At 40.4% G+C, this 128,952-nt stretch overlaps 2 protein-coding genes, 1 long non-coding RNA gene and 1 pseudogene across 3 annotated transcripts; 1 reads left to right on the top strand and 3 right to left on the bottom strand.

Annotated features, from left to right (window-relative positions):
- Positions 1-7,801: 7,801 nt before the first annotated feature.
- LOC137040771 (uncharacterized) lies at positions 7,802-54,102 on the bottom strand. The gene is given in 88 exon segments (XM_067416543.1): positions 7,802-7,906; positions 8,036-8,167; positions 8,281-8,565; positions 8,662-8,832; positions 8,986-9,111; positions 9,206-9,409; positions 9,523-9,831; positions 10,035-10,159; positions 10,254-10,419; positions 10,507-10,690; positions 10,770-10,966; positions 11,047-11,165; positions 11,261-11,387; positions 12,859-13,248; positions 13,351-13,441; positions 13,520-13,665; positions 13,763-13,939; positions 14,024-14,266; positions 14,353-14,608; positions 15,217-15,353; positions 15,446-15,569; positions 16,073-16,190; positions 16,262-16,349; positions 16,430-16,497; positions 16,629-16,935; positions 17,010-17,180; positions 17,269-17,418; positions 17,530-17,648; positions 17,731-17,869; positions 17,992-18,095; positions 18,179-18,277; positions 18,372-18,435; positions 18,525-18,617; positions 18,697-18,808; positions 19,244-19,271; positions 19,518-19,674; positions 19,753-19,896; positions 20,032-20,225; positions 29,132-29,225; positions 29,318-29,947; positions 32,012-32,094; positions 32,402-32,586; positions 32,634-32,776; positions 32,929-33,025; positions 37,326-37,473; positions 39,300-39,388; positions 39,472-39,676; positions 39,900-39,939; positions 41,284-41,415; positions 41,529-41,624; positions 41,709-41,813; positions 41,910-42,080; positions 42,185-42,364; positions 42,460-42,663; positions 42,777-43,085; positions 43,289-43,413; positions 43,504-43,669; positions 43,757-43,940; positions 44,020-44,216; positions 44,297-44,415; positions 44,512-44,638; positions 45,288-45,677; positions 45,785-45,875; positions 45,971-46,116; positions 46,201-46,377; positions 46,462-46,704; positions 46,791-47,046; positions 47,131-47,267; positions 47,355-47,478; positions 47,580-47,697; positions 47,769-47,856; positions 47,937-48,010; positions 48,187-48,493; positions 48,568-48,738; positions 48,827-48,976; positions 49,088-49,206; positions 49,289-49,427; positions 49,547-49,650; positions 49,734-49,832; positions 50,452-50,515; positions 50,605-50,697; positions 50,777-50,888; positions 51,600-51,627; positions 51,871-52,027; positions 52,106-52,249; positions 52,385-52,597; positions 53,844-53,885; positions 54,083-54,102. Coding segments are annotated over 86 exon segments (13,443 nt in total). The 5' UTR covers positions 52,586-52,597; positions 53,844-53,885; positions 54,083-54,102; the 3' UTR covers positions 7,802-7,888.
- Positions 54,103-61,013: 6,911 nt separating this feature from the next.
- LOC137040770 (uncharacterized) lies at positions 61,014-113,086 on the bottom strand (annotated as a pseudogene).
- LOC137040173 (myosin heavy chain, fast skeletal muscle) lies at positions 65,343-73,478 on the bottom strand. The gene is made up of 24 exons (XM_067415605.1): positions 73,429-73,478; positions 73,077-73,289; positions 72,807-72,950; positions 70,969-71,125; positions 70,449-70,476; positions 70,234-70,348; positions 70,054-70,146; positions 69,883-69,946; positions 69,703-69,801; positions 69,516-69,619; positions 69,258-69,396; positions 69,057-69,175; positions 68,790-68,945; positions 68,537-68,707; positions 68,156-68,462; positions 67,868-67,935; positions 67,678-67,765; positions 67,489-67,606; positions 67,259-67,382; positions 66,510-66,646; positions 66,167-66,422; positions 65,838-66,080; positions 65,577-65,753; positions 65,343-65,492 (listed from the first exon to the last, which is right to left on the bottom strand). Exons 2-24 carry the CDS (start codon positions 73,275-73,277, stop codon positions 65,343-65,345), a joined length of 3,258 nt encoding a protein of 1,085 aa, XP_067271706.1. The 5' UTR covers positions 73,278-73,289; positions 73,429-73,478.
- LOC137039831 (uncharacterized) lies at positions 74,482-80,109 on the top strand. The gene is made up of 3 exons (XR_010897771.1): positions 74,482-74,515; positions 75,474-75,658; positions 79,990-80,109. It is a non-coding gene; the product is annotated as an uncharacterized lncRNA (long non-coding RNA).
- Positions 113,087-128,952: the final 15,866 nt, after the last annotated feature.

Genomic DNA, 128,952 nt, shown 5'->3' with positions numbered 1-128,952 from the left:
GCTTACATTTCTCTCACTTGACGTCGAGTTGCGCTGCTAAAATGTATGCTCAGCCTCAGCAGTTTCTGTGTGAACATAAAGCCCGCCTACTCTGATTTGATTGGTTTTCTCACATATTTTGACACTGACGAGCGGTGACAGAACAGTGAGGCTCAGATTTACACACACACACACACACACACACACACACACAAACACACACACACACACACACACACACACACACACACACACACACACACACAAACCCCTGCTTCTGACGTGCGCTCTGCTCAGTGCCGCTGCGGATTGAAGAACACACAGAAAGACTGGACGAAGCCTCCCGCCAGTTTCATATGTTTTAAAGGTTAATCACATTTTTTTAGGGGGGCTGAGGCATAAGTTTAGGGGGACTGAAGCCAAACAAAAGGCAGAAAACTCAACAGCAATGCAAATAATGAAAAGACAATGCAGGAAATCTGAACGCGCGTGGCAAAAGACAAAACTTGTGGTCCATTATAACATCTATAAAGACAGCCTTCATGATTTCAATGTGGAACTAGGCAACGCTAGACAGACCTTCTTCTCAAATATTATAAACAGAAACTATTTTTGCCACTGTAGAGAGACTAACAAACCCCCGAGTCACATTCCTAGTGAAATGCTCTCATACAGCAAATGCAGTGAGTTTGCTTCCTTCTAATCTGAGAAAATGAATATCAGAAAGGCGGTCAGCACATCTTTGAGTTGCTTTTGGGTCAGTCAGATCAGACCACAACCTCAAAAAGTTACTATGTCTGATTTCAAAACAACTGACTGTAAAATTTTAGAAGAAACAGTACAGCACCTCAAACCATCAACCTGCGCCCTTGACACACTCCCACCTTCTTTTTTCAAAAGTGTCTTTAACTGCTTGGAAGCAGATCTCCTGGAAGTGGTAAACTTCTCACTTCACTATGGGACTTTTCCAAACTCCCATAAAACTGCAATAGTTAAGCCTCTTTTGAAAAAGAGAATCTGGATAACTCCATACTGAGCAACTACAGACCAATCTCAAATCCCCCCTTTATAGGAAAGATAATTGAAAAGTTGTTTTCAATCAACTGAACAAATTCTTAAACTCAAATGAATACTTTGACAATAGCTCCATTGACTCCCTGTGCAAATGCATTGATGAAGTTAACAATTGGATCTGCCAAAACTATCTTTAGTTAAACAAAGACAATACTGAAATCACTACATTTGGAAACAAAGATGAAATTCTCAAGGTGGACGCATATCTTGAGGCTAAAGGTCTAATAACAAAAAATCAAGTCATGAAACTTGGTGTGATTTTGGAGTCAGACCTGAGTTTCAGTAGTCATGTCAAAGCAATAACTAAATCAGAAGACTATCATCTGAGAAATATTGCAAGAATTAGGTGCTTTCTTTCCAGGCAAGACTTAGAGAAACTGGTTCCTGCTTTCATCACAAGTAGGGTGGAATATTGTAATGGCCTTCTCACTGGCCTTCCCAAAAAGACCATAAGACAGCTGCAGCTCATACAGAACGCTGCTGCCAGGATTCTGAGCAGAACCAGAAAATATGTCCATATCACACCAGTCCTCAGGTCTTTACACTGGCTTTCAGTTACATTTAGGATCGATTTTAATGTACTATTACTTGTTTATAAATCACTCAATGACGTGGGACTTCAATACATTGCAGATATGCTGATTAAATACAAACCCAACAGATCACTCAGATCAGCAGGATCAAGTCAGTTAGAAATACCAAGAGTTCACTCAAAGCAAGGAGAGTCTGCTTTTAGCTATTATGCCAGTCGCAGCTAGATCCAGTTTCCTGAACAGATCAGATGTGCTCCACCAATAGCCACATTCAAATCCAGACTCAAAACAAATCTGTGCACTGTGCCACTGTACGTCCGACTGATTGCACCTTATCTTAGTGATTTCGGCCTCTGTGCTTGTGCTGGCCATTGAAAAATCGGCTGAAAGACTTATAGACTGTCGTTTCAAAGAAAAGCACAACGGCGAGTGTGTCAAGTATAAACACCTGCCCAAATGGACGAGGTGTGCACGCAGTCAGCGGAGGCTCGCGCTGCAGAGCCAAACGAAAGTAAACAAGGTTAATGGGGCAGAAGAAGACTGTACATTCACAAGATGGACATATGAGCATATTATAACAAAAATAAACACTGATATTCTGTATGAACCGGTATACCGCCCAGTACTAGTCACTGTGTTGGAAATTATCTGACTTCTGTGACCTAAGACAGCTAGCAGGTGGTTGGTTTAGCCAGTCTCTCTGCTTCCTGATTTGGGCCCCAGTTAGAACATAGTTCAACTCTAAAACTATGTGCCATATTACTAGAAAGAATAGTGGCCCAACCCCAGGATGGATGAATACCACCTCTTTTTAACTGGTCAGGTCTGCCCCCAAAACTTCAAAATTTCTATGAACCCTATGTTATTCTGCAGACTCCACTTAGGCAGCCAGTCCTTGAGTTAGGACAACCTGCTAAGTATCTTATTACGCCGGTGAGCAGGAAGGGGGCCAGAGCAAATTATATTCTCTGACATCATATTCGCGATTTTAGGCAAATTTACGTATATATGATTAACATTAGACGCCACTTTTAACCTGATAACCGTCACGAGGACGAGGACGTGCTGAAACTCTCTTTGCTTAAATTAGCTCAAAATTACTATCAGATGTAAGTAATTACCTTGACAAACTATACATCATTAAAAAGATCTAAGACTAAAGTTTAATTTTGTTACCTCTGTTTTATTCTCAAAGTCTTATAATGACCGTAATGTGTTAATATGTGCCAGGAGTTATGAATATGATCTTGGGCGTCGCTACCTTTTGATTGTAATATGCGTGTCATTTGCTCCCATTCATAAAAAACTCTTCTCTGGTCGTCATGAAGACACTCGACAAAACAACTTCCCTCAGGGTTTTTACTTCAAATGTGTGCAGATGTGGAGAAATATTGATAGATTCTCACGTTTGAGTCAAATTTCTATACAGAGAAGTATTATTTATTCAATCTTTATCCAAAATCCGCGGATGTGTGATTATGAGAGCAGTAGACAGTGATATGCTGTGTTTTCAATTCATTCTGGCAGCCGGAGGGCGCTGGAAAGCTGTACTACTGAAAATTCACCCCGTATGGAACACATGAAGAACAGACACACCATGTGACATTCAGGAAGTATCTGACATGACCAAAGCTGCTTTCTAGCGATCGTCAGATGGCTATTTTATGCAGATAGACACGTTTTAAGACAATAAACACACAATCGCGGCAATATATGGTTGGTCTGTGTTCTTTATGCCATGTTGGGTGGTTTCATAATAGATGATATTTATAATGCAATGCTATTCCACATAGCTTTTAGCATTGTATATTTTCTGTCAGATTTTTTGACCCGAAGCTACATGAGATCACATATTGTTATATAAAACACTCGACTTATAAATTATAAAGTGATATGAAGCAAGTTTTGAATAAAACATGATTTTAATCGTATAAATTGTTGTTTTGCTGGTGTGCTAAGCTAACATGCTAGCTTGCCCTAGATGCACCTGCCACTGAGTAAATACTTTATTTTTATGAACATTTTCTAAATGTAAAACTACTGAAATGCTTATTTGGACGAAATGCATTCAATAGAGTCTCAGTGAGGGTAAAGTGAGAGGTTTGATTTAGAAATGAGGTTTGAATAGAACAGTTTGAATAGAGAATCGTTAGTAATTATAATGCAGACAAAAGAATAATAATTAGAGCCATAACCAGTCCGCAGAAGTGTGAATGTGTGCCTGGGAGACAAACTGAATGGGGCAGTTTGCACCTCTAAACAATAGAGGCAAAATAGAGAATGAAAGCTGAGAAGATGTGGCAATAAACATCAGTTGATATTTCAGAGATATCTCAAAATAAAATCACATGAAACGATCTTGTAAAACGTTTAATAAAATTCAGAGTTTTAGACTGATCATCTTCAGATCTGAAATATAACATGGTCAGACTTGTGGCTTTAGCTGTAGTGCATTTCTAGATTTCTCCAAGGCCCACTTCAATTTTATTTTCATAAAGATATTTCATACAAATAAATTTCTAATAACTTTACAAAACTTTGAAGCTTATTATAGCTTTTTTTATTATAAAAAATATTATCATTTTGACTTTACAGTAAACTGCCAGGTGTCTGCTTTCAAATGAGACCATAATTATGCTTTTAGTGCAAAGGATTCACAAACTGTATTTGTTTTAGTCTGAGTATACATTTCTTAGGATTTTTTCAAAATTTAGAAATCAGCTTAACAGGTTAAATTTGCTCTGATGTCAGTCAACATTTTCTCCCGGCAAACAGATTCACCAATAACTAGGGCACTTTCAACAGGATTCTCAGTGGGGGAACCTCTTTGATATTCTGTTTTGTCCCGCGACTATGCCATTTTACAGTTGCCCTGCTGCACGGGCTCTACAACCGGAACAGAACAGTGTACAGAGTTCTCTAAGCTAGTTGCATCCAAAGCAGTATCTAAAAGCCTTGCATTCTTACTATCCTCGATGAAAGTTTGCATGCGTGTCTCTAGTTCTGAAATCTTCTTCATCAGCCTGACTATCTTCCTGCATTTATCACATGTAAAACCCTCACCACTGACAGTGTAGGCTATACTACATATGGCAGGCAGTGCAAGTGACAACAACAGGAGATGACGACATGACTCACCATTAGTTGACTGATCCTAGGTTTGGGTGATGTCTACCAAAATGGCATCAGACAATGTCTACAGTAAAACATTATGATGAATGATGTCATCTAGGAGTGGGTTGCATTTGAGCGTTAAGCTCCGTTATTGTGGTGTGCATCTGGAGAAAGAGAGAACACACACGGAGCTAAATGGGCTTGAATGAAGCACATTTGGCTTTAGATAAAACTACTAGAGTATATAGCATTGAAATATCATTACCACAAATGTTTCTGAGTGCTTGTGATGTGATCCGCACCTGTTTTGATGCTCTGATAACTTCAACTAGAAATAGGAAAATGGTGCCACCATTCTTTGCAACTGATACAGAATGCAGCAGCGAGGGTGGTCTTCAATCAGCCTAAGAAAGCCCATGTCACACCTCTCTTCTTTGGTTTCCACATCAAAAAAATTCTCCAGAGCAGCTGTACAGGCAAATCAAATTCTATTGCATTATTTTCCTGTTTGACACTGTGAAGCTGCTTTGAAAAAATTGGACTTGTAAAAAGCGCTATATAAATAAAGGTGACTTAACTTGACAAGATACCTACACTCACTTGTTCAGACGTATGTGCCCTCCAGAAATATGCATTTGGCAAGTGAATGACGCCTTGTGGTGCCATCCCCAAGAGGCACAAAATCACTCTCACTGACCTATTCCTGGACCATTCCGACCTGGTGGAACAACCTGCCAATCTCAATTCGAGCAGTTTATTCCATTACCATTTTCAAAAATGTCTAAAGACACATCTTTCCAGCAGCTTTCCAGCAGTTTTTCTTACCCCCCCCCCCCCCCCCCGTACTAGGCTTGCTGAAATAGTTAGTGTTGCCGGTTTTACCATTATTCAGGTGAAACAAAATAAAATAACTTTTGTTCAGTTACATAACACACTGCGATTAAAAACTCAACATGTCAGCTTAATAAAGTGTGAGCCGAATGTGAGTCGCAGCACAGATTTAATTTATCATGAAAGTGAAGAGCTGAATGACAAGATGAAAAGAGCCATGTCTTTCCCTGGGTGGCTCTGCTCTGCCCTGTCTTTGTGCCTCCCTGGCTAGGTAGAGATCTTCCATATGAAGGTCTGCTCCTCGGGTCAGTATGTAGCCTCCATACAATAACCCTCTAAGCGCCGCAGTCGAGTTTACTCAACAAGATGCAGCACTGAATAAAATGGCTGATTTTGCCAAATAGGGTGTCAAATTTCATTCAATCTCCCCTCCACTAGATGGTAGACATGTCATACTTCATCCCCGACTCATAAAAACATCAGAATTCTATACATTCATTTTATCATTTAAACATGTGGCTTTTCATGAAAATTCTATAATCCAAGATTGCCACCTCCGCATGACGACATAATATGCAAATTAGACAGGAAAATGTAATCCCTAGATAAATTTAGGGTCATCCTTGAGATTTTTTATATTTACAGAAAGTTTCTAATCTTTTATCACTTTTAAGATATAGCCTTTTGAAATTAAAGTAATAATTCAGCGATGGGAAGATGAATCTGTATTTAAACTGAGTCATTAATGTAGTAGAAATGTGAAATAATGTTTTAATTTAGTGCTTTCTAGACTGAGAAAAGACAGAAAACGTATTTTTGTCTCATGGGGATGAAAGACAACAAATCCCAGAATGCTTCACTGCCCTGTGAGGCCATTCCCAAAGCCACCGCTACTAGATCACTGAATCACTGATCACTTTCCCACCGCGACCGCGTTCATTTTCATAAAATCAGTTCAGTTAGAGAACAGACACTACAATTAAAAACTGAATGTGTCTGTTCAATATGTGATTTAGCCGCTGAGGGAGTCTCACAGCCCAAAACACTGCAGGAGTCAGATAAATTGACAGTCATGGATGAGCTTGTGATGAGAGCTGAGGTAAACGCGTCCACGGCATAGATTCACAGCGCATGTTCAGTCTGGCATGTTTTCAGTTCATGCCTTGGAAAGCTTAACTTTCATAGGAATTAGTTTGAGAAGTTGAAAGACTTACTTTGCTCTGCTGGCCGCACCGTTTAAACATGAATGCCTGAGGCTGCAGCTGCTAGCTGAGAGCTGTGAGTGCGACCCCATCCCTCACGTGCGAGTTGAAAACATTGCGAAAATGGCTCCCTCTGCTGGCTGTAGTCTTCAGCCTCTGACAAGGACAAGGTGTGGATTCTGTAGTGTTTTGCTCCCTTGGGATTAGGCATGCTTCCCCAGCATTTTGGTCATGAAAAATGATGGAAATTATGATGGTATATAAAGTTGATAATCTGTGCACAGCATAAAACAACTATATTTACCCTGAATACTTGCATAGGAACTGTAAACACACTGGAACTCATTCGGATTGTTTTAGGATATGGTATTATGGACTCTATGCTTTTAACAGCCTGAGGTTTCCTAGTTTCACGGTGTCTGTCTCTTGTGAACATTATAAATACATTGTTGGTTCTCATACAGATTTATATGATCCCATTTAAATTTATGTAAATTAGACAGATAAGGCTGAGTGTGACAACACCTATACTGTCAAAAAGCACCATCCTTTGAAAGAGACATTAAACCGAGGTCTTAACTCTCTGTGGTCATTAGAAATCCCAAGATATCCTTAGAAAAAGAGTAGGGGTGTAACCCTGGCATCCTGGACCAATAAGCTGGTGTGTGATGGGCGTTCTGGTGTGTTATGGTTGCTGTTGCATCATCCAGGTGAATGCCGGACATTGGTGGTGGTTGAGAAGATTCCCTCTCTACATGTAAAGCGCTTTGACACATTTGCACACAGTAATTGTCATTTGTCAATGAAAGTAAAAAGCTATAACTCTGTTGATTTATATTTGCCATTATACTTGGTTTTGTAATATAGCTAAACTTTAAAATGAGATATTTCTGTAAAAGTATGTACACATCTGTACGTTTGGTAGATACTTTCCCAAGTAACTTACATTGCATTCAAGGCTATGAATTATTTTTTTATTTGTCCATGGACTATCTGAGAATTTCACCTGTGATCTTGACATTGGTGCTATGATATACCGTCCTACAAAAACATAGACAGAGAGTCAGAGAGCCTTAAGAAAATTTAATGGACATGTAAGACAAAGTACAAGTCATATTATATGCTTGCTTGTAGATGTGGTGTGATGTCTCATCTTCATTCTTCATCCTTGCTCTTCAGTAAAAAAAAAGGAGCAAAAATGAAGTTGCATGTTCCCCCCCCCCCCAGAAATGTATTTATATTTAGCAGTGTATATTACGATTAATCCCCCTACCCATTTTGCACACAAAAATTGTATAATACCTTCCCGACATCACGGCTCTTGGCCCTCAGCTTGTTGACCTGGGACTCTGCGATGTCAGCACGCTCCTGAGCCTCCTCCATCTCATGCTGCACCTTCCTGTACCTGGACAGGTGAGTGTTGGCCTGCTCTTCCTGTTTATGATTACACAAGATATCCAACCCAATTCATAGCAGTGCATTCATGGTGCTAATGGTTTTTGTCAATATTAAAACTTCATGCTCAAGACATTTGATATTAGACTTACAGCTTCTTCAGCCTGGCGCTTGTAGGCCTTCACTTTCAGCTGCAGCTTGTCTACCAGATCCTGCAGTCGGGTAACGTTCTTCTTGTCTTCCTCAGTCTTTGGGTGTAAATAATGGCCATGGTCTTAGTTAAATTGTATGTTGTAAAAGGTGGAACATTTCTAATTCCTCTGTAGTTTTACCTGGTAGGTGAGCTCCTTCACTCTCCTCTCGTATTTGCGCACTCCTTTCACAGCGTCTGCACCACGTCTCTGCTCGGCTTCAACTTCAGACTCTAACTCACGCACCTTCAGTAGAGATTAATAGTTTTGCCTGTCAAATCTCTGCTATTACCAGAACACCTAAGAATGTGCTTAGTTAAGCTCCTGAACACTCAAATTTACCCTGGACTCCAGTTTCTGGAGCTGTTTCTTTCCACCCTTCATGGCAAGACTTTCAGCCTCATCCAGACGGTGCTGCAGGTCCTTGACAGTCACCTCCAGGTTCTTCTTCATCCTCTCCAGATGAGAACTAGTGTCCTGCTCCTTCTTTAGCTCCTCAGCCATCATGGCAGCCTGAAATTGAAAAAAAGCCATGATTAAAAAAAATAACTAACCAATATATATAGAAACAACTTTCATGACTGTTCAATTTTTTATCACATGCACCTAAACAGAATGCAAATAACTGTTTAATTTAGAGTAGAGAAGCAGAATTTCAACACTCACATCAGTGATGGCCTTCTTGGCCTTCTCCTCTGCATTTCTGGCCTCCTGGACTGAATCTTCCACCTCACCTTGAACTTGGACCAGATCAGTCTCAAGCTTCTTCTTGGTGTTAATAAGACTTGTATTCTGTGGGATGTAAGCTGTTTGTTTAGTGTACATTTATATAAAAGTTTATTGTGTGTCCTGAATTTGTTAAATGCATGTAGTAAATTTTTTGTACTTGTGAGTGTAGCAGTCCCACACGCTCGCTGGCATCCACCAGCTCTTGCTCTGCCACTTTACGGCCTCTCTCTGTTTGCTCCAGTGCAGCTCTAAGCTCCTCAATCTCTGCTTGCATCAGGTTATTCCTGCGCTCCACCATGGCCACCTGCTCCTTCATGTCCTCCTGTCCTCTGAGAGCGTCATCAAGGTGCAGTTGGGCATCCTGTGGCAACATTCTTTCTTCGTTAGCTCTCTTCATTTGGTTAATTCATGTGTCATATTCATTTAGTCCAACATTCAGTATTTATTGCAATTCCATGTTCAACAGAAAGATACCTTGAGTTGGCCTTGGACGTTCCTGAGCTGTTTCTGTGCCTCGGCAGCCTGGCGGTTGGCATGGCTCAGCTGGATCTCCATCTCATTCAGATCTCCCTCCATCTTCTTTTTGACTCTCAGGGCATCATTTCTGCTCCTGACCTCAGCGTCCAGAGTGCTTTGCATGGAGTCGATTACTCTTTGGCTGTTCCTCTTGATCTGTTCTATCTCCTCATCCTTCTCAGAAAGCTTCCTGTCAATCTCACTCTTCACCTGGTTTAGCTCCAGCTGCACACGCAGAATCTTGGACTCTTCATGCTCCAGGGTTCCCTACAAGGGCAAGAGGAAACAATTGACTTACTTTTTAAATTTGACACAATATACTGTAATGCCTAGCGGGATGGCAGTACATTTGTAAAGGTTTAAGTAGCAGACATTAAGATTTTCTAAATAATTTAGAACCAATCCTTATTTAATGTTATACTATTATTTAAAGGAATGGATTAATGATGTTTGTTTCATAGGAATGTCACCTCAGCTTCTTCCAGTGCAGTCTGTATCTCTGATTTCTCAGACTCCACTGTCTTCTTGGCTTTCTCTAACTCATGAATGCTCTTTCCAGTCTCCCCAAGCTGCTCAGTGAGGTCAGAAATCTCCTCTAAAAGGGTTTAAAAATCATAAGTGTAAGATTTTCTGTTATATTCTGTCTATTTTTTTAGTCCTTGTGTAGCAAAAAAAAAAAATTGCATTACGTTGCAGATTCTTGTTCTCCCTCTTCAGGGTCTCGAGGTGGTCAAGAGCTTCCTCATAGGAGTTCTTCATTTTGAAAAGCTCAGTGCTGAGAGAACGAGCTTCTTTCTGAGCGCCTTCTAGTTCAGCCTGACTTTCCTCATACTTCTGTTTCCACTCTGCTAGCACCTGATAATGAAAGAAATGTAGTCATTGTTAATTGGTAAAGTCCATAATTCAAGTTTTAGCTTTACAGGTTATCCATGTCTTTCTCACCTTGTCAAAGTTTCTCTGCTTCTTGTCAAGGTTGGCTGCCAATGCATTTGCCCTCTCCACATCAATCATGAGATCCTCTACTTCACCCTGCAGTCTCTGTTTGGTCTTTTCCAGAGAGGCACACTTTGAGTTCACCGCCTCAATGGATTCTTCAGCATCTTGCAGACGCTGGGCCAGCTTTTTCCTGAGGAAAATGAAATGAAATTACGAAATCTTGCTAATATTTTTAATGTTAAATGTATGGAACGTATTGATGTATTTACTTGGATTCCTCGAGCTCCTCAGTGCGCTGGATGGCATCAGTCTCATATTTGGTTCTCCACTGAGCCACTTCACTGTTGGCCTTAGACATTCCACGCTGGAGTTCAGCTTTGGCCTCCTGCTCTTCCTCATACTGCTCTCTGAGCAAATCAGAGTCATGGCGGGCAGACTGAACCGCATGGGCCAGAGCGTTCTTGGCCTATCAGGCAGAACATTTTGAGTTATCATCTATACAATTGTTTACATTATAAAAAGCTAATTAATTATGTATAACTCCACCTTGACTTCTTCCTCAATATGTCTTTTGAGTTCCTCAATTTGCTGTGTATAAGCCTGTTTTCCTCTAGTTAGTTGTGAAACAAGTGCCTCTTTCTCTTCCAGTTGCCGACTAAATTCACCTTGAAAATAGGTTACAGATATTACCATGAAATATAATAACATACAAACTTTGAAAACTTTTACATTTTTGCACATGTACCTAACTCTGTCTTACCATTTTCAGTCTGAAGTCTTGCACGTTGTGCATTCATGTCATTCAGCTGACGGATATTTTCATCACTCTTGGATTTGATTTCACTCAGCTGATCTTCCATGGTACGGCACATCTTCTCTAAATTAGCCTAAAGAGATTCAAAGTTATATCCTTTTTCAACTCAGAAATATTGCATGTTTAAATCCTGTGTTGCTCAGAGGTTGATAAAACTCTTTAGTCTTTTCATGTGTTGACTACTCTAATGGTCTTCTTGCAGGAGTATCTAAATCCTTGTGGCAAGCAGCGGGGCGAGGGACCGTGAGAGCGGGGCGGTGACGAGTGCTAATAAGTGCCAGCTGCGTACCACATCGGTCTCGTCTCACGGCGGAGTGACGGGAGCATAAAAGGAGGAGCGAAGGCAGTGGAAGACGAGAGAGGACCAGGCCTGGATTTTATGTTATGTTTTGTTTACGTTTTGTTGTGTGTGTGTTACTTTTGTTTTGGTTATTTATTTAATTAAAGTTTGTTGAATGTTCGCGGGTTCCTGCCTCCTTCCTTCCCATCTAAGAACCTTGTTACAATCGTCAATTGACAAAGTTCAATATTTTAAAAACCTTATGTTAGCATATATTGTTTTGCATAATCTGGCTCCTCAGTACTTCGACTGATCTATTAATGCCTTACACACCATGTCATAATTTGCATTCCTCTCAGAGTGGTCTCTTGGCTGTTACCAAGATATGGCTTCGTTCTAGGGGTAATAGAACTCTTTTTTCTTATGCTCTTAAGCTTTGGAATTCTCTCCCGACTGGCATCAGGGAAGCGAATACATAAGTGACTTTTAAATCCCTTCTCAAAACCTTCTATTTTATAAATATCCTCAATAAAACTGTTTTTGCACGATGACAGAAAAATCGATGACTCTAATCCTTTAAATATTAATATTTTTGTATAATCGATGCATCAGCCTTAATAAACCCATCTCTTGCATGAAACCCTGAGCTTTTGAATATTCTGATCTAATATGATTTCTGAGCTGTAAGGTTGCCAGAATAATAATCATACACTGTGCGTTAATAAGCCAGAGGAGAACTGAGTCTGGTTTCTCCCAAGATTTATTTTTCCACATCATGCCCTGATGGAGTTTTGGTTCCTTGCCACTGTCGCCTTTGGCTTGGCCTGCTCAGTTGGGGACACTAACATTTCAACTAAAATTATCCACTAAATATCCAAAGCAAATTAATTACTAAATTAACGGTATCAACTTTATTACTGATGTAACCAAATTGTTGCTATATGATAAATTGAAATGAGCTGGATTACATTACTGTTTTCTCCAGAACGACTGTACAGCCAAATCAAATTTTGTTGCAATATCTTCCTGTTTAACACTGTGAAGCTGCTTTGAAACAATCATCATTGTAAAAGCGCTTTAAAAATAAACTTGACTTGACTTTTTTTTGTATTTAAAATGTGTTGTTTTCTCTGTTATGTTTGCTTTTAAAGCTCAGAGAAAGCAACTTTTAAAGGTGCTATATAAAATAAATATTATTTTTATTATTACTATCCAAATGTTTGTAGAGATGGTTTTATATTTAATAATCCTCTAGTGACATTACCTTTGCTTTGGCCACAGCCTCCATGTTGCTCGTCAAGTCATCAATCTCCATCTTGTATTCACTCTTCTCCTTCTCCAGCTTCTGCTTGACTCGCTGGAGGTTGTCGATTTGTTCTCCGAGCTCAGCAACAGTATCTGCCTGCTTCTTTCGCAGAGCTGCGGCCGTAGCTTCATGCTGCAAGGTGGACTCTTCCAGATCACGACGCAACTTCTGGAATTCGGCTTCACGCTTCTTGTTCATCTCAATCTGGGCAGCAGTGGCACCACCAGCTTCCTCAAGCCTCTCACTGATCTCCTCAAGTTCCCTGGAGAGATCCGCTCTCTGCTTCTCCACTTTAGCACGAGCAGCTCGCTCAGCCTCGATTTCCTCTTCCAGCTCCTCAATACGGGCCTAAATAAATAAAATAATTACCTAGTGATATTGGTGACCTGGGTTTTCCCAGCTGCGCATCTATTTCATTTAATACAGAGAAAAGATTAGGGTTAGTGTTACCTGAAGTTCTTTGATCTTCTTCTGAAGCTGTGCTCCCAAAGACTGTTCATCCTCAATCTTGCTGAGAAACTGACTAATCTCGAAGTCTTTCCTGTATTAATAGTATTTTTTTGTAAAATATGCAAAACACTATCTTTATGTAATTGTGTAAAAACTGATGTCCACTCACTTTTTGATCTTCTCATCTGATTGCTGTTTGTCATTCTCCAGGTCCATTATGGACTCCTGGGCTAGTTTCAGGTCACCCTCAAGCTTCCTCTTGGCTCTCTCAAGGTCCATACGGAGCTTCTTCTCTTGCTCCAGTGAGCCCTCAAGCTATTGTTACAGAAAACAGAGCATTTAAGTCTGTTAAAAAGACACACAATTAATTTCCCATTGATTTATGCTCTTATTGTTGTGCCAAACTTCTTACATCATCCACTTGCTGCTCAAGCTTTGTCTTAGATTTAGTCAGAGTATTGACTTTGTCTTCCTCTGCCTGAAGGTCATCAAGAGTCTGCTGGTGTGCCTCTTGGAGGGCTTTCTTCTCTTTGGTCAGCTTGGCAATGCTCTCATCCTGAGAGGCCATCTCCTCTGTCAGGTTTTTAACCTAAATGGAAACATTGTTCACTGGTTTCATTCTCAAGATCCTGAACAATCAGCAGTGTGAAGAACATGTGAAAAGATTATTGACCTTATTTTCTGTTGCATGTTTCTCCTTCTCCACTTTGGCCAAGGTGAGCTCCAGGTCATCAATGTCTTTCTTCAGTTCAGAGCATTCATCCTCCAGTTTCCTCTTCTTGGCAGTCAGTTCAGCATTGATTTCCTCCTCATCCTCCAGTCTCTCGCTTGTCTCTTTGAGTTTTGCCTCAAGCTGGATCTTGCTCTTGATGAGACCTTCACATCTCTCCTCAGCATCAGAGAGGTTTTCACTTTCCTGTTCATGGAGATGGATTTAGTTTAATGGCTTATGTTCATAACTGTAGTATCCATATTAGGATCAATAAGAGCTGAAATACTCACAGATGCTACTTGCAGTTGAAGGTCGTTTTTCTCCTGAATAATTGATACCATTTTCTCCTCAAGCTCTTTCTTTTTAGCTAATGCCTTTTTTAGATCCTCCTTCATTTTCTCATAGTTCTCCTTCATGGCTGCCATTTCTTTCTCAGTCTCTGCACTCTTTAGAAGAGGCTTGATCTTGAAGTAGAGCTTCATCCATGGCCAGTGTTTCACATTCATGAATGAGCGGATGTTGTATTGGATGGAATAAATTGCTTCTCTGTGTAAATTGCAATCAGTAAGTTAGTCATTATCAATCTTTTGCAATGCTCTGTTTCTAGGTCTTCCTAAAAAACGTATTGCTAGGTTACAATATGTTCAGAACTCTGCTCACAACTCCTTTACTGTGTAATCTTCACTGGCTACCTGTGGCATCACATATTCATTTTAGGGTACTTCTTCTAACATTTAAGGCATTAAACGATCTCGCACCTCCATATCTGTGACTTACTACCTACTCTCCTGCCCGGTCCCTCAGATCATCTGAGCTTGGTCTTTTGTCCCCTCTTCGTTTTAGGTTGTCCACTGTTTGTGGTAGGACATTTAAAATCAATGCACCAAAATTATGGAATTTGCTTCCCCTATCGTTGCATAATTTATCCATCACTTTCTAGCTTCAAGACCCAGCTTAAGACCTATCTATTCAAATTATATTTTGGATAAAGTGGCTAAAGAAGACCTGTTCTTGTATTGTGTATGTGAATATGCTAATGTAATTTTATGCAAATGTATTGTCTAATACTATGTAAAGTGACCTTGAGCTTGGGAAAGGCGCTATATAAATAAAACTTCAAAAAACTTCAAACAGGTTTGTAAGTTCATTCATACCTCCTTTCCATCATTTTGACAAACTCTTTCCTCATGACATATCCACGGCACAAAGCCTGAGTCATGGTAACCAGCGTTGCTAGTTTTTCATCTCTCATCTCCTCAAGAGTACCCAAGAGACCAGCTTTGAAGAACACCTACAAGAACATATAATGGTGTTACTGGTATATTATGGAATCCATTCTCCTCTATTGCAGATTTTAGCTTAGCCATTTGTTGTTGATCTAACCTTGGTGTGCCCAAACTTGTATTGGGTGTGGTCAACATCAATAGAGCCCAAGAGTTTCTCTGAAGCTTTTTTGTTGTCAATGAACTGTCCCTCAGGGATGACACTAGCGTTTAATACTTTGTATCTAGAGGACAGTCAGAGAAGAGTCATGTTCTTGAGAAGTCCAAAATATAGTCATAAACTTGTGAATGAATGATTAAATGAGGCATTTATAGAGCGCTTTCATATGTACTACTGTACACTCAAAGCGCTTTACACTCATGTCAGGGGTCTCTCCTCAACCACCACCAGTGGGCAGCTCCACTTGGATGATGCGATGGCAGCCACAGTACAACGACGCCAGTGCGCTCAACACAAACCAGTGAAAGGTGGAGAGGAGAGAGGGTGATAGAGCCAATTCAGGGGATGGGGATTATTAGGAGGCCATGATTTGGAAGGGCCAATGGAGGGAATTTGGCCAGGACACTGGTGTTACACCCCTACTCTTTACGAGAAGTGCCATGGGATTTTAAATGACCACAGAGAGTCAGGACCTCGGTTTAACATCTCATCCAAAGGAATGAAGTGAATAAGTGAAGATTAGGTGGTGCATCATCTCTAATTCAGTGGCTCCAAAGGTGTCTTTACCTCTGCTTGAAGTCACCATAGAGGATTCTGCTGGGGAAACCCTTCCTGCAGATTCTGATGCCCTCCAGCACACCATTACACCTGAGCTGGTGGATAACCAGGAAGTTCTCCATCAGACCTGCAATGAAAATGTTCTTAAGGTTCCAGAGATATTTTCAAAACTTTTGAGTCTTCAGGGATTAAGTTTACCTGGAGTTTTGGACTCATTAGGAATCAAGCAGCGCACAAAGTGAGGGTGAGTGCTCCTCAGGTTAGTCATCAGCTTACCCAAGTTCTCCTGTGGAAACGTTTATCATTAGTTTAGTAATTATTGGACAAAAAGTTCACCTCCTTCATTGAAAGAGAGAATCTGTTTACCCTAAAAAGTGCAGAGACAGTCTGGAAGGAACCACCCTTCTTCTTTCCTTTCTTTCCGCCTCCCTCAGCTGTTTATGTCAATAAAAAATGGTCTTTGTTGATATTGGGTTGCTTTCCATTAACCCCTTCAATAAATCACTATCGGATAATAACTAATTACATCTTAAAAAAGGAATAGAGGAAATGCAGATGGTCGTACCTTCAGCACCTGCATGAGCGGCATACAGGAAGGCCAGCACTTTGAGCGATGACTTTTGGTAGAGTTGCACAACAGAGTCGTTCAGTGGATCCTTGTTCTTGTCCAACCAGCCATTAATGTTGTAGTCCACAGTGCCGGCGTAGTGCACCAGAGAGAAGTGGGCCTCAGCCTTACCTTTGGCAGGCTTGGGCTTCTGGAAAGCTGGACATTTGCCCAGATGCTGATCATGCAGCTTGTTTTTGAAGCTTGTGTCTGTAGCCTTGGGGAACATGCACTCCTCTTCAAGGATGGAGAAGATGCCCATTGGCTGATGAAGGTATATTCGGGCTCAAGAACAGGCACAATATGATAAATCATTTAAATTTGCTGAATGTTTCTTACCTTCTCAATGAGCTCAATGCAGGCAGCCAAGTCCATACCAAAGTCGATGAACTCCCATTCAATACCTTCTTTCTTGTACTCCTCTTGCTCCAGAACAAACATGTGGTGGTTGAAGAACTGTTGGAGTTTCTCATTTGTGAAGTTGATGCAAAGCTGCTCCAAGCTGTTGAACTGATAATTAAACAGGGGCAAGTTCTTACTATAGTCTATTATGTTTTATATCCTGATTGTTACAGAGACTTTGATAGCTGACACTCACATCAAAGATCTCAAATCCAGCGATGTCCAGCACACCAATGAAGAACTGCCTAGGCTGCTTTGTGTCCAACATCTCATTGATACGGACGACCATCCACAAGAACATTTTCTCATAGACAGACTTGCAGAGCGCAGAGACAGCGTTGTTCACCTGAGATATTCAAAGGTCAGTATGGATCATATCATTAAAATTTTACTTCTCAAGACATCTATGAATGTCTGAGAGACAATTCTAACTTTATTCGATGAGATTATTAATCACCTGTGGTACTGTCTGGCCTTTGGTCACCATCTCATTTCCGACCTTCACTCTGGGGTAACACAGAGCTTTCAGCATGTCGGCGGAGTTGATGCCCATGAGGTAGGCGATTTTATCGGCCACTAAGGAAGAACAGTTTTATGCATTATTGTCTCTAATGAAGTGAATGTTTTGACTGTTAATAGCATGTGCTAGTAGTCTTACCTTCGGTGCCATCAGGCTCGGCCTGCTCCTCTCTCTGCTTCTGTTTGAACTTCATGCCCCCATGATGCATCACAGATCCTGTCAGCTTATAGATGCTGATTTTCTCATCAGCAGTGAAGCCCAGAATGTCAATGGCAGTCTGTAATACAATGACCAAGTTAATCACACCAAGTTATTTGAGTCATAGAGAAGGGTATTTCATATTGTATGTCATGCAATCTTCAGTTACTGCTACTACTAATACTGTAGCTGTCCACACACATCTGTGGCAATGAACTCCTCCACATCATTGATACTCTTGACAGTGATTTCACCCTGGCTGATCATTGGATAGTCGTAAGGGTTGGTGGTGATGAGCAGGGCCTCTGTAAAGAGTTGATGTGCATCATGTTAACAGCGTTCTCAAATATGGTTATAAATGAAATGCACAATACTGTCGATTTCTCACCGAGCAGCTCCGGCTTGTGTCCGGTCATGAGCTGGTAGAAGATGTGGTAGCTCCTCTCAGCAGACAGCTGGAATGTTACTCTTGACTTTTCCAGCAGATCTTCAAAAAAAAAAAAAAAAAAAAAAGAAAGAAAAGAAAAAAGTTTGCATCCATATTAAACATTTAAATTGTAGCTTTAAATAATGTTACTCACAAGTTTCAATATCAGCTGAGGCCAGTTTTCCAGTGGTCCCAAAGTGAATCCTGATGAATTTACCCTAAGCAGATTGAAATATTTAGAACAGTTTTCCCAGAATTGCTCAGCTTTGGAATGTTAACTGAGTCTGTACAATTAATTTCAACTTACAAAACGAGAGGAGTTGTCATTCCTCACAGTCTTGGCATTTCCATAAGCCTCCAGCAGAGGGTTGGCTGCAATGATTTGATCCTCTAGTGACCCCTGGTGAGTAGTCAAGTAATTTCATCATGTAGAATAATTATTTAGCTGTTTTTTGAATGATATTTGAATGTTTTGTCACCTGCATCTTGCCAGCGACTTGTTCTGTCTTCTTTCCGCCAGCCACAGCGATTGTTGCAAAGTACTGGATGACACGTTTGGTGTTGACAGTCTTTCCTGCACCAGATTCTCCACTGGACATGGAGTGGACATGTTAAGATAGAAAATAACATATTTCAGAATATTATAAATTCTGCAATATGTTTGATTTTATGTAAGTGCTTCTTTAAAATCCATAAATGTCAGACACTACATTTACATGCAAACCAGAAAGCTGCTTTGGGCATGAAACCTGCATGCACCTGCATTATGCAGGCAGTGTGGTCTTCACCTCATATACATGCACTGTCAGTAAGCGGCTTTTCTCCACACCTTTCTGTTACTTTAGTTATCCTGTCTTTCCCAGCACATGCCAACAAGAACGACTCGTATGCTTTTGCAAGACCACATTACCAGCATTGTCCAGCAGAAAAGCCAGGTGTTAAACTGCCTTATCTCAATAGCTTGAACAGTGTTAGCATTCACATGATGATTCTTATACAAAACTATAATTATCATAGCCTACTTACGTAATCAGGATAGACTGATTCTCCCTGTCTGAAACACATTTAGTGTTATTTTATGTGAAACAGCTAAACAGATTATTCTTTGCGTTTTTTTTTGTACATCACATATGTAACTAAATGCACACCATACATGAATTACTCATGGGAGATTTATTACATTAAATGAGTCCAATAAATAAAGAAATTGTTGGTGTGTTAAGTAAAATAGAAACTGGCTCAAATTTAGAGCAAGTTTATTGGATTGCAAAACGGATTGACAATTTATATGCCCACTTACCAGTGAGCATGAACTGGTAGGCGTTGTCAGAGATGGAGAAGATGTGAGGCGGGGCTTCAACCCTCTTTTTGCCTCTGTATCCATTCACAACGACTGAATCGTAGACTGGGAGCCACTTGTAGGGATTGACAGTGACGCAGAACAAACCAGAGTAGGTCTGAAACAGAGATAGATAGTCCAGTTTAACAATGCTGCCGCCCCATCCCAGGAATAAATATGGTTTGCTGAGACTTACGTAGATCATCCATGCTGCGTAACGCTCTTTGAGGTTATACAGCACAGTAGGCTCATTGAGGTGGGTCATCATGGCCATGTCCTCAATTTTGTCAAACTTGGGGGGATTCATGGGGAAGATTTCATCTTCTTTTACAGTGACTGTCTATAAAGTTTTCAACATGAATGAGACATTTACCATAAATGCAATATTTATTTTACCTGGCATGTAGTTGTTCAGTCTACAGCATAATCTGCAACTGTTTTACAGAAGATCAACACAGTTTCTAATTCTACTTACTTTCCCACACAGAGTTTTGACAGTAGCTTTTCCACCCTCTCTACTAACAAGAACCCCCTTAAGGTACATCTCGTCCTGCACTGTCACGAAGAAAGCCGTTTTGGCATCAAAGGGGGTGTTCTGAGCCTCTATTCTCTCTCTTTCCGGCTTCCGGAGGAAAATGGCCGCCGGGCCGAAGCACTCCATTTCACCATCTCCCATAATTGTGGTTTACTGTGAGAAGTGATGAGGAGAGAATGTGCAGAGGGATTAATACTTCCATTACTTCTAAATATGAAGCAAATGCAAGTGGAGTAAAACATATGAATTCAAATAAATGTGGATGCAAGGATGCTGCTCTATGTGAGTTTTTTTGAGCTTCTGTGTTCTAAAGCCATTTTAATTATCATGAGCAACACTCTTTACTCAAGTTCAACACTTAAAAAGTTTAGGTACTCTATTCAACCAACTGTAATGGGATCTCTTATTTTCTTTGCTTCTAAAATAAAAACCAATGATTATAAGTATGCATATATTTTGTTTATTAATCACAATCATAATACCTGCTGTCCTGTCCAGAGAGAATGTGTCTGAGGTAGGAGATGCTATGAGAAAGGCAAAAAACTTGAGTTTGAATAGATGTCAAAAACATGTTCAACAGAGCGTTGCCAGACTCTAAACTCTTAAATCTGCAAACTGATTACCATGCATCAGATTTAGCCATTCAATCTCTAAACCGCTGAACACAAGAATGTGATATTAGGTTAATAGTAGAAGGAGAGCATGATGAACAACTCACCCACCTTTGAGTTCCAGTCCGTTCTTGAAGGAGCCTGAAGCAGCTTCTTATATAGGCAGAATACTGTTCACTCAGCAAAATGCACTCACTGTATTTGGTCACGTATTTATAGCTCCGTTTCAACTGGAATTTTTGTGTCTGATTGTCAAATTCATCAATATCCCGACACCAACAACATATATTATCAATATGATGTAATTAACTGTCCAGTATAACTTTAGTTTTAGTTTTGTTTAATGAAGATTGTTTTTGAAGAACAGATAATGGGATTAAGATAATGGCAGTGAACCCTTCAGAAAGATGAGGTGAATTGACACTAGATTAATTAAATATTTGAAACAAGCCACTAATATAGTGATTCAAAATTACACTTGATGTATTTATAGGCGTCACTTGTGATCAAGCACCTTAACCTTTAGAAAGGGTTGTTATTTGAAGGGTATCGTTTACTGAAGTTCAGACATTGTTTGGGTCTTATGTTGGGCATAATCTTAAGTGTCTTGGCACTACAGTAGATCCCAGTTTAGCCATAGAGAAGCTCTCAGATATCACTGGGATACGGTTCCCAGAATCCTGAAAAGCTTTTCATATGACAAAACAGCAAATTAGGGCACAACAGTTGTCGTTCTGTGAACTTATTCATATGATGACACTGATATGCTGAAAGCTGGATGAGATCTGACAGAATAACACTGTTCAGACCAAACCATGAAAATATATGAGACTAGTCAGTTTCATTGTTCTACCAGCTATACGTATCTTTTCAACTACATTAACGTTTAATACATTAACTCTTTAGACTGTTAGTAGACTGTAAGGTTAGGAATAGGTTTTAGGGTTGTACTTGCAAAGTTTCTTCAGTATTTCCGTTTTACTTTAGTAGCATGTCTGTTGGGGGAACATCAAAATAAAGTGTTAGTAGATACACTAAATTGTCAAATATTTTGGGACATCTGCCTTTACATGCGTATGAACTTTAATGCCATCCCATTCTTAATCCGTAGGATTTAATATAGAGTTGGCCCACCCCTTGAGCTATAACAGCTTTAACTCTTCTGGGAAGGCTTTTCATGAGGTATAGGAGTGCGTTTATGGGAATTTTTGGTCATTCTTCTAGAAGCGCATTCATGAGGTTAGGCACTGATGTTGGACGAGAAGGCCTCGCAGTCTCCGCTCTAATTAATCTCAAAGGTTTTCTATCGAGTTCTATCGACTTCTTGACTCAGGTCAGTTTCTCCACAATAATCTCGCTCATCCATGTCTTTATGGTCCAATGCTTTGTGCACTGGTGCACAGTAGGGTTGAAACAGGAAGGGGCCATCCCCAAACTGTTCCCACAAAGTTGGAGGCATGAAATTGCCCAAAATGTCTTGGTATGCTGAAGCATTAAGAGCTCTTTTAACTGGAACTAAGGGGCCAAGCTCAACCCCGATTTACTCCACTGCATCCCACGCGTTGCATTGCTCTTGGTGATGTAAGGCTTGGATGAGCTGGTCGGCCATGGAAACCCATTCCATGAAGCTCTCTATGCTGTTCTTGAGCTCATCTGAAGGCCACAGAAGTTTGGAGATCTGTAACTATTGACTGTAGAAAGTTGGTGACTTCTGCGCACTGTGACCCTCAGCATGCGTGATTTGGAGGGGTGTCCCAATACTTTTGGCAATGTAGTGTATTAAGAACAGTCTAACGATACTCTGACGCGAGTTAGTTGGCACGTCATAGCAAAGCTACGTACAGTATAGTTAGAATAATGTCTAAAGTGTGACTGTAAGAAGAGGGAATGCCACACAGTGGTAAACATGGCTTTGTCACAACTTTTTTGAGATGTGTTGATGCCATGGCATTTATAATAAACTTATTCCCCCTTAAAATTGTTTTTCTCAGTTTAAACATTTGATATGTCATCTCTGTTGTATTCTGAATAAAGTATTGAAATTCAAAACTCCCCCATCATTGCATTCTGTTTTTATTCACAATTAGTACAGTGTCCCAACTTTTTTGGAATCAGGTTTGTAAATGCCAGGTTTATTTTTGGCTATGCATTTAATTTGTCCTCTCTCATCTCTCTGCTATTTTCCAGCTTGTTATTTCAGTTTTACACTCTACTAATGTGCTGTGTTAGTCTATTGGGCTTCAGGTGTCTGTTAATTTGTGATCAAATGCTGTTGATCTCAGAGTCGTAGTCATATTACAGCACTTTTCACACTACACATAATTTCAAATCAGTTTTACTGTTATGTCTATAATGACTTTGTACTTTACCATAGAGAAAGTTTTAGAGCTGGGCGAAATGACGATATAGTATATAATGATGTGGCATGACTGATTCTCCAGATTTAGGTCTAGATGTTTTATATTTACCGCACTTGTTGTGCCTCAGTGACTCTGATATGTCTTCACGTTCAAGACAATTAAGAGTTTTAAGAATTGGTCGGTTTGTTCTAAGTGAGAGAGTCAGTGTTGTATTCTGATTTCTACAAAGCTCTCCAGGGTGATGTGTCTTAGGGTGTGCCGTGTGCTTTGGATCCCGCCCATGTCTTTTTGCTTTGCCTTGCAAGGACAATTTAATGTGTCCTACAGGCTTTCCTAGTTTCTTTGAAATGATGGCAGGAGGTTGTGGAATAAATTCTAAGGTGTTGACACCTCATGAGAAGGGGACATGTGCTCAATTAAAGGCATCTTTACCTAAGGGTGGTCATATTAGGGCTTTCCACAAATATAGCTGGTCGGTCAGCTATGACATTAGTGCTTTGCCATTTGTCAGCAAAGATTACAAGCATTATTGTGGTGTCAAGTTGAAAGGTTTGATATCAGATGGTCATTCGCTTTAATCAACTCCATCTCGGACACCCATTTTCATAAGAATATTGTAGGAAGCTGTTGATTAATTTAATCTTTGGTTATTAATTATAATATATTGATTTAGTTTGGTCAGTATAAAGAAAGACTTTACATTAGTGTTTATTTCTATGTATTAATTTAGCAGATGCTTTTATTCAACAGTTGGTTTGCAGGCGTGCTGTTCTTGCATTGACATACAGTACTGGGACACAGCTCAACTGGCCAGGTAATATTTATTTTAAAATTATATATTATTTGCATTTGTAATACTGACATTCTCTTTGGATGATTTCTTGTTCAACTGCTTTCCTTAGAAGAATTCACAAGCAAGAGTTACATCTTTAGAGCGAGAAGTAATGTTGTAAAATTGGTTCCACAGTTTTTTATGGATTTTCTTATACATGAGAAGAGAATGTATCTGTAGTAATTTTTCAGGATTTGTCTTTGAGGACAGATTTGGGTATATGTTCTTCATTCTGAATTTCTAGTAGTATTTGGATTAAACCTGAGTTTTAGATGTAGAATAGGCGTTTATATGGGATATTTTTGGAACATTAGAATATATTTGAGTGCTCTTGTCAGATTATATATTTGGTAATAACTTAATCATTGTGAAATGGAGTTCTCGCTGGGCACATAATGATCCAATCGTTTACATTTATTTTGTGGGAAACATTTTTCTTTTTTTTTAAGATCAGCTAACTACATTATTTAACATGAACTAACATTGAACAATGCCGCTACTATTAATGTTAATATTAATTTAAAAATTTACACATTATCTATTAACACACACTGTAACAAATCAACAACTACACTGTAAAAAATTATTTAGAAAAAAAGTTACCTGGTTGCCTTAATTTTTAGTTCATTGAAATTAAAATTTTGAGTTAATACAATTAAATTTTTTTGAGATTCGACAACCTTTATTAAAATATTATTAGAAGATTTTGTAAGCATATTGGGTAATTGTGTGTGTTTTATTTCTGATGATGCAGTGAAAAATGCCAAATTGTGCTATTTTCATGATTTATCACATTTTTAATGTGGTTCAGATACAATAATATTTTGAGTTTCTATTTATTAAACAAATTTCCTTCATTATATCAAATTAAATTTTTTAATTTCAATAAACTCAAAATTTTAAGGGAACCAGGTTACTTACTTTTTTAAGTTAAACCAACAAAAACCAACATTTTTTTTTACAGTGTATTCATATCAATGAATGTATATTAATAAATATATGTTTTTCTGATGGCTGATTTATGATAGCAAATATATTAACTAATGCTGATAATGGGACTCAATGTTCTGATTTATTTTTCTTTCTCCTCCCACAAACAGAACATTGCTGATGTGTGCCATCCTTTCCTACAAACGTAAGTGTCTCCAATCTGACAGCTTCAGAATAAATATACAGTGTTGTGTACATCACTTTAAACAGATTTCTAAATGTACATTCTTCTGTTTTTATGCTAAATATTTTAATGTAAAGAAATACTGAATGCACCTCTAAAAATAGCTCAAATAATGTTGGCAATGGCTGTAGCATGTCTGCTCAATTTTTATTAATTTAATGCAACACAATTTATTTATCTTTAGTTTTTGCTTTTTCAGTTGTGTGATAAAACTTGCCAATTCACAAACATGGTAAATGTACCAATCACACAGTCAGCTTGGTCAAAGTTAGTGTAACAAGTTCGTGAGTGTAAGGAAGGAAGAGGACACGGGGGTCGGCTGGACGGTTGATGCTTTTCTTTATTTTCAAACTCAAACTCAAAGTAACACACACAACGGTGTGGATTCTCATGAACAACGATCATTTCCGGGTCGGCACTTCCGGCTTCCGGTAACTCAGTCTCTGGGTGTGTGTGGCATCAACCGTCCGGTCTCTCTCTCTCCCTGGTCTCCGGTTCCACCGGTGTTTTATACCCTCTCCGCTCTCCGCACCCATTACTGGAACAAGAGACAGGTGTTATTAATCTGCGTCCAACCCACTCACTTACCGCTCGTCCCGCGGCTCTCTCTCCCGCTGCAGACCTCGCTGAACCACGCCCCCCTTGCCACATACCCCCACCGCCCGACTCAGGCCGGGGAGCCGTCCGGCCTGCAGCCCCCCCCCCCCCCCCCCCCCCCCATTTCTGGAGAGGAAGTCGGCCACAGCCATCTGAGCACCCGGCCTGTGGACCACCTGGAACTTAAACGGCTGAAGAGCTAGATACCAACGGGTGATCCGCGCGTTGGTATCCTTCATGCGGTGGAGCCATTGGAGAGGCGCGTGGTCCGAACAGAGGGTGAACTCCCGCCCCAGAAGGTTGTAGCGGAGGGTGAGAACGGCCCACCTGATGGCAAGGCACTCCTTTTCGATGGTGCTGTACTTAGTCTCTCTCTTTGAGAGCTTGCGGCTAATGTACAGCACCGGCCGCTCTCCCCCCTCCACCTCCTGGGCCAGGACTGCGCCCAGCCCCCTGTCCGACGCGTCAGTCTGCAACAAGAAAGGGAGAGAAAAGTCAGGGGAGTGTAAAAGCTGTCCGCCACATAGAGCAGCCTTAACTTGTGTGAAAGCCTGCTGGCATGGCTCTGTCCACTGGACCGTATCTGGTAGCCCCTTTCTAGTAAGGTCAGTCAAAGGGCTGGTGAGGTCCGAATAATTTGGTATAAACGGTCTATAATATCCCGCCAGCCCCAAGAACTGCCTTACCTCCTTTTTGGTCTTCAAAAGACCAAAATCAAAAGACCACTTCTTCTGCAATCGCGGCGGTCTTATCAATTTGGGGACGCACCTGTCCATGACCCAAGTGGAAGCCCAGATACCTTACTTCCAATCGCACACTTCTTCGGATTGGCCGTGAGCCCCGCTCCCCTCAGCGACCTCAAGACCGCCCTGACATGCTGCATATGCCGCTGCCAATCGTGACTGTAAATCACGATATCATCCAGGTAGGCAGCAGCATATGCGGCATGGGGACGCAAAATCCTGTCCATGAGGCACTGGAAGGTAGCGGGTGCCCCGAACAAACCGAAAGGAAGCGTGACAAATTGGTGCAATCCAAACGGCGTGGTGAAAGCTGTCTTTTCTTTGGACAATGGAGACAAGGGGATCTGCCAATAGCCCTTTGTTAAGTCCAGTGTCGAATAAAATCGAGCCGTGCCCAGCCGATCAAGCAACTCGTCAACCCGCGGCATTGGATAAGCGTCGAAATTCGACACTGCATTCACCTTGCGATAGTCCACACAAAACCTGACCGAGCCGTCGGTCTTAGGGACCAAAACTATCGGGCTCGCCCAGTCACTGTTGGACTCCTCTATTACCCCCATATCGAGCATTGCCCGTAATTCCTCCTGAACCACCTTTTTCTTGTGTTCAGGCAAGCGATACGGCCGGCTGCGAACTACCACGCCCGGCTCGGTCTCGATATGGTGCTGAATTAAGTCAGTACGTCCCGGTAGGGACGAGAACACGTCGGCGAACTCCTGTAATTTTGATAAATCAGTGAGTTGGGACGGTGAGAGATGATCTCCACCAGGGGCCAGCGCGACCGATTGTGCTTTGATGCTCGCCTCTGGCCCGAGATCATCCTCTCCCCCGATCACCGTTGCCAACAACACTGATTCCACCTCATTCCATTTTTTAAGCAAGTTGAGGTGGTATATTTTACGTGCCCACTTCCTATCGGATCGTATCACTTCATAATCGAGGTCTCCGATCTGTCGTGCGACCTCAAACGGGCCCTGCCACTTTGACATTAATTTAGAGCTCGACGTAGGGAGTAATACGAGCACTTTCTCTCCCGGTGTGAATTTGCGTAGCTTCGTACCCCTGTTATATGACCGGCTCTGGCGGTCCTGGGCTTGTAACAAATTCTCCCTAGATAGCCGCCCCAAGGTGTGGAGTTTTGTTCGCAAGTCCAGCACATATTGAATTTCATTTTTCGCCAAAGAAGGTCCCTCCTCCCAAGTTTCTCGCAGGACGTCCAGCACCCCCCGTGGCTGGCACCCGTAGAGAAGCTCGAAGGGGGAAAACCCAGTGGAGGCTTGGGGGACCTCCCGCACGGCAAATAAGAGGGGTTCTAACCACCGATCCCAATTTTTGGCGTCTTCCTGTATGAACTTACAGATCATGGATTTAAGTGTGCGATTAAACCGTTCGACCAAGTCGTCCGTTTGTGGGTGATAGACGCTTGTTCGAATGGACTTAATGCCCAATAATCCGTATAGTTCGCTTAACGTACGTGACATAAACGCCGTGCCTTGATCAGTGAGGATCTCTTTCGGAATCCCCACCTGGGAGATTAGTCGAAACAGTGCGTCCGCAACACTCTTCGCGGAGATGTTGCGGAGGGCCACTGCTTCCGGATATCGTGTTGCGTAGTCCACGATGACTAACGCAAAACGATGGCTGCGTGCGGATCGCTCTAATGGCCCGATGAGGTCCATCGCAATTCTCTCGAAGGGGACCTGCATTAATGGAAGTGGGCGCAACGGCGCTTTTGGGGCGGCCAGTGGATTCACCAACTGACATTCAGGACAAGACGCGCACCACCTGCGCACGTTGTCATGAATGCCTGGCCAAAAAAATCGGGTCATTAGGCGATTCAGTGTGGCCGCCTGTCCCAGGTGGCCCGCCATCGGGTTAGAGTGAGCCGCCTGGAAAAGCATTTCCTGGCGGCTCTTTGGTACTAATAATTGGGTTGTATCTACCTTTGTCTGAGTGTCTTGGGTCACTCGATACAACCGATCCTTAATTATGGCAAAATAAGGATACAAGACGGGCAAGGCGGGTTGAAGAGACTGGCCGTCGATAGAGCGGACCTGTTGAAAGGCATTTTTTAGGGTCTCATCTTGTGACTGCTCCAGAGGGAAGTCATTGCGGTCCGAGAGAATCAGTCTCTCGATCCCGCTCGGTTCCTCTGAAGCTGTCCCCAAGGGTCCCGTGTCAGTCTCGCCAAGCTGCACTCGCGCCGCCCCGATCCTAGCCTTTTTCTCCCAAGCGGCATCCGCACATAACAACCCCAATAAAGCCGGAAAGGCGGGCCAATTCGTCCCCAGAATTAGCGGATGCCGGAGGTGTGGACTAACCGCCACCTCAGCCCTATGCTTTTCTCCCCTAAACTGTATCGTGATTGGGACCAGCGGATACTCCACCACATCCCCGTGCACACACCGCACCTTAACCACGCGGCCTGTATCCAATGCCCCAGGCTGCATCAGGCTTTGATGGATCGAGGTTTGGTTACATCCTGAATCCACCAAGGCCTGATATGTACCCCCCTTGATACTCACAGGAATTTGGTACTCTCCTGCTTGATCGGGGGTGGTCCGCTGGAAGTCTGGGCCCCGGATCATTGTCCCGACGTCCATCATCGGACATCGGTCCACAAAATGCTCCGGGTCGCCACACCGCCAGCAGGCCAGCCCAGGCCTACCCGCCGCCCCTGCGGAACCGGACCCATTATCCCCACCCGACCCCAGCAGCCCCACCCCCCTGGGCGGGGCCCTCGAACTCCCGAAGTGCCCAGGGCCAATTCCACCCCGGCCTCTGGGGGGAATGCGAGGAGGGCCCGGAGGGCGGGACCTAGGGAGAGGGACAGGGCGAGAGGGAGAGACAGAGGGGGGAGAGAGAGAGGGAGAGGTTAGTAGGGGTTCGCCGACCCCCGGACACGCCACCAGGTGGTCCTCCGCCAGGTTGATGGCCGTCGTCAGCGACGTGGGCCGGTGGCACTGGACCCACTCGGCAGTCTTCTTCGGTAGCCGAGCGATGAATTGCTCCAGTACCACCAGACAGACGATGTGGTCCACGTCGCTTCCACCGGCCAGGAGCCATTTGCGGCACGAGTCCCGGAGCTGTTGGGCCATCGCGAAGGGTCGGCCGGCCTCGCCCCATTCCAATGAGCAGAATCTTTGGCGATGTTGTTCCGGGGTCCGGCCGACCCGCTGAATAATGGCCCTCTTCAGGTCTTCATACTCCAGGAGGTTCGCCACCGGCAGTTGTTGGGCGGCTGCCTGGGCTTCTTCCGAGAGTAGTGGTATGAGGCGCACCGGCCACTGTGCCCGGGGCCACCCGCTGGCCTCCGCGGCCTTCTGAAACAGATCAATGAAGGCCTCCGGGTCGTCCTGTGGCCCCATCTTATGCAGGGGCACGTGGACTGGTGCGCTGGCCAGCCCGGCGGCCTCGGCGCGAACCTCCCGGTCGATCCAGCTCCGGAACCTCTCGCGATCCTCTTGCTGGCCTTGGACGATGGCCGCGAAGCGGCGCTCTTGGTCCGCCCTAAGGTCCAGCATAGCCTGATGTTGATCCTGGTGGAGGGCCGCGAAGGAGGTGATGATGTCCGCAAACGGCGAGGCGGAGGGCGTTTGCATGGCGGCGGCGCTGTCCTGCTTCCTTCCCGGGTTTCGACACCAGTGTAACAAGTTCGTGAGTGTAAGGAAGGAAGAGGACACGGGGGTCGGCTGGACGGTTGATGCTTTTCTTTATTTTCAAACTCAAACTCAAAGTAACACACACAACGGTGTGGATTCTCATGAACAACGATCACTTCCGGGTCGGCACTTCCGGCTTCCGGTAACTCAGTCTCTGGGTGTGTGTGGCATCAACCGTCCGGTCTCTCTCTCTCCCTGGTCTCCGGTTCCACCGGTGTTTTATACCCTCTCCGCGCCCATTACTGGAACAAGAGACAGGTGTTATTAATCTGCGTCCAACCCACTCACTTACCGCTCGTCCCGCGGCTCTCTCTCCCGCTGCAGACCTCGCTGAACCACGCCCCCCTTGCCACAGTTAGATTTTGGAAAAGATTTTGGGATACATTTCTACCGCAGAGACTTTTGTGATATGCTCAATGATGTTGTGTTGGTAGGCATTTGCCAAAATAACAACAACCGCAACATGAAGGGCTTTGCATTACAGAGGTTGTCTTATTTACAACCTGACAATGTCTAGCTGCTAGAGATATGGGTTAGGTTAGGGTTAAGGTCAGATATAACGTCAACTGAATTCACTATCACTGATGCTTTGAAATAATCTCTGTTGTAAAGAGTGCTGTATAAATAGGGGTGACTTGACTTTACCTAGCACTGGTCCTGGTTAACTCTTTCAATGAAACTGAATATTTTTTTGCTTTAATTTCACTCTGCTTCCGGCTTAGCTACCGTTCAGACATTCTTGCTTACTGCTCTGCACTTTGATCTATCGCTTTATATATTTGATCTCCTTACTTTAACTACAGCAAATCAGCACAGTTCTCAAACGATAAAGCTTGTCATCAACGCTAAAATTAGAAACTTTTGTTTCTGGAAAACTACAAAAAGGGGAATTTTTATCCGTCCAGCCTCGCACCAACAGCTGTCTACATCCAAAAGGATAAGAAAATGCCTCTTCTGTCTGAAGAATCTACCTGCTGCACAATCTGCCACAGACTTCTACAAAGGATTGCAGTTCTTGAAACAAAGTCACTTGCAGGACTTCCAAACCAGACTGAACACCCAACTGAGCTTCGTCATGGACACCTCCTCATCATACAGCTGGTGAGTCTTATGAATCTAGTGCCCCTAAACAGGCCAAAATGAGTATAGAGAAATAAGCAGTAACTTACTCCCTAAATGTGTTGAATGTGGGTGAGAAATCCCCAAATGTGATCGGCCACAGATCAAATCAGCCCGCAGCTAACACTGATGCAAACAGGCACTCAAGGTCGAGCAGACAGCAGCACTCAGCTCAGAGCGCAGCCAAGCCCAGGACTCTGACTCTGACTCCACAGCTGATGATAAGTCATGATTGGCTTAGGTAAGGTTACTTTTCATGGTAATTAGTTACTTTTATAATGATGTAACTCAGTTACTATTTGTAAGAAGTAACTAGTTATGTTAACTAATTACTTTTTTAAAGTAACATGACCAACACTACTCCACAGTCAGAAACATTAGCAGCAGGGATACAATTACGTGCTGCCTTCCACAAGCAACAGATTTTGACATAGAGAACTTGATAGATTTTGACATTTTTGACACAGAGAACTTGAGAACATTTGGATGAAACATAAGACTGCAGAGCTGGAGAAGAATTATATTCAAAAATAACTGTCAGAACATTTTTATGACCGTTTAATGATTTTAATAAACCTTTTAAAAACGTAGAAAACGTCTCAGTTACTTATGTAACCCTCGTTCCCTGAAGGAAGGGAACGGAGACGTTATGTCAGTAGTGATGAAATGGGGGTTTCGCTTAGAAAGCCAGCTGCCTTCAATCTCAATCAAAACGATCGAATGACATGAAAATGTCATGGGTCTACGGAATATGCATAATGCAACTCTGTCCCACTGCATGGGTATAAACGGCATTGCATTACAGTCATGCATTTATGTTACCTGCTGTGGAGCTGAGGCCGAGCTGAGGCCATACCAGAAGTACAGCGGATGTGGCATGGGGACGTAATGTCTCCGTTCCCTTCCTACAGGGAATGAGGGTTACATACATAACCAAGATGTTCCCTTTCAGTCAGTACACTCACAGTACTCACGAGTTACTTCAGTACTGACGAAATGGGGGTCCCAGTCTAATAACACTACAGCGCTGTCTTCCAGCATCCTGGACTGACCTGTGCACCCTGCCTCGTTTAATATGACGAGGGGCCTGCTCAACTACCAATGTACACTGGGAGACATATCCCACTTGAAGAAATGCAATCACAGTGCCTACCCATATGGAGGCCTTAGGAATACATGTATGACCCACATATGAGCTGCATACAGAAGAACCTGGAGTATCCAGCCGCAGGTGGAAATGTTTTTCAACCCCAGGGGTGGCGAGGGTCTTGGTGCCGGCATCAACAGTGCTGGAGGAACTCAGGGCCTCACCTGAGTTAATATGCGCTTGTATCCAGTCCGTGGATTGGAATGCCACAGCAAGCGAAGACACCAGCGCGTGTCCAGTCACTGGCAATCTGGCGCAAGTATAGGAGAGGACACAGGCTCCACTCGCAGATTATACAGCCTGGCGAATGTGTTTGGTGTTGCCCAGTCTGCAGCTCTACAGATGTCTGTCAGCGAGGAGCCATGCGCTAAAGCCCAATAGGCAGCTACTCTCCTTGTGGAGTGTGCTTTGACCCCAAGGGGGCATGGCAAGCCCTGAACCTGGTAAGCCAAGACAATGGCACCACTATTCAGTGAGACAACCTATGCTTGGAGAGAGCCTTCCCTTTCTTCTTCCCTCCGTAACAGACAAAGAGCTGGTCTGAGGTCCTGAAGCACCGTGTCCTGTCTACGTAAGCGCAAAGGGCACCTACTGGACAGAGCAATGCCGCGGCTGGGTCTGCCTCCTTCAAGGGCAGCACTTGCAGGTTCACCATCTGGTCCCTGAAGGGAGTGGGTGTCCTCCCTGATCTTGCACAGGAGCGAGAAGGCTCACTGGGGGAAACGCATATTTGCATGGGCCCCGCGGCCAGCTGTGCACTATTGGATCCGTGCAGAGGGTCCCCTCGGTTAGCGAATAGTACCAGCGGCAATGGGGGGAGTCGTGGGAGGCAAACAGATCTATCTGGCCACACCCCCCTCTTCGGTACTGGAGGCATGATCTCAACGGCACCCTTCGCCAGTAGGGTGTCGATTTCCGCAAACAGGACCGGGGCATTGCCACCTTACATCGTATAGCGAGGAGGAGATTGTGCAAACTGAATCGCATAGCCGAGCCTGATGGTGTAGGTGAGGCAGTTGGACAGTTTGGGGAGCGCTAGCCACGCCCCCAAAAACTGAACCAAGGAGATCATCAAACCCCTCGAACTGAACAGGCGTACCCCGCGTGGGGCAGCAAAGCGGAATGACCGGCCCAGACTCGGCAGGCCTGGAAGCGGCCCGAGTTGTGGGCAGGGTCGAATTCCATGCCCTGCCAGTGGAGACCAGGGGAGGGGGCTGGCAACAGAGGGGACTGAGAGTGGCGAGGCACTGAGGCAGCACACACTGCAAGTCACGCCCTCTAGGGGCTTGGAGGCAAATGTGTCGGTTCTCTTTCAAATAGGGTGCCGCCAGCAGTTTTTTTTTTTTAGATTGACAGCGGGAATTGATTAAACAAAAGATTTTCACCTGGCTCTCCTCCGGGGGAAGAAGTGGTCCTGTCACCATCTCCTGAGAGAGAACTAAATTCACCTCAAAGATCGGTGCTTTGAGTCGCCACATCATATGGGGGCGCTCTGAGGACACAGTTGGATCACAACAGAAGTCTCCATGGGGGGAACCCCAGTGTACCCTTTAACTGCGGCGCTATCGAACGCAGTGAAGGCGGAAGCAGGCGCCGAATTTTTGTGGAAAGGCAACAGGAATTTCCACGACTTCGACACCTCTTCATGCACCTCAGGGAAAAAAGGCACTGGCGGCCGGCAGGCGTGCTCGGCGCGGGCCACCCCCAGATACCAATCATCTAGCTTTGAACGCTCGGGACTCAGCGGAGAATTCCACTCGAGCCTGATCTACTTCTCCCTTCATCATCCTTTTAGCTGTGTGTGGCAATCCAGTCAACCTCAATGGCACACACACATCTGGACAGAGTATGAACGATCACAGGACTTCATTTCGGAGTCTGACTGGACATGTAGTTGACACATCCCACAAGGACAATGATAACACTATGCAGCCGCAACAACCACTGCTCAAGGATATGTTCCCAGCTAAGTCCTGCCCACAGAGCTCACCACAGACAGACTGTGATGGATTAGAACTGCTTCAAGATTAAGCACCTAAGGATGACTTTCTGAAAAACAGCCAGGGAAGCCAGGATAACATATTACAGCCTCTAGTAACAGCACCCTCACCAGACACATTATTTCTCTCTCCAGCATCCCCGTTTCTGAGCTACTCAGAGAAAATGGAGGAACTGGTGTAAGCTGGAAACAAACTATCACACTTGATTGCTGCAAGCCCCCAGATATAAATCAAAAGCGGCGACCATCAAAGCCTGTGGGCACAGCTTACCCCCCAAGCTAGACCAGTTGGTGAACTTGCAAGCACTGTTCCTGGAGGAGGCAGACTCAGCCCTCACACTGTTGTGTCCCATCCTGTTCTTCCAGCATCCTTCGGCAGTTAAAGTCAAGTCACCTTTAAGTTGTATTGGCTGTACAGCAGCTCTAGAAAATAGTTATTGCCCAGTTTAAGTAAGTTTTTATTGATTCATTTCCAAATTCAAAATAATTCGTTATTAACATAGGGGCTACTTTCACAAAAAATTTTTTCATGCATCATGGTTTTTCATTTACATGACTTTGAAATCGGTTTCAAAGTGTACGTAAAAAAAGAAAAAAAAATTCTGTTATTTCCATGTAAACTTCAAAACGTGAATCTGTGAAAACTGTGTCGGCATGCACATGTGTATTGCGTGTTTGGTCCAAAGGCATGTGTGTTTGAATGTGGATGTGCGCGTCTTTCTTTACAAAGTGACATTGCAATAACTTGTCTAGCATGCATAATGCAGTATTTTGGAAAATTCTGCAGATCCTTGTGAACGGGAATTGGGAATTGATAACGTTTTCATCTGTACAGTGGTGTTGTTGTGTTGATGAGGCCTCGCAGGGGATACTTCAGGGCTGCACTGCGGTTGCGTCAAGGCACAGGTCCACCATCTGATCTGGATACAGCCTTGATCTAGCTGACTGTGGTAAATCTTGAGATAAACAGAGAGACTAATATTAATGTAGATGCCATTCTTCTTATGACGTAATGAGTACATCACGTGTTATAGGAAGTGCTTTCTGAACAATGCTAGGAAGACTGTTCCAGTGTTTAGGTGCTAAATAGTAAAAGGATCGACCAGCTGCAGTTGATTTTGATATTCTTGGTATTATCAACTAGCTAGAGTTTTAATACTGCATTAGATGTGAAAGAGAATAATGTGTTAAGAGCTCAAATTCTGGGGAGCTAAACCATTTAGTGATTTGTAAGTATTAAGCAAAATTTAAAATGTATACGATGTTTAATAGGGAGCCAGTGCACTGTTGACAGAACCAAATAAAAAAAATAAACAACAACAAAATAAATAGACAGAATGATGCACCCAATTACATTCAGTCTCTACATAAAACATTCAGTTTACAGTCTACATACATGTACCATCTTAATTAGATCACCTCTCATTCATTTCTTTCTCAAACACGTTCATAACATCTATTGCAATCACTCTTCCCTGATTTTTACCCAAGAACCTTCTTGTTAAACCCATTTTCACTTATCATACCTTTCTACAGATTTCCACATACCCAAACCCTTTTGTCAAACTTGTTATTTCCATCAAACCCAGTTTTCACTCATCATATTTAACTCAAATGAACATATAAAATAATAACCACAGATAAGAACAAAGGTAACTAAAACAGTTTTAAAAAGATTAAAAAGATGATACATACATAAGATAGGGTGCAATAAGTCAGATGTAAAGTGGCTCAGAGCTCATTCAGTAAATGCACAGCTGAACAGATGTGTTTTGAGTCTGGATGTGAATGTGGCTACTGTTGGAGCACATCTGATCTGTTCAGGAAGCTGGTTCTAGCTGCGATTGGCATAATAGCTAAAAGCAGACTATCCTTGATTTGAGTGAACTCTTGGTATTTCTAACTGACTTGATCCTGCTGATCTGAGTGATCTGTTGGGTTTGTATTAAATCAGCATTTCTGCAATGTATTGAGGCCCTAGGTCATTGAGTGATTTATAAACAAGTAAGAGAACTAATAGAATGATCCTAAATGTAACTGGAAGCCAGTGTAAAGACCTAAGGACTGGTGTGATATGGTCATATTTTCTGGTTCTGCTCACAATCCTGGCAGCAGCGTTCTGTATGAGCTGCAGCTGTCTAATGGTCTTTTTGGGAAGGCCGGTGAGAAGGCCATTACAATAGTCCACCCTTCTGGTGATGAAAGCACTAACGAGTTTCTCTAAGTCTTGCCTGGAAACAAAACATCTAATTCTTGCAATATTTTTCAGATGATAGTATGCTGATTTAGTTATTGCTTTGACATGACTACTGAAACTCAGGTCTGACTCCAAAATCACACCAAGATTCCTGACTTGATTTTTTGTTATCAGGCCTTTAGCCTCAAGATATGCGTCCACCTCGAGAATTTCATCTTTGTTTCCAAATGTAGATTTCAGTTTAGTCTTTGTTTAACTGAAGATAGTTTTGGCACATCCAGTTGTTAACTTCATCAATGCATTTGCACAGGGAGTCAATGGGGCTGTAGTCATTAGGTGACAGTGCTAAGTAGAGCTGGGTGTCGTCAGCATAGCTGTGGTAAGCAATATTGTTCTTTTTCATTATTTGGCTCAGTGGCAGCATATACAGGTTAAACAGGAGTGGTGCTAGAATTGACCCTTGTGGGACTCTGCATGTCGTGGATGACCACTTATGGTCACCTATACTCACATAATAACCTCTGCCTTCTAAGTATGACCTGAACTATTTGAGGACCATCTGTCACGGTTCATGAATTTCGTTGTCTCATTCTCGTGTGTATGTATGTGTGGCTGTGTTGGGGCGGAGCCGCTGCTTGGCTGATTATTGTTTCCACCTGCCACAGCTGATCAGCGCAACAGCTGCTGATCATCAGCTCACCAATTTAGTCTCACTGCTGTCTACCTGTCTTTGTCAGAGCATTGTTTGGATGTTCCCTGAGTCCTGCCTGTTCCTGTGTTCTCCTACCAATACCTGTGTCCTGTGTGTTCTTCGTTGTCGTCTTCATCATCATTATCCACCTTCTTCATCCTCGTGCCAGAGGTCTGGGTTGTCTGCAGCGTCCCTGTGCTACCAAGCGCTTTCAACGCTCTGGATTTGCATCTCTCAGTCATCGTCTGTGCTGTTATTCTCAATAAAGAGACCCTTTACTTGCACTTGAATCCGGCCTTCTAGTATCATTACACCATCCCAGAAAGCCGACCCAGTTTTCCAGCCTGTCTAGAAGTATAGTGTGGTCGAATGCAGCACTGAGGGAGAGTAGTACCAGAATTGATGTTTTGCCTGTATCAGTATTTAAAGCAGCACTAGGTAACTTTACAACCTTAATATATTTTGAAGACTCTTGTGATGATACATCGACTTACAATAGGTTGAATGACACGTCTGCCATAGCCTGACGGGGTCTCTATCATGTTTAATTGTACTTTTAAACTTTGGGTTTCGGGTAGTAACCCGAGAAAAAGACCTACAAAATTCGACTGCTTTATGGCATATACACCACTTCCACCAACACCCACACTTCCTTACATTCGGACATGCGAGCCCAACTATTGTTTGTTTGTCGGATGTTATAGTCATGTCCGAAGCAGCACAGAAAAATAAGAAAGCAAAGGTTTTGTTGGAGGAAAGCAATAATAGGAAATGAAAAAGTGATCGGAGTAAAGGCTGGCCGAGGATCAATATTGGGCCAGCATTTGCTAGTTGGCGTGAGCTGAAGGTGCACGACCGATGCTGACTTGGCTTTAATGCTTGCTATGGTTATTATCTACCACTCAAACATTGAATTGAAGTATCATAGATTCTGTAAAATGGTAACCAATAGACTAGGCTACTATAATGACGGTGGCTTGTAAACGTGAGCATCGTGATCATTTGGCGTTTAAAAAAATAAAGCCTATGAATTGATATTCATATGACTTGCTGAAACATATGCCACTGTACCTGGGATAAAGACATTTCACACGCGACGCAAGCAGAACACACGCATGTGAACAGTGTTCAGGCTAACTGTTAGTGATGCGCCGGTCGGCTTTTTTCCAACCCGCAGGTCCTGCTTTTATGAAGTTATTTGGCCTGCCCCGCACCACTGTATATACTTTTACAACCCGCCCCGCACCCGCGACCATTATATAGACATATGGGGTCCGCGGGTTATGAGACGACCCGCTCATCACTAATTCAGGGCTATCAGGGTTATTATGTCAACAAATGCACGCGCGCATCCCCTGATGTAGGATGACAGTTTACGACAGCAGTAGAGGACAATTTTTTTTCCAAACTGTAGGGGGACCCCAAGAGCAAAAGTTACCTAGTGCTAATTTTTAGTAAATATCATTTATAATCTTTTTGAGCGCTGTTTCTGTGCTGTAATGCAGTCGGAAACCAGATCGAAAATTGTCAAAGTATCCGTTTGAGCTTAAGAATTTGTTTAGCTGATTGAAAACAACTTTTTCAATGATCTTTCCAATGAAGGGAAGATTTGAGATTGGTCTGTAGTTCAATATAGAGTTCAATCTGGAGTTATCCAGATTTCTCTTTTTCTGTAGTTCAATATGGAGTTCAATCTGGAGTATCCAGATATCTCTTTTTCAAGAAAGGCTTAACTACTGCGGTTTTAAGGGAGTTTGGAAAAATCCCATAGAGAAGTGAGGAGGTTACCACTTCCAGGAGATCTGCTTCTAAACAGTTAAACACACTTTTGAAAAAAGAAGTAGGGAGTGTGTCAAATTTAAGTCGCTGTAATGTTTTTTTCTAATATTTTCCTATCAATTGCTTCGAAATCAGGCAGTAATTTTCAGGGGTTGTGGTCTGATCTGTCTGTCTCCAGAGCAGCTCAAGGATGTGCTGATCGCCTTTCTAATATTATTAATTTTCTCTGAAAAGGAAGCAATCTTGCTGCATTTGCTGTCTGAGAGCATGTCACAGGGAATGTGACTCCATCTGTACAGGGACCACGGGGTGGGTGGTGAATGTGGAGCCATTCTTCCTCCTCCTTCTGCCCGAAGGGGTCATTGGAGGACTGGGGACTTGGCAGTCTGTGGGGAAAATTGGGGGAGGCCCAAGAGGTGGAAGACCACCCCTCCAGGGCACTCCTCCACCATCATGATCATACACATACCCCACAAACTGCCAAAATGATAGCGTCCCAAGCATTCCCATCTCCCAGGCGATGATTGGCTCATTAAGGCAGGTGTTAAACATGTCCTTGAGCTTTGCCTGACTGATGTTGAGCCCCTCCGCTGCAAACAGGAACCGGTAAGCAAACTCCTTTATGCTAGGTCCCTCCTGCCAGAGGGAAAGGAGTCTGCTGTGTTGACCTTCTCCTGATGCAGCGGAAGGGCAGGGAGATGGGAATAGGAAGATCCCCATTCTGCTGAGTCCTCAGATGGTGGTATCCTTATGTCACGGTCAGGAACACAAAGAAAATGGTGCGAGGACTCAAGTGCAGAAATTAAAGATTTATTTACAAAAATAAACATAAACAGAAAACAAACCCCCCGAGGGGGCAAAATGCATAATCAAAAACATGAACAACTCAAAACATACCAAACTGGGAGACGTAGATGAGACAAGGATACGACCCAGACTGACAAACACAAGGAGCTTATAAAGGGAAGAAATCAAGAGGGAACAGGTGGGAGAAATCAAACACTAATCAGATAACAAGGGGGGAGGGATCAGACAATTACAGGAGCACATGCTCAGAATGACAAAACCCACGTGTGCAAACAAGACAGGACAGGCATGTGACACAAAGGGGTTTATCAATTTTACTACATAACATTACATAAAGCCCTAAGACTTCAAAGGAATTAAATCTTAAACTAGACTTCTGAGTAACACTGAATATATTATTATGAATTACAGCAACCCTGCCCGCTTTAACTTTCCTACAAAACTCGTGCTTATAACAATAATCTTAGAGGGTGACTCATTTAAAGTAATGTCATCATCAGGTTTTAGCCAGGTTAGCCAGATGATACAGGTTATCATCTGTAATCGCATCATTAACAATAAGTGATCTTTGGGAATGGGATCGAATATTCAGCAACCAGAGCTTTATCATTTTTTTCATCTGTATTATATCTGTTTTTTGTTTGTTGGACATCAATTCAATTTTTACTGTTGAATGGTTTTTATGTTTTTTTGTATTGACTAATTCGGGGGACAGACACAGTCTCTATGTGACGATATCTAGGTAAAAGAGTCTCTATGTGTTGGGATTTATCTGACTTCTGTGACGTGAGACAGCTAGCCGGAGGTGGGGTAAGCCAGTCTGTCTAGTGCATTATGGTTGCCATCGCATCATCCAGGTGGATGCCGGACATTGGGTGGTGGTTGAGAAGATTCCCCCCTTCCATATAAAGCGCTTTGAGTGCATTTGCACACAGTAATTGTCAAGCGTCAATGAAAGCGAGAAGTTTGGACTGTATAACTCAATTGATTTATATTTGGCATGACTTTGTTTTATAATTTAGCTGAATTTTAAAATAAGATATTATTGTAAAAGTATTTACACATCTGTACATTCGGTAGATACTTACATGCATTCAAAGGATGAATTATTTTTTTATTTGTCCATGCACGGTTAGGCTTATGGTTAGGGTTAAATTCTCATCTGAGAATATAACCTGTGATCTTGACATTGGTGCTATGATCTACCGGTCTACAAAAACATAGACAGAGAGTCAGAGAGCCTTGAGAAACTGCATTTAATGGACATGTAAGACAAAGTACAAGTCATATTATATGCTTGCTTGTAGATGTGGTGTGATGTCTCATTTTCATTCTTCATCTTTGCCCTTCATTAAATACAAAGGAGACCAAAAGGAAGTTGCTTGTTTTTTTCTCTCTCCAGAAACATATCTATATTAAGCTGTGTATATTAAGATTAACCCCCCTACCACTTTTACAACAAATTGTATAATACCTTCCCGACATCACGGCTCTTGGCCCTCAGCTTGTTGACCTGGGACTCTGCGATGTCAGCACGCTCCTGAGCCTCCTCCATCTCATGCTGCACCTTCCTGTACCTGGACAGGTGAGTGTTGGCCTGCTCTTCCTGTTTATGATTACACAAGATATCCAACCCATTTCATAGCAGTGCATTCATGGCGCTGGACATTTTTGTCAATACTAAAACTTCATGCTCAAGACATTTGATATTAGACTTACAGCTTCTTCAGCCTGGCGCTTGTAGGCCTTCACTTTCAGCTGCAGCTTGTCTACCAGATCCTGCAGTCGGGTAACGTTCTTCTTGTCTTCCTCAGTCTTTGGGTGTAAATAATGGCCATGGTCTTAGTTAAATTGTATGTTGTAAAAGGTGGAACATTTCTAATTCCTCGGTAGTTTTACCTGGTAGGTGAGCTCCTTCACTCTCCTCTCGTATTTGCGCACTCCTTTCACAGCGTCTGCACCACGTCTCTGCTCGGCTTCAACTTCAGACTCTAACTCACGCACCTTCAGTAGAGATTTATAGTTTTGCCTGTCAAATGTCTGCTATGACCAGTACACCTAAGAATGTGCTTTGTTAAGCTCCTGAACACTCAAATTTACCCTGGACTCCAGTTTCTGGAGCTGCTTCTTTCCACCCTTCATGGCCAGACTTTCAGCCTCATCCAGACGGTGCTGCAGGTCCTTGACAGTCACCTCCAGGTTCTTCTTCATCCTCTCCAGATGAGAACTGGTGTCCTGCTCCTTCTTTAGCTCCTCGGCCATCATAGCAGCCTGAAATATAAGCCATTATAAAAAAAAGAAAAAAATTAAAAACAACTAACCATTATATATAGAAACACCTTTCATGTTGTTCAATTTATTACATGCGCCTAAACACAATGCAAATAACTGTTTAAATTAGAGTAGAGAAGCAGAATGTCAACACTCACATCAGTGATGGCCTTCTTGGCCTTCTCCTCTGCATTTCTGGCCTCCTGGACTGAATCTTCCACCTCACCTTGAACTTGGATCAGATCAGCCTCAAGCTTCTTCTTGGTGTTAATAAGACTTGTATTCTGTGGGATGTAAGTATTTTGTTTAGTATAATTTATATATAAAAGTTTATTGTGTGTCCTGAATTTGTTAGAAGTATGTAGTCATTTTTTTGTACTTGTGAGTGTAGCAGTCCCACACGCTCGCTGGCATCCACCAGCTCTTGCTCTGCCACTTTGCGGCCTCTCTCTGTTTGCTCCAGTGCAGCTCTCAGCTCCTCAATCTCTGCTTGCATCAGGTTATTCCTGCGCTCCACCATGGCCACCTGCTCCTTCATGTCCTCCTGTCCTCTGAGAGCGTCATCAAGGTGCAGTTGGGCATCCTGTGGCAACATTCTTTCTTTGTTAGCTCTCTTCATTTGGTTAATTCATGTGTCATATTCATTCTGTCCAACATTCAGTATTTATTGCAATTCCATGTTCAACAGAAAGATACCTTGAGTTGGCCTTGGACGTTCCTGAGCTGTTTCTGTGCCTCGGCAGCCTGGCGGTTGGCATGGCTCAGTTGGATCTCCATCTCATTCAGATCTCCCTCCATCTTCTTTTTGACTCTCAGGGCATCATTTCTGCTCCTGACCTCAGCGTCCAGAGTGCTTTGCATGGAGTCGATTACTCTTTGGCTGTTCCTCTTGATCTGTTCTATCTCCTCATCTTTCTCAGCAAGCTTCCTGTCAATCTCACTCTTCACCTGGTTTAGCTCCAGCTGCACACGAAGAATCTTGGACTCTTCATGCTCCAGGGTTCCCTACAAGGACAAAAGGAAACAATTGACTCACTTTTTAAATTTGACACATTATACTGTAGTGCCTAGAGTGACGGAAGTAAATGTATAAAGGTTTAAGTAGCAGACATTAAGATTTTCTGAATAATTTAGAACCGGCCCATATTCAATGTCATAATATTATTTAAAGGAATGGTTTAATGATTTTAGTATCATAGGAATGGCACCTCTGCTTCTTCCAGTGCAGTCTGTATCTCTGATTTCTCAGACTCCACTGTCTTCTTGGCTTTCTCTAACTCATGAATGCTCTTTCCAGTCTCTCCAAGCTGCTCAGTGAGGTCAGAAATCTCCTCTAAAAGGGTTTAAATTACAACAACGTAAGGTTTTCTGATAGAATACATCTAATTTTTAGTCCTCAGTTTACAAATAAAAGTTGCATTACGTTGCAGATTCTTGTTCTCCCTCTTCAGGGTCTCGAGGTGGTCAAGAGCTTCCTCATAGGAGTTCTTCATTTTGAAAAGCTCAGTGCTGAGAGAACGAGCTTCTTTCTGAGCGCCTTCTAGTTCAGCCTGACTTTCCTCATACTTCTGTTTCCACTCTGCTAGCACCTGATAATGAAAGAAATGTAGTCATTGTTAATTGGTAAAGTCCATAATTCAAGTTTTAGGTTTACAGGCTATCCATGTCTTTCTCACCTTGTCAAAGTTTCTCTGCTTCTTGTCAAGGTTGGCTGCCAATGCATTTGCCCTCTCCACATCAATCATGAGATCCTCTACTTCACCTTGCAGTCTCTGTTTGGTCTTTTCCAGAGAGGCACACTTTGAGTTCACCGCCTCAATGGATTCTTCAGCATCCTGCAGACGCTGGGCCAGCTTTTTCCTGAGGAAAATGAAATGAAATTACGAAATCTTGCTAATATTTTTAATGTTAAATGTATGGAACGTATTGATGTATTTACTTGGATTCCTCGAGCTCCTCAGTGCGCTGGATGGCATCAGTCTCATATTTGGTTCTCCACTGAGCCACTTCACTGTTGGCCTTAGACATTCCACGCTGGAGTTCAGCTTTGGCCTCCTGCTCTTCCTCATACTGCTCTCTGAGCAAATCACAGTCATGGCGGGCAGACTGAACCGCATGGGCCAGAGCGTTCTTGGCCTATCAGGCAGAACATTTTGAGTTATCATCTATATAGTTGTTTACATTATAAAAATTGAATTAATAATGTATAACTCTACCTTGACTTCTTCCTCAATATGTCTTTTGAGTTCCTCAATTTGCTGTGTATAAGCCTGTTTTCCTCTAGTTAATTGTGAAACAAGTGCCTCTTTCTCTTCCAGTTGCCGACTAAATTCACCTTGAAAATAGGTTACAGATATTACCATGAAACATAATAACATACAAACCTTTCTACTTTTTGAGGTTTTTACACATGTAGCTCATTCTGTCTTACCATTTTCAGTCTGAAGTCTTGCACGCTGTGCATTCATGTCATTCAACTGACGAACATTTTCATCACTCTTGGATTTGATTTCACTCAGCTGGTCTTCCATGGTACGGCACATCTTCTCTAAATTAGCCTAAAGAGATTCAAGGTTATATACTTTTTTTCAACTCTTTTTTTTCCAAAAATTACATGTTTACATTCTGTGTTGCTGAGAGGTTGATAAACTCTTTTATCTTTTCATGTGTTGACTACTGTAATGGTCTTCTAGTTGGAGTATCTAAATCCACAATTGACAAATTTATTTTAATGTTTACCAAATTCGGCTGCTAGAGTTCTGTCTGGCGATCAGAACTGGTGATCATATTGTCAGGTACCGTATTGATTTTAAAATCCTTTTGTTAGCATATACATTTTTGCATAATCTGGCTTGTTCCGAAGACATGGCTTTGTTCTAGGTGTAATAGAGCTCTTTTTTTCTTATGCTCCTAAGCTTTCTAAGAATTCTCTCCCGTCTGGCATCAGGGAAGCAAATACATTAGTGAATTTTAAATCCCTTTCTCAAAACATTCTATTTTAGTATTGCTTTCATTTTTGTATTTCAATTGTATTGTTTTCTCTGTTATGTTATCTTGTAAAGCACTTTGAGAAAGCAACTTTTAAAGGTGCTATATAAAATAAATATTTTTATTATTATTATTATTATTATTATTATTATTATTATTATTATTATCCAGAAGTTTGTAAAGATGCTTTTATATTTAATAATCCTCTAGGGACATTACCTTTGCTTTAGCCACAGCCTCCATGTTGCTCGTCAAGTCATCAATCTCCATCTTGTATTCACTCTTCTCCTTCTCCAGCTTCTGCTTGACTCGCTGGAGGTTGTCGATTTGTTCTCCGAGCTCAGCAACACTATCTGCCTGCTTCTTTCGCAGAGCTGCGGCTGTAGCTTCATGCTGCAAGGTGGACTCTTCCAGATCACGACGCAACTTCTGGAATTCGGCTTCACGCTTCTTGTTCATCTCAATCTGGGCAGCAGTGGCACCACCAGCTTCCTCAAGCCTCTCACTGATCTCCTCAAGTTCCCTGGAGAGATCCGCTCTCTGCTTCTCCACTTTAGCACGAGCAGCTCGCTCAGCCTCGATTTCCTCTTCCAGCTCCTCAATACGGGCCTAAATAAATAAAGAAAAATAATTACCCAGTGATACTGGTTACCTTGATTTTCCCAACTGTGCAACTACTTCATATAATACAGAGAAAAGATTAGGGTTAGTGTTACCTGAAGTTCTTTGATCTTCTTCTGAAGCTGTGCTCCCAAAGACTGTTCATCCTCAATCTTGCTTAGAAATTGACTAATCTCAAAGTCTTTCCTGTTTTGAAAGTAGTTTATTTTTTAAATGTCTAGAATACTTACATTTAAAAACAACAAACATCCGCAATTATATAAAGACTGATGTCCACCCACTTTTTGATCTTCTCATCTGATTGCTGTTTGTCATTCTCCAGGTCCATTATGGACTCCTGGGCCAGTTTCAGGTCACCCTCAAGCTTCCTCTTGGCTCTCTCAAGGTCCATACGGAGCTTCTTCTCTTGCTCCAGTGAGCCCTCAAGCTATTGTTACAGAAAACAGAGCATTTAAGTCTGGTATAGAGACACAATTAATTTATGCTTTTATTGTCATGCCAAACTTCTTACATCATCCACTTGCTGCTCAAGCTTTGTCTTAGATTTAGTCAGAGTGTTGACTTTGTCTTCCTCTGCCTGAAGGTCATCAAGAGTCTGCTGGTGTGCCTCTTGGAGGGCTTTCTTCTCTTTGGTCAGCTTGGCAATGCTCTCATCCTGAGAGGCCATCTCCTCTGTCAGGTTTTTAACCTAAATGGAAACATTGTTCACTGGTTTCATTCTCAAGATCCTGAACAATCAGCAGTGTGAAGAACATGTGAAAAGATTATTGACCTTATTTTCGGTTGCATGTTTCTCCTTCTCCACTTTGGCCAAGGTGAGCTCCAGGTCATCAATGTCTTTCTTCAGTTCAGAGCATTCATCCTCCAGTTTCCTCTTCTTGGCAGTCAGTTCAGCATTGATTTCCTCCTCATCCTCCAGTCTCTCGCTTGTCTCTTTGAGCTTTGCCTCGAGCTGGATCTTGCTTTTGATGAGACCTTCACATCTCTCTTCCGCATCAGAGAGGTTTTCACTTTCCTGTTCATGGAAATGGATTTAGTTTAATGGCTTATGTTTATAGCTGTAGTATCCCTATTAGGATCAATAAGAGCTGAAATACTCACAGATGCTACTTGCAGTTGAAGGTCGTTTTTCTCCTGAATAATTGACACCATTTTCTCCTCAAGCTCTTTCTTTTTAGCTAATGCCTTTGCTAGATCCTCCTTCATTTTCTCATAGTTCTCCTTCATGGCTGCCATTTCTTTCTCAGTCTCTGCACTCTTTAGAAGAGGCTTGATCTTGAAGTAGAGCTTCATCCATGGCCAGTGTTTCACATTCATGAATGAGCGGATGTTGTATTGGATGGAATAAATTGCTTCTCTGTGTAATTTGCAATCAGTAAGTTAGTCATTACTTTCATAACAAACAATTACATTCCAACCAGTATTGTAAGTTAATTTATACCTCCTCTCCATCATTTTGACAAACTCTTTCCTCATGAGAAATCCACGGCACAAAGCCTGAGTCATGGTAACCAGGGTTGCTAGTTTCTCATCTCTCATCTCCTCAAGAGTACCCAAGAGACCAGCTTTGAAGAACACCTACAACAACATATATTGATGGTACTGGTATATTACAGAATCCATTCTCCTGTAGATTTGAGCTTCACCATTCGTTGTGCAGCTCACCTTGGTGTGCCCAAACTTGTATTGGGTGTGGTCAATATCAATAGAGCCCAAGAGTTTCTCTGAAGCCTTTTTGTTGTCAATGAACTGTCCCTCAGGGATGACACTAGCATTTAATACTTTGTATCTGGAGGGCAGTCAGGGAAAAGTCATGTTTTTGAGAAAAATATTCAAAAAAGATTAGGTGGTGCATCATCTCTAATTCAGTGGCTCCAAAGGTGTCTTTACCTCTGCTTGAAGTCACCATAGAGGATTCTGCTGGGGAAACCCTTCCTGCAGATTCTGATGCCCTCCAACACACCATTACACCTGAGCTGGTGGATAACCAGGAAGTTCTCCATGAGACCTAAAATGAAAATATTCTTAAGGTTCCAGAGATATTTTCTAAACTTTTGAGTCTTCTGGGATTAAGTTTACCTGGAGTCTTGGACTCATTAGGAATCAAGCAGCGCACAAAGTGAGGGTGAGTGCTCCTCAGGTTAGTCATCAGCTTACCCAAGTTCTCCTGTGGAAATGTTTTTCATTAGTTTAATCTTTATTGGACAAAAAGTTCACCTCTTTCAATAAAAGAGATAATGTGTTTACCCTAAAAAGTGCAGAGACAGTCTGAAAGGAACCACCCTTCTTCTTGCCTCCCTTCTTTCCACCGCCTCCCTCAGCTGTTTATGTCAAGAGTCAAAAGTGTTGTTACTGATGTAATATGAAATAACTTTTTAGTAAAATTGTCCGTGTTGGATAGATGTTCATAAAAGTGGTATCACATTATAAAATGTGAAGAATAAGAGATGTCTCAGTGTTCAGTTTTTCATATCTAAAATTAAAGAAATGATCGTACCTTCAGCTCCTCCATGAGAGGCATACAGGAAGGCCAGCACTTTGAGCGATGACTTTTGGTAGAGTTGCACAACAGAGTCGTTCAGTGGATCCTTGTTCTTGTCCAACCAGCCATTAATGTTGTAGTCCACAGTGCCGGCGTAGTGCACCAGAGAGAAGTGGGCCTCAGCCTTACCTTTGGCAGGCTTGGGCTTCTGGAAAGCTGGACATTTGCCCAGATGCTGATCATGCAGCTTGTTTTTGAAGCTTGTGTCTGTAGCCTTGGGGAACATGCACTCCTCTTCAAGGATGGAGAAGATGCCCATTGGCTGATGAAGAAATATTCAGGCTCAAGAACATGCACAATATGAATAATCATTTTAATTTGCTGAATGTCTCTCACCTTCTCAATGAGCTCAATGCAGGCAGCCAAGTCCATACCAAAGTCGATGAACTCCCATTCAATGCCTTCTTTCTTGTACTCCTCTTGCTCCAGAACAAACATGTGGTGGTTGAAGAACTGTTGCAGTTTCTCATTTGTGAAGTTGATGCAAAGCTGCTCCAAGCTGTTGAACTGATAATTAAACAGAGACAAGTTCTTACTATAGTCTATTATGTTTTATATCCAGATCGTTACAGAGACTTTGATAGCTGACACTCACATCAAAGATCTCAAATCCAGCGATGTCCAGCACACCAATGAAGAACTGCCTAGGCTGCTTTGTGTCCAACATCTCATTGATACGGACGACCATCCACAAGAACATTTTCTCATAGACAGACTTGCAGAGCGCAGAGACGGCGTTGTTCACCTGAGAGATTCAAAGGTCAGTGTAGATTGTATCATTACACGTTTACTTCTCAAGAGAACTATAAATGTCTACAAGATATTTCTAACTTTATTCGATGAGATTAGTAATCACCTGTGGTACTGTCTGGCCTTTGGTCACCATCTCATTTCCGACCTTCACTCTGGGGTAACACAGAGCTTTCAGCATGTCGGCGGAGTTGAGGCCCATGAGGTAGGCGATTTTATCGGCCACTGAGGAAGAACAGATTTATGCATTATTGTCTCTAATGAAGTGAATGTTTTGACTGTTAATAGCATGTGCTAGTAGTCTTACCCTCGGTGCCATCAGGCTCGGCCTGCTCCTCTCTCTGCTTCTGTTTGAACTTCATACTCCCATGATGCATCACAGATCCTGTCAGCTTATAGATGCTGATTTTCTCATCAGCAGTGAAGCCCAGAATGTCAATGGCAGTCTGTAATACAATGACCAAGGTAATCACACATTATTTGAGTCATAGAGAAGGGTATTTCATATTGTATGTCCTGCATTCTTCAGTTACTGCTACTACTAATACTCTAGCTGTCCACACACATCTGTGGCAATGAACTCCTCCACATCATTGATACTCTTGACAGTGATTTCACCCTGGCTGATCATTGGATAGTCGTAAGGGTTGGTGGTGATGAGCAGGGCCTCTGTAAAGAGTTGATGTGCAGTATGTTAACAGCGTTCTCAAATATGGTAATAAATGAAATGCACAATACTGTCGATTTCTCACCGAGCAGCTCTGGCTTGTGTCCGGTCATGAGCTGGTAGAAGATGTGGTAGCTCCTCTCAGCAGACAGCTGGAATGTTACTCTTGACTTTTCCAGCAGATCTTCCCAAAAAAATGTAAAAATAAAAATATTTTCCCTCCGTATTAAACATTTATAATTTGGCTTAATTCAATTCAATTTTTATTTCCAGACTCAAGGTCCATTAGAGAGGAGACATACAACAACTAAACACAAAATTACAAACAGTACAAAACATTTAAAAGAAACAATAATACCAGTACTTTCTCATAGATTGGTATTGCACCACACTTTGCTTATGATCAGACAAACAACATAATAATAACATTTTGTGAATTATCCAGTCGACAAATAAATGTATACATAAAATTCCTTATTAAAGCTATAAAGGTTTTTACTTTTGACATACAAAATAAATTACTTTTACTACTCCACCTCGTTTATATTCTTCAATATAATCCTCATACAATCATTATAGGCAACTTAATAATAAGTTCAACTAATAAGTTCACTTTTTTAAACTTAACCCACAAGGGAGCAGTTTAAAAGGAAGTACAGTATGCTCTAAAAGGTTAATCTTAACCCGATCCAAACACATAACATTTTCTCATCATCATATTTGCTTGGGCATATAACATTTGCCACTGCTTATATACATATCGTCACCATCCTTCATTTTATCAATAAACAATATTTACTCACAAGTTTCAATATCAGCTGAGGCCAGTTTTCCAGTGGTCCCAAAGTGAATCCTGATGAATTTACCCTAAGCAGATTGAAATATTTAGAACAGTTTTCCCAGAATTGCTCAGCTTTGGAATGTTAACTGAGTTTGTACAATTAATTTCAACTTACAAAACGAGAGGAGTTGTCATTCCTCACAGTCTTGGCATTTCCATAAGCCTCCAGCAGAGGGTTGGCTGCAATGATTTGATCCTCTAGCGACCCCTGGTGAGTAGTCAAGTAATTTCATCATGTAGAATAATTATTTAGCTGTTCTTTGAATGATATTTGAATGTTTAGTCACCTGCATCTTGCCAGCAACTGGTTCTGTCTTCTTTCCGCCAGCCACAGCGATTGTCGCAAAGTACTGGATGACACGTTTGGTGTTGACAGTCTTTCCTGCACCAGATTCTCCACTGGACGTGGAGTGGACATGTTAAGATAGAAAATAACATATTTCAGAATATTATAAATGGCGTGATATGGCTTTTATCTAAGTGCTTCTGTAAAATCCCTAAATGTTAAATCAAGTCAAGTCAAGTCAACTTTATTTATATAGCGCTTTTTACAATGCCGATTGTTTCAAAGCAGCTTCGTAGTGTTAAACAGGACAATAACAAAATTTGATGTGGCTGTTCATTCGCTCTGGAGAAAACGGTGATGTTATCAGTTCATTTCAATTATCATATAGCGATAATATGGGCAGATCAGTAATTTAGTTGATATGATTCATTTAGTTTAGTAATTAAATTTATTTGGATATTTAGTTTAGTTAAATTTTAGTGTCCCTAATTTAAATGTCAGACACTACATTTACATGCAAACCAGAAAGCTGCTTTGGGCATGAAACCTGCATGCACCTGCATTATGCAGGCAGTGTGGTCTTCACCTCATATACATGCACTGTCAGTAAGCAGCTTTTCTCCACACCTTTCTGTTACTTTAGTTATCCTGTCTTTCCCAGCACATGCCAATAAGAACGACTCGTATGCTTTTGCAAGACCACATTACCAGCATTGTCCAGCAGAAAAGCCAGGTGTTAAACTGCCTTATCTCAATAGCTTGAACAGTGTTAGCATTCACATGATGATTCTTATACAAAACTATAATTATCATAGCCTACTTACGTAATCAGGATAGACTGATTCTCCCTGTCTGAAACACATTTAGTGTTATTTTATGTGAAACAGCTAAACAGATTGTTTTTCCCCATTTTTGTATATAACATTTGTAACACAATGTACACCATACATAAATTACTCATGAGAGATTTATTGCATAAAATGAGTCCAATAAATAAAGAAATTGTTGGTGTGTTAAGTAAAATAGAAACTGGCTCAAGTTTAGCACAAGTTTATTGGATTGCAAAACGGATTGACAATGTATATGCCCACTTACCAGTGAGCATGAACTGGTAGGCGTTGTCAGAGATGGAGAAGATGTGAGGCGGGGCTTCAACCCTCTTTTTGCCTCTGTATCCAGCCACAACGACTGAATCGTAGACTGGGAGCCACTTGTAGGGATTGACAGTGACGCAGAACAAACCAGAGTAGGTCTGAAACAGAGATAGATAGTCCAGTTTAACAATGCTGCCGCCCCATCCCAGGAATAAATATGGTTTGCTGAGACTTACGTAGATCATCCATGCTGCGTAACGCTCTTTGAGGTTATACAGCACAGTAGGCTCATTGAGGTGGGTCATCATGGCCATGTCCTCAATTTTGTCAAACTTGGGGGGATTCATGGGGAAGATTTCATCTTCTTTTACAGTGACTGTCTATAAAGTTTTCAACATGAATGAGACATTTACCATAAATGCAATATTTATTTTACCTGGCATGTAGTTGTTCAGTCTACAGCATAATCTGCAACTGTTTTACAGAAGATCAACACAGTTTCTAATTCTACTTACTTTCCCACACAGAGTTTTGACAGTAGCTTTTCCACCCTCTCTACTAACAAGAACCCCCTTAAGGTACATCTCGTCCGGCACTGTCACGAAGAAAGCCGTTTTGGCATCAAAGGGGGTGTTCTGAGCCTCTATTCTCTCTCTTTCCGGCTTCCGGAGGAAAATGGCCGCCGGGCCGAAGCACTCCATTTCACCATCTCCCATAACTGTGGTTTACTGTGAGAAGTGATGAGGAGAGAATGTGCAGAGGGATTAATACTTTCATTACTTCTAAATATGAAACAAATGCAAGTGGATTAAAACATGAATTTATATGAATGTGGATGCAAGGATGCTGCTCTATGTGAGTGTTTTTGAGCTTCTGTGTTCTAAAGCCATTTTAATTATCATGAGCAACACTCTTTACTCAAGTTCAACACTTAAAACATTGTGGTACTCTATTCAACCAAATGTTTTCTTTAGAACTGAAATGGGATTATAAGTATGCATGGTAACACTTTATTTTAAGATTCAGTTATTAACTATTAACTAGTTGCTTATTAGCATGCTATATTACTAGGATATTGGCTGTTTATTAGCACTTAGAACCATTTGTATCTCCACAGAATTTTGAAATTTTAATCCATGCTTTTATCACTACTCGTTTAGATTATTGTAATGCCCTTTACACTGGTCTTAACAAATCACTACTGGCACGCTTACAACTAGTCCAAAATGCAGCCGCTCGTCTTTTAACCGGAACCCGGAAACATGACCATATTTCACCAGTTCTCCAGTCCCTACACTGGCTACCTGTGCATTTCCGCATTAATTTTAAAATTCTGTTATTTGTTTTTAAATGTCTTCATGGCCTGGCCCCCAAGTATTTATCTGATCTGATTGTGCCTTACACCCCTTCTCGCTCACTCCGGTCGGCAGATCAGGCTCTGTTAGTCGTCCCAAAGACGAAACGTAAAATTAGAGGTGATCGTGCGTTTGCCGTGGCAGCTCCGAGACTATGGAATGAGCTGCCTCTGCACATTAGACTGGCTGAGTCTCTCCCTGTTTTTAAATCCTGTCTCAAGACTCATTTATTTTCTTTGGCTTTTGGATCAGTTTGAGGGTTGACTTTGTTATTGTTGTATTTATTTTATTGCTATTTTGCTGTTTTTGTTTTGTGAATTGTGTTCAGCACTTTGGTCAACAGTGTTGTTTTTAAGGTGCTTTATAAATAAAGGTGGATTGGATTGGATTGGACTTATAAAGCTCATAATAATGCCTTATTCTGCATGACCTTATCTACATCCCTTAATCCGACCCAATACCTAAACTTAAATGCTACAAAAACTACCTTACTAACTATTAATAAGCAGTAAATGAGGAGTTTATTGAGGCAAGTCGTATTTAATAGTGAATATGTGTTCCCTATGCTAAAGTGTTACCGTATGCATTTTTTTTTTATTATTAATCACAACCATAATACCTGCTGTCCTGTCCAGAGAGAATTTGTCTGAGGTAGGAGATGCTAAGAGAAAGGCAAACATTTTAGTTTGAATACATGTCAAAAACATGTTGAACAGAGCATAGCCAGACTCTAAACTCTTAAATCTGCAAACTGATTACCATGCATCAGATTTAGCCATTCAATCTCTAAACCGCTGAACACAAGAATGTGATATTAGGTTAATAGTAGAAGGAGAGCATGATGAACAACTCACCCACCTTTGAGTTCCAGTCCGTTCTTGAAGGAGCCTGAAGCAGCTTCTTATATAGGCAGAATACTGTTCACTCAGCAAAATGCACTCACTGTATTTGGTCACGTATTTATAGCTCCGTTTCAACTGGAATTTTTGTGTCTGATTGTCAAATTCATCAATTTCCTGACACCAACAACACATATTATCATATGATGTAATTAACTGTCCAGTTAACTTTAGTTTTAGTTTTGTTTAATGAAGATTGTTTTAGAAGAACAGATAATGGGATTGAGATAATGGAAGTAAACCCTTCAGTAAAATGAGGTGAAATGGCACTAAATTAATTAAACAAATATTTGAAAATAAACATAAAAAATACACAATGTATTTATAGGCGTCACTTGTGATCAAGCACCTTAACCTTGAGAAAGGGTTGTTATTTGAAGGGTATCGTTTACTGGAGTTCAGACATTGTTTGGGTCTTATGTTGGGCATAATCTTCTTCAAGTGTCTTGGCACTACAGTAGATCCCAGTTTAGCCGTGGAGAAGCTCTCAGATGTCACTGGGATACATTTCCCAGAATCCTGGGAAGCTTTTCATATGACAAAGCAGCAAATTTGGCTTGTCATTCAACAGTTGTCATTCTGTGAACTAAAGCATATGGTGACACTTATATGCTGAAAGCTGGATGAGATCTGACAGAATAACACTCTTTAGACAAACTTATGAAAACTTACTAGTTAAGACTAGTTAATTTCATAGTTCACAATACTTTAGACATTCTACCAACTATACGTCTCTATGCATATCTTGTCAACTACATGTCTGCTAACTCTCATTAGACTGCTAGTAGACTGTAAGGTTAGGGTTAGGTTTTAGGTTTGTACTTGCGAAGTTACATCAGTATTTTAGTTTTACTTTAGAATGTCTGTTTGGGGAACGTCAAAAAAATAAATAAAGTGTTAGCAGATGCACTATATTGCCAACATTTTTGGGATGCCTGTTTTACATGCACATGAACTTTAATGACATTACATTCTTAATCCATAGGGTTTAATATGGAGTCAGCCCACCCTTTGAGCTGTAACAGCTTTATGGGGATTTTTGCCCATTCTTCTAGAAGCTCATTTGTGAGGTCAGGCACTGATGTTGGACGAGAAGGCCTGGCTCTCAGTCTCCGCTCTAATTCATCCCAAAGCTGTTCTATCGGGTTGAGCTCAGGACTCTGTGCAGGCCAGTCCAGTTCCTCCACACCAAACTCCTCATCCATGTCTTTATGGACCGACGCTTTGTGCACTGGAGCGCAGAAAGTTGGGAGAATAACATTGTCTAAAATGTCTGGGTAAGGATGACTTACCTTTCATTGGAACTAAGGGCCCAACCCCTGAAAAACAGCACCACCCCATAATTCCTCCTTCATCAAACTTTACCGTGGCACAGTGCAGTCTGGCAAGTCCCGTTCTCCTGGCAACCACCAAACCCAGACTTGTCCATGGGATTGGCAGACAGAGAAGTCTGATTGATCTCTCAGAGAACACTTCTTTAAACTGCACCCCTTTCAATGGCATGAAATCCCTCTCCAGAACCTTTTTGTTCCCCGTTCCCGGCTGGTGGAATGATCTTCCGACCTTCATCCTTATGGCAGAATCACTGATAGCATTCAAAAGACAGGTAAAAACTCATCTCTTCCGTAAGCACTTAACCTCCTCTTAAAAAAACACAAAAAACACCCTACATTTTCCTCTATTCCCTCCCTATTCTAGCTTTTGCTACTCTAGGCAATGTCCAAAACTAAGTATTTCAGGTACTTACTGTAATTTCTCGCCTCTTCATCATGGATCGTTTCCTGTATTCCTCAGTTGTCAGTCACTCCGGATAAAATAACAATAAATATATATAAAAAATGACCCTGCTCTGTGTTTTTGCGTGGCCTACCACTTCATGGCTAAATTGCTGTTGTTCCCAATTGCTTCCACTGTGTTATAATCCCACGGTAACACACTTGAGTTCACTGAGCTCCTCAGAGAGACCTATTCTTTCACAAATGTTTGTATAAGCATCTGCATGATTTATACACCTGTAGGCATGGAAGTGATTAAACACATGAACTTGGTGATTTAGAGGGGTGTCCCAATACTTTTGGCAATGGCGTGTAATAAGAACAGTTAGATGGCATGTCGTAGCAAAGTTACGTACAGTATAGTGAGTAAAATGTCTAAAGTGGACCATCTAAATAAATTCATAAAGTCATTTTAATCAGGTGGATAATAGAAATAGCTTATAAACAAAAAGCATAGCAATTGTTGTGAATTAAACACATCAAAGTGTATGAGTTCAGTGGCAGTTTTAATTTGGACTAAATGCCAGGTTTATTTTTGGCTATGCATTTAATTTGTCCTCTCTCATCTCTCTGCTATTTTCCAGCTTGTTATTTCAGTTTTACACTCTACTAATGTGCTGTGTTAGTCTATTGGGCTTCAGGTGTCTGTTAATTTGTGATCAAATGCTGTTGATCTCAGAGTCGTAGTCATATTACAGCACTTTTCACACTACACATAATTTCAAATCAGTTTTACTGTTATGTCTATAATGACTTTGTACTTTACCATAGAGAAAGTTTTAGAGCTGGGCGAAATGACGATATAGTATATAATGATGTGACATGACTGATTCTCCAGATTTAGGTCCAGATGTTTTATATTTACCGCATTTGTTGTGCCTCAGTGACTCTATGTCTTCACGTTCAAGATAATTGAGAGTTTTAAGAATTGGTCGGTTTGTTCTAAGTGAGAGAGTCAGTGTTGTATTCTGATTTCTACAAAGCTCTCCAGGGTGATGTGTCTTAGGGTGTGCCGTGTGCTTTGGATCCCGCCCATGTCTTTTTGCTTTGCCTTGCAAGGACAATGCAATGTGTCCTACAGGCTTTCCTAGTTTCTTTGAAATGATGGCAGGAGGCTGTGGAATAAATTCTAAGGTGTTGACACCTCATGAGAAGGGGACATGTGCTCAATTAAAGGCATCTTTCCATAAGGGTGGTCATATTAGGACTTTCCACAAATATAGCTGGTCGGTCAGCTATGACATTAGTGCTTTGCCATTTGTCAGCAAAGATTACAAGCATTATTGTGGTGTCAAGTTGAAAGGTTTGATATCAGATGGTCATTCGCTTTAATCAACTCCATCTCGGACACCCATTTTCATAAGAATATTCTAGGAAGCTGTTGATTATTTTCATCTTTTGTTATTAATTATTAGATATTTCTTTTGTTTGGTCAGTATAAAGAAAGACTTTACATTAGTGTTTATTTTTATTTATTAATTTAGCAGATGCTTTTATTCAACAGTTGGTTTGCAGGCGTGCTGTTCTTGCATTGACATACAGTACTGGGACACAGCTCAACTGGCCAGGTAATATTTATTTTAAAATTATATATTATTTGCATTTGTAATACTGACATTCTCTTTGGATGATTTCTTGTTCAACCGATTTCCTTAGAAGAATTCACAAGCAAGAGTTACATCTTTAGACAGAGAAGTAATGTGGTAAAATTGGTTCCACGGTTTTTTATGGATTTTCTTATACATGAGAAGAGAATGTATCTGTAGTTTTTATAGGATTTGTCTTTGAGGACAGATTTGGGTATATGTCCTTCATTCTGAATTTCTAGTAGTATTTGGATTAAACCTGAGTTTTAGATGTAGACTAGGCGTTTACATGGCATATTTTTGGAGAATTAGAATACATTTGAGTGCTCTTGTCAGATTATATATTTGGTAATAACTTATTTATTGTGAAATGGAGTTCTTTCTTATTTGTATGGCACATAATGATCCAATCGTTTATTTTGTGGGAAACTTTTTTCTTTTTTTTAAGATCAGCTAACTACATTATTTAACATGAACTAACATTGAACAATGCCGTTACTATTAATATTAATATTAATTAAATTAACACATTTTCATATTGTTTGTTACACAAATTGTATCATGAACACAATCAACTATTCTGTGTTTATTAAGATATTAATAAATGTATATTAACAAATATATGTTTCTCTGATGGCTGATTTATGATAGCAAATATATTAACTAATGCTGATAATGGGACTCAATGTTCTGATTTATTTTTCTTTCTTCTCCCACTAACAGAACATTGCTGATGTGTGCCATCCTTTCCTACAAACGTAAGTGTCTTCAATCTGACAGCTTCAGAATAAATATACAGCCATTCTCTCACATCTACGCACACATTCTTTTCATGTAACTCAAAGCTGTGCTCCGTGATGTGTACATAACTTTAAACAGATTTCTCAAATGTATATTCTTATATTTTTCTGCTAAATGTTTTAATGACAAAAAATACTGAATGCACCTCTAAACAAGCTCAAATAATGATAGCAATGGCTGTAGCATGTCTGCTCAAACATAAAACCATTGTTTTATTTAATGCATCACAATCTTGATTTATTTTTAGGTTTTGCTTTTTCAGTTGTTTGATAAAACTTGCCAAGTAACAAACATGGTAAATTTACCAATCACACAGTCAGCTTGGTCAAAGTGTATTTGTTGGAATATTTTGGATAAATTTCCACCGCAGAGACATTTGTGACGTGCAATTTTACAGATGCTAGAAATGTTGCTTTCAAATGAAAGATTGGACTCAAAGACCATGCCCAGGATCCTCACTGATGACAAGGACTTGACAGAGCAGTGTTAGACTGTATTCTAAGTTATTAATCGCAGAGGTTTTTGGTCTAATAATTAGAATCAGTTTTTTTTCAGAATTTAATAGTAATAAATTCCTAGTCATCCAATTTTTCATATCAGCTATGCATTCCGTTAACGCAGCCTGCATAACACCAGTCAAAGCAGCGCTCCTGACGTGGACAACTCAGAGATGGGTTCCAGTTCTTTCTAGGAAACGGTATCAGGGCCACTCCTTCCCCCGGTGGAGGGCTGAGGAGAATCTTTTGTTCCGCTAATGGCCCCCGGGTCAGCAGCACCAGAAAGAACTCATGCCCCCATCTCTGAGCTCCCGGAGTTTGCGGATGGCGGTGTGCGCTGCCCAAGGGTCTCGCCACTCTCGTCCCCCTCTGGGACCTGTCAGAGCAGACCACAGTGGAACATGCGTCCTTCCCTGGTCTCCTCTGTCAGGGTGCAGAATTTGACCCCGCCCACTCCTCAGGACGCTTCTTCTTCTCCCGATATCTGGGCCGGTCATTCTGTTTCCATACCCCATTGTGGGTACACCCATTGTTTCAGTTCAGGGAGCCTAAACAGAGCTTCCAAACTGTTCAGCTGGTTCGCCCAAGGGGCCAGGTATGTGATTTAGTTTGAACAATCTCCTCCCCGGTTTAACAGGGAGTCTGCTATACCATGACAGGGGGAAACGCCTCTGTGTGTGGAAGTCAACCCTACTGGTGAGGGGTGCGGTCGAGATTGTTCCTCCAGCTGAGATGGAGTCTGGGTTCCACAGCCCTGACTTCATGGTATCTAGTAGAAGCGATGGGTCACAACTATTCCTGGGCCTGTATATCTTGAACTGAACCCTTCCTAGGCTTCCATTTTCAAGATGTTCACTGCATAGTGTGTTTTTGGATGATTTCGTCCACCGGATTGGTCTTCAGCACTGACCTGAAGGACGTGTCCTCATGTCTCTATTCTTTCCCAAACCCAGACCCTCTTTGGTCTGCCTTCGGGGGGAAGGCATACCAGTACACAGTTCTCCCATTCGGGTGGCTCTGTCACCTCGCGGCTTCACTGAAGTTGTCAAGGCAGTCCTTGTGCCACTCACCTGAGTTTTGAGAACCAAATTTGGGATGCCGTCAAGCTGAAGAAGGAGTCCCATTGGGGATTGCTGGCCTTTGGGACTCCTAAGACAGCTGATGGGTACCGGCAAGTCAAGCTGACTGCAGCCAAGGTAGTTGTGGAGGCAAAAAAATTGGGCCTGGGAGGAATTTGGTGAGGGCTCGGAGGTGGACTCGTCCATCACCCATGCTGAAGTCACCAAGGTAGTTAAAAAGCTCCTGAGTAGCAAGACACCGAGGGTGGATGAGATCCACCTTAAGTACCTCAAGACTGTTGTGGGGCTGTCTTGGCTGACACACCTCTGCAGCACAGCATGGTGGTTGGAGACAGTACCTCTGGACTAGCAGACTGGGGTGGTGGTCCTTCTTTTCAAGAAGGGGGACCGAAGAGTGTGTTCCAACTACAGGGGATCACAGTTCTCAGCCTCCTCAGCCACACTTCTCAGCCAGTATTGGTATATGGCTAGGCTACTGGTTGGACATTGGACATGGTTCCATAAGGACTATCAACACACTCAGACTGTTTTAGGGTATGGCATTATGGACTCTAAGCTTTAAACAGCCTGGGGTTTCCTGGTTTACTGTGTCATTTTAAGTCGATTGTGAACATTGTAAATACATGGTTGTTCTCAATTTACAACTGTCATCTTTTTTTAAACACCCCCTCACACAGTATTCTCTGATCCAGTTTTAATTTATGTAAATTAGACAAATAAGGCAGAGTGTTACAACACTATAATATCAAAACCACCGTCCTTTAGATTAAAAAAGAGATCCTGACTCTCTGTGGTCATTAAAAAAATCTCAGGATGTCCTTAACAAAATGAAGATTCCCATCACTTTGCACTTTGAGTGCATTTACACAGTAATTGTCATTTGTCAATGAAAGTGAGAAGCTTGGAATGTAAAACTCTGTTGATTTATATTTGGCATGACTTGGTTTTGTAATGTAGCTGAATTTCAAAATTAGATATTTCTGTAAAAGGATTTTACATATCTGTACATTTAGTAAATATTTTCCGAAGTAACTTACAATATATTTAATGTATGAACTATTTTTAATTTGTCCATGGACTATCTGAGAATTTCACCTGTGACATTAATATTGGTGCTATGATCTACAAAAACAGACAGAGAGTCAGAGAGTCTTAAGGAACTGCATTTAATGGACATGATAAGACAAAGTACAAGTCATATTATATGCTTGCTTGTAGATGTGGTGTGATGTCTCATCTTCATTCTTCATCCTTGCTCTTCAGTACATAAAAATACATTTAAATGTACAAAAATTAAGTTGCATGTTTGTTTGTTTTCAGTCAGAAACATATGTATATTAAGCATAAACCCTAACCCCCTCCTACTCCTTATACAAAAAATTGTATAATACCTTCCCGACATCACGGCTCTTGGCCCTCAGCTTGTTGACCTGGGACTCTGCGATGTCAGCACGCTCCTGAGCCTCCTCCATCTCATGCTGCACCTTCCTGTACCTGGACAGGTGAGTGTTGGCCTGCTCTTCCTGTTTATGATTACACAAGATATCCAACCCAATTCATAGCAGTGCATTCAGGGCGCTAGACGTTTTTGTCAATACTAAAACTTCATGCTCAAGACATTTGATATTAGACTTACAGCTTCTTCAGCCTGGCGCTTGTAGGCCTTCACTTTCAGCTGCAGCTTGTCTACCAGATCCTGCAGTCGGGTAACGTTCTTCTTGTCTTCCTCAGTCTTTGGGTGTAAATAATGGCCATGGTCTTAGTTAAACTGTATGTTGTAAAAGGTGGAACATGTCTAATTCCTGGGTAGTTTTACCTGGTAGGTGAGCTCCTTTACTCTCCTCTCGTATTTGCGCACTCCTTTCACAGCGTCTGCACCACGTCTCTGCTCGGCTTCAACTTCAGACTCCAACTCACGCACCTTCAGTAGAGATTTATAGTTTTGCCTGTCAAATCTCTGCTATGACCAGTCCACCTAAGATTGTGCTTTGTTAAGCTCCTGAACACTCAAATTTACCCTGGACTCCAGTTTCTGGAGCTGTTTCTTTCCACCCTTCATGGCCAGACTTTCAGCCTCATCCAGACGGTGCTGCAGGTCCTTGACAGTCACCTCCAGGTTCTTCTTCATCCTCTCCAGATGAGAACTGGTGTCCTGCTCCTTCTTCAGCTCCTCAGCCATCATGGCAGCCTGAAATATAAGCCATGATTGAAAAATTAACTAATCAATATAATATATAGAAAAACCTTCCAACGACTGTTCAATTTGTTACCACATGCTCCTAAAGACAATGCAAATAACTGTTTAAATTAGAGTAGAGAAGCAGAATGGCAACACTCACATCAGTGATGGCCTTCTTGGCCTTCTCCTCTGCATTTCTGGCCTCCTGGACTGAATCTTCCACCTCACCTTGAACTTGGACCAGATCAGCCTCAAGCTTCTTCTTGGTATTAATAAGACTTGTATTCTGTGGAATGTAAAACATTTCATTTAGTATATATTTTTATAAAAGTTAATTGTGTGTCCTGAACTTGAAGTATGTAGTCATTTTTTTGTACTTGTGAGTGTAGCAGTCCCACACGCTCGCTGGCATCCACCAGCTCTTGCTCTGCCACTTTGCGGCCTCTCTCTGTTTGCTCCAGTGCAGCTCTCAGCTCCTCAATCTCTGCTTGCATCAGGTTATTCCTGCGCTCCACCATGGCCACCTGCTCCTTCATGTCCTCCTGTCCTCTGAGAGCGTCATCAAGGTGCAGTTGGGCATCCTGTGGCAACATTCTTTCTTCGTTAGCTCTCTTCATTTGGTTAATTCATGTGTCATATTCATTCTGTCCAACATTCAGTATTTATTGCAATTCCATGTTCTACAGAAAGATACCTTGAGTTGGCCTTGGACGTTCCTGAGCTGTTTCTGTGCCTCGGCAGCCTGGCGGTTGGCATGACTCAGCTGGATCTCCATCTCATTCAGATCTCCCTCCATCTTCTTTTTGACTCTCAGGGCATCATTTCTGCTCCTGACCTCAGCGTCCAGAGTGCTTTGCATGGAATCGATTACTCTTTGGCTGTTCCTCTTGATCTGTTCCATCTCCTCATCCTTCTCAGAAAGCTTCCTGTCAATCTCACTCTTCACCTGGTTCAGCTCCAGCTGCACACGAAGAATCTTGGACTCTTCATGCTCCAGGGTTCCCTACAAGGACAAAAGGAAACAATTGACTTACTTTTTAAATTTGACACAATATTCTGTAGTGCCTAGAGTGACAGCAGTACATTTATGAAGGTTTAAGTAGCAGACATTAAGATTTTCTGAATAATTTAGAACCGGCCCATATTAAATGTCATAATATTATTTAAAGGAATGGTTTAATGATGTTTGTTTCATAGGAATGTCACCTCAGCTTCTTCCAGTGCAGTCTGTATCTCTGATTTCTCAGACTCCACTGTCTTCTTGGCTTTCTCTAACTCATGAATGCTCTTTCCAGTCTCTCCAAGCTGCTCAGTGAGATCAGAAATCTCCTCTAAAAAGGTTTAAAAATCATAAGTTTTTCTGATATAATACATCTCCTTTTTAGTCCTCAGTTTATAAATAAAAGTTGCATTACGTTGCAGATTCTTGTTCTCCCTCTTCAGGGTCTCGAGGTGGTCAAGAGCTTCCTCATAGGAGTTCTTCATTTTGAAAAGCTCAGTGCTGAGAGAACGAGCTTCTTTCTGAGCGCCTTCTAGTTCAGCCTGACTTTCCTCATACTTCTGTTTCCACTCTGCTAGCACCTGATAATGAAAGAAATGTAGTCATTGTTAATTGGTAAAGTCCATAATTCAAGTTTTAGGTTTACAGGTTATCCATGTCTTTCTTACCTTGTCAAAGTTTCTCTGCTTCTTGTCAAGGTTGGCTGCCAATGCATTTGCCCTCTCCACATCAATCATGAGATCCTCTACTTCACCCTGCAGTCTCTGTTTGGTCTTTTCCAGAGAGGCACACTTTGAGTTCACCGCCTCAATGGATTCTTCAGCATCCTGCAGACGCTGGGCCAGCTTTTTCCTGAGGAAAATGAAATGAAATTACGAAATCTTGCTAATATTTTTAATGTTAAATGTATGGAACGTATTGATGTATTTACTTGGATTCCTCGAGCTCCTCAGTGCGCTGGATGGCATCAGTCTCATATTTGGTTCTCCACTGAGCCACTTCACTGTTGGCCTTAGACATTCCACGCTGGAGTTCAGCTTTGGCCTCCTGCTCTTCCTCATACTGCTCTCTGAGCAAATCACAGTCATGGCGGGCAGACTGAACCGCATGGGCCAGAGCGTTCTTAGCCTATCAGGCAGAACATTTTGAGTTATCATCTATATAGTTGTTTACATTATAAAAATTGAATTAATTATGTATAACTCTACCTTGACTTCTTCCTCAATATGTCTTTTGAGTTCCTCAATTTGCTGTGTATAAGCCTGTTTTCCTCTAGTTAATTGTGAAACAAGTGCCTCTTTCTCTTCCAGTTGCCGACTAAATTCACCTTAAAAATAGGTTACAGATATTACCATGAAACATAATAACATACAAACCTTTCTACTTTTTGAGGTTTTTACACATGTAGCTCATTCTGTCTTACCATTTTCAGTCTGAAGTCTTGCACGCTGTGCATTCATGTCATTCAACTGACGAACATTTTCATCACTCTTGGATTTGATTTCACTCAGCTGGTCTTCCAGGGTACGGCACATCTTCTCTAAATTAGCCTAAAGAGATTGAAGGTTATATCCAGATGTTTGTAAAGATGGTTTTATATTTAATAATCCTCTAGAGACGTTACCTTTGCTTTGGCCACAGCCTCCATGTTGCTCGTCAAGTCATCAATCTCCATCTTGTATTCACTCTTCTCCTTCTCTAGCTTCTGCTTGACTCGCTGGAGGTTGTCGATTTGTTCTCCGAGCTCAGCAACAGTATCTGCCTGCTTCTTTCGGAGAGCTGCGGCTGTAGCTTCATGCTGCAAGGTGGACTCTTCCAGATCACGACGCAACTTCTGGAATTCGGCTTCACGCTTCTTGTTCATCTCAATCTGGGCAGCAGTGGCACCACCAGCTTCCTCAAGCCTCTCACTGATCTCCTCAAGTTCCCTGGAGAGATCCGCTCTCTGCTTCTCCACTTTAGCACGAGCAGCTCGCTCAGCCTCGATTTCCTCTTCCAGCTCCTCAATACGGGCCTAAATAAATAAATAAAAATAATTACCCAGTGATACTGGTTACCTTGATTTTCCCAACTGTCCAACTACTTCATATAATACAGAGAAAAGATTAGGGTTAGTGTTACCTGAAGTTCTTTGATCTTCTTCTGAAGCTGTGATCCCAAAGACTGTTCATCCTCAATCTTGCTGAGAAACTGACTAATCTCGAAGTCTTTCCTGTATTTATAGTATTGTTTTGTAAAATGTGTAGAATGCTTACATTTAAAAAACAAACAAACTTATAATTATGTAAAGACTGATGTCCACTCACTTTTTAATCTTCTCATCTGATTGCTGTTTGTCATTCTCCAGGTCCATTATGGACTCCTGGGCCAGTTTCAGGTCACCCTCAAGCTTCCTCTTGGCTCTCTCAAGGTCCATACGGAGCTTCTTCTCTTGCTCCAGTGAGCCCTCAAGCTATTGTTACAGAAAACAGAGCATTTAAGTCTGGTATAGAGACACAATTAATTTATGCTTTTGTTGTCATGCCAAACATCTTACATCATCCACTTGCTGTTCAAGCTTTGTCTTAGATTTAGTCAGAGTGTTGACTTTGTCTTCCTCTGCCTGAAGGTCATCAAGAGTCTGCTGGTGTGCCTCTTGGAGGGCTTTCTTCTCTTTGGTCAGCTTGGCAATGCTCTCATCCTGAGAGGCCATCTCCTCTGTCAGGTTTTTAACCTAAATGGAAACATTGTTCACTGGTTTCATTCTCAAGATCCTGAACAATCAGCAGTGTGAAGAACATGTGAAAAGATTATTGACCTTATTTTCTGTTGCATGTTTCTCCTTCTCCACTTTGGCCAAGGTGAGCTCCAGGTCATCAATGTCTTTCTTCAGTTCAGAGCATTCATCCTCCAGTTTCCTCTTCTTGGCAGTCAGTTCAGCATTGATTTCCTCCTCATCCTCCAGTCTCTCGCTTGTCTCTTTGAGTTTTGCCTCGAGCTGGATCTTGCTTTTGATGAGACCTTCACATCTCTCCTCAGCATCAGAGAGGTTTTCAGTTTCCTGTTCATTGAGATGGATTTAGTTTAATGGCTTATGTTTATAGCTGTAGTATCCATATTAGGATCAATAAGAGCTGAAATACTCACAGATGCTACTTGCAGTTGAAGGTCGTTTTTCTCCTGAATAATTGACACCATTTTCTCCTCAAGCTCTTTCTTTTTAGCTAATGCCTTTGCTAGATCCTCCTTCATTTTCTCATAGTTCTCCTTCATGGCTGCCATTTCCTTCTCAGTCTCTGCACTCTTTAGAAGAGGCTTGATCTTGAAGTAGAGCTTCATCCATGGCCAGTGTTTCACATTCATGAATGAGCGGATGTTGTATTGGATGGAATAAATTGATTCTCTGCGTAATTTGCAATCAACAAATTAGTCATTATTAATTTTTCATAACAAACAGTTGTTCCAAACAGTATTGTAAGTTAATTTATACCTCCTCTCCATCATTTTGACAAACACTTTCCTCATGACATATCCACGGCACAAAGCCTGAGTCATGGTAACCAGCGTTGCTAGTTTCTCATCTCTCATCTCCTCAAGAGTACCCAAGAGACCAGCTTTGAAGAAGACCTACAAGAACATTTGGAAGATAATAATTTTTAAAGAAGCTAAGTAATCCTTCTAATCATAGATGTGAAAATGAATGTTATTCTTTTTCATAACACAATGAAGTTCTAGATAATTCTGTGCTTTTAACTTTGACTCGATTTATTGGGGATGCACAATAATGTTTCTATTTCTTAATGGATATAGACATTGTGCACACTTTACTATGTCTGGTGTGAAAGAACTTGACTGGCACAAAGTCCCAAAATTGAGCAGATTTTAGATGAATTGCAATGCAGACTGAAAGTCTAGTGCAATGCCTTTCCTCCTCAAACTGTTGCATCAAAGTGGCAAGCACATAATTATTTAGACCATTGTGTATTTTAGCTTTTTGTTTTTGTGAATTACTGTAATGATTGAATGTGTTAAAGGGATGCTTCACCCAAAAATGCATGTATAAATGAACTCAGCAACAGCAAATTTCAATGCATGGAGAAAAAACAGCTGAAACTTTCTTTAAGTATCTGGTCTTGTGCTTCACAGAAGTTGTGTTGCGATGACAAGTAAATAATGACAGAATTTACATTTTTTGGGTGTTCATATACTTTCGGTTAGGTGTTAGAAGGGTTTGCTCACCTTGGTGTGCCCAAACTTGTATTGGGTGTGGTCAACATCAATAGAGCCCAAGAGTTTCTCTGAAGCCTTTTTGTTGTCAATGAACTGTCCATCAGGGATGACGCTAGCATTTAATACTTTGTATCTAGAGGACAGTCAGGGAAGAGTCATGTTTGGGAAAAATAATCAAAAGATGGTGAAGTTAAGCTGGTGCATCATCTCTAATTCAGTGGTTCCAAAGGTGTCTTTACCTCTGCTTGAAGTCACCATAGAGGATTCTGCTGGGGAAACCCTTCCTGCAGATTCTGATGCCCTCCAGCACACCATTACACCTGAGCTGGTGGATAACCAGGAAGTTCTCCATCAGACCTGCAATGAAAATATTCTTAAGGTTCCAGAGATATTTTCTAAACTTTTGAGTCTTCAGGGATTAAGTTTACCTGGAGTTTTGGACTCATTAGGAATCAAGCAGCGCACAAAGTGAGGGTGAGTGCTCCTCAGGTTAGTCATCAGCTTACCCAAGTTCTCCTGTGGAAATGTGTATCATCAGTCTAATTTTTAATGTCTAATAGTCTAATAATTATTGGAGAAAAAGTTTGCCTCCTTCATTAAAAGAGAGAATCAGTTTACCCTAAAAAGTGCAGAGACAGTCTGGAAGGAACCACCCTTCTTCTTGCCTTTCTTTCCACCTCCCTCAGCTGTTTATGTCAATAAAAAAATATATATTTATTGATCTTAGGTTCATTAACATCTTTAATAAATCTCTATTTAAATCTTGTTGAGTCTTCTCAATATCTTGCATAGCAGTTAGTCAAATTCACGAAACTTTAAAATCTGTGATCACAATGTGTTTTATTTTATAAGTATTTTTTTGTATATAATTAAAACACAAAGGAATTGATGAAATGGTTACTGTACCTTCAGCGCCTCCATGAGAGGCATACAGGAAGGCCAGCACTTTGAGCGATGACTTTTGGTAGAGTTGCACAACAGAGTCGTTCAGTGGATCCTTGTTCTTGTCCAACCACCCATTAATGTTGTAGTCCACAGTGCCGGCGTAGTGCACCAGAGAGAAGTGGGCCTCAGCCTTACCTTTGGCAGGCTTGGGCTTCTGGAAAGCTGCAGTTTTGCCCAGATGCTGATCATGCAGCTTGTTTTTAAAGCTAGTGTCTGTAGCCTTGGGGAACATGCACTCCTCTTCAAGGATGGAGAAGATGCCCATTGGCTGATGAAGAAATATTCAGGCTCAAGAACATGCACAATATGAATAATCATTTTAATTTGCTGAATGTCTCTCACCTTCTCAATGAGCTCAATGCAGGCAGCCAAGTCCATACCAAAGTCAATGAACTCCCAGTCAATGCCTTCTTTCTTGTACTCCTCTTGCTCCAGAACAAACATGTGGTGGTTGAAGAACTGTTGGAGTTTCTCATTTGTGAAGTTGATGCAAAGCTGCTCCAAGCTGTTGAACTGATAATTAAACAGAGACAAGTTCTTACTATAGTCTATTAAGTTTTATATCCTGATTGTTACAGAGACGTTGATAGCTGACACTCACGTCAAAGATCTCAAATCCAGCGATGTCCAGCACACCAATGAAGAACTGCCTAGGCTGCTTTGTGTCCAACATCTCATTGATACGGATGACCATCCACAAGAACATTTTCTCATAGACAGACTTGCAGAGCGCAGAGACGGCGTTGTTCACCTGAGAAATTCAAAGGTCAGTATGGATCATATCATTAAAATTTTACGTCTCATGACAACTATGAATGTCTGAGAGACATTTCTAACTTTATTCGATGAGATTAGTAATCACCTGTGGTACTGTCTGGCCTTTGGTCACCATCTCATTTCCGACCTTCACTCTGGGGTAACACAGAGCTTTCAGCATGTCGGCGGAGTTGAGGCCCATGAGGTAGGCGATTTTATCGGCCACTAAGGAGGAACAGTTTTATGCATTATTGTCTCTAATGAAGTGAATGTTTTGACTGTTAATAGCATGTGCTAGTAGTCTTACCCTCGGTGCCATCAGGCTCGGCCTGCTCCTCTCTCTGCTTCTGTTTGAACTTCATGCCCCCATGATGCATCACAGATCCTGTCAGCTTATAGATGCTGATTTTCTCATCAGCAGTGAAGCCCAGAATGTCAATGGCAGTCTGTAATACAATGACCAAGGTAATCACACATTATTTGCGTCATAGAGAAGGGTATTTCATATTGTATGTCCTGCAATCTTCAGTTACTGCTACTACTAATACTGTAGCTGTCCACACACATCTGTGGCAATGAACTCCTCCACATCATTGATACTCTTGACAGTGATTTCACCCTGGCTGATCATTGGATAGTCGTAAGGGTTGGTGGTGATGAGCAGGGCCTCTGTAAAGAGTTGATGTGCAGTATGGTAACAGCGTTCTCAAATATGGTAATAAATGAAATGCACAATACTGTCGATTTCTCACCCAGCAGCTCCGGCTTGTGTCCGGTCATGAGCTGGTAGAAGATGTGGTAGCTCCTCTCAGCAGACAGCTGGAATGTTACTCTTGACTTTTCCAGCAGATCTTACAAACAAAACCCCACAAAATCCACATTTTGCCTCCATATTAAACAATTAAATTGTAGCCTTAAACAATTTTACTCACAAGTTTCAATATCGGCTGAGGCCAGTTTTCCAGTGGTCCCAAAGTGAATCCTGATGAATTTACCCTGATTTAAAAAATTGTTTTTTTTTTAACAAAAGGTCAAATCTTTGGTAGCTTTGATGGTATGACCTAAGTTGTGTAAAGTTATAATGATTCATTAGTTCAACTTACAAAACGAGAGGAGTTGTCATTTCTCACAGTCTTGGCATTTCCATAAGCCTCCAGCAGAGGGTTGGCTGCAATGATTTGATCCTCTAGCGACCCCTACATGTAATTGTTGGACAAAAGATAGTCATTAGGGAAAACACAAATACTGTAAACAACAACATTGTCTTGAAGAGAATTCCTAACCTGCATTTTTCCAGGGACAGGTTCTGCCTTCTTTGATCCAGACATTGCACCAACGGTTGCGAAGTATTGAATGACACGTTTAGTGTTCACAGTCTTTCCTGCACCAGATTCTCCACTGGATGATTTATAATAGTTAATTTAGTCATAAATCGCCTGTGGATTTACACTATAATCAAAAAGCTTCAGGTTATTTCAGAAGAAGAATATTTACTTACGTAATCAGGACAGACTGGTTCTCACGATCTGAAAATAAATCGAAATGTTAACAGGGTTTCCAAATATAGGTAGTACTTTATATTAACTTGAAGAAATAAAGTGTTATAAAGTATGTTTAGTTAATTTATTATTTTTTGTTGTTATTGCATTAATATATTAATAGGCTAAATGCTAACCATAACATATCATTTGGATTCATTCTTATAGAAGAGATTTGGTAACATTTATTAAGCAACAACTTTACAACTCATTTGCATCAGATGAAGAAAAGTGTTAAATAAGACAACAAACATGAGTCTTCTTTATTTATGATTTTATCAGTCAAGTCACCTTCTTTTATATAGTGCATATTACATATTTATGATGGAAGAGAGATTGTTTTGACTGCACAGCAGTTCTAGAAGAATGTCATTGTCCAGTTTAATATGTTCTGTGTTGAATTATTTCCATTGTAAATATAATTATTAATTCATTTAATTAATTGTTTTGTTTGTTGAGGTACTTCTGGAATCCACTTACCAGTGAGCATGAACTGGTAGGCGTTGTCAGAGATGGAGAAGATGTGAGGCGGGGCTTCAATCCTCTTTTTGCCTCTGTATCCATTCACAACGACTGTATCGTAGACTGGGAGCCACTTGTAGGGATTGACAGTGACGCAGAACAAACCAGAGTAGGTCTGAAACAGAGATAGATAGTCCAGTTTTACAATGCTGCCGCCTAGGGGTGTAATGATTCACTCTCAATGCATCGATTAAAAACTTTGACGATGCATATGCATCGATCTTGAAACATACATTTTGAATTTTGAATCATTAATTTCGGTTTTGTGATTTACTGTATTGCGCTTGGGATCCTTCTGTAACTCATTTATATAAAATAACATACTGACGATTTACGGAAATGGGTCATACCTGAGCAGTTGAAGTAAAACCCAGCTTATTCAAGGACACACATTTATTGCATGGACGGAGCAAACAGATTTGTAAGTGTCTAAAATGCATAGGCACAGTTCTGATGAATGATGCATGGATTTTAGCTTAATGTTGTTTAACATACTAAGGTAACTGCTAAAGTAACCTACACCATTAACAACACTGAAATAAGAGCGTGCGGTTTATCTGTGAATCAGAAGCGTATTAAAGTTGCATCTCTTACTATAGCAACACTAGACACCGGCGCGTTTACTTTCAGAATCATCAAATGTTCTCTATAAAGAGAACAAAGAGGCTTTTCTTTCTATTCCTTGAAGAAAAGTTAGATTAGGATTAGCTAGAAAAGTGCATGACATTCTACTCTCTCCATGGAAGCATTGCATGTTTAATGCCTGGAGCACTTTAATAAGGTTGTGTAGCCAATAACACCATCATACACAATAGTTGACATTAACTAACAATACTTTTAAAGACTTTTTAAATGTTGGCTCATGTAAATTTCTACAAATGCCATTTTATATAGGCTATTAAAGTAAAGCTTGTAATAATAATAATAATAATAATAATAATAATAATAATAATAATAATACAACAATAAAGTAATAATATGAACTAACAATGGACAAAAGTTTTTTTGTTTTGGTAACACTTTAAAAATAAGGTTGTATTTTTTTTTTTTTTTTAATTCTTATTATTGTCTTTACAACTGTTTTTAACTATGCTTGTTTTAAATTTTTATTCGTCCATATGGTACTCTTTTTTTCTCATGCATTTGTTACCACTGTTTTAATTAATTTCTATGTAAAGCACTTTGAATTGCCATTGGGTATGAAATGTGCTATACAAATAAACTTGCCTTGCCTTGCCTTGCCTTGCCTTGCCTTGCCTTGCCTTGCCTTGCCTTGTTAACATTAGTTAATGCATAGGTTAACATGAACTACCCATGAACAACACCTCTGTTCAGCATTAGTTAACACAAATACAGCTGTTTATGCTTTGTTCATGTTAGTTCACAGTGCATTAACAAATATTAACAAGATTTTAATAATGCATTAGTAAATGGTAAAATTATAACAATGATAAACAAATGCTTAATAAGTGCAGTTCATTATTAGTTCATGTTAACTAATAAACCTTATTGTAAAGTGTTACAGCCCCCCCCCCCCCTGACCTCTGAAGGGGAAGCATTTTAATAATCCTATGATTGTATATTTTAAAAATGCATAATTGAATCAAATTAATCAAATCATATAGAATTTTAATGTGAATCATCTCGAATCGAATCGTTGTGAATTGGCAAAAATCTTTCTAGAATCAAATTGAAAATCTATGAACCGTGAATCGAATCGATTTGCTGCCTACCCAAAGATTCACAGCCCTACTGCCGCCCCATCCCAGGAATAAATATGGTTTGCTGAGACTTACGTAGATCATCCATGCTGCGTAACGCTCTTTGAGGTTAAACAGCACAGCAGGCTCATTGAGGTGGGTCATCATGGCCATGTCCTCAATTTTGTCATACTTGGGAGGATTCATGGGGAAGATTTCATCTTCTTTTACCGTGACTGTCTGTAATGAACAGTGATAAGTGATCAAGAAAGACTTTCATACACATGTATGGTATTCAACTGAAGACCTTTAACCTCTGCAGACTTAAACACAGTAACATGAAATATTGTTATCCATGATGCTTACTTTCCCACACAGAGTTTTGACAGTAGCTTTTCCTCCCTCTTTACTAACAAGAACCCCCTTCAGGTACATCTCGTCCTGCACTGTCACGAAGAAAGCCGATTTGGCATCAAAGGGGGTGTTCTGAGCCTCTATTCTCTCTCTCTCCGGCTTCCGGAGGTAAATGGCCGCCGGGCCGAAGCACTCCATTTCACCATCTCCCATGGTTGGACTTCACTGTGGAGTAAAATATTTAATCCTAACGCTGATTAGTTTTACCTCTCTACTTTTCTAGAGGTATTCACATTATAAACTGGTATTCTTATCATTAAAATGTTGTAATCAGTTACTTATCAGTAAATGTAATTTCGTTTACCTTTTATGATGCTCCGAGAGGAAAATAGCAGCTGTCAAGTTCTGGATTCTGAAAAAGACCAAGAGATAGTGAAGTGTATTAGCATCTACCATTATAGGTTAGTATACATTATTGGATTAAGAACTCTAATTCTTAAATGAAAATGTGCAGTTCCCCACCTTAGTTTGCTTGTTCACTGTAGTTCTTTGAGGGTTAGGGGCTCCCGTTTATATAGTGTCATTACTGAGCACTCAGCAGAACTGGCCAGCCAGATTTGGTCATGTCACTTTACTATGGTGTGATGTTTCTCTGTTCCGGAGAGGAAATAGGAAGATGTTGTCATTCAACTAATGTGAGGAATACCTTTACATTGGTACACACAGATAATGGACGTTGTGTCAATAGACATAATATAGAAGTTTGTTAGATTTGCCATGCTTTTTTAAGATTGTAACTTTCCTGTAGATATTAGATTTTTTTCATGCAAAAGCATTGCATTTTTGAAAAGTTTAATTTGATGTTGTGAAGGTCCTATTTCAGTGCAGCATCTTTAAAACTAATGGAACTTGGCACAGCAGAGATCGCTCAGATGCAAAGAAGCAGTCAAATGTCACTGGTTTTCTGTTTCAGGTGACATTAAGGTGATCTAAACTTAGAATGTATATGTCAGTTAAAATGCCTTTGTCTTTTCCTTTTGTTTGTTTACATTGTGATTAAGGTTTTGATATAAATGTTATTGGTGATCACATGAGCAAGGGGCAGAGAGGACAGCATGGCTGGTTTTCCAAGAATTCTCCCAACATTTGCCAGCAGGAGATACATTTTAAATCTTAAAAACCTCAAAGATTTATTACCAGAGATGTATGGTAACAAGTCATCCTTCCAAATGAAAAAGAATATCTCTGACAAATTTTTTTATTGGGCCATTAAATCTCAGTGGTCATGGGATGAAGTAAACTGGACTCATAGTAATATTATGACTCTCAAAGTTATAAACAGCATGTGCTTATATGGAAAAATCATAAATATAGCTCAGCTGCTGTTTGTATTATGAGGATTAGGTCACTTATCCATACAAGCAGCAGTGAAGGGTTGACAGGAACTGTCAGTAAGTCTTCTGCTTCATTTTTTTCTATTTAACTTAAAGTAATAAGATAAAATAAACTGGCTTGTTAACATTTCTATTTGTTGAATATGTCCAGTTGGTACTTCCAGTATATTATTTTACTCTGTGATTTACTCATACAAGCTAGAGCCACAGTTTGAGACTCTAGCTTGTATGAACATGCAGTAAGTGTCTTGTCTAATAGTACTATGAGTAATATTGTTCTTGCAATGCTAGCTTAAATATGTGTTTGAAGTTCAAATGCAAACCTATTGTGACATGAGCAGAAGTTTTGTATGATGTGCAAGAAAACTCACTTGCTATGCCATAATCTTTAGATTTTTGACTTTTGGCGGACATAAAGATCTGTTTTTTTTGCTGAGTTGTGGATATATTCAATCCAACAGCAACATGACTACTCAAAAAGTCAAAAAGACTACCGTTTTTGGAGAAAAAAAAGTCATTGTACCGATAATTTTATTGAACTTACACACAACGCTCATTTTTATAAAATGCATTACTTGTGTTTTAAATTTCTGTGTGGGGTTTGAAACCCTAATTCCAGTTAAACCTCCTGTGGAGTTTGGCCAAATCAAATCAAATTCCAACTTTCTAAACTCAAAGGGAGCTCATTCTCCAATTCTGTATTTTGCCCAGCCCTAGCACACCCAAATAGCGAATTATTTTAAATAAAATCTTTCAACATGAGCTCTAGGAAGAAGGAAGCAATGTCTTAAATGTCCTATCATGTCTGGGCGATTTATCCAACATAAAACTACTTTGAAATCCCATCTTAATATAATTAATAAAGTTCAAGGTCAGAGTACAATTATCTAAAACAGGAGGTCTTGAGAAATGGCCTGTTCCAAATTGTCAGTTCTGTTGAGTTTTGTTTTCTTTTTTATATATTGGTTTAGAAAGGCTTTCTCCAAACTGGACTATTGCAATGCTCTCTCGGCAGGACTTCCAGTATGCATTGCCAAACCTTTGAAACTGATCCAGAAAGCTGCAGCAAGAGTGATCTTTAAGGAGCCGAAGAAAGTGCACGTCACCCCTCTACTCATCAGTTTGCACTGGGACTAGTCACAACACTTGCATATTGTTGCCCTTTTGCTGATTTGATTGCATCTATTGCTCTCCTCAATGGTACGTGACTTTTGATAAAAGTTTCTGCTAAATGATTAAATGTAAAGCCTTATGCACACAGGACAATTATTGTGCATGCTTATCGCCAGCGTTTTTCAAGGCTTTTTTGACGCGTCTTTGCATTTATACCTAAGCAATTTTCACTGGTGATGCGCCAAGTGAAAGTGCAGATTCAATCCTTGATAGTAGATGGTGCTTTTGATTTGACTGCAGATCAAAGGATTCAAAGGAAACTCACCAAGTCATGTTTTATTGTAGCTTCAGCAGCTGTAGGCATGGGAAGAAAATCACCAATCTCATTGGTTGGCCAGTGGTTGGCCAGACACTGCGTCAAAAAAACAACCCAAAAAAACCTGAGGCGTCTTTTCAGAACAATGGTTTTACGGCTGGTGTTTTGGCCGTTTTGCCAGTGTGTTTAGTCATGAGGCATTAAACGTTGGTGATAAACGCGCACGATAATCGCCCCGGTGTAAAGAAGCCTTAAATGTAATTAATACTTCAACTATAATTCATAATGGAAAATGTAATGTAAAAAATGCTGCAGTGTCTGATTCTGTGGATCATCACATTAGTTGTTGCAATTGAACCTCTCCTCGAATGATGTTGGGTGTTTAACGGTTGACCTATATTTGTGCAGTAATCTTTTGGTATACATTATGTATATTGAATGAATACAGGCTGTGTCCAAATTCACATACTATCTTAAGTAGATGCTTATTTTTAATAAGTACTTTGAAATCTGATTCCAAAAAAGTTGGTACACTGTACACATTGTGAATAAAAACAGAATGCAATGATTTAGTAGTTTCAAATTTCAATATTTTATTCAGAATACAACATAGATGACACATCAAATGTTTAAACTGAAAAAAAAAAATTAATGGAAAAATAAGTTGATATTAAATCTCATGACATAAACATATCTCAGTAAAGTTGTGCCGTGGCCATGTTTCCCCCTGTGTGTCATCCCCTCTTCTTTTTATATCAGTCTGAAAACGTCTGGGGACTGAGGAGACGAGCTGCTCAAGTTTAGGAATAGGAATGTTGTCCATTCTTGTCTAATACTGGTTTCTAGTTGCTCAACTGTCTTAGGTCTTCTTTGTCGCATCTTTCTCTTTATGATGCGCCAAATGTTTTCTATTGGTGAAAGATCTGGACTGCAGGCTGGCCATTTCAGTGCCGGATCCTTCTTCTACACAGCCATGATGCTGTAATTGATGTGTATGTGGTCTGGCATTTTCATGTTAAGAAATGCAAGGTCTTCCCCGATGTCTGGATGGGAGCATACAGTATGTTGTTCTAGATCTTGGATATACCTTTCAGCATTGATGGCCTTTCCAGATGTGTAAGCTGCCCATGCCACACACACTCATGAACCCCAGACCATCAGAGATGCAGGCTTCTGATAAGAGCGCTGAGAACAACTTGGGTTGTACCTGTCCTCTTTAGTCTGGATGACGTGGCGTCCCAGTTTTTCAAAAATAACTTATTATTTTTATTTGTCTGACCACAGAACAGTTTCCACTTTGCTACAGTACAGTTTAAATGGCTCATTTTGGATTTTATGAAAGCTACCAAAAATAAAAATTGCAAAAAAGTTGAGACAGGTAGCAATAAGAGGCCGGAAAAGTTAAATGTACATATAAGGAACAGCTGGAGGACCAATTTGCAACTTATTAGGTCCATTGGCAACATGATTGGGTATAAAAAGAGCCTCTCAGAGTGGCTGTGTCTCTCAGAAGTCAAGCTGGACAGAGGTTCACCAATTCCCCCATTGCTGTGGCAAAAATAGTGGAGCAATATCAGAAGTTTGAAGTTATCATTATCTACAGAGCATAATATCATCCAACGTAGGTGTCAAGGCCGGAAAACCATACTGGATGCCCATGATCTTCAGGCCCTTAGACGGCACTGCATCACATAAAGGAATGCTACTATAATGGAAATCACAACATGGGATCAGGAATACTTCCAGAAAACATTGGTGAACACAATCCACCGTGCCATTCGCTGTTACTGGCTAAAACTCTATAGGTCAAAGAAGAAGCCTCATGATCCAGAAACACAGGCGTTTTCTCTGGGCCTGCTTTTTTCTCTGAGGAAAACTGTTCTGTGGTCAGACGAATCAAAATTTGAAGTTCTTTTTGGAAACTGGGATGCCATGTCATCCGGACTAAAGAGGACAAGGACAACCCAAGTTGTTCTCAGCGCTCAGTTCAGGAGCTGCATCTCTGATGGTCTGGGGTTCATGAGTGTGTGTGGCATGGGCAGCTTACACATCTGGAAAGGCCATCAATGCTGAAAGGCATATCCAAGATCTAGAACAACATATGCTCCTATCCAGATTTTCGGGGAAGACTTTGTATTTTCCAACATGACAATGCCAGACCACATACTGCATCAATTACAACATCATGGCTGCATAGAAGATCTGGGTACTGAAATGGCCAGCCTGCAGTCTAGATATTTCCCCCCATAGAAAACATTTGGTGGTGCATCATAAAGTGGAAGATGTGACAAAGAAGACCTAAGACAGTTGAACAACTAGAAACTTGTATTAGACAAGAATTGGACAACGTTCCTATTCCTAAAGTTGAGCTTTGGGTTGAACTTGTCTCCTCAGTCCCCAGATGATTACAGACTGTTATAAAAAGAGGGGATGCCACACAGTGGTAAACATGGCCTTGTCCCAACTTTTTTGAGATGTGTTGATGCCATGAAATTTAAATTCAACTTATTTTTCCCTTAAAATAATACATTTACTCAGTTTAAATATTTGATGTGTCCTCTATGTTGTATTCTGAATAAAATATTGAAATTTGAAACTTCAACATCATTGCATTCTGTTTTTATTCACAATTTGTACAGTGTCCCAACTTTTTGGGAATCGGGTTTGTAAAATGTACATTGTATACACATTTCAGAATCTCTCCGGAAGAAGTAGGTCACCTGGGTAATTTTTGCCTACTCTTTTATGAGTACTGCGAATTTGGACATACAACTTTTGTCACATAATTTAATATTTTTAACAAACCTCAAAAAATAATATCCTCATCATTAACAAATGAATACATGCATTTTCCTCTTTAGCCCTCCCTTACATACAAACTTTATGTCCTTTTATGTTGGTTAGTGAAATATTAGGTTTTATATTCTGTCACAATAGTGACCGGTGGGAAACAGCATAGTCAGAATTCATACAAATTTTTCAGTTGAAAACACAGGTTTTGGCTGTTGATCCCAGTTGTTATTTGTTTATTTTTATAGTCGTGTTGGCCATCCTAGATGTGCATGATGTGTGCAGCACCTCTGGCAGTTGTGGGTGACTGTGTTGGCTCAGATGGGAAGTGCCGGGATGAGGCGACCCATTTGCCAGGTGTACTGTTGAGTGGCGATGCACAGGTGAGCTGTCTGGAGGATGGGGTGGATGTTAATGAGAGCTGGTTGGTGTGCCCCATCGATGGGGGGTAGGTCACACTGGTTGGTTCTCGTGGACATTTGCCTCCTTCTCTGGATGTTCACCTCTGTATTTTGCACAGATGCTTCCTATCTGGGCCGTCATTGTCAGGGCCACTTTTGGTTGCCTCTTTTTCAAGTGTGGGAAGGGTGGTGATGCTACACACAGCTCTTGGGGTGGTCACACACATCTGGGAGGTCAAAACTTATCTGGTAGTTTTGAACTATGTGAAAGTGGATGGAGGATGGCTGGGATTGGCAGCTGGACCTGTCTTTTCAATTCAAATTCTGTTATACTACCGGTGACAATAGTAACCGTTAACAAATTTCTAATGAGCAAAAGTCTTATGAGCAAAATATATATGCAGGAGTATAATTCTCAAAATATATCAGTAATATACCCTTTAAAGAATATATGTACAAATTATAATAGTTCTATCTGTTAATTAAGGTGTTTTACTTGCATCTTTTTCTAGAACTCTGGGGAAGACATATTCATATAGATATTGAAAATTCTGACCAGTAAGATTAAATGGTTAATGATGAGATGTTTTGTAAATAAATTCAGCTAATAGATGACTATAAATGTCTGTTAAAACAGTGATTATGTGATAAAGGTTGAAAGGCGAAAAAATAATGGACCACAAAATCTTAATTTGCCATTTTAATAGACAGGAAAACTCAACACAAGGAAGTCATATCATATGCTTGCTTGTAGGTGTGGTTTCTTGTCTTCTTGCTTGTAGGTGTGGTTTCATTCTTCATCTTTACCCTTGATAGTACAAAATAATATAATCAGATTTTGTGAAAACTGTTTCACACATATTATGTATAAAAACTAACCTTTTAGAGTTTCTCTGCATGATCATTCTCAGTTGGCTTACCTTCCCGACATCACGGCTCTTGGCCCTCAGCTTGTTGACCTGGGACTCTGCGATGTCAGCACGCTCCTGAGCCTCCTCCATCTCATGCTGCACCTTCCTGTACCTGGACAGGTGAGTGTTGGCCTGCTCTTCCTGTTTATGATTACACAAGATATCCAACCCATTTCATAGCAGTGCATTCAGGGCGCTACATTTTTTTGTCAATACTAAAACTTCATGCTCAAGACATTTGATATTAGACTTACAGCTTCTTCAGCCTGGCGCTTGTAGGCCTTCACTTTCAGCTGCAGCTTGTCTACCAGATCCTGCAGTCGGGTAACATTCTTCTTGTCTTCCTCAGTCTTTGGGTGTAAATAATGGCCATGGTCTTAGTTAAACTGTATGTTGTAAAAGGTGGAACATGTCTAATTCCTGGGTAGTTTTACCTGGTAGGTGAGCTCCTTCACTCTCCTCTCGTATTTGCGCACTCCTTTCACAGCGTCTGCACCACGTCTCTGCTCGGCTTCAACTTCAGACTCCAGCTCACGCACCTTCAGTAGAGATTAATAGTTTTGCCTCTCAAATCTCTGCTATGACCAGTACACCTAAGAATGTGCTTTGTTAAGCTCCTGAACACTCAAATTTACCCTGGACTCCAGTTTCTGGAGCTGTTTCTTTCCACCCTTCATGGCCAGACTTTCAGCCTCATCCAGACGGTGCTGCAGGTCCTTGACAGTCACCTCCAGGTTCTTCTTCATCCTCTCCAGATGAGCACTGGTGTCTTGCTCCTTCTTCAGCTCCTCAGCCATCATGGCAGCCTGAAATATCAATATCAATCAATTAAAATTAACCAACCAATATAAATAAAAATGCCTTTCTTACCACATGCTCCTAAAGACAATGCAAATAACTGTTTAATTTAGAGTAGAGAAGCAGAATGTCAGCACTCACATCAGTGATGGCCTTCTTGGCCTTCTCCTCTGCATTTCTGGCCTCCTGGACTGAATCTTCCACCTCACCTTGAACTTGGACCAGATCAGCCTCAAGCTTCTTCTTGGTGTTCATAAGACTTGTATTCTGGGGGTTGTAAGCATATTGTTTAGTGTACATTTATATAAAAGTTTATTGTGTTTCCTGAATTTGTTAAATGTATGTAGTCATTTTTTTGTACTTGTGAGTGTAGCAGTCCCACACGCTCGCTGGCATCCACCAGCTCTTGCTCTGCCACTTTACGGCCTCTCTCTGTTTGCTCTAGTGCAGCTCTCAGCTCCTCAATCTCTGCTTGCATCAGGTTATTCCTGCGCTCCACCATGGCCACCTGCTCCTTCATGTCCTCCTGTCCTCTGAGAGCGTCATCAAGGTGCAGTTGGGCATCCTGTGGCAACATTCTTTCTTTGTTAGCTCTCTTCATTTGGTTAATTCATGTGTCATAATTATTTAGTCCAACATTCAGTATTTATTGCAATTCCATGTTCTACAGAAAGATACCTTGAGTTGGCCTTGGACGTTCCTGAGCTGTTTCTGGGCCTCGGCAGCCTGGCGGTTGGCATGGCTCAGTTGGATCTCCATCTCATTCAGATCTCCCTCCATCTTCTTTTTGACTCTCAGGGCATCATTTCTGCTCCTGACCTCAGAGTCCAGAGTGCTTTGCATGGAGTCAATTACTCTTTGGCTGTTCCTCTTGATCTGTTCCATCTCCTCATCCTTCTCAGAAAGCTTCCTGTCAATCTCGCTCTTCACCTGGTTCAGCTCCAGCTGCACACGAAGAATCTTGGACTCTTCATGCTCCAGGGTTCCCTACAAGGGCAAAAGACAAAAATGTACTTTTTAGAAACACATTTATGAGGATTTGAGAAGGAAATAATTAACAGAAATTAGGTTTTTACTTTAAGGGTCAGACCTAGTCAGTGTTTTAATATTATTCAAAGAAATCGTTTCTTAATGTTAGCATTGTATCTCAAAAATATCACCTCAGCTTCTTCCAGTGCAGTCTGTATCTCTGATTTCTCAGACTCCACTGTCTTCTTGGATTTCTCTAACTCGTGAATGCTCTTTCCAGTCTCTCCAAGCTGCTCAGTGAGATCAGAAATCTCCTCTAAAAGGGTTTAAAAATCATAAGTGTAAGATTTTCTGTTCTATTACATCTATTTTTTGTTTACAAATAAAAGTTGCATTACGTTGCAGATTCTTGTTCTCCCTCTTCAGGGTCTCGAGGTGGTCAAGAGCTTCCTCATAGGAGTTCTTCATTTTAAAAAGCTCAGTGCTGAGAGAACGAGCTTCTTTCTGAGCGCCTTCTAGTTCAGCCTGACTTTCCTCATACTTCTGTTTCCACTCTGCTAGCACCTGATAATGAAAGAAATGTAGTCATTGTTAATTGAATAAGTCCATAATTCAAGTTTTAGGTTTACAGGTTATCCATGTCTGTCTCACCTTGTCAAAGTTTCTCTGCTTCTTGTCAAGGTTGGCTGCCAATGCATTTGCCCTCTCCACATCAATCATGAGATCCTCTACTTCACCTTGCAGTCTCTGTTTGGTCTTTTCCAGAGAGGCACACTTTGAGTTCACCGCCTCAATGGATTCTTCAGCATCCTGCAGACGCTGGGCCAGCTTTTTCCTGAGCAAAATTAAATAAAATTATAAAATCTTGCTAATATTTTTAATGTTAAATGTAGAGAAATTAGGACTTTTTCCATTGATGTATTTACTTGGATTCCTCGAGCTCCTCTGTGCGCTGGATGGCATCAGTCTCATATTTGGTTCTCCACTGAGCCACTTCACTGTTGGCCTTAGACATTCCACGCTGGAGTTCAGCTTTGGCCTCCTGCTCTTCCTCATACTGCTCTCTGAGCAAATCACAGTCATGGCGGGCAGACTGAACCGCATGGGCCAGAGCGTTCTTGGCCTGTCAGGCAGAACATTTTGAGTTATCATCTATACAATTTTTATATTATAAAAAATCAAATTAATTATGTATAACTCCACCTTGACTTCTTCCTCAATATGTCTTTTGAGTTCCTCAATTTGCTGTGTATAAGCCTGTTTTCCTCTAGTTAATTGTGAAACAAGTGCCTCTTTCTCTTCCAGTTGCCGACTAAATTCACCTTGAAAATAGGTTACAGATATTACTATTAAACATAATAACATACAAAACTTTTCACTTTTTGAGGTTTTTACTCATGTAGCTCACTCTGTCTTACCATTTTCAGTCTGAAGTCTTGCACGTTGTGCATTCATGTCATTCAACTGACGAACATTTTCATCACTCTTGGATTTGATTTCACTCAGCTGGTCTTCCAGGGTACGGCACATCTTCTCTAAATTAGCCTAAAGAGATTCAAAGTTATATCTAGATGTTTGTAAAGATGCTTTTATATTTAATAATCCTCTAGAGACGTTACCTTTGCTTTGGCCACAGCCTCCATGTTGCTCGTCAAGTCATCAATCTCCATCTTGTATTCGCTCTTCTCCTTCTCCAGCTTCTGCTTGACTCGCTGGAGGTTGTCAATCTGTTCTCCGAGCTCAGCAACACTATCTGCCTGCTTCTTTCGCAGAGCTGCGGCTGTAGCTTCATGCTGCAAGGTGGACTCTTCCAGATCACGACGCAACTTCTGGAATTCGGCTTCACGCTTCTTGTTCATCTCAATCTGGGCAGCAGTGGCACCACCAGCTTCCTCAAGCCTCTCACTGATCTCCTCAAGTTCCCTGGAGAGATCCGCTCTCTGCTTCTCCACTTTAGCACGAGCAGCTCGCTCAGCCTCGATTTCCTCTTCCAGCTCCTCAATACGGGCCTAAATAAATAAATAAAAATAATTACACAGTGATACTGGTTACCTTGATTTTCCCAACTGTGCAACTACTTCATATAATACAGAGAAAAGATTAGGGTTAGTGTTACCTGAAGTTCTTTGATCTTCTTCTGAAGCTGTGCTCCCAAAGACTGTTCATCCTCAATCTTGCTGAGAAGCTGACTAATCTCAAAGTCTTTCCTGTATTTATAGTATTGTTTTGTAAAATGTGCAAAATACAAATGTTGCGTAATTTTATAAAGACTGATGTCCACTCACTTTTTGATCTTCTCATCTGATTGCTGTTTGTCATTCTCCAGGTCCATTATGGACTCCTGGGCCAGTTTCAGGTCACCCTCAAGCTTCCTCTTGGCTCTCTCAAGGTCCATACGGAGCTTCTTCTCTTGCTCCAGTGAGCCCTCAAGCTATTGTTACAGAAAACAGAGCATTTAAGTCTGGTATAGAGACACAATTAATTTATGCTTTTATTGTCATGCCAAACATCTTACATCATCCACTTGCTGTTCAAGCTTTGTCTTAGATTTAGTCAGAGTGTTGACTTTGTCTTCCTCTGCCTGAAGGTCATCAAGAGTCTGCTGGTGTGCCTCTTGGAGGGCTTTCTTCTCTTTGGTCAGCTTGGCAATGCTCTCATCCTGAGAGGCCATCTCCTCTGTCAGGTTTTTAACCTAAATGGAAACATTGTTCACTGGTTTCATTCTCAAGATCCTGAACAATCAGCAGTGTGAAGAACATGTGAAAAGATTATTGACCTTATTTTCTGTTGCATGTTTCTCCTTCTCCACTTTGGCCAAGGTGAGCTCCAGGTCATCAATGTCTTTCTTCAGTTCAGAGCATTCATCCTCCAGTTTCCTCTTCTTGGCAGTCAGTTCAGCATTGATTTCCTCCTCATCCTCCAGTCTCTCATTTGTCTCTTTGAGTTTTGCCTCGAGCTGGATCTTGCTTTTGATGAGACCTTCACATCTCTCCTCAGCATCAGAGAGGTTTTCAGTTTCCTGTTCATTGAGATGGATTTAGTTTAATGGCTTATTTTTATAGCTGTAGTATCCATATTATAATCAGTAAGAGCTGAACTACTCACAGATGCTACTTGCAGTTGAAGGTCGTTTTTCTCCTGAAGAAGTGACACCATTTTCTCCTCAAGCTCTTTCTTTTTAGCTAATGCCTTTGCTAGATCCTCCTTCATTTTCTCATAGTTCTCCTTCATGGCTGCCATTTCTTTCTCAGTCTCTGCACTCTTTAGAAGAGGCTTGATCTTGAAGTAGAGCTTCATCCATGGCCAGTGTTTCACATTCATGAATGAGCGGATGTTGTATTGGATGGAATAAATTGATTCTCTGTGTAAATTGCAATCAGTAAATTTGCCATTATCAATCTTTCATAACAAACAGATGTGTTCCAAACTATTTTGTAAATTAAATCATACCTTCTCTCCATCATTTTGACAAACTCTTTCCTCATGACATATCCACGGCACAAAGCCTGAGTCATGGTAACCAGCGTTGCTAGTTTTTCATCTCTCATCTCCTCAAGAGTACCCAAGAGACCAGCTTTGAAGAACACCTACAAGAACATTTGGAAGATAATAGTTTTTGAAGAAGCCAAATAATCCTCATGAACTTCGATGTGAAAATAAATTATATTCTATACTATAACATACAATGATGTTCTAGATAATTCTGTGCTTTCATCTTTGACTCAAGAGTTTGGGGAGGCATAACAATGTCTGTAATTCTTAATGGCCAGAGACATTGTGCACACTTTACTAAGTCTGGTGTGGAAGAACTTGATTAGCACAAAGCCCCAACCCAAACACAAATTGAACAGATTTTAGATGAATTGCAATGCGGACTGAGAAGGCAGACATAATCACCACATCTTTTTGATGCTCTTTTGTATCTAGTACAATGCCTTCCCTCCTCAAACTGTTGCATCAAACTTGCAAGTACAGAGTTATTTAGACTGCCATTGTGTAATTTAGTAATTACTGGAATGATTAAACATGTTAAATGAATGCTTCACCCAAAAATGCATTTAAAAATGTACTCAGGCCGTTCATTTTGGACCACAATAACTTTCTGGAGAAAAAACAGCTGAAAATTCTTCAAATATGTGTTCTTGTGCTCCACAGAAGAAAGAAAATGTTACAAGTTACAGTGTGAAGGCAAGTGAATCATGAGAGAATTTACATTTTAGGGATTGATCACCTTGGTGTGTCCAAACTTGTATTGTGTGTGGTCAACATCAATAGAGCCCAAGAGTTTCTCTGAAGCCTTTTTGTTGTCAATGAACTGTCCCTCAGGGATGACGCTAGCATTTAATACTTTGTATCTAGAGGACAGACAGAGAATTTTTTTTGAGAAAAATATTCAAAAGATGGTGAAGATAAGATCGTCATCTCTAATTCAGTGGCTCCAAAGGTGTCTTTACCTCTGCTTGAAGTCACCATAGTGGATTCTGCTGGGGAAACCCTTCCTGCAGATTCTGATGCCCTCCAGCACACCATTACACCTGAGCTGGTGGATAACCAGGAAGTTCTCCATCAGACCTGCAATGAAAATGTTTTTTAGGTTCCAGAGGTATTTTCAAAACTTGAGTCTTCTGGGATTAAGTTTACCTGGAGTCTTGGACTCATTAGGAATCAAGCAGCGCACAAAGTGAGGGTGAGTGCTCCTCAGGTTAGTCATCAGCTTACCCAAGTTCTCCTGTGGAAATTTTTGTCAGTAGTCTAAACTTTAATGGTGTAAAAGTTAACCTTCATTAAAAGAGAGAATCTGTTTACCCTAAAAAGTGCAGAGACAGTCTGGAAGGAACCACCCTTCTTCTTGCCTCCCTTCTTTCCACCGCCTCCCTCAGCTGTTTATGTTAATGAAAGGAGTTGCCTTTATTGATCTTGTGTTGCTTTTCACCAACCTTTTCAATAAATATTTATTTGAATCCTGTTGAATCTAATTGTTATTATGCATAGTCATATTTTCATGAAACTTTAGAAACTGCGATTACATGATGTTTAACTCTGATAATCTAATTATTTTTTGTTTTTTATAAGCATGTGTTTTGTACATAATTAAAACACAAAGGAATTGAGGAAATGGTTATTGTACCTTCAGCACCTCCATGAGCGGCATACAGGAAGGCCAGCACTTTGAGCGATGACTTTTGGTAGAGTTGCACAACAGAGTCGTTCAGTGGATCCTTGTTCTTGTCCAACCAGCCATTAATGTTGTAGTCCACAGTGCCGGCGTAGTGCACCAGAGAGAAGTGGGCCTCAGCCTTACCTTTGGCAGGCTTGGGCTTCTGGAAAGCTGCACATTTACCCAGATGCTGATCATGCAGCTTGTTTTTGAAGCTTGTGTCTGTAGCCTTGGGGAACATGCACTCCTCTTCAAGGATGGAGAAGATGCCCATTGGCTGATGAAGAAATATTCAGGCTCAAGAACATGCACAATATGAATAATCATTTTAATTTGCTGAATGTCTCTTACCTTCTCAATGAGCTCAATGCAGGCAGCCAAGTCCATACCAAAGTCAATGAACTCCCAGTCAATGCCTTCTTTCTTGTACTCCTCTTGCTCCAGAACAAACATGTGGTGGTTGAAGAACTGTTGCAGTTTCTCATTTGTGAAGTTGATGCAAAGCTGCTCCAAGCTGTTGAACTGATAATTAAACAGAGACAAGTTCTTACTATAGTCTATTATGTTTTATATCCAGATCGTTACAGAGACTTTGATAGCTGACACTCACGTCAAAGATCTCAAATCCAGCGATGTCCAGCACACCAATGAAGAACTGCCTAGGCTGCTTTGTGTCCAACATCTCATTGATACGGACGACCATCCACAAGAACATTTTCTCATAGACAGACTTGCAGAGCGCAGAGACGGCGTTGTTCACCTGAGAAATCCAAAGGTCAGTGTAGATTGTATCATTTTACTTTTACTTCCCCAACTATGATTGTCTGAGAGACATTTCTAACTTTATTCCAGGAGATTAGTAATCACCTGTGGTACTGTCTGGCCTTTGGTCACCATCTCATTTCCGACCTTCACTCTGGGGTAACACAGAGCTTTCAGCATGTCGGCGGAGTTGAGGCCCATGAGGTAGGCGATTTTATCGGCCACTAAGGAGGAACAGATTTATGCATTATTGTCTCTAATGAAGTGAATGTTTTGACTGTTAATAGCATGTGCTAGTAGTCTTACCCTCGGTGCCATCAGGCTCGGCCTGCTCCTCTCTCTGCTTCTGTTTGAACTTCATGCCCCCATGATGCATCACAGCACCTGTCAGCTTATAGATGCTGATTTTCTCATCAGCAGTGAAGCCCAGAATGTCAATGGCAGTCTGTAATACAATGGCCAAATGAAACACACATTATTTGATTCAAAGAGAATGGTATCTTATATTGTATGTCATTCAGGTTATGCTGGTGTTTTTTTATGTTTGTTTGTGCAGATATATTTCATAGAACTCAGTTACTACAACTATTACTACTACTAATACTGTAGCTGTCCACACACATCTGTGGCAATGAACTCCTCCACATCATTGATACTCTTGACAGTGATTTCACCCTGGCTGATCATTGGATAGTCGTAAGGGTTGGTGGTGATGAGCAGGGCCTCTGTAAAGAGTTGATGTGCATCATGTTAACAGTGTTCTCAAATATGGTAATAAATGAAATGCACAATATTGTCGATTTCTCACCCAGCAGCTCCGGCTTGTGTCCGGTCATGAGCTGGTAGAAGATGTGGTAGCTCCTCTCAGCAGACAGCTGGAATGTTACTCTTGACTTTTCCAGCAGATCTTACAAAAAGAAAAGAAAAAAAACCTCCCCATTTTGTCTCCATATTAAATATTTATATTGTAGCTTTAAACAATGTTACTCACAAGTTTCAATATCAGCTGAGGCCAGTTTTCCAGTGGTCCCAAAGTGAATTCTGATGAATTTACCCTAAGCAGAATGAAATAATTTACAAAAGCTTAACTGTTTGGCAGCTTTTAAGGTGTGACTGAAGTTGTATAATGTTATAATGTAGGGATGCATTAAAATTTCGGACAATGAAAATTGTAAGCCGACAAAAGCATTTTTGTTTTTTGCCCAAAAATATGAGTTGAAAACATATGTTGCCCCCCTCAGTGTTTAGCCCCCAGGTTTCGCTCTCACAGCATTTTTTTGTAACTTTGCAAGTGGCACCACTTTGTAACCCTGAAGATGCAAAACTTCTAGCCGAGAGTTACGCAGATTACTTAATGTTTGGCTGCACTTGTGCACTCTGCTCAATCGCTCATGGCCCAAGTGAATACTCCACTCATGTACCACTCACCAGAAATGCACAATCTGCTCAAATAACGTGCCGACATTAAATTTTGACACTTCAGTGCATTCCTTTTGTGCATCCCTATTATAATGATTAATTAATTTAACTTACAAAACGAGAGGAGTTGTCATTCCTCACAGTCTTGGCATTTCCATAAGCCTCCAGCAGAGGGTTGGCTGCCACAATTTGGTCCTCCAATGATCCCTATATGTAATTGTAGGACAATGCATAGTCATTAGGTAAAACACAAATACTATAATCCAGTGTAATCCAATGTATCTCTAGTCCTCAGGACCCACCTTCCAAAATATTTTAGATATCATTGTGAAAACATTGTGGTAAGTGGGTTCCCAGAAATGGAGAAATGTGCTGTAATCAATAACATTCTCTTGAAGAGATATTCCCTAACCTGCATTTTTCCAGGGACAGGTTCTGCCTTCTTCGGTCCAGACATTGCACCAACGGTTGCGAAGTACTGAATGACACGTTTAGTGTTCACAGTCTTTCCTGCACCAGATTCTCCACTGGAGGTTCACAATAGATCATTATTTAGTCATTAAAATTTACATTATAATTGAAAAGCTACAGGATATTTCAGCAAAAGAATATTTACTTACGTAATCAGGACAGACTGGTTCTCACGATCTGAAATTAAACCGTGAAATGATAACTGTGTTTTTGAAAAGCACTCTATAACTAGAAGGTATAAAGTGTATATTAAATGATTGACTAATTGTTTGTAGTTCTTGCATTGTTAATACAAGAATAGGTTAATAAATAACCTTACATTTTCATTTATATTCATTAATATAAGCTCATTTAGAAGAGGTTCTGTAAGGACCACTATCGTCCAAGATGATTGCAAATTAGCATACTGTGGAAAGAACTCCCTGCCCATCCATGCAGCCTATCATGGATAAGAGCAGGAAGAGCAGTGATAAACTCCCTTAGGCTAAGCAAGACAGAACCAACTTAAATGTAGCGTTGTATTCCTATAGGTGGATGTGGATCAGCTGAGAGTCAGCTGATGCAAGCTTGACTGATGTGACCTCCCAGACCTGACGCTATGCTTCATTTTCATGCAATAACGCAAAAGTGTGGTTGTTATGAAGCACTTACTCATTGAAAATAAACTAGTAGTTAACTTAAGATAACAAAAACAGTATCAGTTCTCTTTCATGTGAAGCAATTATCTATTTATTTTGTCCAGTAAATTATATAGAAGGATATACGTAATATTTGCATTTGGCATATCTATTAACACTGTTGGAACAGCAATTATAGAAAATGCCTTTACTCTTGTTATTGTAAAGGTTTTTTCATTGTCTTTTTATCTCTTGTTTGTTGAGGTACTTCTGGAATGCACTTACCAGTGAGCATGAACTGGTAGGCGTTGTCAGAGATGGAGAAGATGTGAGGCGGGGCTTCAATCCTCTTTTTGCCTCTGTATCCAGCCACAACGACTGAATCGTAGACTGGGAGCCATTTGTACGGATTGACAGTGACGCAGAACAAACCAGAGTAGGTCTGAAACAGAGATAGATAGTCCAGTTTTACAATGCTGCCGCCCCATCCCAGGAATAAATATGGTTTGCTGAGACCTACGTAGATCATCCATGCTGCGTAACGCTCTTTGAGGTTATACAGCACAGCAGGCTCATTGAGGTGGGTCATCATGGCCATGTCCTCAATTTTGTCATACTTGGGAGGATTCATGGGGAAGATTTCATCTTCTTTTACCGTGACTGTCTGTAATGAACAGTGATAAGTGATCAAGAAAGACTTTCATACATATGTATGATATTCAACCGAAGATCTTTAACCTCTGCAGACTTAGGTCCCGTCCACACGGAGGAGAAGGGTATTCCTGCACAACCGGAGGCTGCAGTTTCAGGACCCTAGTTCTAAGACCGCAGTTCTAGGACCCTAGTTTTTTTGTGACAGCACCACCTACCGAATTGAATCACCAAAACACTAATTTAAGATGGACGATGGACACCGATCAGACTGTGAGTACCGATATTCAATCAAGTTTTATTTAATAACGTTTGAAAGAAACAAAATGTACTAAAGTGAGCTGCTAACTATGAATTAAGAATTTGTGTGCTAGTTTTATTAATTACTATGATGTTCTTGATCGTGGCGTGGCCATGATTTATTAAATCCTTTTTGATTTTTAATGACTATAGTACATCTAGCCAGCACATTATTAACTTAAAGAGATGACAAATGCATGTTGGTGTAAGGGTGTGTGATTTACCTGTAGCTTACTGTATTATTGGGGAAACTTGCTGAATACTCAATAGTATATTCTTACATAACTGTGCTGACTGCCTGGTTGCACTACAATATTAGCCTGTCTAAATGATGCATAATGTTTGACAAGTTCAGCCATTTATACTTTGGCTACGTTCTTATAGCCTGTACTGATATATTTTTGCTGTGAAGGATTAAAAAGATTAAAATTAATCCTTTAATTTAAAAATAAAAATAAATTCTGTATGAATCTTGCACAAATGTTTTTGTTATCCTTGTAGCTGGACTGAAAAGACTGGGCATAATATTGCAGTGATTAATAAATGTATATTTAGCTACTCCAAACAAAGGTGGTGCTGTCACGAAAAATGAGGGTCCTAGAATTGCGGTCCTGAAACTGGGGTCCTGAAACTGCAGCCTCCGGTTGTGCAGGAATATACTACTGACACGGAGACGCGTTTAGCTGTATACGTATACATTTTGTACCGTATCAGCGTTTCGTCCACACGGATCCGGCGTTTGGGAAGCATGAATCTGATATTTTCTGGAACCGGGTCCCAAAGTGGGTAAATCTGAAAACGATCATCTTCCGTTTTCGCGTGTACAGCGAATCCGTATATTTTCTGAAACGGTGATGTCATCACACTACGTCCAGCACGGTGAAGAGTTAAGGGATACGACTACAGGCACTGGGCATGCGCACATCAATACCGCCTCATTTAATGACCGTATCTGCGTTACTGTAAGGGTGTGTTTAGGGTCGGGGTCGGTGTAGGCGTTAATAAAACACATCTGTTAAGTAGCAAACGGATTTATTGTTATTTTATCGTGAGATTTTGCCTCACCTCCGACCAATGCTATACCCCTGCTAGCCACAACTCTTCTTCTCCGTTTTTAGTGTATTTCTGTGGCAGAACTACAGCACCACACACTGGCCTGGCATGCAAACTACATCGTTTTTAGTCAGTTTCGGTAATCTCGTGTGGACGCAGATATTTCTTGAAACGAGGGAAAAAAAAGATCGGATTGGGAAAGTGCTGGCTTTGTGTGGACAGGGCCTTAAACACAGTGACATATGAAATAGTTTTTATCCCTGATACTTACTTTCCCACTGTGAGTTTTGACAGTAGCTTTTCCACCCTCTTTACTAACAAGAGTACCCTTCAGGTACATCTCGTCTGCATCTGTCACGAAGAAAGCTGTTTTGGCATCAAAGGGGGTGTTCTGAGCCTCTATTCTCTCTCTTTCCGGCTTCCGGAGGAAAATGGCCGCCGGGCCGAAGCACTCCATTTCACCATCTCCCATGGTTGGACTTCACTGTGGGGTAAAGTTGACATAAACATACCCTTATAATTAATTTGGTTAAACTTGTCACTGTCTAACTTTCAACTCTAATTCTCCTAATACATTAATCAGTCAAACCTCCAAATATATCTCACTGTATTGTCGGTAAGTTATAGATTATTTAAATCTTGCATTAATAACACTTTACCTTGTATTATGCTCAGACAGAAATAGCAGGTGTCAAGTTCAAGATTCTGGGAGAAAAATATGGCTGGTCAGCATTTACAATCTTCTGAAAAATGTAATTGCAAACATATGGTGTAAGTCACCTACCTTTGCTAGGCCACTGTGCTACCCTGACAGGCTCTCATTTATATAGCATCATAACTGAATGCTCAGCAGAACTGTCCTGCTGGATTTGGGCATGTAATTCTACTTGTTATATGGTGTTGTATCTCTGTCCTAGTGGAAAATAGCAAGATGTTGTCATTCTTTTTCTTTTTTCTTTTTCTGGAGCATGTGAGGTTTTAATTATTCTTACAGTTTACCTCAACTAAACACCTTTTACATAATTTCATAATGTTGCAATGTTTTAATTTTTAAAGCAATGTCACGTCAATCATAGACATTTGAATAATACATATATATATATTTTATGAATTATAAAAAGTTTTACATTCCATGCTTTATGTACTGTTCATTTTAATGTAGGCTTTCTTGTTGTGTGAACTTGCTTGTTTGAGATGTTTAATTTGATGACACTACGGTCTTATTTCAATGCAGCATCCTTAAAATTAATGGAACTTGGCAGAGAGGAGGAACTAGGTTCAGATGTAGAGAAGCCGTCAGCTGTCACTGGTGTTCAGTTTCGGGGTGACAGCAAAGCTGGCTTTTACAAGTAAACAAATTAGCTTCCTCTTTATGGGCAACAAATATATTAATCATTGTTCAATTTTACTATATAGCTTATTTTTTGGGCAACCATCTGTTAAATGAGGATAAATATTGGCAAACCACATGATACCTACTGACCATTGTGTGGTGTTCAGCAAGTTCCAGAAAATATTTGTTTAGACATTTCCTCTGCAAATTCTGATAAAGTAAAATCATAAAGAGATTATGTATTATGTAATTGAAAGGAATCTTAAGAACTCAGCAGGAATTTGTATCTCATCCAATTTGAGAAAGTGTAGCTGGTTTTCCTTCTATAGCAATTTTCAGGAATTCTTCAACCAGAATGTTCTTGCATTCTGCTCAATAATTTGAGCAATTTAAGCTCAATAAAAATTATTTTTATGTAGAAAAATCATAAATATATGGCTCAGTGAAGTTTCAATAATTAGTTCCTAATACTGAATAACAGAAGACTGTTTAACTTTTGTGCTGCAATTAATAAACTCTGAGTTATATTTACAAGAGCCCCATAAACTTGCCGGATTTAGGCAAACAATAGTATAGCACGTTTTGTTAGCCCAAGGCAGCCTTTCTCAACTCCCACCATGCAGAATGTTTTAGATAAAGCTGATGAGTTTTAAAAAAGTGTTATAATTAGTGAGGACTGGAATTGAGGAAAAGCTGGCCTAGTGGATTATTGTTGATAGGTCAAGAAAAGTAAACCTCTTAAATTGAAAATCATGGTACAAAACATGTTTGGATCTTCCTGAGCATTTTGTTACTCTGTGTGAACCTTTTTATAGCTATGGTGTACTCGTGTAGGGAAGCAGACAGTGCTTTGTGCCAAGTAAAGCCTTTATCAGCCAGACGGATCTCAGTCCAACAAGAGCTACATATGGAAAGGGATTCAGAGGCATAATGTGCAGCTGACACTGTAACGGTTTACTAATAGCTTCTCAGTAAAGCAGTGCTAATATTCGCCTGAGCATTAGGGGGCGCTCTGGTTGGAAACATGCTAGGGCCTACCTATTTAAGGGATAGGAGAAGGAGAAAAGAGTAGGACGTTGATCCTCTACCTTCACGGAGATGCTTACCTCATGGCTTTTGCCCTGGTTGAGGAACTTTATAGTTCTAAGCTCATCTGTAAGTAATTATTTATTTTTATTTTTATTTGCTAATTATGGTTTGTAGTATATAGTTATGGGTTGTTGGTTTGTTTGTTTGAATGTTTCTACAGAGGGTTTGTGTTCTGGGCAGTTATGGAGTACTTGGGGGATTATACAACTGAGAAGATGGAATGGAGAGAATTGATTTCAACTACTGTTTGACTGTTACCTGGCGGTAGACCAAAGCTATGTTTCAGACATTGAGGCCTTCTCTTCCAGATGAACTTAGTGGTGGAATCATCCTGACCTTTGAAGTAATATCTTCTCAAATTATAAATTGCACAAAGACTGAGTAAAGCTTATGGTCCTAACTGGTCCTAAAAGAAAGACTGTGGGTTGGGGTGCTGGACTGTTTGTTGTTCTCTATTTACCAATTGGGATGTGTATCATGTTAAATCTCTGTATTTATGCCATTATACTTAATACATCTGACTCATGAGCAAAATTATTCTGTGTGGTCCCTCAGTACATGTAATACTTAAACTAAAATAAAAAGGATAGGTGTTACATAAAATGGCGCCCGAACAGGGACCTGAAAGGTAAAACCTAAAACCAAATTGTAGAACGTAGAGGGTTAATTTGGTTTTGACCAGACTGATTTTGCTTCTTATGAGTCCTTGTGTTTAATGTATGAAGGTTTAAGTGAACTTTGGGATTGAGCCAGAACATTGAGTGACTAGGTTCACCTTTATAATTGATTTATAAGATTGACACACAATGGCTAACCGATGTGATGAGACAGAGGGTGAGAATACTTCAGAACCAGACTATTCCACTGCACCTTTCACTATCAGACGAGAACCAGTGCAAGACCTTATTCAATCTCTCAGTCATTTATATCTGGATAATGAAGTAGAGGATGGGGGGCATGAAGACAGTTCTCAATACTTGCCATTACCACCTCCACCACCTCCTCAAGCAGAAGATCCTTCCAGTTGGGAATCAAGAGTGAGCAAAATAGTCTAAAATATATGATCTGGAGAAATCTTTTGGTGTGTTTTCTAATGACGTGCAGCATGATATTGATAAGCAAAATCACAGGTTGACTGTTATGGAGGAGCAGGTACAGAACCTCTTTTCCCAGCAGAAGGACCATCATAAACGGATCAAGCGATTGGAGGAGACATTACCCAATGAACTCAAGTTTGAATGCCAACAGGTAAAAGAAATCTTAGAAAAGAGTATACAGCAAGTAGGACAAGCAATGATGGATTGTATGTCACGAAGAGATGTTCAGTTGAAATCTTTAATTCACTCTACCCACACTGTGACATCTACACCTCACTTCAGTCCACCACTACCCACAGATACGCCGACCCATCCTATACATTTTAAAACTCCAATCAAGATGGATTTCCCAAGGTTTGGCAGTTTGGAGGGAGAAGACCCTATGTCATTCCTTGAGAGATGTGATGAGTACCTTGCAATTCAACCACTTAATGATGCTGAGATATTAGCTATGATGCCTTCTGTGTTAACTCATACAGCCAAGATTGGTGGCTTGCAGAGAAGAAGAAGGTAAGAACTTGGGGGCAATTCAAGAAGACATTTTTACAATCTTTTTTGCCTGATGACTATGAAGTTGAGGTTGAAAGAAGAATTAGAGAACGGAAACAAGGACTTGATGAAAGTATTCGAACATTTGCTTATCAGTATCGAGCCTTATGTCTGCGATTGAAACCTTCCATGTCAGAACAGGAAATACTCCAAGCTACCCTTAGAAACTGTAATCCTCGTGTCGCCAGCATACTCAGAGGCACAGTCTCTACAGTGGACGAAATGGTACGGGTGGGAACCCTAGTGGAAAAGGATGTTAGTGAGGAAAGAGCTTATTGGAGACAGAGACAAGCAGAACATCAGGCTAAGGTGAATGGAGCCAATAAAACAGTAAAAGGGCGGCAATCAAACCCTCATATTGCTGTGGTGTCAGGAAATGTGGAAAAGCAGCTTGACCCATTATCCCTGTCAATCACCATCAAGGACTATAGATGTCAAGCAGTTTTGGACACAGGTAGTACATATTCTTTGCTTCAGGAGTCTTACTGGAAAAAAATTAAGCCCCACACCGAAATGTGGCAGTCCAGTAGAGGTCAGACTTTCTCACTTGCTAATGGTCAGGTACAGACAGCCTTAGGAAAGGTAAGCTGGAGTTGTGCGCTACATGGACATCAATATCCATTCAGAGATTATGTGATGAGGGACCAAGATCTAAACTTACCCATTATACTTGGCCTAGAGTTTTTGATAGATTCGGGAATCCAGATTGATTTCAAAGAGAAGAGCTATATGCTTTCTGAAGAAACGGAGGTAAAATATCCATTCCTGCCATATGCTTCTTCAGCAACCATCAGTCTACATTTGGCATTACCTTTAGCTCAAGTGTCTTCCTCCACATTAGAAATCATTAAAGGACTGGTAAGTCAAGCAGAAGTTCCTAGAGCTCAGAAATGCCAGCTAGAAGCCTTAATGCTTGATCGGCCTACGGTTTGCACTGAATCCCTGGGCCAAACTTCGGTGATCCGACATCAGATTCACACCTCAGATGAGATTCCTGTTCGCAAAAGGGCCTACCCTGTTTCTGTGTCCAAACAACAGTTTATTGATCAGGAAATTACCAACATGTTGGGAAAAGGGATAATCCGACCATCAACTTCTCCATGGGCAGCTCCTATAGTGCTTGTCCCCAAGAAGGATGGTACTATGCGTTTCTGTATTGATTACAGAGCTTTAAATGCCAAGACACCTTTAGATGGCTTTCCCATGCCACAAATCCAAGACATACTGGAATCCATGTATGGTGCTTCAATTTTCAGCACATTAGATCTCAAAAGCGGCTACTGGCAGGTGCTTATGGATGAGGAAAGTATTCCCAAGACTGCGTTTGTAACTAAAAATGCCCAGTAAGAATTTGTGTGTCTACCCTTTGGACTGAGAAACTCGGCTGCAACTTTTCAACGCCTGATGAATACCATATTAAGAGAATGTCTTGGTAAATTCTGTTTCGTCTATTTAGATGATATTGTAATTTATTCAAAGAGTATTCAAGACCATTTTGAACACCTTAAACAGCTCTTTGACCTGTTAGAAGCTGCTGGTTTGAGTCTGAACCTGAAGAAGTGCAATCTGCTCCAAGGATGCATCACTTTCTTAGGACATGTGGTATCTGCTGAAGGAGTGCGCACTGAAACTACCAAAGTGGAGGCGGTCCAGAATGTCCCTGTCCCAACAACGCTGAAAGAGGTACATCGCTTTTTAGGTCTTGCTGGTTGGTACCATAGGTTTATTCCACGTTTTTCGGAGATTGCTGCACCATTACATGCTCTGAAGTGCAAGAACAGTGCATGGGAGTGGACCATGGAATGTCAACAGTCTTTTGACAAACTGAAAATTGCTCTTCAAAAAACACCTGTTTTGGTACCACCTGACTTCACAAAAATGTTTAAAGTTCAGACAGATGCCAGCAATGTCGGCCTAGGAGCTGTGTTGACTCAGGATCATGATGGAGATGAACACGTTATAGCATATGCTTCGAAACTGCTTCATGGAGCTGAGAAGTCCTATTCCACTCCTGAAAAGGAATGTTTGGCAGTGGTTTGGGCAGTCGAGAAATGGAAACAGTATCTGGAAGGGAAACATTTCGAGGTATTTACAGATCATGCTGCCCTGACGTGGGTTTTCAATCACCCCCGACCAACTTCTCGATTGACTAGGTGGGCTCTGAGATTACAAAGCTTTGATTTCACAGTCAGATATCGAAAGGGGCAATGTAATGTAGTACCAGACACACTCTCTAGGAGTATAGCTTTCCAAGAAGTCAAAGGTAAAATAGCTATATGTCAGGCAACAACCACTGGATCGGATTTACCGGTCAGCTGGGATGAAATTGGAATTACTCAGAAGCAAGATCCCTTACTTCAGCCTTTGTGGGAAGCTGCAAAGTTACCTGTAACAGACCCAACGCGTATTCATTATGTCGTTCAAAATGACTATCTATTTTGTTGTGTGCCCAATCAACATCAAGGGGAAACTATGCAGGTAATTATACCATTGGTATTAAGGGAGAAGTTCTTACAGTTTGCTCATTCCAATCCCTTGAGTGGACATCTGGGGCGGATGAAGACATTGAGGCGCTTACTCAATGTTGTTTACTGGCCAGAGATACGCAAGGATGTTTGGAGTTTTTGTACAGCGTGTCAGACTTGCCAGATTTATAAACCGAGAATATCCAAGCTGTCTGGTCACCTGCAGTCAACACCCGTAGTGGAGCCAGGCCACATGTTAGGGGTTGATCTTATGGGTCCCTTCCCAAAGAGTTCTCAGTCTAATGAATACTTGATGGTGGTGGTGGACTACTGCAGTAAATGGGTAGAATTATTTCCGCTGAGATCTGCCAAGACTCATCTCATTGTTAATGTCTTGATAAAAGAGATCTTCACTCGATGGGGAACACCCACATACTTGGTCTCAGACCGTGGGCCACAGTTTACAGCACAACTTCTGAATGATGCATGTAAGCGCTGGGGGATTATTCAGAAGCTAACGACAGCATACCATCCACAAACTAATATTACTGAAAGAACCAATCGAACTCTCAAGGCTATGATATCTTCCTTTGTTAAGGACAATCACAGACAATGGGATAGATGGATATCCGAGTTCCGGTATGCCATAAATACGGCGTGACAGGAAAGTACAGGTCTAGCCCCCGCCGAGATTGCTTTGGGTAGAAAATTAAAAGGGCCCATGGAACGACTCCTACGAAACCCGCCTAGTCCTGATCATATGGCCTATGGTAATGTTGAGAGGCAGAAAGAACTCTTTGAACGAGTAAAAGAGAAGACTAGTCAAGCTCAAGAACGACAAGCAAGGTACTATAACCGAAGAAGGAAACGTGAGTCATTCAAAGAAGGAGACTTGGTATGGATACGTACTCACCCTCTGTCTCGAGCCTCGGACTCCTATATGGCAAAACTGGCGCCGAAATGGCAAGGGCCAGCTAAAGTTCTTAAAAAGTTGAACAATTTTAATTACCAAGTAGTAATGTTGAATGATACAAAACGAATTGAAACTTTTCATGTGGAAAAGATGAAAAAGTTTTATGGAACTGCTTAAACATATTCTTTAAGGGGAGGGGTATGTAACAGTTTTTCTGTTACTAATAGCTTCTCAGTAAAGCAGTGCTAATATTCGCCTGAGCATTAGGGGGCGCTCTGGTTGGAAACATGCTAGGGCCTACCTATTTAAGGGATAGGAGAAGGAGAAAAGAGTAGGAAGTTGATCCTCTACCTTCACGGAGATGCTTACCTCATGGCTTTTGCCCTGGTTGAGTAACTTTATAGTTCTAAGCTCATCTGTAAGTAATTATTTATTTTTATTTTTCTTTGCTAATTATGGTTTGTAGTATATAGTTATGGGTTGTTGGTTTGTTTGTTTGAATGTTTCTACAGAGGGTTTGTGTTCTGGGCAGTTATGGAGTACTTGGGGGATTATACAACTGAGAAGATGGAATGGAGAGAATTGATTTCAACTACTGTTTGACTGTTACCTGGCAGTAGACCAAAGCTATGTTTCAGACAATGAGGCCTTCTCTTCCAGATGAACTTAGTGGTGGAATCATCCTGACCTTTGAAGTAATATCTTCTCAAATTATAAACTGCACAAAGACTGAGTAAAGCTTATGGTCCTAACTGGTCCTAAAAGAAAGACTGTGGGTTGGGGTGCTGGACTGTTTGTTGTTCTCTATTTACCAATTGGGATGTGTATCATGTTAAATCTCTGTATTTATGCCATTATACTTAATACATCTGACTCATGAGCAAAATTATTCTGTGTGGTCCCTCAGTACATGTAATACTTAAACTAAAATAAAAAGGATAGGTGTTACAACACCATTGCGGGATCTCAACATTAATTGGACACATTTTGTTGTCAATTTAAGGGAACAATGGTGGAGGGAGGGGTCAAGTAATTTGTTTAAAGACATGTCTCTCCTGGAAACACTAACCCACAACCATAAGTGCAGACACTTACAATGCAAAATTCTTGCTTTCTCTTTTTTAAACTCTGCATTTAATTTCTACTCTAGTTTGTGTACTAATCTATCTTATTCTTGAAAATTGACATAGTACTTTAAATACTTTTGGATCCTTTAAAAAACTTGTGATGTTTTCCATTCATAAGTCTCTGCTAAAATCTGCTAGGTGTCTATTGAATTAATAAATGTTTATTAGTAGTTTGATATGGTTGACAACATAAAACGAGGACAAAATAGGCAGATGATTTATTTTTATTGGACACAGGAAAACTCAAAGTTATCGTGGTTGTGTTGTGTTGTGTTGTGTCTTCTTTATTCTTCATCCTTACTCTGCACAATACAATAAAAATAAAAATATTTAATAATGTATAAATGAGTTTTACAGAAAGCAGCTGTATATCATCAATGCTTTTACAGCTGGGTGTTTGATACCTTCCCGACATCACGGCTCTTGGCCCTCAGCTTGTTGACCTGGGACTCTGCGATGTCAGCACGCTCCTGAGCCTCCTCCATCTCATGCTGCACCTTCCTGTACCTGGACAGGTGAGTGTTGGCCTGCTCTTCCTGTTTATGATTACACAAGATATCCAACCCAATTCATAGCAGTGCTTTCATGGTGCTAATGGTTTTTGTCAATACTAAAACTTCATGCTCAAGACATTTGATATTAGACTTACAGCTTCTTCAGCCTGGCGCTTGTAGGCCTTCACTTTCAGCTGCAGCTTGTCTACCAGATCCTGCAGTCGGGTAACGTTCTTCTTGTCTTCCTCAGTCTTTGGGTGTAAATAATGGCCATGGTCTTAGTTAAACTGTATGTTGTAAAAGGTGGAACATTTCTAATTCCTGGGTAGTTTTACCTGATAGGTGAGCTCCTTCACTCTCCTCTCGTATTTGCGCACTCCTTTCACAGCGTCTGCACCACGTCTCTGCTCGGCTTCAACTTCAGACTCTAACTCGCGCACCTTCAGTAGAGATTAATAGTTTTGCCTGTCAAATCTCTGGTATGACCAGTACACCTAAGAATGTGCTTTGTTAAGCTCCTGAACACTCAAATTTACCCTGGACTCCAGTTTCTGGAGCTGCTTCTTTCCACCCTTCATGGCCAGACTTTCAGCCTCATCCAGACGGTGCTGCAGGTCCTTGACAGTCACCTCCAGGTTCTTCTTCATCCTCTCCAGATGAGCACTGGTGTCTTGCTCTTTCTTCAGCTCCTCAGCCATCATGGCAGCCTGAAATTAAAATAAAGCCAATTTAAATGATCTAACCACTAGAGAAATAACTTCCATGAAGGTTCCCTTTGTTGCAACATCAAGGCTCGAGGCCAGCGTAAAAGACCTTCAAGACAGCTTTTTGCAAGATAAAGATAGCAAACATCATGCATGATCTGCTGCCTCTCTTTCAATTAAGTCTTTTCTGATTCTCTTCGAAAATGAACTGTAACTTAGTGAATACTTGTCACACAAACATGAGCTATACTGTCTAAAACACATTGAAATGTCAGGTTTTAAACAATCTAAATCAAAATATTGATTTATAATATCAAAAACAAATAGTCTCTGTTTATGTAATCTGTTTGAAACAAGAGATCTCAGTCGTTCGAGAGCGCCTCATTATTCGCCAATGTGGCCACAGATCAACATTAATAGGCTCTATAATATAACAAATACCCATACAATGTCATAGACTAAAGACAAGACAAGATGTTTTTGTCCTGTTTTGGACAGATTATGAAGATTACTGTGAAAGAGCAGAGTGTCACATCAATAAAAAGGTTTGTTTGTAAATTTCTGCTCAGATGCTATAAATACAGTACTAGTCAAAAGTTTGGACATGTTATTATTTGAATTCATATTTTTTGAAAGAAGTATCTTATGCTCATCAATCATGTATTTATTTGATCAGAAATACAGAAAATTTTAATTTAAAACAATTGGTTTTCTATTTTAATATAGGCTACTGTAAAATATTTTATTTCTATGATGCAAAGCAGAATTTTCATTAGCCATTGCTTCATTTATTCATCCTAGAATCTGGAAAAAGTATCACAGGTTATAAAAAATACGTTTCCAGCATAAATCGGATAACAAATGATAATACATTTGAGTAATGATGAAGAAAATTCTGTTTAAATCAGTTATATTTCAAAGTATATATAGAAAGAAATGCATGCACGAGATAACAAAAATCAGGTTGTCTGTTAAGAGCAGACATTATATTAAGGTTAATACAATAGTTGCTATGATCCTGTTATCAGTATCCTCACATATGTGTTTTTTTATTTCAGAGATAAAAATTACAGAGTCAAATCAAATTTGAGTGGCCTTTTATTGTGGACAGCCTAAGGCACACCTGTACAATAATTTAATCAGCATTTTGATATGCTACACCTGTGATGTGGATGGATTATCTCAGCAAAGGAGAAGTGCTCACTAAAACAGATTTGTGAACAGTATTTGAGAGAAATAGGCCTTTTGTGTACACAGAAAAAGTCTTAAATCTTTAAGTTCAGCTCATGAATAATGGGGCAAAAACAAGTGTTGCGTTTATATTTTTTTCAGTGTATGTTCTAAATGAACTTCAAAAATATATTCATTTTAACCTGTTTTGTCCTAATATTCATTCTTATAGTTCCTTCTAACATATCTGACTTAAAGGCTCATTTATTATGCAGCTCATTATGTGGTTCTTTGTCAGGTGGGAAACAGCATTATTAATGATCATTCACACCCCATGCATATTGCCTTTGTAAACATATATACAAAACAAATATATTGTTTTATGTGAATGAGCAGGCACAAAGATTTTTACATAATCTAGAAGCAAAAACTCCAGGCAACAACATCCATTAGTCTGGTGTAAAAGTCTGGTGGACATACTTGCTGTGTTTTGTGGCTTTTTTTTTATAAACCATGCATAAACATTATTCTCTCAAAAATGATATGCTCACATATTATAGTAGCCCAGTTCATGCTGAATAAAGAACAATTTTGCCATTAATATTTTTATAAACAGCTGAAAAATGTATATTGTCAACTTCTAAAGGACCCCAAAACTGCCTCAGATCCCTATGGGTTAATTTAGAGTATAGAAGCAGAATGTCAGCACTCACATCAGTGATGGCCTTCTTGGCCTTCTCCTCTGCATTTCTGGCCTCCTGGACTGAATCTTCCACCTCACCTTGAACTTGGACCAGATCAGCCTCAAGCTTCTTCTTGGTGTTAATAAGACTTGTATTCTGTGGGATGTAAGCATTTCGTTTGGTGTACATTTATATAAAAGTTTATTGTGTGTCCTGAATTTGTTAGAAGTATGTAGTCATTTTTTTGTACTTGTGAGTGTAGCAGTCCCACACGCTCGCTGGCATCCACCAGCTCTTGCTCTGCCACTTTGCGGCCTCTCTCTGTTTGCTCCAGTGCAGCTCTCAGCTCCTCAATCTCTGCTTGCATCAGGTTATTCCTGCGCTCCACCATGGCCACCTGCTCCTTCATGTCCTCCTGTCCTCTGAGAGCGTCATCAAGGTGCAGTTGGGCATCCTGTGGCAACATTCTTTCTTTGTTAGCTCTCTTCATTTGGTTAATTCATGTGTCATATTCATTTAGTCCAACATTCAATATTTATTGCAATTCCATGTTCAACAGAAAGATACCTTGAGTTGGCCTTGGACGTTCCTGAGCTGTTTCTGTGCCTCGGCAGCCTGGCGGTTGGCATGACTCAGCTGGATCTCCATCTCATTCAGATCTCCCTCCATCTTCTTTTTGACTCTCAGGGCATCATTTCTGCTCCTGACCTCAGAGTCCAGAGTGCTTTGCATGGAGTCGATTACTCTTTGGCTGTTCCTCTTGATCTGTTCCATCTCCTCATCCTTCTCAGAAAGCTTCCTGTCAATCTCACTCTTCACCTGGTTCAGCTCCAGCTGCACACGAAGAATCTTGGACTCTTCATGCTCCAGGGTTCCCTACAAGGGCAAAAGACAAAAATGTACTTTTTAGAAATATCACAAACACATTTATGATGATTTCTTAGCAGAAATTATGTTTTTATTTTAAAAGTTTAGACAATCATTGCTTTAATATTATGCAAAGCAATGGTATCATAATGTTAGTATTGTAAGCAAAACATGTCACCTCAGCTTCTTCCAGTGCCGTCTGTATCTCTGATTTCTCAGACTCCACTGTCTTCTTGGCTTTCTCTAACTCATGAATGCTCTTTCCAGTCTCTCCAAGCTGCTCAGTGAGATCAGAAATCTCCTCTAAAAGGGTTTAAAAATCATAAGTGTAAGATTTTCTGTTCTATTACATCTATTTTTTGTTTACAAATAAAAGTTGCATTACGTTGCAGATTCTTGTTCTCCCTCTTCAGGGTCTCGAGGTGGTCAAGAGCTTCCTCATAGGAGTTCTTCATTTTGAAAAGCTCAGTGCTGAGAGAACGAGCTTCTTTCTGAGCGCCTTCTAGTTCAGCCTGACTTTCCTCATACTTCTGTTTCCACTCTGCTAGCACCTGATAATGAAAGAAATGTAGTCATTGTTAATTGGTAAAGTCCATAATTCAAGTTTTAGGTTTAGAGGCTATCCATGTCTTTCTCACCTTGTCAAAGTTTCTCTGCTTCTTGTCAAGGTTGGCTGCCAATGCATTTGCCCTCTCCACATCAATCATGAGATCCTCTACTTCACCCTGCAGTCTCTGTTTGGTCTTTTCCAGAGAGGCACACTTTGAGTTCACCGCCTCAATGGATTCTTCAGCATCCTGCAGACGCTGGGCCAGCTTTTTCCTGAGGAAAATGAAATGAAATTACGAAATCTTGCTAATATTTTTAATGTTAAATATATGGAATGTATTGATGTATTTACTTGGATTCCTCGAGCTCCTCAGTGCGCTGGATGGCATCAGTCTCATATTTGGTTCTCCACTGAGCCACTTCACTGTTGGCCTTAGACATTCCACGCTGGAGTTCAGCTTTGGCCTCCTGCTCTTCCTCATACTGCTCTCTGAGCAAATCACAGTCATGGCGGGCAGACTGAACCGCATGGGCCAGAGCGTTCTTAGCCTTGAAGTCAAAAGGTTTTCTTTTATTGTACACAGCTATGTTCATATGTAGTAACAGACAATTCTAGCATTTTTGCAGGTACACACCTTAACCTCTTCTTCAATATGTCTTTTGAGTTCCTCAATCTGCTGAGTGTAAGCTTGTTTGCCTCTTGTCAATTGAGAAACAAGAGCTTCTTTCTCTTCCAATTGACGCCCAAATTCCCCTAGTATGAGACAATGCATAATTTATGAAAGTGTGTACAAGAGCTGTATAATGTCAATATTGTGTTTCTGCATTGCAGGTTTTTGCAGTTATATAATTGTGTTTGTGGTATATTTACTGTGTGTAGTATATTCAGTTTATTTACTTACCATTTTCAGTTTGCAGCCTTGCCTTCTGTGCATTTAAATCATTAAGTTGGCGTAAAAACTCATCATTTTTTGTTTTTAGCTCACTTGCTTGGTCTTCTAATGTCCGGCACATCTTTTCTAGGTTTGCCTGTTAATTCAAAATTTAAAAAAAAAAAAAAATGTTTGAGCTTTTTGTTCTATGTTCTTTTTGCAATTATTTATTTTACAAGCTGGTAAAGTTAAAGTAGTTTGGTAAAACTAAAACTAAACCTTTACTTTAAGTTTTCCCAATATTTTACCTTTGCTTTGGCCACAGCCTCCATGTTGCTCGTCAAGTCATCAATCTCCATCTTGTATTCACTCTTCTCCTTCTCCAGCTTCTGCTTGACTCGCTGGAGGTTGTCAATCTGTTCTCCGAGCTCAGCAACACTATCTGCCTGCTTCTTTCGCAGAGCTGCGGCTGTAGCTTCATGCTGCAAGGTGGACTCTTCCAGATCACGACGCAACTTCTGGAATTCGGCTTCACGCTTCTTGTTCATCTCAATCTGGGCAGCAGTGGCACCACCAGCTTCCTCAAGCCTCTCACTGATCTCCTCAAGTTCCCTGGAGAGATCCGCTCTCTGCTTCTCCACTTTAGCACGAGCAGCTCGCTCAGCCTCGATTTCCTCTTCCAGCTCCTCAATACGGGCCTATATATATAAAGAAAATAATTACACAGTGATACTGGTTACCTTGATTTTCCCAACTGTGCAACTACTTCATATAATACAAAGAAAAGATTAGGGTTAGTGTTACCTGAAGTTCTTTGATCTTCTTCTGAAGCTGTGCTCCCAAAGACTGTTCATCCTCAATCTTGCTGAGAAGCTGACTAATCTCGAAGTCTTTCCTGTTTTGAAAGTAGTTTAAAATGTCTAGAATACTCACATTTACACAATTACAAAAAAAAGCGTAATTATATAAAGACTGATGTCCACCCACTTTTTGATCTTCTCATCTGATTGCTGTTTGTCATTCTCCAGGTCCATTATGGACTCCTGGGCCAGTTTCAGGTCACCCTCAAGCTTCCTCTTGGCTCTCTCAAGGTCCATACGGAGCTTCTTCTCTTGCTCCAGTGAGCCCTCAAGCTATTGTTACAGAAAACAGAGCATTTAAGTCTGGTATAGAGACACAATTAATTTATGCTTTTATTGTCATGCCAAACATCTTACATCATCCACTTGCTGCTCAAGCTTTGTCTTAGATTTAGTCAGAGTGTTGACTTTGTCTTCCTCTGCCTGAAGGTCATCAAGAGTCTGCTGGTGTGCCTCTTGGAGGGCTTTCTTCTCTTTGGTCAGCTTGGCAATGCTCTCATCCTGTGAGGCCATCTCCTCTGTCAGGTTTTTAACCTAAATGGAAACATTGTTCACTGGTTTCATTCTCAAGATCCTGAACAATCAGCAGTGTGAAGAACATGTGAAAAGATTATTGACCTTATTTTCTGTTGCATGTTTCTCCTTCTCCACTTTGGCCAAGGTGAGCTCCAGGTCATCAATGTCTTTCTTCAGTTCAGAGCATTCATCCTCCAGTTTCCTCTTCTTGGCAGTCAGTTCAGCATTGATTTCCTCCTCATCCTCCAGTCTCTCGCTTGTCTCTTTGAGCTTTGCCTCGAGCTGGATCTTGCTTTTGATGAGACCTTCACATCTCTCCTCAGCATCAGAGAGGTTTTCACTTTCCTGTTCATGAAAATGGATTTAGTTTAATGGCTTATGTTTATAGCTGTAGTAGCCATATTAGGATCAATAAGAGCTGAAATACTCACAGATGCTACTTGCAGTTGAAGGTCGTTTTTCTCCTGAATAATTGATACCATTTTCTCCTCAAGCTCTTTCTTTTTAGCTAATGCCTTTGCTAGATCCTCCTTCATTTTCTCATAGTTCTCCTTCATGGCTGCCATTTCCTTTTCAGTCTCTGCACTCTTTAGAAGAGGCTTGATCTTGAAGTAGAGCTTCATCCATGGCCAGTGTTTCACGTTCATGAATGAGCGGATGTTGTATTGGATGGAATAAATTGCTTCTCTGTGTAAATTGCAATCAGTAAATTATCAGTCTTTCATAAGAAACAGTTAAATTCCAAACAGTTTTGTAAGTTCGTTTATACCTCCTCTCCATCATTTTGACAAACTCTTTCCTCATGAGAAATCCACGGCACAAAGCCTGAGTCATGGTAACCAGGGATGCTAGTTTCTCATCTCTCATCTCCTCAAGAGTACCCAAGAGACCAGCTTTGAAGAACACCTACAACAACATATATTAGTGGTATGAAAGCAGAGTAGTCTCTCCCCTTCAGTGTAGATGTAACCATAAGACATGTGTTGTGCATCTCACCTTGGTGTGTCCAAACTTGTATTGTGTGTGGTCAACATCAATAGAGCCCAAGAGTTTTTCTGAAGCCTTTTTGTTGTCAATGAACTGTCCCTCAGGGATGACGCTAGCATTTAATACTTTATATCTATGTTTTTGAGAAAAAAATATTTATAAAATGGTAAAGATTAGGTGGTGCATCATCTCTAATTCAGTGGCTCCAAAGGTGTCTTTACCTCTGCTTGAAGTCACCATAGAGGATTCTGCTGGGGAAACCCTTCCTGCAGATTCTGATGCCCTCCAGCACACCATTACACCTGAGCTGGTGGATAACCAGGAAGTTCTCCATTAGACCTGCAATGAAAATGTTCTTTAGGTTCCAGAGATATGTTCTAAACTTTTGAGTCTTCTGGGATTAAGTTTACCTGGAGTCTTGGACTCATTAGGAATCAAGCAGCGCACAAAGTGAGGGTGAGTGCTCCTCAGGTTAGTCATCAGCTTACCCAAGTTCTCCTGTGGAAATGTGTATCATTAGTCTAATCTTTATTACAGAAAAGTTTCACCTCCTTCATTAAAATAAATAATGTGTTTACCCTAAAAAGTGCAGAGACAGTCTGGAAGGAACCACCCTTCTTCTTGCCTCCCTTCTTTCCACCGCCTCCCTCAGCTGTTTATGTCAAGACAAGTGTTGTTACTGATATAATATGAAAAAACTTTTTAGTAAAATGTTCTATTTTGGATAGATGTTCATAAAAGTGGTATCACATTATGAAATGTTAAGAATAAGAGATATTTCAGTCTTCAGTTTTTCATATCTAAAATTCAAGAAATTTGGGTGATCGTACCTTCAGCACCTCCATGACTGGCATACAGGAAGGCCAGCACTTTGAGCGATGACTTTTGGTAGAGTTGCACAACAGAGTCGTTCAGTGGATCCTTGTTCTTGTCCAACCAGCCATTAATGTTGTAGTCCACAGTGCCGGCGTAGTGCACCAGAGAGAAGTGGGCCTCAGCCTTACCTTTGGCAGGCTTGGGCTTCTGGAAAGCTGGACATTTGCCCAGATGCTGATCATGCAGCTTGTTTTTGAAGCTTGTGTCTGTAGCCTTGGGGAACATGCACTCCTCTTCAAGGATGGAGAAGATGCCCATTGGCTGATGAAGAAATATTCAGGCTCAAGAACATGCACAATATGAATAATCATTTTAATTTGCTGAATGTCTCTTACCTTCTCAATGAGCTCAATGCAGGCAGCCAAGTCCATACCAAAGTCAATGAATTCCCAGTCAATGCCTTCTTTCTTGTACTCCTCTTGCTCCAGAACAAACATGTGGTGGTTGAAGAACTGTTGCAGTTTCTCATTTGTGAAGTTGATGCAAAGCTGCTCCAAGCTGTTGAACTGATATTTAAACAGTGGCAAGTTCTTACTATTTCTATTATGCTTTATATCCTGATTGTTATAGAGACTTTGATAGCTGACACTCACATCAAAGATCTCAAATCCAGCGATGTCCAGCACACCAATGAAGAACTGCCTAGGCTGCTTTGTGTCCAACATCTCATTGATACGGATGACCATCCACAAGAACATTTTCTCATAGACAGACTTGCAGAGCGCAGAGACGGCGTTGTTCACCTGAGAAATTCAAAGGTCAGTGTAGATTGTATCATTAGACTTTTACTTCTCAAGACAACTATAAATGTCTACAAGATATTTCTAACTTTATTCGATGAGATTAGTAATCACCTGTGGCACTGTCTGGCCTTTGGTCACCATCTCATTTCCGACCTTCACTCTGGGGTAACACAGAGCTTTCAGCATGTCGGCGGAGTTGAGGCCCATGAGGTAGGCGATTTTATCGGCCACTAAGGAGGAACAGTTTTATGCATTATTGTCTCTAATGAAGTGAATGTTTTGACTGTTAATAGCATGTGCTAGTAGTCTTACCCTCGGTGCCATCAGGCTCGGCCTGCTCCTCTCTCTGCTTCTGTTTGAACTTCATACTCCCATGATGCATCACAGATCCTGTCAGCTTATAGATGCTGATTTTCTCATCAGCAGTGAAGCCCAGAATGTCAATGGCAGTCTGTAATACAATGACCAAGGTAATCACACATTATTTGAGTCATAGAGAAGGGTATTTCATGTTCTCATATGTCCTGCAATCTTCAGTTACTGCTACTACTAATACTGTAGCTGTCCACACACATCTGTGGCAATGAACTCCTCCACATCATTGATACTCTTGACAGTGATTTCACCCTGGCTGATCATTGGATAGTCGTAAGGGTTGGTGGTGATGAGCAGGGCCTCTGTAAAGAGTTGATGTGCAGTATGGTAACAGCGTTCTCAAATATGGTAATAAATGAAATGCACAATATTGTCGATTTCTCACCCAGCAGCTCCGGCTTGTGTCCGGTCATGAGCTGGTAGAAGATGTGGTAGCTCCTCTCAGCAGACAGCTGGAATGTTACTCTTGACTTTTCCAGCAGATCTTACAAACAAAACCCCACAAAATCCACATTTTGCCTCCATATTAAACAATTAAATTGTAGCTTTAAACAATGTTACTCACAAGTTTCAATATCGGCTGAGGCCAGTTTTCCAGTGGTTCCAAAATGAATCCTGATGAATTTACCCTGATTTAAAAAAAATAATAATTTACAAAAGGTCAAATCTTTGGTAGCTTTGATGGTATGACCTAAGTTGTGTAAAGTTATAATGATTCATTAGTTCAACTTACAAAACGAGAGGAGTTGTCATTTCTCACAGTCTTGGCATTTCCATAAGCCTCCAGCAGAGGGTTGGCTGCAATGATTTGATCCTCTAGCGACCCCTACATGTAATTGTTGGACAAAAGATAGTCATTAGGGAAAACACAAAAACTGCAATCAACAACATTGTCTTGAAGAGAATTCCTAACCTGCATTTTTCCAGGGACAGGTTCTGCCTTCTTTGATCCAGACATTGCACCAACGGTTGCGAAGTATTGAATGACACGTTTAGTGTTCACAGTCTTTCCTGCACCAGATTCTCCACTGGATGATTTATAATAGTTAATTTAGTCATAAATCGCCTGTGGATTTACACTATAATCAAAAAGCTTCAGGTTATTTCAGAAGAAGAATATTTACTTACGTAATCAGGACAGACTGGTTCTCACGATCTGAAAATAAATCGAAATGTTAACAGGGTTTCCAAATATAGGTAGTACTTTATATTAACTTGAAGAAATAAAGTGTTATAAAGTATGTTTAGTTAATTTATTATTTTTTGTTGTTATTGCATTAATATATTAATTGGCTAAATGCTAACCATAACATATCATTTGGATTCCTTCTTATAGAAGAGATTTGGTAACATTTATGCAACAATAGAAAGTAACGGTCATTATGAAGCACTTACTAAATTAATGCATTCTTCAACTTTACTACCCATTTGCATCACCTGAAAAACCACAGCCAGGTATGATTTACTATCTATCTGAGTGTCAACTAGAGATGAAAGTGTTAACTAAAGTCTTATTTTCTTATTTATGAATTTATCAGTCAAGTCACCTTCATTTTTATAGTGCATATTACATATTTATGATGGAAGAGAAATTGATGGAAGAGAGACTGCACAGCAGTTCTAGAAGAATGTCATTGTCCAGTTTAATATGTTCTGTGTTGAATTATTTCCATTGTAAATATAATTATTTATTCATTTAATTAATTGTTTTGTTTGTTGAGGTACTTCTGGAATCCACTTACCAGTGAGCATGAACTGGTAGGCGTTGTCAGAGATGGAGAAGATGTGAGGCGGGGCTTCAATCCTCTTTTTGCCTCTGTATCCATTCACAACGACTGTATCGTAGACTGGGAGCCACTTGTAGGGATTGACAGTGACGCAGAACAAACCAGAGTAGGTCTGAAACAGAGATAGATAGTCCAGTTTAACAATGCTGCCGCCCCATCCCAGGAATAAATATGGTTTGCTGAGACTTACGTAGATCATCCATGCTGCGTAACGCTCTTTGAGGTTATACAGCACAGCAGGCTCATTGAGGTGGGTCATCATGGCCATGTCCTCAATTTTGTCATACTTGGGAGGATTCATGGGGAATATTTCATCTTCTTTTACCGTGACTGTCTGTAATGAACAGTGATAAGTGATCAAGAAAGACTTTCATGCACATGTATGGTATTCAACTGAAGACCTTTAACCTCTGCAGACTTAAACACAGTAACATGAAATATTGTTATCCATGATGCTTACTTTCCCACTGTGAGTTTTGACAGTAGCTTTTCCACCCTCTTTACTAACAAGAGTACCCTTCAGGTACATCTCGTCTGCATCTGTCACAAAGAAAGCCGATTTGGCCTCAAAGGGGGTGTTCTGAGCCTCTATTCTCTCTCTTTCCGGCTTCCGGAGGTAAATGGCCGCCGGGCCGAAGCACTCCATTTCACCATCTCCCATGGTTGGACTTTTCTGTTAAATCATTTTAGGTTTCAATCTTTTCTTGATATGTCACACAATTTGTTCTAGTATGAATTATTCTTGTGCATGCACATAGTAATGTCATTAATGAGGAAGTATATTATTAAGTGTCCATCCAAGCTTCTTACTTTGTTGTTTACAAGGTCAGAAATGTGCAGGTTACTGCTGGATTCTGGATTCTGTTAGATCATTTTTTAATGTTAGTCAGATGTAACAGCAATTAAAATAAATATTAATTAATTGACCAATTAATAATAGTTGTGGCACTGCAGAGTCTAGGCTCACTTACCTTCACAATGGTTGGCAGTCTTTGGGGAGTCCAAGACTTCTCCTTTTATAAATAAGATGTTGTCCCGAAGAGCCACCGCACTGTATTTGGTTATAATGGGCTGGGTTTTAATGCCTATATATGATTGTGTTAAAATGTTGTTATTTTTATCCTAAGATACGGTTACACACCCTATAGGCTGGTTGATAAGAGATGTCCTTGAAATGTCTTTGTTTTTTCCCCCTAGCTCTTGATATGTACAACAAAAAAAGTGTTTGACCACTGATGTGAAGTTGTGTATATTTTACCAAGGATACACAAACATAATGCATAAAATTGCTGTAGAAGTAAAAGTATGTAGTTGATGACATAAACAGGACAGACTGATTTTTGTGTGTGCGATGGATAGGAGGAATAAGGAGGTTAAAAAGCTCAGGAATCAATAACATTGAATCAGGTACAAAGAAAAAAGTAAATTCCACTTGTCTAAAGGGCAATAATTGACTAAATCTTTAAGACCAGCATGGTGCAGCCATCCCAATAAAACCTACACACTGTCCAGACAGATGAGAATCCAAGGTCATGACACAATTCATAGAATTGCTTTGGCAAGAGTGAATATCCTTGGCATTTGGTTAATGATTTCAGAGCTCCTTCACGGTGTCAGTTAATCCCACCGGCACTTCACCAATGCCGTGGAGGAGCTGTCAGATGGCCCTGGTATACGGTTTCAAGGCTTCTGCAAGTTGAGCATATTTATAAATAAGTCATATTAAACAAGTTGTTCCGACTAAAATGGTTTGTGGCACAAGAAGGCATGCCAGTGAGGGCAATCTAAATATATAGCCTTTGCCTTGAATGTTCTCTATAATGTGTTTTATTTCTTTATAACATTATAAGATGCCTAAAGCTGTTCAGATGGTTTATACCCCAACAGCCTGATGAATATCAAGATATAATCATAAGTAAACGTGCAGTTCAGTGCTCGTCTGGGTGACGGTAGCGTAATGGTGAAGAAATCTCAAGGTGTCTTGTGTTGTTTAAGCCGCTCGGATCAGGCGTTCCTTATACGGCATAAGGACGGGTCTTTAATGTCGGAGCAGCTGTGGGGGAGCGTCTGCGTGCTTCTGGTGTTCAGTTGCAGCACTTTTGCAGCTCAAGCATTTTTATTAATAAGTCCTATCAAAGAAGGAAGTGTTCTGTGCATGGCTGTTGCTTTTTTCATTGCAAGAGTCTGTTGACAGAACTGGCAGCTTTAAACAAACCAACATGACCGATATGATTTTCCATTTTGTAAAAGAGTTGTGAGGCAGATGATGATAGTGGTCTTTCTAACACTACGATTGGGAAAAATCTTGCTGTGCTAATAATGGTTGGTCTGGGCTGTTTTTATTTCTCCAAAATGAATCACATTTTTCAGGCCAAACTCAGAAGCATCAGAAGGGGTGGACATTTACCTCTGATATGGGTTTCAGAATAAGGCTTGGCAAAAATGGCTCAGTAGCGCCAACTACAAAGTGCCATTCATTTGGTGTTTCACATACAAACATGAAATTCGGTAGACACATGTAACATCCCAGTACTTACAAAAAAAGTCACTGTGAACAAAATCTGAAAACCAACTGAAAGTGAGAAATGTAGACTTGCTTTAACTATTTTCCTGCCAAACACTGATTTTTCTGTCATTTGTTAGAAAATGTTTCACCACCAAACACAGAATTTTCCGGGTTTGCTTATTTTCACTGTCAGATTCTAGGGGGCGCTATGCCGGATCTTCTGAATGAGTACAGAATCTCCTGATCAAAGCACACGTGAGGAAGACACAAGTGATCGCAAACTATAATCAAAACTATCTAATGTTACTGAAAGAAATGTTGACCCAGGAACATTAGGGGTGTTGATGGACTCGATCTCCTCCATCTGTGCGTGATCATCACTCAAAATTCCATTTGGATGAGGTATTTCACAAAAATGTGCATTTGAAAATTACAGTGTGTGATATTTTCCCCCATCCAGCGGTGTAAAGTTATATGACAATCCAGTGAATATTAGTTTCTGTTCCTCTCAATTCCGATTTCCGATTAACGCCGATTTTGTCCAAGATTAACATGTCTTCCAGTTCGACCTCGTCCATGAGTGCTATCAAGTGTTAAAACGCGAAAAACGAAGCTTGAATTTACGGGTATGTGTCCCACTTTGGCTAATGTACTTTTAAGATGGAGGGGCAACATGGCGACCGGCATTCGATCCCCTCACCCGTATGTATTTTCAAAGTCATATTTTAAACTTACGAGAATACTTTATTACTTGAAAGAAGTAAATATACATTAATGTGCACATATATTTTTGAAAGAATTCAGTATTTTTAGCTAAGAATAAACTAAAAAAAGTTACACAGTGTAGCTTTAATGAACCTTTCCAATATTCAAGAGTTGATAAAAATAGGGTTATCTGTTTAAAAGAACACAATATTTTGATAGATTGCATGCCCAGATATTCATAAAACATATATTTCTAAATATTCTATGAGCTATACATATTTTTTGTGAAAATGGTCAAAAAACCCTAGCGGTGGCTGGCTTTTTAAAAAAAACGCTGCCGGGAAAAGAGTTAACAAACTCCTCCTAGAGTTTTAATCAGATCAGCATCATATTTGGTCTAATATTTGTCAGCCGTTGCCACGTTATACACTTAACTGCATATTGCCCACCATGCTCTGTTTTCCTAAAGCCACTGGGTGTCAGAGGCATAGGTATGTGGGCCCTTTCATCACTGCTTGCAGCTTTAATTGTTGATTGGTTTTGTTGCTGTTTTTGTCAGTTTCATTGTCTTTTCTCTTTACACTTGCATTCCTAGCACTAGACTTTTATGTGGTTGCAGGTGTTTAAAGGAGTTAAATAAAGATGCCTTTATTTATAGCAGCCACAGGGAGCAACGTTTCTTGTGTTTTCCTGTAGAACACCAAATCTGTTTTTGGCAGAAGTAAGAATCTTTTCCCCAAGTGACCAGCAGGCCTTATAAGCTCTGGAAACGTCTTCCGCACAGCATTTGCTTGTACAGGCCTGAGGTTAATGCACATATATAAATAGATCAAGGTTGTGGCCATGTGTCTAAAGCTGTGATATGGATGGTTTCCTCAGTTCACATCTGTTATGAGAATCCTGGGATGCATCTTTTGCTTTTTCTCTGAGGAACCGTGCTGTGTTTTCCCATCCGAAGAGAAACTCTTTACATACTCTTCCTTCTGCACAGGTTATTATTAGAAGTACATGCAGTTATTACAGATGGAAGAAGAAACATACTGATCTGTAGAACAAGCTCTGATTTGAGAGAAGTCTAAACTTTAATAGTTTGTGAAGAAGCAAGCGTTAATAACCTGAACACCACAATTTAGCGCTACTCATTGACTAGTCAACAAACGTTTATATATTTTCAAGGCACTCAAAGCACTTTATATTGAAGGGGGGAATCTCCTCAAACCATCACCAATGTGCAGCATCCACCTGGATGATGCAACGGCCACCATATTGTGCCAGAACGCCCACCACACACCAGCTTATGGTGGATAGGAGATAGAGTGATGAAGCCAATCAGCATATGGAGGCCATGATGGACAGGGGGCAATGGACATATTTGGCCAGGATGCCGGGGTACAAAGTATCCGTTTGAGCTCAAGAATTTGTTCAGCTGATTAAAAACAACTTTTGTCAATGATCTTGCCTATGAAGGGGAGATTTGAGATTGGTCTGTAGTTGCTCAGTATGGAGTTATATGGGGACACTAAAATTATGATCCAGGTTATTCAACTTAATATACAAATTAAATTTATTTATTAGGTCATATTTAATTCTATAAACTATTCAAATCAAACTAGCCAAATCAAATTTTCTTGCAATATTATCCTGTTTAACACTGTGAAGCTGCTTTGAAATAGTTGTCATTGTAAAAGCACTATATAAATAAAGTTGATTGATTGATTGAGTTATGAATTTCTCTTTTTCAGGAGAGGCTTAACTACGGTTTTAAGGGCGTTTGGAAAAGTCCCGTAGAGAAGTGAGGAGTTTACCACTTCTAGATCTGCTTCTAAAAGGAAAGTGGGGAGTGTACATGTCAAGGGCGCAGGTTGATGTTTTAAGGTGCTGTACTCTTTCTTCTAAAATTTTACAGACAATTGCTTGGAATCAGATATAGTAACTTTCTGAGGTTTTGGTCTGATCTGACTGACCACAGAGCAACTCAAGGATGTGCTGATCGCCTTTATTATTTTATTGATTTTCTCTGAGAAAAAGGAAGCAAACTCACAGCATTTGCTGTTTGAGCATTTCTTTGGTAATGTGACTCGGGGGGTCCACGATTGTGTGCGGGTCCATTTACATGCTGTGTCAAATCAAAAGTGTTAAGAACAGTCATGAGCTCTTTTATTGTAATGGATTATTCTTTTTCTTATGCATATGTTATCACTATTTTAATTCCTTTATATGTAAAGCACTTTGAATTGCCATTGTGTATGAAATGTGCTATATAAATAAACTTGCCTTGCCTTGCCTTGGATTCAGCATTGTCTATGTGAATGTAAAAATCCTCAGCAATAGCAAAACAGGCAAACTCTGAAAAAAATATTGATAACAGTTCTGTAAAGTCATCAATAAAGGCCTGTAAACAATGATAAGCAGGATGCGTGGAGCACCTATTAACATAATACCCAGATATTCCAGAGACAAATATATACCAAATGATACTTTCTTACATTGATAGAAATCTTTAAAGAGAGCAGCAACACGTCCACCTCTCCTAACCGCTCTGCAGACACTCTTAAAAGTAAAGTTAGGAGAGGCTGTTTCATTAAGGACTGTTGCACTACAGTTTTCTCTAGCCACATTTCATTTAGAAGCAAAAAATCTAGGTTGTTTGTGGTTATTAAGTTGTTGACTAGAAATTATTTGTTCTTAAAGGGGTACTTTAGCGCTCGGAATATGAATCTGTATTTAAACTGGGTCATTAATGTAGTAGAAATGTGAAATTATTTTTGAATTTGGTGCTTTCTAGACTGAGAAAAGACAGAAAATGTATTTTTGTCTCATGGAGATGAAAGACAACAACTCCCAGAATGTTTCGCTGCCCTACGAGGCCATTCCCACAGCCACCACTTCTGGATCACTGGATTACTTTCCCACTACGTTAATTGTCATAAAATCAGTTCAGTTAGAGAACAGACACTACAATTAAAAACTAAACGTGTCTGTTCAATATAATGTGATTGAGCCGCTGAGGGAGTGTCACAGCACAAATGCAGCAGGAGTCAGATTACATTGACCGTGATGAATGAGCTGAATGAGCTCTCGTTATGAGACCTGAGGTAAACACGTCCACACTCGCAGCATACATTCTCAGCATGTGTTCAGTCTGGAGCATTTTCAGTTCATGCCTTTGGAAGCTTAACTTTCATAGAAATTAATTTAAAAAGTTAAAACACGCACATTGCTCCGCAAACTCCATTTATGTGACTGCCTGCAGCTGCGAGCTGAGCTGTGATCTCACCGCCCATGATACAAAGCCATATGCTAATCGCTGAAGTAACCCTTTAAGTGAACAGATGTTTTAAAGTGCCAATTTAACAGTATTATTTTCCCCCCCACATGAATCTTAGTTTGACAAGTAACAGGCAGCAGATTATGGGTTTGATGTACGGCCTGAGCAGGCCTTAGACTTTCTATCACGTAACAGAAGAGAAATAGATAAGAGACATTACTTGTACTGTAAATATTTAATAAAGTTACTGTTTATTGATGAACAGTGCTTTTCAGACCGGTCTGTCAGTAGTTGTAATATAACACTGTATTGTCCTCACTGTAAATATATTTTTAAAGTTACTTTTTCTCAACAGTTTATGTTCACTTAACTGAACCTACTATGTGTCAGACGAGGACACAGATGGATTAGTGCAAGTGCAAAGTTTATTCACAGAGGTTACAAACACAGGTGATACTTAATAGGGTGGTGACTCTCAGACGAAGGACAATGATGGTGAAGACGAAGAGTATGGCAGGTGAGGGCTTCGAAGAAGGACAGGTAGTCGAGGTTGGATCGGTGCAAGACCAGACAGTGAGTGTGAAGGTGAGGAGTGCTTATGTAGTGTTGCTGGTGATGGTGCCCAGGTGTCTAGAATGCCGTGATGGTGAACGAGTGGGCGTGGCTGTGAGGGCGTGGCACTATGACATAACCAACTATGTTAATTGGTTTTTTTTTAATATAATTTTGTATTAATTTGTCCACTTAAGAGCAAAAAGTCATAAAAAAGAGCTCAGTTTAACATTCGTTTACTGTCAGAGATACAGCTTTTCGGGCATGTGCTGGCAAGAAATGTCAAAGCATACACACAGGTGTTGTGAATTACTATCTAACAGGGGACTCGAGTCAGTGTGTGCGTAACGTAATCACTATTCAATAATGACCTGCATTTAATACATTAGAGAGCTATTTCTGCTTGATTTATCCCTTAAAACTCAGGTATTTCTATAAAAACTATAAATCTTTTCTGTGTGTTTGTGATAGCAAGAAATGTCAAAGCAAACTGAAAGGGGGATCAGTGTTCAGTGTTCAGCCTTCAGTGTTTGATCAGAATAGAAGTGCCAACATCAAAGCAGAGCTTATTCAAACTTCGATGTAGCAATGAGATCAAATTATTGATGATTCACGCGTTTAGAGAGATGTGACGTGTACAGGGTTTATTCATTATGACAGAGCAATCCCATAATAATACTGGATATGTTGTAAATGTTGCTATGAATGAGGCTGAGCTTGGTTTGTAGTCATTTTATGAACTAAAAAATATGGTATGTTTATATAATATATTATGTTATGTAATATGTATGTGAAAGTAATTGATAATTGACTAGATTCTAGTACAGCTCTATTTGTGTGCCGTAAAGCAAGTTCACAATGTTTTCCTCAGCTGTTCATATTCAGGCTTGCCAGAGCAAGCTCTATCTTTGAGAGTCTGGCCTTTATTCTTCGAGAGACATGATCAACAGTCAAAGTTAAATGACTCTGTACGCAATTGGATAGTCCTTCAACCAATCGGACCAACGATCCATCGCTTCTCTGTCTGTCAGTGTTAAACCCGCCACTAGTGTGCCAGGTGGATAAGCCGGTTTGTGATTGGTCTCTGCAAATCTGTAACAGATGCAGGATAGAAACATGCAGAGGTTTGCAGCCTGAGCTGTGAAATCAAACCACCAGCAGATCGCGCTGGGTTCACCAAGTCTATGTTCGAACACAAATATCAGCCGTTTTTCTTTCTGGGACTGAAACATTTGTAAAGCTCTGCCACGAACAAGCCATCTTGCATTGTTTGGATTTGTTTTTGTGACGTAATTCCTTTTTAAAGATGAAAATACTTTAAAATGCTTTCTGACATTACAGCCTATGCTGTTTTTCACTGGTTTGGTTAAGTTTGCATCTGTTCAACAGTTAGTGAAATCCGAGTGTATCTGACACTGCTTTATGTGTTCTTGTACAGTGACGATTGAGTTTGGAGGTGTGTGTGTTTTGGGGAGGTCATGTGACTGCAGACACTAGGAATCTGAAGACCAAATAACTCTCATCTGTGTGTGGAGCAGAAAGTCTTAAATTCAATATTATGGCATTAACTTAGGGCTCTGGGATTTCTATGCTGGAAACAGGAATGGAATCACAACATTCTTTCATAAAAATTAAATTTACTGTATAATGAGAAATATAACAGGATTTGTTCCCAGTTCACCCAAAACTGGAAGGTGAAAATAAAACATTTCATAGGGCCCTAAAATATATTTTTGTTTTGTTAAACTTTTAATAAAATGCTGTTTAAGTGTAAATGTTTATGATTGCAATTAATTCAACTAATACAATTTAATTGAAACATTAAAAAAATAATAATAATAAGTCAAGCGGATTTCATAAGGCTCTAGGTTAAATTCCAAAAGTAAATTGCATGTACTGCAAAATACTAATACTAATACTACTAATACTACTACTAATTATTATTATTATTATTATTATTATTATTATTAATAATAACAGTATTATTATAAATGATTATCTTCCTCGGGATCACAAATATCTACACATCCTTAAATCAAGATACATTTACTGGAGAATCAACATGAAGAAATTAAGTCTTTTTAAAAATTGAGCAAGATTAAGTTTGAGTTTATGCTTTTACACAGTATGAACATTTATCTGACATTGGGTATGGAAGTTACAGTTTTCATTTGAATTAAGATGATTTTTATGAAGCCATTGGAGATATTTGTTCTTGTTTTAATCACATTCACAGGATTTCTGATCTTCAGTTGTTCTGCTTCTCCAGTAAATGTGTCTTGATTTAAGGATCTTTAGAGATCTGGATAACAAGGCAGACAACTGGAAACAACATCAGTTTCTCTGCCCTCAACAGAAGGTGCAGTAAAAGTTATTTCCATGTTCTAGTGTTTCAGAGAAGAGTTAATCAAATATTTACGCTATGTATTTGTAAAATGAGTTAAAACTTAATGAAGATCTCTTGGAAATCTTCACATGTGAGGTGTCACTAATATTCATTGTGTGCTTTAGAGAAGATATTGACATGTTCTTTACATTTTCTTTAAATGTTCTTAAAAAGTCTTCCCTTTATAAAACCTGCAGAAACCTCGGTGAGTAAAAGAACAGAACTGACAGATTTATTTATGTTTGTCTCAGCGGTAGATTACGTAAGGGTTAGTACCTGTCCTGAATCCATGTTATCGAATCTCTATGACCGAACTGAATGATGATTTGTGTGTGATCATGACTCCATTGTGTTGAGGTGAGAGGATTGTGTGATTGTGTCTTTTATCTCTCTTTATCCTCTCGTCTCCCTCTTTTCTCCCTCTTCTCTTTCTCCTCTCTTCTCCCATGTTCTTGTGGGGTATTTGTTTGCAAGGAATGCAGATTATTATATTATGATATGCAGTTATACACATATGCATTTTATGCAAGTATACGCAAACATTTGAGCCATGATGAATTATGCATTTAATAACCATTATAATGTATAATACAACCTTGATTCTTTTTCCTAAGAAGGTGACTGGTGCAAATGAATATCCCTGTGGGCCTACAGCAAAGCTTGCTTTTGAACATGGCAGTGTATCTAAAATTAATACATGTTGTAAATGTCATTTTATGATATTTTTAAAAATGAATGTGTCAGTTGCAAAGGCTGGCATCCCTGGGATCCCAACACCGGTGTAAAGTGTGTTAATGTGCATTTAAATAAAAGTGTCTTTACTAATTATGGTGTGACTTCTCATTTGAAAACTTTAACAGAATCGGTCGTGCTTTTTTATTCAAAATGAAACTACTTTTATGATTTAGCTACTATTATCTTTGATATTTACAGTAAATGTACAAATTAATACATGGTCTATTATTTTAGCCCCGAAACAATTGGTCAAAATTGGTTATGATAAGCTTGCAGAATAGGACTAAAACATTTAATTGTGAATGTACTAAAGGTTTTTATGTGTTAGATTGCATCCTCAATCACCTGCATGTGGTTAAAGAAAAAAAAAGTTTTTTTTGCACACATTTTTTTGTCTCCAACAAAATGGTGTATTTTGTCAACTAAATGCATCATTTTGGGGGAAAAGGATTGGGAATGTTTCCTGATAACATGAAAAAGAAGACTCATGGGCCTGGTTTCACAGACAAGGGCTTAGATAAAGCCTTAGTTCAATTAGGACATTTAAGTAACATTTATAAATGTGCCTTAGGAAAAAAATAACATTGCTGGTGTGTATCTTGATACAAAACAATGGCACTGACACATTTTAAGATATATCAGAGCAAGTTGCTTTAAGTTAAAACAGCTCAAGCATGTATTTTAGTCTGGGGCTATCTTAAACAGTGTCTGTGGAACTGGTGGTCGGTTGCATAAACTGCTTAAAAGCTAGTCATCTATTTTTTTTCTTCGGTACTTAGATACAGTTTGGTTAAAAAATGTATAATGTGTTTTGCCTATGCATGTCATTTCATGTGATTTTATCTAACTGAGTCCTGGAGTCCACTACAGAGGACATTACAAATGAATGAAATGTCATTTCAAAAACTTTATTTTTTTCATGTACTATTATACAATGTAATGACATGAAAAAATATTACATTACAAAAAATGTTTTATTGGTCCCTGTATATTTAAGTAATTAAAATATTATGCCTACCATAAACTATTAACTTAATGTATGACTAGTTGCTACAAATGTGGTCAAAATTTTGTGGCCAAAATGTGGTGCTACGCTGCTGACGAGTTGCCTAGAAAACCCTTTGGTCGTCAGCTTTCAGTGTTGCTGTGGCAGATTTCCCAGTTGTGAATGGAGTGTTCCAGAGCTGGAGGAGAGGCGTCACTAGAGAGCCACCATCACATTGGTAGGAAGACAAATAATATCTAATCCTACTGAAACATCAGCATATTGATATTTGGGAAAAATTTGGAAAAGACTTTTATGTTTTGATACAGTAAGTGAAAGTTTTGATCTCACAGCCGATGTATTTGAACAATAACACTTCAATCAGTCGTAAAAAACGAATCACTATTTGACCATTTATATACTGTCATAAATAATAATAGAATTATTTTGAATATAACCGATACATTTTAATACTTCTAAAATCATATTTTTATATCAATGACAAAAAATACAAAGAAAGTGGCTGAAGAAAAAGATTTGAATATTATTTGTACCAGGATCTACAGTATGAGAACAAAATAAATCCCTTTGACCCCTGAAGCCCAGAGAATGGTCTCAAGTGTGTGTACTGAAGGACTCAACACGCTCAAGAGAGCAACTATACATCTGTGTATCTGCATTTTTATTGATCATTTTAAGATTATTATTCATTTGTCACTTTGTGACATGGAGTCTGAGTCTCAGAATGGACACAGGATTCAGATTGTTCAATAAACTGCTGTTTTTATTACATCACTATATCTCCGGCTTTCTGAAGAAGACTGTTAGTATAGTTTTGGAAACTAGAAAAGATTATTATTATTATTAAAAAAATAATATCTTCCTCAGGATCACAAATATCTACACATCCTTAAATCAAGATACATTTACTGGAGATTCAAAATGAAGAAATTAAGTCTTTTTTAAAAATTGAGCAACATTCAGTTTGAGTTTATGCTTTTACAGAGTATGAACATTTATCTGACATTGGGTATGGAAGTTACAGTTTTCATTTGAATCAGAAAAGATTAATATCTTGATAGGATCTGGCATCAGATCTAATATTTTTGATGCGGGGACTCCATCCAATCAAAATTAAGAGTTGTAAACCATTTATCATAACTAGACATACAGAAGTATTTTTAAAATTAGGATAAATATTTATTTTGTAAATAGATTTGTAAGTATTTGTTGAAATTAGTTTAAGACTTTCATTAACCGAACACATGCAGGTCTAGCAGCCGAATCACAGCGGAGAAAATGAACGTTCATTTCGATTAAATATTAGATTTGGAAAATGCATATTATGCAAGAATGTTCTTTATGAGAGCAGTAAAATATACTCCAGATAAAATTAAGCAAATTAAGAGCAATGAAGATGACAATACTTATTGCAAATAACTGGCCGCCAATATAAAATTAAAGTCAAATATTTGAGGAGTTCTTTGAGGGCAGGGTAAATGTGTGTGTTTTTCAGATCTTTCCATGTAATGGACGAAATAAGCTCAAGTAATTTACATGCGAATGGAAAAAGACAGCGCTAGTGATGGTAGAAACAAAGCTCTTCAAAAATGAATCAGTTGACCCAATTGCTTTGCAAAATGAGTCCCTGTTTTGAACTGTTTGAAATGCCACACACTGGCCCCACCTGCTGGTCAAAATATCGTAAATGCACCGTAAACAGCCATAAAAACACCTGTTTTCTTGAAAGATTTATCTATTAAATGTAATTACAGATCAAATACCATTAAATATGAAGTGCTTGTATGATAAGATATGTTTGGGGTTTGTTAAGTGTTTTATGGATTATGGCCAGTAAAAAACAATTAACTAGCTTATCTTTTTATTATACAAACATGTCATTAAAATGTCTACAACCAGGGACTAAAATTATATTGTAATCATATTTAAACATTTTAACTGAATTTTTCTTTAAGTTGTTGTGCTAAACATTAACATTGAGTCAGTAAGTTTTATTTATAGAGCACATTTAAATTCAGCATACACTGACCAAAGTGCTGTACAAAAACTGTCAAAAAATACAATCAGAATATAAAATCAAATCAACAACAACAGTTACTAATCCATAATTGAATAACCTGGAAAGGTTAGAGAGTAAAGCTTTGAAAACAGAAACAGAAGGAGTGCTCTTAATGTCACCTGATTCCACCACTGTGGAGCAGAAACTGCAATGGCTCTGTCATCCATCGATTTAAGACGTGACCGCGGGACACATAAGAGCTTTACTGACAGACCCGAGGGACTTAAGAGCTGAATCAGATAAACAAGATCAGAGATGTGAGATGGGTTAGGACTACAGCAAATATCTCCAGTGCCAAATTACACATGACAGGCGTCTGTACTTGGGTAACCCTAACCCTAACCCTAACCCCTAACCCCTAACCCTAACCCTAACCCCTAACCCCTAACCCCTAACCCCTAACCCCCTAACCCTAACCCAACCCAACCCAACCCTAACCCTAACCCTAACCCTAACCCAACCCAACCCAACCCAACCCAACCCAACCCAACCTAACCTAACCTAACCTAACCCTAAACCCTAACCCTAACCCTAACCCATCCTAGTATACTTCCCTACCTAGTGTGCACTACCTAGTGTATTTCTCTACCTAGTGTACTTCCCTACCTAGTGTACACTACCTAGTGTACTTCCCCACCTAGTGTACACTACCTAGTGTATTTCCCTATCTAGTGTATACTTCCTAATGTACTTCCCTTTCAAGTGTACACTACCTAGTGTACTTCCCTACATAGTGTATACTTCCTAGTGTACTTCACTAGTGTAAACTACCTAGTGTACTTCAATTTCTAGTGTACACTAGGTAGTGTACTTGGGTAACCCTAACCCTAACCCTTACCCTAACCCATCCTAGTGTACTTCCCTACCTAGTGTGCACTACCTAGTATATTTCTCTACCTCTACCTTTCTCTACTTTTCAAGTGTACACTACCTAGTGTACTTCAATTTCTAGTGTACACTAGGTAGTGTACTTCCCTACCTAGTGTATACTACCTAGTGTACTTCTATTTCTAGTGTACACTAGGTTGTGTACTTCCCTATCTAGTGTATACTTCCTAATACACTTCCCTTTCAAGTGTACACTACCTAGTGTACTTCCATTTCTAGTGTACACTAGCTAGTGTACTTGCCTACCTAGTGTAAACTTCCCTTTATAGTGTGCTCTACCTAGTGTACTTCCCTACCTAGTGACACTACCTAGTGTACTTCCCTTTCAAGCGTACACTACCTAGTGTACTTCCCTACCTAGCGTATACTTCCTAGTGTACTTCCCTACCTAGTGTGCACTACCTAGTGTACTTCCCTTTCAAGTGTACACTACCTCCAGTCACCGAGGTCCCCAGCTCCTGGGACCACTGCATTCACGAGAAATAAGGCCAAGAATCCAAATTTTTAACCGCCCGTTACTCCTGAACCACGGGGCCCAAAAACTCGGGGGTAGGCTTGGTTGACATGGGGACGGCTGGAGATTTCCAACAAGCCCCCACACGAGCATCGGGCCGCTGCGTTCCCGAACGGGAGTCGAAAAAACACAAAGGCGTACAGATTCCCAATTACGTAATGGCTGCCCAATAACTAATCTCCTGGACATAGTGTTCATAGATAATATTTCACATTTAATATACATTTTATGGATGAAAACCCCTCTACTGTACAGCGCACACTCAAACAAACACACCCATCTAACTTTCAGGTGATTGGAGTGCTTAATTTGCATAGAAAAGGCAGGCACGTGGACCCGTTATTTGGGGCCACAGCATAAATTTGAAAATGAACGTTTTTATGTTTTGGGCTCCCGTTCAGCTATGGAAGGCTCCAGGGTCCCCAAACCAACGCCCCTCTCTACGTCACAGCACCCCCTATCGGAATCCAAAGTTCGGAGAAGATTGGAGAAACTTGAAAATTTCCCTCCAAAATACACAAAGGGGTATGTATGCCTTAGTGTTTATCCGCCTTATTTTCGAACGCGGAAGTAAACATGGGTCCAACTTCCGTTTTTTGTGCGGCACTTCCGTTCCCTCGCTTCCCTGCGCTAACTAACGTTATCCGAACTAAATTAGGTTACTATGTCGTGGGAACATTTCCAAAAATCGCTGCATAATCGAAATGGCAGGTCAGTGCCTCACCCTCAAACTATTCACGAGTGGGAGGATGACATGAAGAAGTGGCCTCATATAACGTACGAGGACATATTTAATTATTTTGTGTTGTCACTTGGTGCGGATGGGTCTACAATGCGCAATTACAAAAGTACTGAGGCGTATCAGTACCTCCACAGTGGAAAAGTTGGCAAGGTGTTAATCAATAACAACATCGATGACCTGATTTTCATGAAGGCTGATGTCCAACCAAGCCAAAGCAAGTCTGACGTTCACTCTGCGTGGATTCTGACTACATCAGCCGGCACTATTGAGACAGCCGGGTGCTCCTGTGTCGCGGGTCAGGGGAAATCCTGCAGTCACGCAGCGGCGATCTTATGGAAGGTAGGCTAATTAATTGTCTGTTCAGTTGTCTGTTTTATATACAGTATACGGTTCAATGCCATAACATACTAGCTGTTGCCTCGTTGTGATTAGATTGCTAGTCAGTTTATTTTATATAGATAGCCATGCTAAATGTTTGGGATTGAACTAACGTTACAATTTGATATCAAAACTGTAACTGAACTGTTGTCTACCTCATAATATTTAGGTTTGAAGTTTGACACATTGTACCAATCTGATGTGTACCCACAGAGCTCTTGATGCAAGTTTGTCACATTAAAATTTAAGCTAGATTTACATTGAAGCTTCAAGTTTATTTCTATTGTATTTGTACTGTTAGGGTATCAGCGCTAAAGAGCTGATGAAAACATTGGCTGCTAAGGCATTTGTAAAATAATATTTAGTGTATGACTATTGTTTTTATTTTTTAATCAACAGATGGCGCACCTTTTCCAGATAAGTAAAAGTATAATATCTTGTTCATTGATGCTGCTTGGGTTAAGGTAAGGTCATTCAAGTTTGACTAAATGTAAAATTCTGTCAGCACACCACATTTTGGTGAACCACCACTTCCTTTCTGTGTAGGTAAGTAAGTTTTTATTTTCACTAATTCTAATTCATACCAGTCTAATCTCGAATGGCAATTTTGGTAAGTACATCATCAAGGTGAATTTAAAAAATATGGACAGTTGTCACCATAAACTGTCCATATTTTCTATATAAGTGTTGTGACACCAAGGACTGTAATACATTAATAATATGTAACCGTTCTATTTAAAATTTGTTAAAGGTGCAGTTTGCAGTGTCCAAAGATCTGACTGGATTGTCCTGCACAGATGAACAGCGCCACTGGAACTCAGGGACACAGCGCAATTTAGTCCCAAAAAGGTTGGCAAATATATGTTTCAGGCACCACAAAGAAAGTTCTGATGTCTCTGAGAACATCCTGCCCATCTCTCCACCTCTACCACCAACCCCTGCCTACAGTTCACATGAAGCACTGAAGATG

The sequence above is a fragment of the Pseudorasbora parva genome, chromosome 14 (assembly GCF_024679245.1).
Source record: "Pseudorasbora parva isolate DD20220531a chromosome 14, ASM2467924v1, whole genome shotgun sequence".
In the NCBI taxonomy this organism is placed as follows: Eukaryota; Metazoa; Chordata; class Actinopteri; order Cypriniformes; family Gobionidae; genus Pseudorasbora; species Pseudorasbora parva.
The sequence above is the reverse complement of the archived record's forward strand: the minus strand, read 5'-3'. Positions and strand labels throughout refer to the sequence as shown.

Bases quoted from the DNA above. Each gene is read 5' to 3' on its own strand.
- LOC137040173 (XM_067415605.1), bottom strand. From the start codon at position 73,277: ATGGGAGATGGTGAAATGGAGTGCTTCGGCCCGGCGGCCATTTACCTC. The intron at 72,951-73,076 runs GTAAGCATCATG...TGTTCATTACAG, and splicing joins TCAAAACTCTGTGTGGGAAA to ACAGTCACGGTAAAAGAAGA. The intron at 70,349-70,448 runs GTAAGTAAATAT...TAAATCATCCAG, and splicing joins AACCAGTCTGTCCTGATTAC to TGGAGAATCTGGTGCAGGAA.